Raw genomic sequence first — 108,894 nt, forward strand, 5'->3', positions numbered from 1 at the left:
CTTCCTTGTTGGTTTCAAACTGTCCAATCCGGTTTTTCTGGTTTCGGTGGGACCCCTCTGTGGGCTGGGTTGTAGGCCCAGGCGCACACCCGCCCACCAGCCAGGCTACCAGACTGGGGTGCGGGCGCCCGCCCACCTGACAGGCTGCCTTGGTCCCACGGGATCTGGTACTGTCCTGTGGCTGGGTGAGAAGCAAGTCAAGCTGCCTTCACAGGAGAACACCTCAGTCCACTTTCTGGTAAAAACTTCTCCAGAAAGCGTGCCTCTCAGCCTAGCCCAATCCCCAACCTGACTGGTTAGGACAATGCTCCTCTCAAATTTCCTGGGCTGGCAGGCTGGTGGGCTGGCGAACACAGAGATCAAAACTGAACATGGCCCCCTGTCCTTGCCATCCTCCCTGCACACCTAGGCAGACAGGTCTCTGCCACCCAGCCCCGCCTAGATGGTAAGGGAGGGAGCCAGCTCTTCCAGGGACCCCGCAGCCGGCCCAATGCTCCACTGGGTGCTGGGCTCCCTACGAGTCCGTGGCACTGGCCACAGACGGAAGCCTCTACACCCCTAACACAGCGGCAGCGGTGGCTCTGAGGCGTTTTGGGCTGGCCCAGGGCAGCCGGTCCTGCCACTGCCGCTTTTGTCTTTACTCACAGTTGCTGGGCTCCCGCTGAGTCCTCTGTGGCAGACGCCCCGACGCTGGCCGTAGACAGAAGCCTCTGGGCCCTGGAAGCTGAGGCAGCAGCAGCTCCGAGGTCTTTACGCGCCGGCCAATGGCTGCTGGTCCCTCCGCTGCCGCTTTTGTCTTTACTCACAGGTGCCGGGGTCCCAATGAGTACTCTGTGTCAGACGCCCCTGTCGATGGGCGCAGGGGGAAGCCTCTGGGCCCCGACCGCTGAGGCAGCCAAGGCTCCAAGGTCTTTATGCACCGACCAATGGCTGTCCTCCCGCCGCTGCTGCCACCGCTGCCGCTGCCCTTGACTTTACTCAGGGTTGCCGGGCTCCCGATGAGTTCTCCATGGCATACGCCCCTGTGGCTGGGCACAGATGGAAGGAAGCCTCTGGGCTCCGACAGCTTGCAGCAGCCGCGGCTCCGAGGTCTTTATGCGCTGGCTAATGGCTGCCGCCGGTCTGGCCGCCTCCGTCCTTACTCGCGTCCCTGAGACCCCAATGACCTCTAGCTGTCTGGTTCGTCACTATCTCTGGTCTCTTATTTCATAAATGCTGGGGAATTGTTGGTTGGGGAATTGATTGCGCTGTTCTTCTGTGAATCTGCCAGGATTTTCTCCCAGGTGTAGGAGAACTGCAGTCGCTCCGTCCTACTCTGCCGCCATTTTCTCTACTTTCCCCCGAAGGATGGAAATTTCTTAAATCTAGAAGTAGATTGAAAATCTTCTCAAGTTTTTCATTTTGTAGCATATACATTTTTTCTTGCACAATTAATGAAGACTTGGAAAATTAATGACATATAGAGAAAGAGTTTTGTTAACACTCTGTTACTCCTCCATTTCTTGTAATATCAAGGTAAATCAACCAAAGAAGTCACCCTGTTTTACAAGTTAACCATCCTGTGAGAAGTTGCAATCAGAGAAACCTTCAGGCTGAGATCCACAGTGTACCATTACTATTGCGTATTTTGAAAAATGTGTTTTTCTTATAGAAATCTTTAAAAATGATGCCTTGCAGAAAAAAAATATAAATGTGAGAATAGTAGACATATTTTTCTTTCTTGAATCTTTTTCCCCTTTTTTCTAATTTATTATTTATTTATTTTTTTAAAAAGATTTTATTTATTTATCTTTAGAGGGGAAGGGAAGGAGAGAGGGAAAGAAATATCAATGTATGGTTGCCTCTCATGTGTCCCCTGCTGGGAACTGGTCTGCAACCCAGGCACGTGCCCTGACTGGGAATCGAACCACAATTGTGTGGTTTGCAGGCCCACGCTCAATTCACTGAGCTACACCAGCCAGGGCTACCTTTTTTTCTAATTTATACTAAGTTCTTCCTTAGGGAACAGTAGCTTAGGCCAGCTGTTTCCAGGCATGTGCTTCCACCCACAGTACTGGACTTGTTCAGGGGCCTTACTCTCAACCGCACAGTAGGGTCAGTTTATTTCACAGTCTCTACTGTCATGTGTGTCACGGAAAGTGGAAATGTTCATTGAATTGCTTAATGGTTATGTTTAGCAAATTTGCTCACCAGGAGCCTAGGTTATCTCATATTCCAATCAGAAAGCCACTTTACAATATGAGATGCACTACCACCTCCTTTATTCTCAAAATACACCTAGGTTAAGGACACTTTCTATTTATTTCACTATTCTTCTAGATGAGGAGATGGTTATTTGTGATTTAATGATTATCAGTAATTAATTCAAGTTGCTTTGGGGTATGTGATATTTGTATTTAATCATGCTACTATTGTATGTTACTGAATAATTAGTTAAATATAGTGTATCATTAAGTTTGAATCTTCTGCTCTGTTAAATTAATAACTACTGGAGGTTCATTAGTAAGATTTTCAAAAGAAGGTGGACATTTTCTCAGTAGTGCAACATGGCACTGTTTTTATTGACCCGTGGGAGGCTTCACACAGGGTCAAAATTTCAAATAGACAAGCTTCACCCTACTGAAAAGAAAATGAATTGGAAAAATTACCAAGTTCATTTTGTGTTGTTGGTAACGGGCACTCTTCCATGATCCCATCTTTATAATTATCTCTGATCCTGTCAGACAGAAGCTAAAAACAGAAACTGGCATAATTATCTCTGTCTTATTTTGGTTCCCTACAGGGGTGTCCAAGCTTTTGTTGTCTCTGAGCCACACTGAAAGACGAAGAGCTGACTTGGGCCACACATTAAATATATTGTAACATGTAATCACAACAAAATATTATAATGTTTTAAGTAAAGTTATGATTTTGTGTTGGGGCACATTCACTGCCATCCTGAGCTGTATGTGGACTGTGGGCCACAGGTTGGACACCCCTGCTAGTAGCTGGCATAGTCATGAGAGCAGTACATGTTTTCTGAAGATATGACTAGACACAAAGACCTAAGAATGAAGACTTCTAGTAATGAGGATATATTTTTGAGTAAAAATGGAATGGCAGGTAGTAATTGGAAGATGAAGGTTAAGAAAGAAAGCCCTAAACAGCAAAGAGAGACTGGAGGTCTAAAGAAGTTCACGGCTGTACAGGCCTACTACAAAAGCAAACAAACAAGTAAACAACAATAAAAAATCCCAAATAAAGAAAATCTGACTCTGCAATTAAAGAACTAGAAAAAGAAAAACAAGCAAAACCTAAAGTAAACAAAGGGAGGAAAATAGTTAAGATCTGAGCAGGAATAAACAATATAGAAATTTTAAAAAGCAATAAAAATATTAATAGAAGTAAAAGCTGATTCCATGAACAAAACTGACCAACCTTAAGCCAAACTCATCAAGTAAAAGGGAGAGAGCCCTATAAATCAAATAATAAATTAAAGAAGAAATTACAACTCCCAGCACAGAAATACAAAGGCTATTTATAGAACACTATGAGCAATTGTATGCCAACAAATTTGACAATCCAGAATAAATTGATAAATTTCTATAAGTATATAACCTTCCAGAAGTGAACCAGGAAAAAATAATAACATCTAAACAGACTAATAAATTGCAAGGAAATTGGAGCATTAATCAAAAATGTCAAGCAAACAAACACGTAGGACTAGATAGCTCTATAAGTGAATTTTATCAAATATTTAAAGAAAAGTTAATAACTATACTCAAACTATTTCAAAACATTGGAGAGAAAGGAATGTTTTCAAACTCATTCTATAAAGCCAGCATGTCCCTGATACCAAAATCAGAGACATTACAAGTAGGCAAGTTACACACAGCCGATTATTCTTGATGAACATAGATTCAAATTTTCTCAACAAAATATTAGCCAACCAGATTCAGCAATACATTATTAGATCATACAATATGACCAGGTGGATTCATTCCACCACAAATGAAAAGATGGCTTAACATCAGTAAATCCATAATGATGATACATTACATTAACAAAATAAAGGATAAAAACCATACGATTATCTCAACAGATGCAGAAAGAGCATTTGACAAAATTCAATGTCTTTTTATGGTAAAAACTCTCAACAAATTAGTGTTGAAAAGACATATCCCAACATAAGCAAGTATTTAAATGTTTGTCTTCATGATAACAAAACCCGAATTCTGCAAAGTATAACATATTCCTAGAGAGAGCTCCCCTAGAGAGATTGAGTGATGAGAGTAAACAGTAAAACAGATCCAGTCAATATACCCAAACTATCTAATTAGATATAAAGAAAGAATTTGTACATAAGAAAAAAGAAAAAATAGCCACTAATCTGAGTGGAGAAATAGAAAAAAAAACACTTCACTTACACAGTAAAGCTTTTTATTGTTAGGATAGAGTTGGGAATCTCCATCTACTTGTCTGACTTTTACACAATAATCCTACAGGATGGCTAGTTAGCTGTCATTCTCTGTTTATGGATGCAACTGGAGAGCATTATGCTAAATGATATAATTCAGGCAGTGAAAGACAAATACTGTATGATCTCACCATTAACAGGAACCTAATCAACAAAAGGAACAAGCAAGCAAAGTATAGCCAAAGACGTTGAAATTGAGAACAGGCTGACAGTGACCAGAGGGGAGAGGGGAGGTGGTAATGGGGGAAAAGGGTAAAGGGTTTACAGGAACAATTGAAAAAGGACATGTGGACAATAACAAGGGGGGTTGGAAACAGGGGAGAGATGTGGGGAAGGCTGGAGTGGAGGGGAGGGGGAGGGGGAAAAAGCAGAAAACTGTACTTGAACAACAATAAAAATAAAGTTAAAAAAATAAATAAATAAAAGTTCTCTTAGATTAAAAAAAAAGAGAGAAAAGGAAAAAGACATGTAAGGATATTTCTGGCCTCACCAATATTGTATTTAATCATTTATTCATCACTGTCAGTCTCACAATTGAAGATTACATGTATCTCCATTTAAAGTGTTTTCTTTTACTACTAATGAAGTTGGCTATTTTGCCATGAGTTTACTGGAGATTTGTTTTCTTTTTTGTCAAGTTGCCTCCTCATGTTCTTAGCCTATTTCTCTCTGTTTATGTTTGTCCTTTTTCCTTTAATAAAGCATTTTTAATGAAGCAAAAAGAAATAGACAAGTACTTACTTGAGAAATTAGTGTAATGTTTAAGATGCTTTTTGTTGTTGTTGTTGTTTATCCTCACCTGAGGACATGCTTAAAGAGGGGCATGGAAGGACAGAGAGAAACCCGGATGTGAGGGAGAAACCCCATAGGCTGTCTCTTGTATACACCTTGACAGAGGATCAAACCCACAGCCTAGGCTTATGCCTTCACTGGGGATCAAACCCACTAACTTTTGGGGTACATGCTATGCTCTAAACAACTGAGCCACATTGGTCAGGGTAAAACTCAATGCCTAAGCCAGATGCATCAACTCAAATCTATATGGTCTACTGCTTAATAGTCACGTGGCTTTGGACAGATTCTGAAGCCTTTTGTATAATTTTGCTAATGGAAAAAAATGGTATGATCAGATACCAACCTACTAGGGTTCTTGATAGAATTAAATGTGCTAACGTTTGTGAAAACCTAAGGTGCAGTGAGAGCAATATAAGTATTAGCTATTATTATTATTAATAATAACCTTTGAAAAATTATTCAAGTTTCTCATGAATAACTATAAACTCGCAATCAAGGATTAGCAGGCATTCATGTTAAACAAAAAGAATGAGAGACCAAGATGAAAAAGCAAAAGTACTAATCCAAATATATTGCATACAAATTAGAAAACAAGAAAAACACTTAAAATATTTTTTTAGTATCTGTAGGAGTATTTTAAAAGGTAAAGGAAAAAGACAGAATAAAGTCAGCTGTGCTTAGGAAATATCAAGGAATATGAAAGATTTATAATTTGATTACATATTGATAAAATATTATTTCTAACATTTTTCATTGGTGAAGCACCATGTAATAAAACATCTGAAAGTTAAATTAAGGAAATAACTCAAAATATAATTCACAAAGTATAAAAAAAGAAAAGCATAATAGAAAAGTTACATAAAATTAAGAAGTTTGAAAATTTAACATTAGTCTAATTGGAATTCCAGAAGACATGAATAATTCCAGAAGTTAAGAAAATCAACAAAAAAGAGGTAAAAAGATTTTATATTTTATATGTAAAATAAAATGCAGAAAAACATCCAAGAACATTTTTTAAAATAAGCTCTGTGAATTAGAAAAAGTCAACATGCCCCACCGGATATCATAACATGTTGGAGTTATGGTAGCTAAAAGTGTGTCCTTTCAGTGTAAGAATAGTAAAATGCATTTATCTAGAATAAATCTAGATAGAAAAGCATACACACATATCAAAGTAGTAGATGGTAAATATAATATGAAATCAATGATGTATAATTGGCTACACATTTTATACAACAAAAAGTGTAGAGCTTGACTTTACAACAAATATATGCCCAATCATATGCATACAAATTCATGGTGAGTTTAAAATATACACAATTAAAAATATATGGAAACATTTATGGCTGTAAACTTACCAAGCATGTTGTAACCTAGAAGTCAGAAAGGCATATATGGGTATGTTTTACTAAACAAATATTTAAATAATGCATAGCAAAGAAAATCAGAAATAAAATTTAAGAAGGAAGGAAGGAACTAAAAAATAGTATCCATGGACACAGCTGTATACGTGTACACACAGAGCACCATCCTCACCACCAAGTTTGACTTAAGTATTTTACTTTTACTCTCTCATTAGCTAGCTCCAAGCTCTGAGAAAAATAATGATCTGTTAGGAATCCATTAAAGAATGTTTCCTCAGTATCAGGTACAGTAAATACTCACATATAAAGCATAACTTAATAGAATGCCAGTCAGAAATATTTATGTATCAAATATTAAATCTACTATCTAATCTTTTATTATTTGGGACTATAAATATTGAGAATCTTAATATCACTAGGTGTAGTCATGAATAAAGACTAATCAATAGCACATTATTATATTGGGAAGTATTATCTTGGTATGGGATAAAAGATAAGCACCTAGCCTGAGAGATAAGATGTTTATTTTTGTCATTAAAGAGGAAAAAATATGCTCTAGCTGATGTGGCTTGGTCAGAGTGTTGTCTGGTAAAGCAACATGTCAAAGGTTCAATTCCTGGTCAGAGCACATGCATGGGTTGCAGGTTTGTACCCCAGTCAGGGTGTGTACAGGTGAACAAAGAACGTTTCTTTCTCTCTTTCTCTCCTTCCCTTTCTTTCTCTTTAAAAATCCATATGCATGTGTTTGGGTGAGAAAAAAAAAGACAATGTATAAAACCTTTTTACTTCAAACGTATGTGTAGTGTCAATATGAGGTGTGCATACCACTAATGTAATTATCACCTTCAAGGTTATTTGAATATAAGTCATTGAATTAGTGCAAATGCTACAAATTCCATAAAATCTCTTATTCAGCGAATATTTATTGAACACCTAATAAATGGAAGACTGCAGTCCATTAGGCACTAGGTATTTACAAGAAGGAGGAGGAAAAGCAGAATAAACAGGAGCAAAAGAGGAGGCAGGGAGGGAGCAGAAAAAAGAGAGAGTTATAGGGGGAGTAGAAAAAGGTATAAAAGAAGGAACACCAGGAGAAGATGAGGCATAGCAATAGCAAAACAAATAAGTAAATGCTAAGGTTTGTTTAGTGCCTACTAAGTACCCAACACCGACAGATTTTTAATGTACCTCATCTCTAATTCTAAAAATAGGGGAAAATGGTATTATAGGTATCATTATCTGCATTTTGAAGAGGAGGTAACAAAAACACTTCACAGTGTAAATGAGGAGTTATCATCACACCAAAGTAAATTCAGTCAAGAAAGATATACATGATTTATCACAGGCATATTTTACTAAAACTATACACATTATTTCATGACTATTTTTCCAGAGGCATAAAATATTCATTTCGGTGGGGAGCATCTATTGCCTTACATACCGANGGGAAAATGGTATTATAGGTATCATTATCTGCATTTTGAAGAGGAGGTAACAAAAACACTTCACAGTGTAAATGAGGAGTTATCATCACACCAAAGTAAATTCAGTCAAGAAAGATATACATGATTTATCACAGGCATATTTTACTAAAACTATACACATTATTTCATGACTATTTTTCCAGAGGCATAAAATATTCATTACGGTGGGGAGCATCTGTTGCCTTACATACTGATGCCAGCAAATACCAATCAATAGGCAACAAATTATTGAACTTGTGGTACAGGCGAGATTCAATATTCATGTACCTGTGTTCTAAATTAATTTATACTTTAACAGGTTTATTATTCTGATTATGTGGTTTGCCACAAACTTTTAGAGCATCATTTATTCATATTTTTACAAGTATATTGTGGATCATTCTGTCAGTAAGTTTGAAAGATTTTCAGCTATATCCCCCCCCCATTTACAGAGGTTATTTACTCTAAAAATGTAGATAAAGAATTATTTTATATTTTGCAAATTTCCTTCTCTGCATTAACAAGTAAAATACTACATAAAAATCAAAGGATTTTTCAGGTCCACAGGTAATAACCTTCTATGAATCACACCTTGTGATATCTTACTCTAGAGTAGTGCTCTCTTGTATTGGCTGTGGTCTTACCTCTATGACTTGATCTGGTCAGTGTAGTTCCAATGAATCTAAAGCAAGAAGTGATAAGGTCTTTGTAGACTGGTAGCTTGCATCTTAAATATCTGAGAAAAACGTGGACAAATGTATTGAGAAGAAAGACTCTCCCATCTCATCTGCTCTAGCTGAGACTAGCTCCCAGCTGACCTAGGGAAATGCAGCTGCAAAATGAGCCCAAGTGTGAGGCCAGCAGAATCTTGAGAAATGATATGTTGTTCTCATTTTAAGTCACTAAATGCTGGGATGATTTGTTATGTAACAACAGAGAACACATCATATTGGCACTACACTCACTTGCCTTTCATCCTGTTGCTAGCTGGTCAAGCCTCTTAAACTCTTGAGAATTTTTGTCTTGAATAAAATCAGGATAATAATTACAGCCAACAACTGCATAGAAGTTACTATTTAATCCTCACCACACTTAATACTTATGGAAACTCTGTGGGCAGTGCAGTTATCATTTCCATTTCTTGGAAGAGAAAATGGAAAAGAGGTTAGTAAACAAATGTTTTCCACGTTAAAATTTACACATCTACTAAAAGGTGGCTTTCTAGTCTATGCTTTCAATTTCTATTCAATACAGACAGTTTTGTGCTGGTCCTCAAAGAAAATGTTCTCTCTTTCCCTCCCTAAGTATCCTCCTTGTCAGATTTGATATGTATCAATTCGATTTTAAGTGTGACCAGTAGTACTTTTTGGTCAGGTGTGGGATTTGCCTCTCTAGCTGCCTATATTTCTGTGGTTTTACTAGAGGAATTTTCCTCCTCTGTAAAATCCTATATTGTTCTACTGTACTCTGGAGAGCAGTCCATCTGCTCCTGCTAGTTTATACATAACAAGCTCTGCTTAGGAACCTAAAAGGCCATAAATCTAGAACTACAGATCCATGCTTGTCGCTGCCGTATAACACAGCTCCTGCTCAGTAATTATGTATGATAAACATCCTGATTAGAATACATCTCATCTGCTAAGGTGGTCTGCTAACACAGGCATAATACTGGTTTACTGACATAACTAGGCTATCCACGGCTTTGTAGCGAGCTGTTTCTTGAACAGAGAGACTTCTTTTTATCTTTTTCAAGATTGTTCAAGTGATGGTGCCTTGCATACTGAATGCACCATTTACATTCAATTAAAATTTGAGGCCTCAAATCTTTCCAAACTAATTTGCTCCAAATAACCTTACTTTCTTTTCAGTGGTTCATTAAGATCCGATATTTTTAGGTTCTTCAGATGTATTATTGAAAGACTGTAAAAAATATGCTTCTAAATAATTTTATTCTTAGATTCCCTGTAAGCAGTCTTCCTCTTCATTCCAGTAAGCAATGTCTGTTCATCAGAGTGTGCTTAATAAAACTTCATAAAATGAACAAAATGAATCCACATGCAATGTAACTGCATATAAATATGGTTATTTGTACCACAGGAATAAGACTTGGGCTAGTCAAGGACCCTCTCTCTATAGGTTTTTGACAAATTGAAAAATATTTTTGCAAAATTTTGTCAAAAAATTGATGAGAGACTACATCATTGTATAAAATTTATAAAATAGGAATACATCTTCATTTCCTTATGGTGATGTTTAAAAACATTAAATCCAAGAAAATGATCAGCATGTATACTTTTAAGGGTATTTGGAACCTCAGGAATATATAGCCTTTAAGGTGCTGAATTTTCTGGTTATGACAGGTAGCACACCTGGATTTTAATAAAAAGTGCCAGAAAACTTGTAATTTCTAACAGTACATTTAAACTTGAGATGAATAATAGCTTCTTCCAGGAAAACTGAAAACTCAAAGTCTAGGTAATGAGACTTTAGCAAATGCTACATGCAAGATCTTGTTCTTCTTCCTGTTTTCTTTTACTCTCTAGGAGGTACTTCCATATGCATGCAAATGAAACCTGACTTTTATTCCCTTAGGGGATGAGTGGAAAATTTATATTCTGATTTGTGCTTCATTTGCCAAGAAAGACTCATCACATCCACTTGTGGTCTATTTAAGGTCCCTAACACCGGAAGAAGGGAGGCAAGATAAACATTAGGGAAATAACTAGTGATACTTGAAATAATATTTACTTGACCCTGTTTCCCTGTTCTACCTTTAAACATGTTTTTTTATAAATATGTCTTAAGATATTCTGTCAACTTATTTAAGATATGTTTATTTAACTATCTATCTGTTAGTTTCTCCAAATCAATACTGTCCAAATAATTTCACTTGCTTTTTAGTTTTCCACATGCTTAAAGAACATCTAAGAATCATTATATAGACTGTATGCATTGATTATCAGCACATCATAAAAATATACTTTTAATAACAGTTTAATTTTTTTCAGTCCAACTTGTTTTCCAATAAATTATCTGATCTAGATTTTTGTTAAGCAATAGTTGTTCATTAGTATATACTAAGAGCACTTTAAATGTAAAATTGCAAAATACACTAATAAATGAATATATATATATATACTCATATTTATACATTTTGTGTGTGTATACACACACACACACACACACACAAATGTATAAATATCCATGTGGGTATATCCTATAATTTGATTTTGTTTCAGAATCCATGGAGAAAAACATCTATTGTTGGCCAATGTTTCAGTGAAGGAAAGATATCTTTTATACATAATAAATTAAATTTCCCATGGAGAATTGATATTTAAAGGCACATGCATTTTCATATATGCCTTTTCCATTGTTCATTTTCCATTTTATTTACCAAACTTTAGTGAATTTATCTATTGTATGCCAATTTTTCTTCTGTAGTTTCTGCTTTAACATAATCCTTACCATACATTGCTTCTTATTCATTTTTTATTCACTCATCTTTTAAGCAGGCCATAAATACATGTGAGATGTACTTTTGTCCAATTGATCCATATAAAGATTCTGTATAATTAATCATTGTCAAATTCTGCTTGCTTCTCTTCCCAGGAGATTTTGGGTTTAGTGAAACTTATTGTTTGCCCAAGATGAATAGACTGACAATGAAATTATTGTAGGAATCTCCAGGTAGCTTCAGGTTAAGGACAGAAGTTAAACAACTTCTGAACCTCTGCATATTATATCTGGCTTCTTGCCACAGATCTATAAACGTGACCTTCCTTATATAAATTAAAATTTATATGTATCAGAGAAGCAGGTACAAACAATATTGGATTATTTTATTAGACTAATTTATTGATTTATCATAAATTATGTTTTAGATATATTACTTTATGTTTATTATTAGTGTTGACTTATTATTGAAATAGTCATTATTTTAAAACAATGATCGCTAAATATTCATTTCTCAATGTCAAAACACATTTGATCATCTAAAATATTGTCAACTTTTAATTTTATGGGGAAATATTAAAAGACATTGAAAAAATAATTGGCCTTAGAGACTACAAGTTTTATTCTGTTATTCTTGTAGCAAGTGAAATGTAGTCTCCTCTTCATAAGACATCAGATAGCTAAAATAAGAGGATACCAACTTTCAATGTTCATAAGATAATAATCATTGTTTTGTTTAATTAAAATTTTCATCATGGTAGTTGATATCAGCATTATGTAATGTGATCCCACAATTTATCACCTAATCCAAGACAGGCCGTTTACTTCTCCTGTTTCTTCTGACCCAACACCGACTTCCCACAATATCATGCTTGTAATAATCTGAATTCACTTTAATTTTTTTATATGTAGAAATCCATGATAGACTATGTCAACTAAACACTTGCCAGAATTTTTACTATCTTTCATCTCTGACATATTAATAATAATAAACAACCAGATAAAACTTTGCTCCCTCTCTGATGTTGTCTTGCACTGACAAACACACACACACACACACACCACTGTAACTCTGACACTTAGTAGGAATTCTTATTATTGAAGTTCAATTATGTTTCATTCTTGCCTGGCACCATACCTTAATCTTTAGTTGATTATTATATTTAGAAGATTAGCTACTGCTTTTAAATTTTTCTTTATAAAGACCTTCTGGCAAATAAAAGCTGAGGGCCAGAAGTTTTCACTGTTAAATTCCACCAAGTAGATATAGAAACATGAATACCAATACTTCTCAAACTCTTCCAAGAAATAGAAGAGGAGAGAATACTTCCAAACCCAATTTATTAGGTCAGCATTACTATGACACCAAACCCAGAAAAAGATGTCACAAAAATGAAGTTACAGGTAAAAATATCTGATGAACATGAATGCAAAAATATTCAACAAAATATTGGAAAGCCAAATTTAATAATATGTTGAAGAGATTATGCACTATGATCCAGTGAGATTTACTCTAGGGATTCAAGGGTGGTTCAGCATTCTGAAACCAATCTATGTGACATACCTCACTATCAAAGTGAGGAAAGAAATCATATGACCATCTCAATAGAAAGAGAAAACATATTTGACAAAAGTCAACTTTCATTTACAATTGTAACTCTAAAAAATGTAGGTATACTAGGACTGTACCTCAACATGTGAAGGCCATATATGGCAAGCCCACAGCCAACATCATACGCAATGGTGTATAGCTGAAATAGGAACAAGGCAGGAATGCTGACTCTTGCCACTTTTATTTAACATAGTACTTGAATACCTACAGAGAGCAATCAGTCAAGAAAAAGAAACAAAAAACATTGAAATTGGAAAGGAAGAAGTAAAACAATTACTATTGCAGGTACCATGATGTTATATTTAAAAAATCCTTAAAACTCTATGGAAAAAAATCCCTATCAGAACTAATCAGCAAATTCAGTAAAGTTACAGGTTACAAAAGCAATACACACACAAAAAAAATCTGTTTTGTTACTTATACACAAATAACAAATTATTAGAAGAAGAAATTAAGAAAACAATCTTACAATTGCATCAAAAAGAATAAAATATCTAGAAATAAATATAACCAAGGAGGTGAGAAAAGGATCTATAGACTGAAAACCTTGAAACATTGATGAAAAAAATTGAAAGAGACACAAATAAATTAAAAGATACCCCATGTTCATGAATTGGAAGACTTAGGACTATTAAATCCCTAATGCAATAGTCAATGCAATCCTTAATAAAACTCCAATCTGTTTTCCACAGAACTAGAAAAACTTCTAAAATTTTTTATGAAACCACAAAAGATCCCAAATAACCACAGCGACTTCGAGCAAGAAGAATGAAGTTTGAGGCAATTTGATCCCTGATTTCAAACTATATAATGAAACTAAAATAAAGTAATATGGTATTGGCATACAAGCAAAAACATACATCAATGGAAATGAATAGAGAATACAAAAATATATGTACACTTAGATGGTCAATTAATTTGTGAGAAAAAATACATAAAATTGGGAAAGGACAGTCTCTCTGATAAAAATGCTGGGAAAATTGGATAGCCACATGCAAAAAAGAAAGAAAAAGGACTGGACTACTTACAACATACACAAAAATTAACTCAAAAGACTTTAACATAAGACCTAAAACCATAAAAATTCTATAAGAAAACATAGGCAGTATGCTTATTAACATAACTTTTGGCTATAAGTTTGTGAATCTAACCCAAAAAGCAAAAGAAATAAGCAAAAATAAACAAGTGGGCTTACATGAAACTAAAAAGCTTCTAGCACAGCAAAGGAAAATATAGGTGAAATAAAAAAGTAACCTATCAAGTGGGAGAAAAAAATTGCAAATCATAAATCAGTTAAGGGGCTAATCTGTAAAATATATAAATATTCATACACTTGCAAAGTAACAACTAACATAGAAGTGGTCAACAGATACTCAGCATCACTGGTCATTAAGGAAATGCAAATCAAAACCACAATGAGATATTACCTCACACATGTCAGAATGGTATTATCAAAAATACAGAAAATAGTAAGTGTTGGTAAGATCTAGAGAGAAGGGAACCCTTGTGCATTATTGGTGGGAATGTGAATTGGTGCAGCCACTGGAAAACAGTATGGAGATTCCTCAAAAAATAAGTGAATATAGGGGAAAAGGGAATGGACTCACATGAACAAGTATAAAGGACACGTGGACAATAACTAAGGGTGGGGGGTAGAAAGGGGAGGGAGGTGGGGAGCATGGGGCAGGGGGCGGGCAGGGTTGGGAATATAAGACAGAAACCTGTACTTGAACAAGAATTAAATAAAAATTATATTTAAAAAAAAATAGAAGTAACACCAGTGATTCCATTCATTGCTGGGTATTTATTTATCCAGTGGAAATGAAAACACTAACTTAAAAATATATTTGCATTCCCCTTGTGTATTGCATCATTATTTACAATAGCCAAGATATAGAAACAACTTTGAGTGCCATCAAAGGATGAATGGATAAAGAAGATGTGATACACATGCCCACACATATAATGAAATATCAGTTATCCATATTAACTAATGAGATTTTGCCATTTGCAACAACATGAGTGGACCTCAAGGGCATTATGATATGTGAAATAAGTCAGAGAAAAACAAATTCTGTATGATGTCTCTTTATGTAGAATTTTATTTAATTTTTAAAAAAATATTTATTTATTTATCTTTAGAGGGGATGGGAAGGAGAGAGGAAGAGACACATCAATGTATGGTTGCTTCTTATGCATCCCCTGCTGGGAACTGGCCCCTGCCGGGCACTAACCTGCAACCCAGGCATGTGCCCTGGCTGGGAATTGAACTGCGATCATCTGGTTCGCAGACCCGCGCTCAATCCACTGAGCTACACCAGCCAGGGCTTTTATGTAGAATTTTTAAAAAATCAAGCTCACCGATGTAGAGAATAATTTAGTTGTTGTTAGAGGTGACATCAAGCAGGTGGGAAAACTTGATAAACGTTTTTTTTTAGTTTAAATAAACTATATCAAATTATTTGTTATAAAAATATAACCTAGCAAATGAAAAAAAAACCTTTCTGTATATTTAGTCTCCATCATCCATGACATATTATTATAAATTATCTTTGTATCAAGGAATAATATGTTATAGCATTAAAACTGAAGAAAATAATCTGATGTTGTCTTAAAAAAGGCTTTGAAAGTCTAATAGCTATTTAGCTATTGTCCAAATATGCTTATTGCCCAAAGAAAAATCTTCATACATTTAATTAAAATTTTAACAATAAAAATTGACTGTATATATAATATCTTGATATTGAATGAAATTTCTTTATACCTAATCTCAGTGTATGAGAGTTCAACAGAGAAACAAAACCAATAGAAGATACATAAAGATTTATCACATGCATTTGGTTATTATAAGTTCCTGGCTCTCATGTTTGTGGAGACTGAGAATTTCCGCCATCTGTCTTCTACAAGCTGGAGACTGAAGGAAATCAGTGGTGTAATTCAAAGGGCTGAGAGTCAGAGAGCCCAGGGGTGTGGTGGTACAGTCCTGGTCTAGAATGCACCTGGTCTAGACTGCAAAAGATGTCTCCCACTCAACTTCTTAGTGAGGCTGCTGCTCTCCCATCACGATGCTCCTGATGTCTATGCTGAGTGCAATGTTTCTGACATCTTCTTGGAGCATATATTCAGCAAGTTTTCCAGCATTACATAGTGCAAACATTTTAACATGTATTTCTTAAAGTCAATCATTTTGTCAAAGTAGCTCTATCACTTCTGAGGGTACACCCCCCAAAACCCAAAATTTGCGTATAAAAAATATGTATTTATTCTTACCTGATTAAACCTCAGTCACCCGTAAAGTGCTCTCTATTTGATGAAATACACCTATTGACACTTTGTCCACTACTCAAAACAGTTTTTGAACTCCTTCGTTTTGATGCCTTTTAGTGCTTCGGCCCTTTTTTTTTTTTTTTGGTATCGCCTCTTCCAAATCAGCAAAATGTTTCCCTTTGAGGAATTATTTCCTCTAGAGAAACATAAAGAAGTGGCTTGGGGCAAGATTTGGTGAATAGGGAGGGTGAGGCGTGAGGGTCATGTCAGTTTTGGTCAAAAACTGCTGAACACTCTGTGCAGTGTGGGCAGGTGCGCTTCTAAACCACCCACTATGAAATGGGCAAACACTTTGAAAGAATCTTCAAAAAAATTCACTGAAGCTGAGCTGTATTCTCTCACTACAAGACCAGCTGGTACATCAATACAGATGTGGTCCTAGAACACTCCCCTAGCAGAGGAAGCCTGTACCTCAAGGGGCCTGCCCTCCAGAAGACAATTCCATCTTTGTACGGCCTCCCCTCATACCTCAGGGTTAGTTGCATATGATAATGACTCTGTAATCATATAATACTATTCACATAGATAAATTACACGTAGGCTGTGAATCTAAGTTGAGCCTTAAAATTTATATAACTTAATGACACTGGGAAACATGGATTTAATATACAGAACACAAAATGCATTAAGCAAAAATGAAATGTTGCTATGTGGACTTCAGTATCTGATCATAAAATAAGAAATCATGAGAGAGTTAAAAAATATATACCTTGAGTCTTGGCTGGTGTAGCTCAGTGGATTGATCAAAGGCCTGTGAATCAAAGGGTCACTGGTTCAACTCCCAGTCAGGGCACGTGCCTCGGTTGCAGGCCGGGTCCCCAATAGAGGACACATTGAAGTTTCTCTTCTACTCTTTCTCCTTCCCTTCCCCTCTCTCTAAAAATAAATAAATAAAATATTTTAAAAAATACATAACTTGAAATAGGAATGGATATTTGCAAGGGATTGAACAAAGAACTCAAATATATACTATCAAAGCAATTTGCTCAAATCAGTAAGAAAAGTCAGAAAACTAATATAAACTGGGCAAGATAATTAAACATACATATAACAGAAGAGAATACCTCTAATAAGTAATAACTATATAATTTTTTTAACATTTTATAACACAACTTAGAGAAATGTATTTTAAAACCACATGAATGGTGCAACCAGACAGAAAAAAGACACTCACCAAAATGACTAAAAGTTGAAAGGACAACACTGAGTTTTGGTGGTCAGTGTTGTCTCTCATACTCTAATGGTGAACGTGAAAATTGATACCAGTATTACCATCACAGTGAAAACTGACTTGGTTTTGTTTAATAAAGCTGAACATACTTACTTTTGTTCTGAACACACAAATTTTACTCCTAGAATTGCAAATAAACATATATGTCTATGAATTATACATGTGTATGTATACATATATAAATCTATAAAATATATTTATATGTATATATTTGGCAAAGCTCATTTACAAAACACAATTGCAGCACCATTCATAACAGCCACTAAGAGGATTTAGCCTAAATGTTAATTAACTGTAGAATGGAGGAATACTTTGCAATATATTGTGCGTTGATCATCATGGAACAGTGAGGGTGTATGGGCTACAAATACGTTCATGACATATACGGGCCTCAAAATATAATACTGAAAAAAAACAAAAACACACACTTTATTTTTATATTTATATAAAGATCAAAAACATACTACCTTAATTTCTAGTATTGAAAGTCAGGATAGTGGGTGCCCCTTTGTGTTGGATTGTGGTTTCTGGGATGCTAGTCATTATGTTATGTTCCTTAATCTTTTTTCATGTTTTTTTCTTTTTTTATTCTTATTTAAGTACAGTTGTCTCCTTTTGCCCCCGACAACTCCCCACCACCCAAGCCATCCTCACCTCCCAGCCTCAATCCTACCTGCTTCAGGTTTGTCCATGTGTCCTTTATACATGTTCCTTGACAACCCTTCCCCCTTTTCTCCTCATTACCCCCGCCCACCTCCCCTCGGGCTACTGTCAGTTTGTTCTTAATTTCAATGTTTCTAGTTATATTTTGCTTGCTTGTTTGTTTTCCTAAGAAGTTACCTATTGTGTGATCGCTGTGGCTAAAACTTCCAATACTATATTGAATAGAAGTGGTGAAAGTGGACAAGCTTGTCTTGTTCCTGATCTTAGTGGAGACACGTGAAAAGATGCCCAATATCGCCAACTATCAGAGAGATGCAAATTAGAACCACAATGAGATACCACTTAACACCAGTCAGAATGGCCATGATAAACAAAGCAACAAACAACAAATGTTGGAGAGGTTTTGTGGGGAAAAGGGGACCCTAGTTCACTGTTGGTGGGATTGCAGACTGGTACAATCATTATGGAAAACAGTATGGAATTTTCTAAGAAAACTAAAAATGAATATGCCTTTTGACCCAGCAATTCCACTACTAGGAGTATATCCTAAGAACCCTGAAACACCAATCCAAGAGAACCTATGCACCCCGATGTTCATAGCAGCACAATTTACAATAGCCAAGAGTTGGAAGCAACCTAGGTGCCCATCAGTAAATGAATGGATCCAAAAACTATGGTACATTTACACAATAGAATTCTATGCAGCAGAAAGAAAGAAAGAAGCTACTACCCTTTGCAACATCATGGATGGAACTGGAAAGCATTATGCTGAGTGAAATAAGCCAGGTGGTGAAAGACAGATACCATATAATCTCACCTTTAACAGGAAGCTAAACAACAAAACAAACAAGCAAACAAAATATAACCAAAGACACTGAAATACAGACCAGGCTGACAGGGACCAGAGGGGAAAGGGGAGAGAATTTCAGGGGAAAAGGAGGAGGATTCACAGGAACAATTATAAAGGACACATGGACAATAACTAAGGTTGGGGGGGAAATGGAAGGGAGGTGGGGAATACTTTGAGGGGTTGGGCTAGGATGGGAGTAAAAGACAGAAAACAGTACTTGAACAATAATTAAATAAATAAATAAATAAAATTTATTCACTAACAGAAAAAAAGTTACCCATTGTGAAATTTTATATAAATATATTCTGACACATTTACACACCAGTTTGAATAGAACTTCAAATAAAAATTTATTAAACAAATAAACAAAAGTACTTATAACTCTTTATTGAAGATAACTGCTTTGAAACTTTTTGCAGCATACTCTTATATTTTCTGTTATGAAGTTGTTTTTCAAAAAATAGAGTGGGATCATGCTATTCATGACATATAAAAATTGATGTTATCACTAAATAATATATTGTAGAAAATTCTTCACGCAATAATTATTACTGCCAAAAAATATAATTTAGGCATATACTATTATTTTTACTTTATTTTTAAAATGATTAAATAAAGTAAAAATTATCTTATTCAAACCTTTGTATACACCCTTGTGGGTTTTTTAAAATTTTTTTCTGTTTAAGAATAAATTTCTGAAAGTGAAATAGCTAAGTGACAACATCGGTATTTGCAAATATTTCAACAGCTGGTATCAATTTGCTTGTGGCCAGCAATGTGTGAAAATGGACATTTCCTCATAAGAGAGTGAACATTACATATTACCTTCATACCAGTTGTGCTGATATGAAACAAAAATAGCATGAAGATTCTATTGAATTTTTCACCTAATTGTGGAAAAACAATTTTGTTTTGTTCAAAGTAATTTTTACATAGAGCAGTTTTTATTATTTGCATAGTCAAGCCTATAATTGCTCTCCTTTAGGGATTGTGCCATTGTGTTATATTTAGATAGATCTATCTGGCTGAATAACACATAAATATTCAATGATAAAAGTATATCCTTTGTAAGAAATTTGCCATATGTATATTGTTTTTTCAAATGAACTTAAGAATTATTTTGCTTTGTCTGTTGGACAACAACTAATAACAACAAAAACAAAACTTTTTGATTATAATCATATACATGTACATAATAATCTGGGGATATCAAATTTATTTTTAATGTCATAAATTTTCATTAGAGATATCAATCAACTCCATATATTCAAGACTCCTTTTATGTTATTCAGTAAAATTTGACAATTTTACAAATGTCATACTTTATAGTTTAGTAATAAAGGTATGGAGACTACTAACATTTATTTTGATGTTTTATATATTGCAAACCATATATTAATATCTCATTTTAAGTAATGCTAATTATAATATATAGTCCATTGTTATTTTATATTTTGTACCTGAAAGTATTAATGTATAATTTTACCAGTTCTAAGAGAATTTTAACTGATTATTTTGGGGTTTCCCATATTAAACATGTTGTTTCCTAATATGTAGTTTACTATTTTCTTTTTTTTTTTAAGATTTTATTCATTTATCTTTAGAGGGGAAAGGAAGGAGAGAGGGAGAGAAATATCAATGTACAGCTGTCTCTCATGTGTCCCCCCACTGGGAAATGTCCTGCAACCCAGGTATGTGCGCTGACTGGGAATTGAACCATGATCCTTTGGTTTGCAGGCCCGTACTCAATCTACTGAGCTATACCAGCCAGGGAAGTTTACTATTTTCTAAAATTTCATAATTAATTTTTCTGGAAATTATGAGACTTGAAATAAGAACTTGTTACTTGGTGCTATGTTAAATAAAAACAAGAGTGAATTTTGATGATCAATAATATTTTATTTTTATTTATTTAAATGTTTTAATAGTTTTCATTATAGTTTTTGCTTTTGGGTTACACTGAAAAAGTCTTCCTCATTGTAAGTTTATATACACATATATGCAAGGTGGGGCAAAAGTAAGCTTACAGTTGTGAATACCAAGAGTTTATTCTTGTATTATTTAACTAATGTATTATTTTTCATATAAACAGTTGTGAACCTTTTGTTCTCCATCTTGTGTGTTTGTATATATGTGTGTATGTGTGTATTTGCATCAATTTTTATAAAGAACTTTTCAAAATATATGTGGAATATATTTTGTTACAAATGTGGAGGTAAGATTTAGGAGTCCTAATTTAATTTTTAATTTTAATGAAAAAGTATTTTTTTGAAAAATAATTAAATTTTTAAAAAAGAAAAAAAAATAGTCTTTCTTCTCCACTAATTTACAATGTTTCTTTACCTTGCGTGTGTGAACTCATGATTGAGTGTGTATGTGTATATTTTTGTATGTATAAAGATTCTTCTGGATTTTTTAAAGTCTTCCTTTTATGTTTCTAATTTACACCAGTAGCTCATTGTTTAATTACTGTAAATGTTTGTGTTGTTTTATCATTTGATGGTGTTTATCTGTAAGCATCATTCTCCATTTAAAAACTTGGAATTTCTTTAGCATTGCTGTTAGAAAAGTATCCCTTGGCCTTGGAAGTTGGAATTAGAGGGAGTGAGATGTCGATGGCTAGCATCAAACATGAGACGGAGATGGCAATAGCATCAAACATGCAGTTGCCTGGGGTAAAAGTGGTAGTGATAACTCTTATTCAAGGCAGACATTAAGAGAGGAGTGATTGAGACAAACTAGCTTAACACGGAATCACCATAGAAGTGAATTAGATAGGATAACAAATGCATGTAAAGTTGTTTAGTCTCACCAGGAGTCAGGTATGAGTTATTGTCTTAACCCATCAGGCAGGCACACTTTCAAAGGAGTGGTAATGTATATGACAGACAACAGTGTAGCTTTACTGACAAAAAGAGCTAAAATATGGAAGCAGCCCAAGTGTCCATCAATAGATGACTGGATAAAAATGTCATGTACAAACAAGTATATAATGGAATATGACTCAACCATAAACAGAATTAAATCATACTATTCATCATAGTATGGATGACCCTAGAGAGTATTATGCTAAGTGAAATAAGTCCAACAGATATAGGCATGCCAAATGATTTCACTTATATGAGGAATCTAAAGAACAAAGTAAACAAACACCACAGAAAATACACACAGATACAGAGACAGATTGGTGATTAAACAGAGGGGATTTGGGGTCTGAGTGAAAAAGAGATGAAGGAATTTAGAAGTAAAAATTGGTAGTTATGGGGATGTTGAGTATTTTTTGAGAGATATAGTCAATAATATTGTAATACCTAAGTATGGTGCCAGGGTAGTGCTTTAAGTATCAGGGGGTCACTGATACATTATACAATGGTCTAACCATTATGCTTCACAGCTTAAACTAATATAAAATATTGAATGCTGACTATAATTGACAAATAAAAATTTTAAAAGATAGACTTAAGTCACCCATTTTAATAACTGTGATCTTCTATATAATCAATAGTTAAACATACATTTTAAGATGTGAGCCTTGAGTTTGAATACAGGCATTCACAAAATAACTAGACAGTCACAGGTTGACACAAAATTTGTAAATGAGAGAGAGAAAACATACAAAATAATCTTGCAATCTAAGCCTGCAAACCATTCAAAGATATATAAAGAAATTAATAGCCCCAAATTGTCAACATAATCCATAGTCAGAATGAAAATTTACTGATATGAAAATCATTTAGTTACTGTCAGCTTTCATCAACAACAGTAGCATAGGGGAGATCAAAATATTAAATAAATTACTCTTTACTTACAATTTAATATCTAGACATACTTTTATTTACAATTAAGCATATACAAAAGATGTTTTTATGTTTGCAATAACGGTGAGTGGCATACCACCCTCAATTTTAAGAACTTTAAATTATTTATTTCACCAAGAAAAAAGTGAACAAGGACACAAAGCATAGCTTAAAACCAGTGCTAAGTGCAAATGTTGACACATAATATCAATGAGTTTGACTAAATGTGAAATACGAAGTATTATTTTTCTTCATTGTGTTTGAAAATGCATAACAAAGTGGTAAAGTTTTTAGAATGGACAGTCGTTTAATAAGTATTCTAAGGCAATGGCCCAAGAGAATAAATACATTTATTAGAAAAAGATATAATTTAATATTTATCTTCTAAACATTAGATGAATTGTAAGGTAATAGTAATTCAACATATACATTTTGAAACAGCACAGGAAGTAAAATATATTTCACTGTGGTCAGATAACATTTGTATCCTATCAATTTTTTAGAATTTGTTGAAAATGACTTTAATGGCTGATAATTACATACTTTTATTTATTTTTGTTTTGCTGAATTGCAGCTGGTATATAACATACTTCCAGTAACTGTCGATTCATGTATTTCAACATTTCAGAAAATTATCAGTCAATATTATTTCTGAAGACACTTGCCTCTACTATGTTCTTTTCTTGCTTTCTGAGCCTTCTAATTATATGTATACTATCATTGTTATCTGTTCTTAAATTTTTTCACACTTTTCATTTTTATTTCTTTTTTGCTAAGGTTTTTCAGGACTATATTTCAATTTACTAATCCTCTTCTGAAATTTTATTTCTTTAACCAGATTAAATATGCATTTTATATTCTGTTTCTTATCCCAGTATCTGATTTTCTGGTGAAAGTATTTAAATCAGTTATTTCAAATATAACTTTTTAAATTTATGTAACTGATGGTGATATAATGGAGGTGATGGTGAACAAAATAGACACTAACCTCATCTATTGTTGGCTTAGTCAGCAATGCTTTAGGGACTTCTGTGGCTCTAACTATTCAGGAATAACTTCCCAGATACTTTCCCTTGTAAAGTGCTTCGGTGACTCTTGGACATTGTCCTTTCTATGAAGGATTACTTTCTGTAAAAGATTTTCCATCTATTTTTCTGTAAATTTTTGTCTCTTCTCATATCTCATTTTAAATTGCTGAAATTGGTCTAAGAAATGAGCTAAAAATTGGTCTCTTTCCATGAGATATGGCTAAGACAAAAACAACATGCAAAGTGAAAAACATTAGGCTATCACCTCATCTTTTTCAAAAAAAACCCTAAAGAGAAATTGAAGAACAGGACTGATACAGGTAGGTAAGATACACACTAGTCAATCTGGATGCCACTTAGCCCTGCACAGCCTCACAAAAGCACTGGAGTTGAGATTCTGCAGTGGAATTCACTTCCTCATGTTGCAGGCTTGCCACCCGCAAGATACCCGCAGTTGTATCTAATGCATACGTATGCCTTTTCTAATAGCTGTGCATAGATTAGTGAGATTTTATCTGTAAATCGAGTTTTCTTAGAAATATTGTAGTCAAGCATCCAAAATGATTCAAACACTTTAGGGTAATGGTAACATAAGGGAGCACGGACAGTGTTATGAAACTAGAAAATATCTGAAGATATGATATGTGCACTGCAAAACAACATACTACAAGTGTATATTACTTTCTCCTGACTGTCTCTTCTTTCCCAGCTTGCCTGTCAAATCAAATCACCACCTTCTTAACTGAAAACTCTCTGAGCACATTAGTACTAAGAAAAGGGTACTATGATAGTCTAACAGGGGTGTCCAACCTGCAGCCTGTCAGCCACATGCAGGCCAGGATGGCTATGAATGTGGCCCAACACAAAACTGTAAATTTACTTAAAACCTTTTTTTTTGCTCATCAGTTTTTGTTAGTGTTTGTGTATTTAATATGTGGCCCAAGACAACTCTTCTTCCAGTGTGGCCCGGAGACAGCAAAAGATTGGACACCCCTGGCCAACATTAGGACCAATTTTTAAGTGGCTGGGAAAATGATTGGCTTTATGTTTTCATTTGTATGCTATTCAGAAAGCCTTTCATTGAATATATTTGGAATTCCAAGAGCATCCTCATTTGATATTTTATTGTTAAGGGTTAATGACTTTTATATCATTATTCAAAATAAAGACCACTGAGTGACAGGCTGTATAAGCAATATGTACACGAAGATCACACAAAGAATACCATTAGAAATCTCTTCTAACATAAAATTTAGGATTGTTAGTTTACTCTTAAGGCCTTAAAGAAATGTAATTTTTATCAATTGCTTTCTTATTTGGAAGTCACCATTCTTGCCTTTGCAAATAAAATTCCACATTACCATTCCAATATGATAGTTTCCAGCCATTTGGCAATTCCTGGGATGTGTAAAACTTTAATCCTCAAATTTCAAGTTAATTTACATATTATGAAACCAAGCTGTTGTTTCGATTTTTATGTAACCATTGCTAAGTAAAGGGGGAAAATAGTATCCCAGCATGCAAGAGTCATGCGGCACAGTGTAGTGCTACCTAGAAACATAACAGCGAAACTGAAAAGGAGCCAATCTCAGCTCGTCAGCATTGCCACAGAGGCAATGCTTCACTTTGTTTTACGAGCACTTAGCTCCAGATGCTATAAAGTTGCTGTGAGGGATTACCTACCAGGGACCCATGTAGAGACTATGCCAGGAGCAACATAGAGGCCTTTTCATACTGTTATTCATGTAATAAGAATTCTGTATGGCAGAGTTTGGAAATGTAGGCAGTGCTTTTTATATTATGTCCTAAGGAAGCATTCACCCCAAATGCTAATATTCATTCTACCACACCACTCGCTAGAAATCTCATTCAGCTTTGCCACACATGTTTGCAATAATAATAGTTTTACTGGCCAATGTTCTCAGCACCAAAAGCACGAACATCCATGTTGGTGATGTAGGTAGCAACTATCCACGTGTGTGGGTGTTTGATTCTTGGCAGTCTACCTCACTTGTAAATAGGCCCAATGGCCAATAATCCCCAATCCCAAATTCTCTCACCTCATTTGGAAACATTTGTTTCATTCTAACAGTCCCTCCAGTGCCCAGAAAGGAAAACAAAGCCACAGTAAGTTTTTAAATAAAAACATGGTGCGCACCGCCACTTCTTTTGAGAAATCACATTCCACATTTCACTCCCTTTTCTCTTCCTTCTTTTCAGAGTTCAGGCTGAGCTGTCCAGTAATAGGAGTTAGATATTCATGTGGAAACAAATACTGAACTTCAATAGAAGCACATATTTGGGGAGAAAGTCTGGAAATCTATTTAACAGAGATACCAATAGATTAGTTCTCATATTTTTTCAAGTACCTAAGCTAATCTCATGAAACCTAATATGAAATACAAGCCTATATTTTATGTTTATTGCCAATGTCACCTAAACACCTTGTGAACAGTCTGATTTTGTGTCCATGCTAATCCTTTGCAATAAAACGAAAAACAACTTTCTCTTCATGTTTTTTATTTGATAATTTCTATTAGGTTCTATTTCACTATAATTTAGTGGTGGTTTGAAAAAAATTCAATTTTTCATGGTTAAAAGTTACTTTAACTATGATCAAGTTGATTTCACCAAAATAAAATAAACAACCTTTCAAATAACATTGGTGTCCTTTGATTCTTACCATCCTAAACAATCGACTATAACAATAAAAGCTGGCTCCAACATCCACTTCTGAGCTCATTTTTTTAAATGAACAATAATAGGTCCTAAAACAATGGAATTGTAAGAAATTAGAGTGTTACTAAAAGAGTTATTTAGATGAGAAAATTATAGCTTCATATTAGCACATCTGCACCTTGACAATCAAATGCATGAGTGCATTATAATTCCAATGAATTATGCAGCATGCTAATTAAAAAGTCACATTTACTAATCATCTCTCAGGGTCATAACTGGAATTGAATTTGAGTAAGGATAAATAATTCCATGACGTATAGTTTCATCAGATAGTTTTTAAAGTTGTTTAGAAATGCATACCAGAACAACAATTTTTGTTTTTATTAGATGCTAATTAATTTTGGTGTGTTCAACCTATCAGAAATTATTGATCACTCCCTTATAAATTATGACTACATTCTGTAGTTGTGAATTTCAGACAATGGTACATTATAAATATACACAATTGCATAATAAATATAAGCTTTGTGTTTTAAATTAAAAACTTATTAAGCAGTAGAAACTTCTCATATAATATTCTACAATTGCCTGTCAAGCATAAAGCATTTGAATGAAAGGTTTTAAAATATTTTCCACTTACAATATTTTCAGGCCTTAGCCCTTATAAGAATATTTCAAAACTATTCATTGTATTTACCTCTGAATACTGTACTGTTTCAGGTAGCTGTATATTTTAGAATATTATACTATAGTTTCTGAGATAAAGTTATGTTCATGACAGATGAATAAATAAATAGATAGCTTTGGGGGAGATAAAAGGATTATAAATAAAAATTATAATTTTTCACAAGCACATTTTGCAAATGATATATGATTCTTCGAATTCTCTCCCAAACTTAACATTTAATGCTAAGTATTCTGCTTTGTGCTAATTCTCAATCATACAGTTTTATTTGTCAAACAAAAACTTTTAAAGGACAGCAAAAAAAGCGATTACATGTCTCTATTCTCTTCTTGAACAAACTTTTCTTTACTTTTTAAGGGACAGTTGAGGACTCACATTCTTATGAATAGAGTAGATAGGGATGGAAATGTTGAACCCAAACAACCCTACTCACTAAAGTATCTGTGAATTCTGTTGGACAAAGTGAGTTAAATAATATAAATATAAAGTGATGTTTGTCTGCAAATAGTTCCTTTAAAATGCTGATCCGATGTGCCTCATAGGGGAAAATATGAGTATATATGTTGAAATAAATTCGGGTCACTGGATTTATGAAGTCCAAATTAGTCATAGAACCTTGATGCTTCTCATTAAGGGTCTGATATTTACTATTAATTTTGAGATGCCTTTGGCAGTCATATCTAGTGAAAATCATATCTAGTGAAGTCCAACTTTCAGGGTTCATTTGGCAATGGTTCATTTGAGTATTAAATTTAAATGCTTATTACCTGCTATTCTATAAAATGTTAATGTTCGAAGACAGGTATTTGTAGAGATTCAAAACCTCTGTGTTGCAAGGACAGGTAGATTCTGCCAGACATTTTAATGCCAATGCTGGTCACTTAGGCTATAATTGGCTCTAATTAGCTTTCTCATCCAACTGTAACATTCTTTACCTGCAGCTGAGAGGCACTCAGGACAGTGGAAAAACCTCTCCAATTGACTATTTTAAAACATCAGCTAAAATCCTGCCAATATGATCATTATAAATGAGCTGCAAACCCATTAGCTCTGATAGGAAATGGATTGTGGGAAGTGAGATTTGATCCAAACTACCTCCACAATAATAGTAATCAATGTCCAATGAAAATACATTCCACTATGGAACGAGACACATAACTAAAGGCTGTATTTAAAACTGTAGATTGGACAGGCTGGGTCAGAGTTCAACTTTCTCTGTTTTTTCAGCTTACATTCCACCTTACATGTACGTTTTGAGTTTCATAAATAAAATGAATTTTATAAATTCAGAACTTTATTCTGAATTTATAAAAACAAGGCATTATTCTAAAAACAAGGTGATAACAATGTATTAATCTCAACTGCTGAATAATTTTCCCCATGGATAAAGAAATTATAGACAATTGTTCAAAACCCTATACCAAATTCAAAGAAAAAGTTTCTCTCAAGCATCTTCATTGATGAATTTGAAAATATTTTCTTATTTCTCAAATGGTTAATAACTAGTAAAAGAAGATGATATCATGATTAAAGAAAAAGCTGAGTGAAAGTAGGGCTGAATTCAAAACAAAAAGTGGGAAAACATCATTTATTTTGTTATTTTTATGAAATAATCACTACATTAATTCTTAAACTGATACTGTAATTCCTATGGCTTCATTTCTGGGTATTTATAAAAGAAAGAATATGTAAAAACTTATCATGGTAATGCTAATGTACATATAAATCTAGGAGTGGAATAGAGTTTGGAAATTAAAGAAATGGCAGACACAGTTTATTTGCAGTAACAGCTGGATGACTTGTTCTGTTTCCCATAGCTGTTTCTCATATCTAGAAGTTTCTACCTCTTCCATATTAGAAGTTCTATGGTGGGAGGAATTTATTTTATATCCCCATAAAAAATGAATTCTGAAAGTATGACTGCCACATCCAAAGGAAGAATGCTTAACATAACAAAAATTGCCCACTTATTGATAAAAATTATATCGCCAGTAGTAATTTCTTTATTGAGCATATACAGATGGGTATATAATAGCCCTAGATGTCCAGTAAATCTTAATCTTTGAAAGAGTCTTATTTAAGGGGACATGAAATAAATGGACATGCAATTAAGAATATATCATAAAAAGATAGCATAACCTTGAAAGTACTATAGTTGAGAGAAGGAAGCAACAGCTGTAGGTTGTGTACGACCATTAGAAAATCTTCATAGCTATGGGCAGTTATTTGTTCTTCAAGGAATGGAGAGATTTAGACTGGAATGAGAGAATGTAGGCAATATTTCAATCAAGACTGCTCCTATAGCAATAACATTAATTAAAGAATATTACAAAACAAATTTGCCCATAAGAAAATATTGATGGAGGGCTGACACAAAACATTTGCAACATTCTAGTTACACTTTCTCTAACAATTTTGGTTTTAATTCTATTAGCTCACTTTATCTGGTAGAAATGATATTCAAAGAGAGTTCTAAAATACTGTTAAAATATGATATTCTTCATATCAGATTAACACTGATTAGGAATTTTTGCTCTTTGATTTTTTTGGAACATAATATATATTACATAATACTTACATCTCTAGTCATGTTTTCCTACTAGCTTTGGCCATATTTTTGTTATTTCCCTGATACTACAAATTGTTCCTTTGTTTAAAAAGCAAACAAGTTAATTTTCAAAGGGATTGTCAAGGAATACTTTTTGAAAAGCTTTATTACAAACTGCTTGTTTCAATAATATTGCTTTCAATTCAGTGTTAGTAACTATTTAGCTTGGAGCAATTTGAACCAGAAGAAATCTGAGAAAAGAGTTACATAACCACCATGTAAGTGAACTATCACCCCAAATATCTTGTGTTTTAATGAAGTTAATCAGGCAATTTTTAAAACTATGATGGTTCTCCCATGTAGGCAAATTTGAAAACCTAAAATTGTTAACATGTGAGGTTTTTAAATATGTGAGGATCAACATTTCTAAATTAGCTCTTTTTGATATTTTACTTAATTAATATATCTTATATAGAAAGAAACTTAGAAACGCCTAGAGGTTTGTATCTAAGATACATACCATAGGGTTTCTGGTCAAGATAGTGACGTAGTCACATATGGCTCACCTCTTTGCACAACCACATCAAAATTCCAACTAAAATGTAGAACAACCATCACTCAAAAGCATCAGAAATTGAGTTTAATGGAAGTCCGACCATAGGAGACTGCTCTACATGGCGTGGGCCCAGCTCCCACCTGGAGATGCACAGGACCCTCACCCACAGATAGGTTCTTCCATGGGGAATCAGGCCTGCAATGAGCCTAGGCCACTTCCAGTCTTGCTTTTGCGAAAACTCCCTCACCCTGTGAGGGATAGAAAGTGCCTACTATAATTTCCTAAAATCCATGCTAAAACTTCCCAGTATGAAGTGTAACTGGTTCAACTCCTTTTCCTTTTTCATTTGCAAATATCCCTCTTCTGTGATGTGATTAGCGGCATTGGCCCCTTTGTTTTCAATAAAAGGTAACCTCCTAAAGCAACCTGTGCATAGTAAATGAGCATTACCATGTAATGTGCCCAGAAAAGAAATAAAGACCCGTCATGGAGGAGGCTGAGGCTTTTGACTCCCCTTGAGTGAAAAAGCCATGCTGGGCCCTTTTCTTCTACAGGACTGGTGGTTCCTGTGAATGTCTCTCCCCCATCCACAATGTCTCAGAACCCACAAGCCGGGGTCCGCTTCATCTGACATCCACAAATTTGAAGAAACCACATCCATCCAGACTCGTAGGAGGGGAGTGGATGCTGAATGGGCTGATACCACAACCATGTGTGGTGGATAAAAATTTAGGAGAGATATCTTAAAAGCAAGGAGTCCCAGATCCACCCCAGACCTCCCAGCCTAGGATTCCAGTGCCAGGAAGGTCAGTCCCCACATCTGGGTGTGAAAACCACTGGGGATTGAGTCAGTGGAGGGGACTGCTGGAGTCCTAAAAGGTTCCTTTTGGGGAACTCACACATGGACTCACCTACTCAGACTCACTCCCTCCAAGCTCCAGCACCAGGGTGGCAGCTTGAAGGGCATGAGTAGTATACAGGGAGAGACTAAAGTGTCTGGCATTGGAGTGAGCAAAGGCATTATCCCTATGCTGGGCCCTCCTCTCTCAGATCCAGTAGACAGGGGCCATATCTGAGACTCCATCAACTTGGCTAATACTGCATGAGCCACTTTGGAGATTTAAAGAGGCTCTACCCCACCCAATGTATAGGCCCACTCTAGCTGAGTTTCCATAAGAATGAGTTGTCTTGGCTCCAAAATCCTATCCAACAAGCAATAACTGGTTTCAGTGAGCCCTATAGCAGAAGCCAGATTAGAGTCACAGCTTTTCCAGCATAAGTAGCAGCCATTACAGATTGCTTTACAGCTGAATCAGGATGCCTAGAAAAACACAGGAAGGGGCTGACTATGGCCTGACCCACCCAGGAAACCCCAGAGCCAACAAACCCAGTGGACAGCTACAGACAATGTCAGAGCACCACCACTCTGCCCCAGCACAGGTGACTCTTCATGGGGACAGAGGTTGATGATGAGTGGTCCCAGCCAGCCCTTGCAGCTGACTGGCCTGGGTAAGCTGCACCCATTGATCTTCCAACAGCAACCAGGGCTAACAATAAGAAGACAGTGCACTCAGCCTACACAAAGGGCACATCTTGAATACTCAGCCTAGGTGATAGGGGAGACTCTGGCACTGGACCCTACAGGACACCCACTACATCAGGCAACACTATCAAAACAGGGAGTTATAGCAGCTGTACCTAATACATGGACACAAACACTGGGATGCTGCCAAAATGAGGAGACAAAGAAATATGGCCCCAATGAAAGAACAGATCAATACTCCAGAAAAAGAGCTAAATGAAATGAAGATAAGCTATCTATTGAATGCAGAGTTCAAAACACTGTTCATAAGGATGTTCAAGGAACTTAGTAAGAACCTCAGAAATATAAAAAAGACACAGCCAGGAACAAAGAATACACTAATTGAAATAAAAAATAATTTACAGGGAAACAACAGTAGAGTGGATGAAGCCAAGAATCAAATCAATGATATAGAACATAAGAAAGCAAAAAACAGCCATACAGAACAACAAGAAGAAAAAGAATCCAAAAAAATGAATATAGTATGAACAGTCTCTGAAACAACTTTAAGAGGTCTGACATTTGCCACATAGGAATGCCAGAAGAAAAAAAGAAAGATTAAGAAATTGGAAATCTATCTGAAAAAAAAAATAGATAGAATACTTCCCTATTTTGGTGAAGGAAATAGACATGCAAGCCCAGGAAGCTCAGAAAATCCCACTTAAGACGGATGCAAAAAGGCCCACTCCAAGAAACACCATTATTAAAAGGCCAAAGGTTAAAGATGAAGAATGATTCTTAAAAATAAGAGGAAAAAGTCAGTTACTGGAAAGTTGCCAAATGGAAAGGGAGAGGGGGAGAATGAGTGAAGAGGTGAGGGGATTAAGTACAAATAGATAGTTAAAGAATAACCATGGGGACGTAAAGTTCAGTACAGAAAACGAAGCAGCCAAAGAATTTATCTGCATGACCCATGGACAAGGACAATGGTGGGGGTATCGCCTGAGGGAGTGGAGGTTGCTGGGTGGGGGTGGAGGGGCAAAGAAGGAAAAATTGAAATAACTCTAATAACATAATCAATAAAACACAATTTTCAAAAAAAAATAAAAAAATAAATACCATACAGTTAATACTTTTAATAACCAGATAACACACAATTATGCTTAGCATTATGCATTTACGATGGATGAGAAAAACATCTACACTGACCTATCTTTAGTGACATAATTTTGTGATTTCTTTAAAAGAAAACTTTCTAGGATGGAAAGACCTTAAACCTGAATATTTTTGACTCTTTAAAAATNGGATCGCCTGAGGGAGTGGAGGTTGCTGGGTGGGGGTGGAGGGGCAAAGAAGGAAAAATTGAGATAACTCTAATAACATAATCAATAAAACACAATTTTCAAAAAAAATCAAAAAATAAATACCATACAGTTAATACTTTTAATAACCAGATAACACACAATTATGCTTAGCATTATGCATTTACGATGGATGAGAAAAACATCTACACTGACCTATCTTTAGTGACATAATTTTGTGATTTCTTTAAAAGAAAACTTTCTAGGATGGAAAGACCTTAAACCTGAATATTTTTGACTCTTTAAAAATTGTTGAGTATTAACCTGAATTTTAGATTCCACATTCTACTTCCGTTGTTGAGTTTCTCTGAACTACCTCTGGACTGCTGAGGCTAGAAAGCTCTGTCTTCTAATGATTACGCCTCCTGTGGCATGGCTATATTCTGCGGACTCGGCTCAGTGCCTGGATTGTGGCCTGTGGAGGTTGCCACTGTTCTACCCATTGGTCGCTCTGTGGATCCCCCTGTGTAGTTCCTTCCTACAATGATCCATAAAGGCCAGCCAGCGTAATGACCAATGACAATTTTTAGTGACAGAGGTCTTGTCAATTCATATTGTCATAAATACTATATTTTTATCAGAATGAATTCATGAGGAATTTCAGTTTTAGCTCCACCGTATACAGAGCCTAGAACTTCTCACTCTCATTCCCACAGCAAGAACATGCTGTACAAACTAAAGACCCACAAATCTTCCTGAAGCACTCAGAGAACTGCAGGACAAAATGTCACTCCAAATTTGAAACAAACATACAAACAAACCAACAAACAAGCAAGCTAGGAAATCTAGAGAATTACAGCTCCCAAGGTTTGCCTGCTTAAATGCTCATGTTCAACTATTAGATGCTGAGTGCAGAATAACATGAGAGTGAGAAATTCCCAGAGAGGCTGTGGTAACTCAGAGGGCTCTACACTCTCCCTTCTGGGTGCGGATTTAATCAGAACTCTCTACAGAAAGCTCTGCGTCCCCTAGACCCCATCACCACACTAGCAAACCCCCAGTACTATAACAGTGGAGATTACAGCTGAAAGAGTGCTAATACACACAATTTCTCAGAGCTGCAGTCCAAGAGTTAAGCAAGAAAGCCAAGTGAGGAAACAAAACAAGGGTGCTAGAGGAATTTGAAGCCTCTTATACCTGTAACGGGAGCAAAGAAGAAACACAGCCCCACTCATATTTAGAGTACTATAAGTCAGGTTACTGGAGGCCTGTTTATCTAAGTATCTATTTCCGAACACACCCTTTCAGATTTTCAAGACAGCACTGAAAGGCATGCAATAAAGTCAAGAAGAAATAGAGTCCAAAGTGGTAAAGCATGCATCAGAACCAGGTTCAAATATGACACAGGTGTTGGAATGATTGAATCTGAAATTTAAATTAATTATGAGTAGTATGTTAATGGTATAATGGAAAAGTGGAATACATATAATATCAAACACATTATATCAGTAGAGAGATGAAAACTATGAGAAAGAATCAAAAGAAAAAGCTAGAAATAAAAAACTCATGGTTATAGAAATCAAGAATGTATTTGATTGGTGGACACAACATAGCCAAGGACAGAATTAGTGAACTTGGAAGACATAATTAAGGAGCAACCTTTTCTATCATTGTCATTATATAACCTTTGCAATCTTATCATATTGATTGTACTCCTTCACATAGGTATATATGAAGACCCATTTGCAGAAATAGGTCCATTCTATTTCCAAATACTTTAATGTATCTTTAGTCTTTAGAGTGTGAGAGTGGGAAAAAGCCTGTTCAATAATAACAAGATATATTATTTGGAGCTTGAAAACTGATTATGTATACATATGATATCTACACATACACTTGCTTATAGACCTCACTGTATTCAATACAAAAACAAATTAATATAATGCAAGCACTGAAGAGAGAAATAGTTTCTGTACTTGTGCTGCTGGAGTTTCTTACCCAGTTCTGAGAAAGTCAATGTAGTACTGTGTGGTTCTATTTCACATCTGTAAAATGGGGATAATGATACGTCCTACTTCATGGGGAATCATGCCTACCCATCGAGGATGGTCACATTGTATAATACTTGTTTAAAATGTGTTTAGCAAATATTGAGGGCCCAGAATTTGTTAGCTGGAACTGTTAACAATATTTGTTTACATTTGGTGAGCAGTTTTAGAAAATTACCTTTAACATAAAATACCAATAAAGAATTTTTTTAAAAATTCATGTTTTAAAAGTTATATTTTAATGATTGATAGTTATAATAATGGTGATAATTCTCACTTGGGTGCCTACTGTGTGACAAACTCATATTAGCTCATGTATTCTTCACATGTATCTCCATTTTACACAAGAGTAAATTAAGTCTCAGACAGGTGAAATGCCTTGCTCAAAATTGTACAACTAGAAGCTGCCAGAGTCAAGGTTAATAACCAGGGTCTTAAATTACAAACTTTCTCAGAAACACAAAACCTGATTTTATTACCAGCAAACTTTCCCTGTAAAAAATATCAAAGGCATAAACATTAATTTTTTCCTTATTCTAAATTAATCTAAATCAATAATTTTCAACAGATGTGTTGCAAGAGGCACTCTGGTGTGCTGCAAGAATATTTAAAACTTGCCATACGTGACTATTTAGTCAGGGGTACTGACCTCTTGTCCCTTAGATTGTCAAATTAAAAAAATTATAACAGCCAACACAACAATAGGCCTTCGATGAAGATGAATAAAAACTTTACCTACTTTTTGTTAGATCAACAAAAAATATTTTTGGTATATCTCAGAATTTTAGTAATTAGGATAAGAATGCTACAAAATAAAAAAGGTCGAACATTTCAGGTAACTGTGGGCAATATGAATACCACCGTATTGGGTGATTATAGCATATGGATAACAAATAAATGACAACAAGGTCATAAGGGACAAGAAGGAGGATTAGGGAGTACTTTAAGATAACTGCACCAGACATGAAGTAAAATAGTATATTTGATGATGGGTTTAGACTATTTAAAATGTATATTATAAACTGTAGGGAAATTACTAATTTTTTAAAAGATGTATTAAAAATATTCCAAGAGAAGAGAGACAACTAGATCATATAAAATGTTCAATTTAAGCCAAAGAATGAAGAAAAAAGAACAACTAGAAAAGTAACAAGGATGGTAGACTCCTAGTCTAAACATATCCATAGCCCCTTAAAATGTTAAAGGTCTAAACACAATGATTAAAGATAGAGAAGTTCAGATTGGATTAAAAAAGACTCCACTATATACAGTTACCAGAAACCCATATTAAATATAAAGACTCAAATAGCACAAAATTAAGAGATGGTATAAGAGAGCTGAGGTAGGTATACTGAGTTCTGACAAAGGAGATTTCATTCAGAAGAATAAAGATGATCAGGGAGAAAGAGGAACATTACATAGTCTTTAAAAAGGTAAATAATAATGGAATAGAAACAATACTAAGTGTTTATGTACCTAAGAAGAGAATGCAAAATATGAGTCCAAACTGATAGAAATGAAAGGAGAAATAGACAAGCTTACTATGGTAGTTCAACACCCCCTTCTAGTAATTGATATCATGTTGGTTAGAATAAGAATAGAGATGATCTAAATATTATTATTAATCAACTTGATTTAATAGATATTTATAGAATACTCAATTCAACAACAGCAGAATCCTAATTCTTCTAAAAGTCACACAGGGACTTCCGCCAAGATGGAGGCATAGGTGGAAACACTGTGCCTTCTCCCACAACCAAGTTTGAATACAACAAAGGTTTGGAGAAACAAAGACACAACCAAAGGACAGAAAACTGAATTATACGGAAGTCCAACTACATCTAACCGTTCAACAGGGACGGTAAGAGGGGCGGAGCCAGCAGCGAGCAGGGTCGGGCAGGACAGGGCCCCTGACCCAGACGCGCAGGCAGACGAGAACCACTTGGTGTGCGGGGAAGACCGCGGGCGCATATTCGCGCACAGTGAGACAGACCACGCAGGCCCCAGGGGGCGAGGGCTGACGGCGGTGGCACACTCGCATGCAGTGGGACGAAACGCGTGGGCCCAGTGACGGCAGCAACTGCGGCACCGGTGAGGGCCCTGGCGGCAGGCAGCGGACAGGACGCCATAGTCCCTCTTTGACCCCGCCCCCACATACAGCGTCACAACCCAGCGACTTAGTTGCCCTGTCCTAGTGAACACTTTAGGGCTCTGATCCTACTATGGAACAGGCACGAACAACCCGAAAGATGGCACGAGAAGAATTCAAAGTCCCAGAGCCAATAACTCTAAGCGACCAAGAAATTGCCAGCCTCTCAGAAGCACAATTCAGGACACTATTTATCAGGATGCTCACAGAACTGGTAGATTATAGTCACAAATTAGAGGAACAAAGTCACAGATTAGAGGAATATATGAAGGCTAAACTAATTGAAATGAAGGGAGATGCACAGGAAACCAATAGTGATGGAAAGGAAACTGGGTCTCAAATCAATGGAATGGACCAGAAGGAAGAACAAAACATCCCACCAGAAAGGAAGGAAGAAAGGAGAATTCAAAAAAATGAGGAGAGGCTTAGGAACCTCCAGGACATCTTGAAACGTTCCAACATCCGAATTATAGGGGTACCAGAAGGGGGAAAGAAACAGCCACGAGTGGAAAACGTATTTGAACAAATAATAAAGAAGAACTTCCCCAGTCTGGCAAAGGAAATAGACTTCCAGGAAATCCAGGAAGCTCAGAGAGTCCCAAAGAAGCTGGACCCAAGAAGGAACACACCAAGGCACATCATAATTACATTAGCCAAGACCAAAATGAAGGAGAGAATCCTAGAAGCATCAAGGGATAAGGGGACAGTCACCTACAAAGGAGTTCCCATCAGACTGTCAGCGGATTTCTCAAAAGAGACCTTACAGGCAAGAAGGGGCTGGAAAGAAGTATTCCAAGTCATGAAATCGAAAGACCTACAGCCAAGATTGCTTTATCCAGCAAAACTTTCATTTAGAATGGAAGGGCAGATAAAGTGCATCTCAGATAAGGTCAAGTTCAAGGAGTTCATCATCACTGAGCCCTTATTATATGAAATGCTAAAGGGACTTATATAAGGAAAAGATGATGAATAATATTAACAGTGAAAGGACAGTAAACACACAGGTATTAACAACCACACCTAAAACAAAAGCAAACCAAGAGGACAGCTAGATCAGGAGTGGAAACGTAGAATTGAAGAACACATGGAGGGTTAGAAACAGGGGGGTGGGAGGAGGAGAAGGGGGGAGAAGGCACAGAAAATAGCATAGATGGTAGGTAGAAAATAGAGAGGAGGGTGAGACTAGTTGGGGAAATATAGAATCTAAAGAAATTGAGACACGTGGTTATAAACTAAGGAGGGGAGAATAGTTGGGGAGGGAGGGTGCGGGTGGAGGGGAATGAAGGGGGGGAATAGAACAACTGTAATGGTATACTCAATAAAATATATTAAAAAATAAAAAAATATATGAAAAAAAAAAGACAATCAGGTCGGGCTCCTTCTCTGAGAACGGCTTCAGAGAAGCCATTGGCTTCTGGCTAGTGCCTTCTGGCTAGCCTTCTCCGGCTAGTGCCTCCCCAAATAAGGTGGGTGAGTTCTTGAACCCTTGGGGAAGCCTGGTCCAGGTTAGCTGTGTCTTGACCCCAGTGTGGGGGTCTTCCCACTCACAGGCAAAAATAGGCTGCCTCGAAGGTGCCACTGGAATGCAAAAGAAGGCATCCTTCAAGTCAAGGCAGGTGAACCAAGCCCCAGAAGGGGGCAGCTGACTTAACAGGGTACACTAGTTTGGGACTACCGGATGGAGTGTAGTAACTGACTCGTTTACTGCCCGTAAATCTTGGACTGGTCGATACCCGCTGCCATCTGGCTTCCTGACCAGCAGGAAAGGAGTACCCACGGTGACTGGCAGGGGACTAGTGTTCCCTCTTGTAAATGTCTGGATAACCCCAGAGATCCCCTGTCTGGCTTCTCGTGACAGGGGATACTGCCGTAGGTGCCCAGGTCTAATCCCTAGATTGAGTTCTATTATGATAGGAGTCTGATTCCTTGGCCATCCTGGGGGGTTGCCTTCTGCCCAGACCTCAGGGTAGTCCTGCCGCAACAAGTCCTTTAGTCCTTGCCCTAACCTGTCTTGGTCTTCGTCCTCTGCATCTGAGGGGTGTAATCGGTACTCTTCTTCCCTCAGGAGGATAACAGCGAGGAGGCTTGGGGCTTGGGCCTGCATGTGGGCTTCACCTGAAGGCTGGAAGGTGACCCATGCCCCCAACTTTATAAGTAAGTCCTGCCCCAGTAGCGGGACGGGGCACTTGGGTACGTAGAGGAACTTGTGCCTGACCGTGTGTCCTCCCGCCTCTAGGTGTGGGCCTGGCAGAAACTTCTGGGGCTACTGGGGTGCCCGGTGGCTCCAATAATAGAAATTTCTCGCCCTGAGGGAGGGGCTATCAGGGTAGTCACAACTGAATGTTCTGCTCCAGTATCTACCATAAAGGGTAGACTGTGGCCCCACACTGGGCTCATGGGGGGCCTAGAATCAGAGAGCACGGTCTGTCTCAGTCTGAATCTAGTTAGTCCGGCCAGGTTAAGGATGTTGGGTGTAGGTCCTGATCCCCACCCCCCCCACCCCCGCCTTGAGCTTTTCTTCTTGCGATTTGGGCACTCCCTCTTCTAGTGGCCCCTCTCCTTGCAATAAGCACATTGGTCTCTCTCTACCCTTCAGCTCCCTTTCCCTTCCCCCTTTTCTTTCTCTCCTTGGTTTGGGGGAGGGTGCCCAAGTGCTGTGGCCAATAGGACCGCCTCTTCCTCCCTCCTCCTCCGGGCCCCTCTGTTCTGCTGCCTCTTCTCTATTGTTATAAACTTTATTGGCAATCTCGATCAATTGGGTTATGTTCATTCTGGCAAACCCCTCGAGTTTCTGAAGCTTCTTGCGAGTGTCTGAAGCCGACTGTGACACAAAGGCCATATTAATCACTCGCTGGTTGTCGGGATTCTCCGGATCAAAAGGGGCATGAATGTGATATGCCTCACACAGGCATTCGAGGAAGTCACCTGGGCACTCATCTGGCCTCTGGGTGGTACTAGCCACCTTAGACATATTGGTGGGCTTCCTAGCCCCCACTCGAATGCCCTTGAGCAGTGCCTCTCGGTAACTTGCCAGGGCGACACGTCCCTCCTCAGTGGTATGGGCCCAGTCAGGTTGGGTTTTTGGGGGCTGCTGCCCAGGCCCAGAGGGCTGGGTCTAGGGTCCCAATAGGGGCTGTTGCCCCTAAGTGGTGATGAGCCTCCTGGATTATGCACCTACACTCTTCGGTATTGAACAATGTAAGGAGCAGCTACCTGCAGTCATACCAAGTCAGGCGATGAGTCTGCATGATAGACTCCATTAGATCTATCAGGGCCTGGGGCTTCTCAGAGTAGGAGGGAGTTTGGTATTTCCAGTTGAGAAGGTCAGTTGTAGTGAACGGCTGACAGTATACTACAATAGGACTTGGCTGTGCCCTGCCATCAGCGCCAATTTGAGGTGGACCCCGTGTCTCCCTGAGTGGCAGTTGAAGGCCTCTGCATTCCCGAAGCCAGGAGGCAATTGGAGAAGCTAGAGGGGCACTGGCTTCGGCTGGGGCTGGGGAGACTGATGGAGGTGGTGTGTCTGGTGCCTGAGAGGGCCCTGTGCCTCAGCCACATGCGGGGGAGGAAAAGATACCGGGGGTTCCTAATCAGGATCGCCCTGAAAAATTTTGGGTTGGCGGGCATGCGTCACAAAGACCCGTGCCTGATTGCAACTCTGGTGGCTGGTCTTTCATCGGGACCCTGTCGCTGCAGCCGACTTAGGTGCCTGCTTCGAGCAGTGTTGCAACCACTTCGGCACGTCCTGTGCCAGCTCCTGCCACTGGTCTATGTAAATATACTGATTGGGGTGCCCTGGCTTGTCTGTCACTATGAGGTGGACTGCCCTAATTATTCCTAAATTCAGTGTCCCTTCAGGGGGCCAGCCTACTCCAAATGCTGGCCACTCAGCGGTGCAAAGGACCTCTAACTGACTGGCCTCCATGGTTGGATCCTGGCCACGGAACCAATCAAAGTTCTGCAGCATGCAGTCTAACGCAGTGGAAGGTCCCCCGCCCATGGTGACCCTCCCAGAATGATGCAGACAAACAAAGAGAAGGGGTTTTCGTTTAGCCTGCCTGGCCTCCCCCCTCTCGGGGAGCTTGGGTCTTGTCTTAGCTAAGTCTGCCCGCATAGAATCCGGGTTAAACTCCCAGCTGTTGTGCCATATGACAGACCGAGGAACCACAGGTTGGGGCCCACTCTTGCTCCGTAGGTTTTTCACCCGCCACAAACATAGTCACTTACACAAACACTCCAACAAACATCCAAGAGTTTATACAGTCCTGCCCGAGTAGGACTGCCCTAACCCAGTGGGGATATGTATCCCCTTCCAGATGGCCAATTGGACTCCAGAGGACTTACGGCTAATTGCCTGCCTGAGAAGTGATCAGTCTCTCCTTCCACCACAAGGGTGGGCCTGGTCTTGGGCTCTGTGCCCCGGGGCACTCACCGATTGGCGCCTTCTCAGGTTCAGATAGTTCCAGTCCGCACCCCGCCTGCCTGGGGTGAAGAGCGGTCCAGAGGATGACTTCCACCGAGCCCGGGATGTCCGGGACCCAAAATTACCGGGGTGCGCGCTTCCCCTCAGCCGCCAGGCTCCCTCTCGGCCACTCCCCCCGCCCCTTCACCAGAGGCAAAAAGGCCTGCTCCAGTGAGTGTCGATTCCCGGTCAGGGAACCAAATGTTACAGAAAACAACTCAGCCGCTTTCGGGTGTAGGGAGTGGAAGTTTATTTTCACGCGTGCGGATCCAGAGGAGTCAGTCTCCAAATTCTGGGCCTCGAACAGTGGGAAAGCAGTTATTTTTATGGAGTAAAGGAGGGCCCGTCCTTCGGACCGAAAGCACGAGGCAATTTACAGAAGCAGAAAGCAGAGCATTTCATTATCTCTGGTATGTAGACGATAATTCAGAAGAAATATGGCGAGTAACTGGGCTGTAAAAACCTGGGCTGTAAAAAACAACTCCCTAATTGCTGTGCTGTATAGCAAGTCACTCCCTATGTACTGAGTTGTATTTGGAAATAGCTGTCAGTTTCCTCCAACAAAACAATTTAAAATATGAGATAAGCAGAAATGACTGAAAGGCCACTTGCCTAGGAAAGCGTTTGTTTTTGCACAGTGTCTTCATCCACAGTACTTTACCAATCCTTGCATCTCAGCGAAATTCAGGTGTTGCATTTTTCATGGCCTCCTGTAGAGGGCGCTCTCGCACTTGTTCTCTAAGGCTGCAGCTGGAAGCACAATGAACACCCCCACATCCATCCCCAGCCACAAGGATGATACTCTGTAGAAGTCAGCTGCTGGGAAAATTAAAAAAAAAATCTTCATCTGAAGACCCGGTCCCCTTGATTTTTAGAGAGAGAGGAAGGGAGAGAGAAGCATTGATGTGAGAGAGAAGCATCAATCCATTGCCTTCATATGCACCACAACCAGGGGCTGAACCCAAAATTTAGGCATATGCCATTCCCTGGAATCAAACGGGCAAACTTTTGGTGTACCAGAGGAATTTCCAACCAACTGAGCCACGCGGCCAGGGTGGAAAACCATTGTTAATTGCTGCAGAAACTAGGAAAAGGGGATTATATTAGTCAAAGCTGCAATTGTACATAAAAGACCACAGAAAAAAATTTCCAAGGCTGATGTGTTGGTGAAGGTATCAAAATACCAAAAGTCACAGATTTGAAACTAGAATGGATAGCAGTGGCACTTCCCACTGAAGCTAACATATATGGAATATATTTACCAAGTATCATGTGAGGAATGTGCCATTATATGCCTTCCTAACACAGGTTCTTGGGTCAGACTGCCTGTGTGAGAATACTGCCCCCTTAGTTGACCAGTTGTATGCCACTAGCACGTGATGTATTGACCCACTTATTCGGCCTTCAAAAGGAAGAAACTTCTAATACATGCTACAACACACGTAAATAGATAAATCTGAAAACATGCTAAGTGAAATAAGCCAGGCACAAAAGGGCAAATGTATGATTCCACTTATGAGATACCTAAAATAGTCAGCTTCATAGACATAGAAAGTGGAATAGTTATTCCTAGTGGCTGGGAGGAGAGGGTAATGGTGAGTTATTACTTAATGGGTAGAGTTTCAATTTGGGATGATGAAGAAGTTCTGGAGCCCTGGTCAGGTAGCTCAGGTAGTTAGAGTGTTGTCCTGATACGACAAAAATGTGGGTTCAATTCCCAGTCAAGGCACATACAAGAATCAACCAATGAATGCATAAATAACTGGAACAACAAATTGATGTTTTTCTTTTTCCCTTCCTCTCTCTCTAAAAATAAATAAATAAAATTTAAAAGAAAAGAATAAAGAAAAAGGTATGCTCTGACCAGTGTGGCTTAGTTGGTTGAGCATTGTCCCAGAAAGCAAAGGGTCACCAGTTCAATTCTTAGTCAGTGCACATGTCTAGGCTGCAGGTTTGGTCTCTGGTTGGGGCACAAGTGAGAGGCAACTGATTGATGGTTGTCTCTCACATCACTGTTTCTCTCCCTCTCTTTCTTCCTCCCTTCCCCCTCTCTAAAAAAAATTCTGGAGGTGAATGGTGGTGATGTGAACGCCCTAAAATGGTAAGTTTTATGCAAATTTTACCACCTATCAAAAACTTTAAAAATTCATGTCATTTTGCTTCAGTTATTCTATTTCTAGGACTCTAGTCTAAAGAAATTATTGACTGTACACAAAATTGCATTAGATATTCACTGCAGAACTGTTTGTTAAAGCAAGAGTTGGAAACAACCTTGATGTCATCAACAGAGGAGATAGTAAGTACTGTTCTGGTACACCCATACTATGGCACAGTGTGCAGCTGTTAAGAGAAAGAAAGACCAATGATCTTGATTCAGATAGGTTTCAATAGCACACTGTTCAGTTATTTTTAAAAAAGGCCCTGGCTGCTGTGGCTCAGTTGGTTGGAGCATCATAACATAGCTGAAAGGTTGAAGGTTCAATTCCTGGTCAGAGTACATGCCTGGGTTGTGGGTGTGGTCTGTGTGCATACGATCTCTGGTCCAGGTGTGAACAGGACCTGACCAGTTGATGTTTCTCTCTTATATCAATGTTTATCTCTCTCCCTTCCTTCTCCAAAAACAATAAAAAAATTAAACATTAAAAAACTCTGGGAAATTATGTATATATATATATAGTATGATGTATACATATAATGAATACACATGCGTATGTAAACATATATCAGAAGGACCCTGGTAGGATGGACAACCAACTCTTGCCCATAAAAAGAGAATAGAAGTGAATTCAGTGAGGGGGTGATGGAAGAGTTTCCTCCTTTTCTTTTTTAAAGATTTTATTTATTTGTCTTTTAGAGAGGAAGAGAAGGAGAGAAGGAGAGAAATATCAATGTATGGTTGCCTCTCATGAGTCCCCTGCAGGGAACTGGCCCGCAACCCAGGCATGTGGCCTGACTGGGAATCAAACCGCGATCGTGTGGTTCGCAGGCCAGCACTCGATCCACTGAGCTACACCAGCCAGGCCAGAGTTTCCTCCTTTTCTTTGTGTGCCTCTATATTCTTTGAATCTTGTACAATGATTATTTATTAATGTATTACTATTGTTCTGGTTATCTATTGATGCATAACAAACACCCCAAAATTCAGTCATGTAAAAACAATCTATTTAGTATGCTCAGGATTTGAGCAATTTATAGCAGGAACAACTCATGTTTGCTCCATGAGTGGAGATTCAGCTGGGATGGCTCAAGTGTCTGGAGATCACTGGAATGTCTATATTTGACTGGGATTGTGTGACTGGGGTTGTGTGTCTGGGGCCCCAGTACCAGCTGTATGTTGGTGGTTCCTTGGTTCTTCTTCCTTTTGGGTCTGTGAGGACTGGAGTGTCCAAAACAGCTTCTCCACCAGTATGAATGGTGCCTGGGCTGGGATGGCTGGGACAGCTGGAGATGACTGAACATGTTTCTCCACATGAATAGTTTGGGCTTCCTCACAGCATGGCAGACTCAAGGTAATCCTACTTATTAAGTGATGGCTAGTGTTCTGAGAGGTAGCATTCTGAGAGGCCCAGGTGGAAGATTCAAGACTTCCTGTGAAGTCCTAGAAAGTTACTTCCAGTTCATTTCAGTGCCTAAGCAGGTCACAAAGGCCAGCCTACATTCAAGGGAAGAGGATCAGACACCCCCTCTCAACAAAAGAAGAAATGAAGGCATTGTAGTCATTTTCAACATTATTTAAGCCACACTCAGATACTAAAAATGAAGATTTTTTAAAGTACAATTTTATTTATTTTTAAAATATTTTTTATTGATTATGCCATTACAGTTGTCCTAATTTCCCCCCTTCATTCCTTTTCACCCTGCACCCCCCCACCATTCCCCCCTTTAGTTTATGTCCACATGTCTCAAGTTCTTTAGATTCTATATTTCCTATACTATTCTTGCCCTCCCCACTGTCTATTTTCTACCTACTGTCTATGCTACTTATTCTCTGTACCTTCTCCCCCCTTCTCCTCCTCCCACTCCCCTGTTGCTAACCCTCCATGTGATCTCCATTTCTATGGTTCTGCTCCTGATCTAGCTGTCCTCTTAGTTTGCTTTTGTTTTAGGTGTGGTTGTTAATAACTGTGAGTTTGCTGTCCTTTCACTGTTCATATTTTTTATCTTCTTTTTCTTAGATAAATCCCCTTAACATTTCATATAATAAGGGCTTGGTGATGATGCACTCCTTGAACTTGACCTTATCTGCCCTTTATCTGAGAAGGGCTTTATCTGCCCTTCCATTCTAAATGAAAGCTTTGCTGGATAGAGCAGTCTTGGATGTGGGTCTTTGGATTTCATGACTTGGAATACTTCTTTCCAGACCCTTCTTGTCTGTAAGGTCTCTTTTGAGATATCAGCTGACAGTGTGATGGGCACTTTTTTGTAGGTGACTGTCCCCTTATCTCTTGCTGCTTCTAGGATTCTCTCCTTCATTTTCATCTTGGCTAATGTAATTATGATGTGCCTTGGTGTGTTCCTTCTTGGGTCCAACTTCTTTGGGACTCTCTGAGCTTCCTGGATTTCCTGGAAGTCTATTTCCTTTGCCAGATTGGGGAAATTCTCCTTTATTATTTGTTCAAATAAGTTTTCCACTCATGGCTGTTCCTCTTCCCCCTCTGGTACCCCTATAATTCAGATGTTGGAACCATTTAGAGATGTCCTGGAGGCTCTGAAGCCTCTCCTCATTTTTTTGAATTTGTGTTTCTTCATACTTTTCTGTTTGGTCATTTTTTTCTTCCTTCTGGTCCACTCCCTTGATTTGAGTCCCAGTTTCCTTTCCATCACTATTGGTTTCCTGTGCATTTCCCTTCATTTCAATTAGTTTAGCCTTCATTTGTTCTTCTAATTTGTGACTAAAATCAACCAGTTCTGTGAACATCCTGATCACCAGTGTTTTGAACTGTGAATCTGATAGGTTGGCTATGTCTTGGTCACTTAGAATTATTGGCTCTGGGGCTTTGAGTTCTTCTTGGGCCATAATGTTTTGGTCTGTTGGTGCCTGTTAGGTATGAGGGGCAGAGCCCTAGGTGTTCACCAGGGTGGGGCAACCCAAGTCTCTGGGTTGTGATGCTGTATGTGGGGGCGGAGTCAAAGAGGGGCATTGGGGGTCCCCTCTGCTGCTTCCCGAAAGCCGCTGGGGCCTGTGCGGTCTGTCTCACCGCTCCCTCCTTCACCTGGTTTATCTGCGCCGGAACGTGTGACCGCGGTCAGCTTGCCGCCTTGTGCCCTCACTGGGTCTGCCCATTGCCACCCCACACCTGGGATCTGCCAACCGCTGCCTGCACACCTGGGTCAGTTTGGCCAATTTTTCCTGCACGACTCCACTCCACCAGCCACTGGCTCTGCCCCTCTTACCGGTCTGGCTGAAGGGTTTGTTGTTGTCGGACTTCTGTATAGTTCAATTTTCTGTGTTTTGGTTGCGTTTTTGTTACCAAAACTTTGTTGTCTTTAAACTTGGTTGTGCGAGGAGGCACAGTGTTTCCACCTATGCCTCCATCTTGGCCAGAAGTCCTAAAAATAACAATTTTACAATTTATTTATTTATCTTTAGAGGGGAAGGGAAGGAGAGAAGGAGAGAAATATCAATGTATGGTTGCCTCTCGTGAGTCCCCTGCTGGGAACTGGCCTGCAACCCAGGCATGTGCCCTGACTGGGAATAGAACAGTGATCCTTTGGTTCGTGGGCCTGCGCTCAATCCACTGAGCTACGCCAGCTAGGGCTAAAAATAAAGATTTTAAAAAAGGAAATTCAACCTGAATTTTTAGGACTTAACAGTCCGTAGGACTAAAACCTATGATTTATAGTAATCTTCACTGAAACAGAGTACATTACCTCTTTCATCTCTTTCACCAGGTGTTACAAATGTACAACCTTTTTGAAATTCTCTACCAGGCCTGTTGCTTCCGAGTTTCTTATTCTGTTCCTCAAATTAATGTCTAGATCAGTGGTTCTCAATTTTGCTTGCACATTAGAAACATCTGAGGAGCTTTGCAAAATCTTGATGCCCAGACCAAATGCATCAGAATCCCTAGGGAGTAGTACCTAGGTGCTATGGCCTGAATGTTTGAGTCCTCTCAAAATTCATAGGTTGAAATACTAATTCCTGAAGTGATGGTGTTAGGAGGTGGAGACTTTGAGAATTGCTTTGTCATGAGGGTGCAGCCCTCATTAATGGTATTAATCCTCTTATAAGAGATGCCACAGAGCTCCCTAGACCTTTCCACTGTGTGAGGATACAGAGACGGGCAGTCTGCATCCTCCGGTGTGAGGGCGCTTTCCTAGCCATACTGGCACTCTGGTCTGGGAATTCCAGTAACCAGAACTGTGCAAAACAAATACTTGTTTCTAAGCTACTGAGGCAGTGGTGTTTTGTTATAGCGGCCCTAATAGACTAAGACACTAGGCATCAGCATATTTTAAAGCTCCCGAGGTGATTCCAGTGTGCACAAGCCTGAGGACCAATGGTTTAGTTTGTTGAGCAAACTATTCTAGTACCAGTTCTCATTATAGGGAGGGAAAAAAACCCATCTCAGTTGTTAAAACAATCAGATTTTAGGGCTGATAAAATTGACTGTAAGTGCTAAGAAAATGCCAATAGGTAAGCTCTCCTTCCCACCCCATTCCACATCTTTATGGGGAACTTGAGAGAGTAAGCAGGAAGTCAGGCTAGAAGGCTTAAGACTGAGCGTTAGTCACTTCTGGGATTGTTCAGCCCAGACCACTAGGGTATAAAGGAGAGTGGATTTCAGGACAGGCCCTCCTTTCATAATTAAAGATCATAAAGTTTCCTGAAGAATGCTTAGGGTGGTTTTTAAAGAATGTGAATGTGAAGGTTTTTAAAGAATTTGCAGGTTCAGGAGGGAAAAGCATAAAGTCTCTCAATCCCCACCATACTGTGAGCCCCTTAGGATGAGATTCTCCAGTCTATTCCCTGATTTCAGTCCAGACAGCATCCTCACCACACTGTGAAAGAATCCATGGAGCCCTGGCTAGTGTGGCTTAGTTGGTTAGAACATCATCCCATAACCAAAGAGTTCTGGGTTCGATTGCGGGTCTGGGCATGTACCTAGGTTGTGGGTTTGATCCTCCATCTGGGTGCATACAAAAGGCAACCAATCAATGTTTCTCTCTTGCATCGAAGTTTCTCTCTCTTCCTTCCTCTCTCTCTAAAAAGCAATTTAAAAAATGTCCTTGGGTGAGGATAAAAAAAATGAATCCATGGAGATTATGAAAGATCACAATTGCAAAAATATTTTAAAAGTATATTTATTGATTATGCTATTACAGCTTTTCCAATTTTTCCACTTTATTCAACCTCTGTCCTGCACCCCCAGCCCCACTCTCCAGCATACCCACCCTGCTCCATTTAGTTCAACCCATGGGCATGAGTCTGTGGGTTGTACATATAAGTTCTTTGGCTTCTCTGTTTCCTATACTATTCTTAAGATCACAATTGCAAAAAACTTAATGTGACCCCTGCAGGTTTCTCTGCTTTCAAGAAGACAAACTATGGCATCTTAGGGAGGACTATCTAAGCTAGAGAAAGGGATGAGTTCTCTCCTAGGTCCTTTAACTCATTATTTTACTGCCAGCACTAATAGCTAAGCAGGTATTGATAACTGGTTTATAAAATCCATAGAACAGTTTTTTTTAAACTTTTAACAGATAAGAGGAAGTAAAAAATCAAGTCCAGGGAGGCAGAATGGGAAGCAACCCAAACTCCTCTATCTTACTTTCTTTTCACACAAGCATGAAGGATGCTTCAAAACATATAAATGTACTTAAAGAACTTATATGTACGACCCATGGACATGACCTAATGGGGAGGGAAACTGGTGGGAGTGGAGGAGCAGCATGGAGGGGAATAAAAGGGAGAAAATAATGAAACAATTGTCATGGCCTAATCGATAAAATATACTTAAAAACTATTCTATATAAAATTAGGGAATATAATCAAAGCTGTACTTACAGGAAATCTCATAGCCTCAAATGCTTTTATCATTTAAAAAGAAATAAAATACACTGATATTTATTGAAAGTTTATTTTGTATAGAACCTGTATTTAAATAGATTTCACTTAATCTTTATTATACTAAGGAGGGGAGCACTTTTTTTTTTTTTGCCTGTAAAAGACTGAGTATCTTTCCAAAATACTCAGTCTAACTAGGCATATCCTTTGCAATGTTCTATGTCCTTAGTTTCCAAGAGCTGGTTTACATTTCTTTTTTAAAAAGATTTTCTTTATTTATTAGTAGAGGGGAAGAGAGAGAGTACAAGAGGGAGAGAAACATGAATGCATGGCTATCTCTGGTCATCCCCCCACTGGGGACCCGGCCTGTAGCTCTGGCATGTGCTCTGACTGGGAATTGAACCAGCGACCCCTTGCTTCACAGGCTGGCACTCAATCCACTGAGCAACACCAGGCAGGGTTGTTTTATATTTCTTGATTCAGTGCTACAAACACTTATTAATGTTTAAAATGTACAGGGCACTGCCCTGGCTGGTATAGCTCAGTGGATTGAGCACGGGCCTGCGAACCACACGATCGCGGTTCGATTCCCAGTCAGGGCACATGCCTGGGTTGCAGGCCAGTTCCCAGCAGGGGCCAGTTCCCAGCAGGGGATGCACAAGAAGCAACCATACATTGATGTTTCTCTCCCTTTCTCCTTCCCTTCCCCTCTAAAGATAAATAAATAAATATTTAAAAAAAATAAAATAAAATGTACAGGGCACTTTGAAGAATGAAGATATTTCTGATGTTACAGAACAGACAGGGGGCAGGGGCTGAATGATATAAAAGACCTTCCTTTTTCTCCAGGAGTTCCTCCCCACCTACTGGGTTCACTTTGCCCACCACCTGAGGAAAGACTTCTCTTAATGCCAGAGATCAGTGAAAAGGAAAGGTATTATTTATTTGAAATAATACAAACTAAAGTTCTCCACAAACGTGCACACAGTCTTCCCGCCACCCTCCACATGGCAAAAGGGAGCACTTCCAAAGCCTCGTGGTCCTGACTCTCACCCAAGCCACATGGTCCCAACCAGACATATAAGCCATGTGATCCTCAACTCGTGATCCTAAAAAGAGAGACAGCAAATGGCTGCCAATCCGCCATTTAAATCCCAGCGCCAGTCTTCGTCTGCAGCCTCATTTCCGGCTCCTCCCACAATCGGCCACAGCTGCCAGCATTCTGGGTGTGGAGCCAATTATTTCCAAGCTCTTTTGGACCCCATTACAAATCCCTATTTGGGCCCCCCCTCTTGGCTGCACCCTGTTACAATGATAGATGTTCTCTACTTTGTAAAACTCATCATGTGTGATGTTGATGTATGCATATTGGAAAGGCAGAGGTGGCCACAGGTCATTGTATGATTGCAACCAATCCTCCTAGCTAAGTCCTAAAAATGAGGTCTAAACAAAGCACCTGGAGGCCCAGAAGAAAGTGATTCTGACTTGGGTTGGGGGAGGAATAGACCACAGTGCTTATTGCCACAGTTCAGGGCTTGCATCCTGAAGGTCTTTGGTTGCTATTTTGTTTTGCTTTGATTTCTCCTCTCAGAATAGTTTTTCAGAGGTGAAACTGTTTGATCAAAGAGGAGAAACATTTTAGGGTTCTTCAAACAAAGTCAAATTGCTTTCCATAAAATGTAATGCATTCATAGGGTCTCTCCCCTGTATGGAGGCATTGATGTCTCTCAAGGTCTGAGAAGGAAGCTTTTCCCAAAGCCAGGCCACTCAAAAAAGTTCCCTTTTCTGAATGAACGCTCTGGTGCTCAGTAAGTGTAACACTGACAGGTCCTTGGAGTTCTCTCTGTTCTCTTTCTATAGATGGTTATGATGATCTATTAGATTTGGGAATTTCCACATTGATTTTCTAAACATTTTTAGTGTTTGCTTGTTTTTGGTAAAACAGAACCATGGAGAATGTTCCCTCTAAAGGAACAATGAGTATATGAAGAGTTCCCAGTTTTTTTCTACTTCTATTTTATCTCCTGATCTCAAAACTTGACAGAAGAAATACAAACTGAACATGTTACCTTGTTCCAAGGAGAAAAAAGAAAAAGAGTTGTATTAAGCCAGTAATGGGATACTAGAAACACCTATGTAGATTCTAAAGATTTTCCTCCAATTAAGGCTAAAAATTTGTTTTTTCTTTCTTCATATTCAATGGACACTCACCCATTTTGAAGTCAAATATTTGTTTCATTTCTTTCGAGTCCTGCAGTCCCTTCACCCATTTCCCATCTCTATGCTTCACAGGGAAGTCAGGCCAGGCTGTGATACTGGATGTCCTGGTCATAAAAAAGGCTGGAAGCCTGATATTTGGGTCACTGCTGGTTTTTCCTGAATTCAGACTGATTTCTGAGGCAGACAACCTCTGTATTTCCTTCTCAGGATTATTTCACCTGGAGCCTCTCTCAGGCAATTTTTCAGTATTAGAACAAAACTAAAATGAGAGGAAAGTTTCTTTTGTGCTCAATGCAAAGCTCTCGTCCTCCTATAGGAAAGGAGTAAATTAATTATGTTAAAGTAATGCAATAAATTAGTTTTACATTTTTTAATATTTTGATAAAAGAATTATTTGTTAGGTTATTGAGTTCCAAGAGAAGAGAGAGAGGTAAAAGTGGGAGTTTTGGAACTATGTCCTGGATGAATTTCAGTTAAGAGATTTTCAAAGAAAAATTGATATCCAAACTAGGTTGGTTGGTGACCCACAAAATCCATCTTTATATTTTCTTTTAGCCAAAGTCTAGGAGGGATTATCTTGAAATTAACCAAAACAACTACCTAACACTGTTTCTAGCAATCTAAAAGACAACTAGTAAAATTTTCTCCAGTTAAATTTCCCTCCATGTCCTACTATTCTTTCCCTCACTGAGGCCAGTTATGGTTTGCACTCTTTTTTTTATATCCTCACCAGAAGAATTTTTATTTTTCAGAGGGGGGCAGGAGAGAGAGAGAGAGAGATTGACAGATAGATAGATATTGTTGTCGTGAGAGAAACACTGATTGGTTGCCTTCTCTTATGCACCCAGACCAGGGACTGAACTCTGACCCAGTACCTGGGTAAATGCTCCAACCAGGGATTGAACCCACGACCCTTTGGTTAGGGGGTGATGCTCCAGCCAACTGAGCCACACCAGTCAGGGCAGGTTTGCATCCTTTTTATGTGTCCCTTCTTTTCCCTCCTCTCCTCTGACAAGTTTAGTGGTCTGCAGAAACATGTGGGTTTTTAAATAGTGATTTAAGATCCAAATAGAGAAAAATGTTTAAATATCAATATTGACAGACACTATTAGCAAGTTAGTTTGGTTAATGTTAATGTGAAGGAAAATTAAAATTCCAAAACATCAAAATGTAGGAAGTAGAGCAAAATGCCTTATTTTATGTTTTCATAGAGGAAAGGCAATAATTTCAGATTAATAAAACTAAAGTTCATTTCAAATGAAATGCCACTTACAGTCACTATTTTGTTTATGATTGGATTTGAAAGCTAAGAGTGGGATCAAAGAGTAATGTGGTGCACTTACAAATAAACCCTTAGCCAAAGATCACAGGAAAGCTCTAGTCAAACTGGGAAGAAACCAAAACTGAAGAAAGAAGCAAATAGCAAAGGCTTAGTAGGTTGGCAGAAACCTAGAGGCCAGAATATCCTAAGGTGAGCAACTTTTCAGACATACAGGAGCTGCTTATTTGTCTGCTCCTATCCAAAGAGAATAGACTTCAAAGTCTTAACACTAGATGTCATCAAATGTCAATCTGAAAATCCCTGAGTGCAAGCGAATATATAAGACCTAGATTAAGGATTCCAAGCAGCTCTAGAGACAGAGTCTAATACTTGTGAGAAGTAAGACCAGGAGTAATAGGGATCTTTATCTGAGATTCAAATTTGTAACAGTCAAGGAGCCACCTACAACTGAGGACAAGAAAGTAGATCAACAGTGGTTACAAGGCATACTCAAAGCCCTTTAACTTACTTTTCGCCAAAGCCCTAAAGTAGTGGCTTGAAATATTTATGGAAGTTTTGAGAACTTGATGAAAGCATCCTAGAAAATACACACACGTGCAATTTTGCATAAGGTATAAAAAGACTATACTTCTATCCACATGACCCTCTAGAACTTCATTGACCAATATGGTAGCCACAAGGTAACACATAGCAACACTAGCTTCATTTTAGACGTTCAATAGCCAACACTACATAAGTTCCATTGGACTGTGCTACTTTAGAATTTCATGAACACTAGGTAACTTCTGCCTCAAATAAACCCCTGTAGATCTGCTGGCTTGTAATCCCACTCCAAAACACCAGCTATTTTCTGTCTGAATATAGATGAGCCTCAAAGGCAGTGGAATATTAACAGTAATTTTGAGTAACTGTGACAATCTATCTAGCTCTAAGTACCCATTAATAACCTAAAATCAAAGGAACATATCTGGCAAATGATTCATCCTTCATTCTTCCCATGTCAAGGTATGTGTAGTTTCGCAAACATTCCCGTACACATCCTGCAATAATAATCCAAGAGGCTTTTGTCCGAGACAGGGTCAGGCTTCAGGAATTTGTTGTGCATTAATAACAGCTAATATTTATTGAGTTCACACTAAGTGCTAGGTACTGTTCTAAGAATCCTACATGTTAGCTCATTTAATCATCATTCCACATTATAAAGTGGATATAGAATTAGTCCTTTAAAACAGATGAGGGTACTGAGGTTTGGGGCTTAACAAGATTTAATAACTTGTCTGAGACAACATAGTAAATGGCAAGAACTGGTTGTAAGATTAGTATCTAGTCTCCTGAAATATAAATATCTGTAACATGACAATGGTCTTTGAGAACTTGGAGGTCACGAAGTTTTCTGAAATGGACTTGTACCTGCCAGTGCACTACGAAGCCTCTGGACGTGCATCTGCCACAACAGCTTGTGGACTTGACCTTTCCCCTGGAGTGGAACAAGAAGAAAAAAAAAAATACTCAGGACTCTTTTTGTGTTCTCTTACCACCCTTTACTATCATGGTGGTCTGAACTTCAGCGACAGACTAGCTGTGTGACCCTGAGCAAGTAGCTTCATTGACACTTCATACCGTTATCTGTAACGTGGGCATGATAATAGCGTATACTTCCTACAGTTTTGTGTGTTGTGAGGATCTGGCTGCATGTAAGCAGGGACTCAATACAGTGCTGGTTGTAACGGTTCACTCCTAAGATTCTTCTGTATCGTGAGGCGACAGGCCTGGCCTTTGATGGAGGGAATGGAGAAACTGGGCGATCTTTAGTCGTGGACACCCACATCACAGCTGGTCCAACCACCCCTCAACAGCACAAAGCAACCAACTTCGCAGTCAGGAAACCAGCCCTCTGGGTTTGCTTTCATTTACTTCTCCCGAGGCAGGTTCATGGCGGAGCTAGAAGATGAATAAGATCCCGGCCTGCAGGGCTGGAAGAATGAAGTACCCGTCCCAGGCAAGTTTAAAATCGGGAGCCAAAAATAAATAAATATATCGATCGATCGATCAATCAACCAATCAATCAATCGGAAGCCAGAGGTTCAGGGCCAAGTCTCTAGCAGCCTTCGCGGACGTCTAGATGCCCAATAAAGAGGATCCTGGCTGGTCAGACGACTGCCACCAGCACCGAGCCCCAAGGCCTCAGTACCACACGGGATCCACGGTTTCCCCCTACCACTTTCTCTTTTATTTGTTTATTTTTTAAGATTATATTTATTTTTAGAGTGAGGGTAAGGGAGAAACGGAGAAAAACATCAATGTGTGGTTGTCTCTCACATGCCCTTGCTGAGCACCTGAGCCACTGGGCACCTGAGCCTCAACCAGGACCCCCTATCACTTTCCATCTCTCCGGCACAGCCCAGAGCGCAGGCGCAAGCGTAGTTGCTAACCGCACCACGGACTGCATCTCCCAGCAGGCCCCGCAGAGCCGCTGACCTGGGCGGGGCAGCTCACTTCCCGCTCAGGACTGGGGCGGCGAGCTGGCCCTTGGACACCTGTTCCTCAGTTTTACAGGCCGCTGGTTCAGATAGGTCTTTCACCTTTAACCCTAACGTACTGGAGCGTGTGGAGACCGCCTTTAAATTCGTTATGGACGGGACAGTGACTCTCAAACTTGGCTAGGGCTGAAAAATTTCTCAGGGGTGGGGGTGGGAATGTTAACAATTCGGATTTCCGAGCGAGCCTTGAAACTCACATATTGGAACTCGCTTGGCTCGAGGACTTGTATCTTAGCAAGCATTCCGGGGAATTCTAACCCAGGTAGCCTGCCGGTCACAACAGTTTTGGGATTTTTTACAAATCGATTTAGCAAACCCATCCCGCGCGTGACCAACCCCAAGGAGCCTAGGGTGTCGGGGCTGGCGGAGGGGGGGGGGGCGGCCCCGCCTCTCATCTCGAATTGGCCCCGCCTCTCATCTCGAATTGGCCGCTGGCTGGTCCAGTCATGAGATAAATCTTCCTTTCTGGTTGGTCGGCGGGGAATCTGGAGAAATATTACCCAATGGGTGTTACAGTTCTTAGAACACGGCCTGGAAATTGGTCTCAAGCAGGCGTCTCTGGCTGTGGACACTTGACTCGCGCGCGCGCTAAAACTTCCGGCTTGGGAGCCAAGCGTTGAGTTCTGCCTGAGTCCGCGACACAGCGAAAAGCGTGGCGCTCAAGTCCTTCCCTAGGGAGGTCCTGGGGAGGGCTGGGCAGGGGGGTGGCGTGCTGGCCCGGGCACCTATTGAGGCCAAGGCTTCGGAAGCGGCTGCGAGCTGGCTGGAGCTGGCTCTTCGGCCGAGACTTGAAGCCCAGGGTCCTCCGGCTCCTGCGGACGCTGGCCATCCCTACGTGAAGCGGGGGCTCCTTTCTCGAAGGGTGCACCTGGTTTCCCGGGTAAGGCACTTTGAGTGCATGACGATGGCGTCATGCTTGGGCTCCCAGGATCAGGAAGGGCTCCTGATAGTGAAATTGGAGGAGGACTGCGCCTGGAGCCAGGAACTGCTGCCACCGGACCCAAGGCCCAGCCCGGAGGCCTCCCACCTGCGCTTCAGACGGTTTCGCTTCCAAGAGGCTGCTGGGCCCCGGGAAGCCCTCAGTCGTCTCCAAGAGCTTTGCCATGGATGGCTGCGGCCTGAGATGTGCACCAAGGAGCAGATCCTAGAGCAGCTGGTGCTGGAGCAGTTTCTAATCATCCTGCCTCAGGAGATTCAGAGCAGAGTGCAGGAGCTGCATCCAGAGAGCGGCGAGGAAGCAGTAACCCTTGTGGAAGATATGCAGAGAGAGCTTGGGAAATTGAAGCAACAGGTGAGAAAAAAGAGTTGTATTTGGGGTTTGCTTCCTACTGGAATTAGCGGGCCAGCCCAGTTCCGTACACGAATTTACTTGGTTTCCCTGAGTGGGCCTTACATAGGCAAGAAGCCTTTTTGTAGTTTAGTCAGGAACATAAGTCATCCAGATTTTACCCAGATGAGTGAGTAGTGAAGAGTGCCCTATTTCCATTTGGAGTCAGTGTCCCTGCATTAGTGTGAGCCCCGCCCGGACTCAGCTCGCAGAGTTCAAATCGTCACTGTTTCATAATAGCGTTGTGACTTTGGGAAAGTCACTAAATATTTTTGAGGGCAAGTTACTGAATCTTCTTGACCTTCAGATACGCCACTGGTAAAATGAGAGTGATGAAATACCTTTCTAGTGTTGCTTGGACCGTTAGAGGGAAAGCAGCAGGTAATTTTTGTTTTTCCTAAATTCTTGCAGCACACCTGTAAAAATCACTGCTTTAAACAGTCACATTACTTTCTGAATCACACTTTTAGCAGTATTTTTTATTTTGCTTGGTGAAAAGCACTCAAGCAAGTTGTTACAGTCAGACATTGTTTTTAAATTGATCTGAGAGAGAAACATCTATTTGTTGTTCCACTTACTTATGCATTCATTAGTTGACTTTTGTATGTGCCTTGTCTGACTGGGACTGAACCTGCCACCGTGGTGTAGCAGGATGATGCTTTAACCAACTGAGCCACCTGGCCAGGGTCATATAGTTTTGATTACACTACTGGCTTATAGTTAGTGCTAAATAGCTGTTAGTTGTCATTATTTTAGAGTTAGCAGTCTGGTCTCCAGTGCAGAGCTGGGTGGGAGTTTACTGTAGACTCCCAGTTATTAGAAAACCAGTTTGGCACTGATTCGCCGAGGGCACTTGTGTCCCCAGGGACACCCAAGTTTAACTTATCCAGTAGCGAGGAGTGGAAGCATCTAGAAAAGGTGAGAGAAAGCAAGAGGGAGTGAGGTGTGTCCAGAAGAGTTGTGTGGGGCAGGTGTTCTCTGGGAGTGGACTTTTCTTCTCCTACCATGCACCCCCATTTTCTTACATGCACTTGGGATCAGAAAAGCCTCTGGTAGAAACCATCCTTCTCTCTTTCTGGGCCCAAAGGGATCACCAGTGGTTCACTGTTGAAAGCTTGCCCTCAGAATTCTGTACTGATTTCCTTTCTGTGGGGCCCTGTTGTGATGATGAGTAATGTGGGTTGGTTCCCAGGTCACAAACCATGGGCTGGGAACAGAAGTGCTTTCGGAGGAGCCTTTGTCTCTGGAAACAGAACGAAAGTCACCGAGCTTCAAGCTGGAGCCAATGGAGACTGAGCGAAGCCCTGGGCCCAGGCTGCAGGAGCTGCTAGGCCCCAGCCCTAAAAGGGACCCACAGGCTATAAAGGAGAGGGGTGAGGAACAGTCATCTGGGTAGGTGGGAGGGAGTGGGGGGCTTTGGGTTTGCCTCTGACATCAGCAGGATGGAGCACCTATGCCAACAAGAGGCAGTTTCTGCCCTCAGGGTTCCCAGAGTGGAGTGAAATACCTAGAAGTGCTAGTTGGGTTCTTCTGGAGGTGGGAGGAGGTAAAGAGATTTGGTAGCTCTTTCATATGCAGAACAGAGACATTTAGAACTAGGTGAATGATTGCGGACTTGAAGCTGCAGAATACTGGTATTCTTACCCTTACCCCTGCATTTAGGATATCATTTTGGAGATGACTTTATTATGCCTCTCTTGCCTTCTTTGTTCAGTGTTTAATCCTTAGAGCAGAGACTGGGTGTTGGGGAATGGATACTGTGTTGTAATAATCCTTGGGTTGCTAAGAATTCAGAATGCCATTCTCATCATGATTTCTATCACCTTCAGCATTATCTGCTCCCTGGCTTTCTCTCTTTCCTCCCGAAGGAAACTTGGAAGACAAGATGACTGGGCCCCAGGTGATGTGGAAGTTCCCAATGTCTTCCCCCAGCACACCCCCCGCCCCCATACCCTGTGTTGCTCTTGTGGTGGTGGGGTCCTTTTGCCACTTGGAGAGGATCCTTTCTCCCTCACCACTGTGTCTCCCCCACTTTCTTTATATGACTCCTCTTTACCTCACTCCTAGGCCTTGTGTCGTTCTTCTACATGAAATGTATTCTCAGCACTCTGGGTTTTGCCCCTTTAACCCATGACTCTGCTTGAATTGTTCTTGGTGTCTCTGGGGCTAAAGAAGATCTTGTGCTGTTTCAGTTGCCTGAGAGCTTAGAGGACGTGGCTATGTACATCTCCCAGGAGGAGTGGGGGCATCAGGATCCTAGTAAGAGGGCTGTCTCCAGGGACACGGTGCAGGAGAGTTATGAGAATGTGGACTCACTGGGTAAGGACTTCTTTTCCAGGAATGAACACTGAGCCATTTCTGACCAGGTTCCTCTGTCTTACCCACTCACCTCCCAGTTTTTCCAAAAGACCTCCCTTTGTTTAAAATCCGCTGAACTGGGATGAGTCAAACCACTTCCAAAAGACACATTTGGCACACTTATGGGCCCCAGCTGCCAGAACTGAAGGCAGGGAGTCTGAGCCATGATGGATTTCCCAAGGCAGAACAAGTCAAATTGGGTGACTGCCTCCACCCACCCCAACCACATACTGTGGAATTGTAAGTTCTTAATGCCTTGCAATTTTGAGATGTTTATTCTTCTGATCTCACTTGTGTTTTCTGTGCTTCATTAGTATTCCTAGGCCCTTCCCCAAAGACACAAATTTCAGTGGCAGTGGCATCAACATTCCAGTTCAGCAGCTCTCCCAGCCCTTAAAAATTCAAGAAGTGGGGAAGATCTTATGGAAATTTGGAAATGATAAATATATCCAAAAGTGGAGCTAGATAAATCAAGCACAAATTAAGATGCGTCTGTGTGTTGATTTGTTAGGCAGAGATCTAAAATGAGGCCTATGAAATACGACGAAAAAACAGTTTTTTAGATGGAGCGTGTACACAAAATTCATAGGATTTAGATGGAGGGTATGAAGGTATTGTTTAATTCCATCAACTTTTATTTATGTATGAAAATTCTCATAATAAAAGTTGGGGGAAGTCTTAAAAAACGACCTAAGACAGGAATGTGTCCATTACGATTATGACTACATCTACACGCACAGTAGAAGAGTCACACTGGACTTTGCTTTCATATACCAGGTTTTCATAAAGAGTAGCACAGCTATCAGTTCACTTGCACTAATTCTACAAAGGGGTCATGGCTGGGTTTGTTTGGTTCCCTTCATTGGGATCTCCTCCAGGTTTTCCATCACTGTGCTGTGGTTTGGTGCCCTAAGTTTAGCACAGTTCTTAGAGTGAGTGCAAAATAGGAAGAGAAGTTCACACCACAGGTTCTTAGAAGTGAACTGTTTAAAGTTCATGTTTGCTAGAGTTGGAGTGAGGGTTTTGTTTTTAGCGTAGCACGGGAATGGCACTTTTGGATTTTGACCTCAGGGTCCTTTCGGAACCTCCTGGTCCTTTTCTGATTATCCGTACTATATTTTCTCCTTCTGGAGTTGCCCAAAGTAAGTTTTATTCTCTATCTCTACATAAGAGTCAAGCCTCTTTTACAATATTAAACTGATAGCTCTTTTACAATATTAAACTGATAGCTACAATATTAAACCGACTACTCCGACCATGTTTGTTTAATTACCAAAGTGTACATTCTCATTGCAAGAAAACTCTAAGTACTATAAAAGTGTGAAAAGAAAACTGTAGTCTCACCCAATTTCTTTCTCTAGAGGTAACCACTAGGAATAGGTTAGTGTATATATTCCAAGTAATTGTTGTCAGGCTTACTACACCCTCTGTATCCACCCACTGAGGACGGGGAATAAGACTAGCTTTGTTTGCTCTGCCTGGTGGAGGAAAGTGGTGGCATAGAAATCTATTTCTTTCATTGTGAACAGAATCTCAGGCTTCCAATCAGGAGGCCCTGAGCACTCAGGTGGATCAAGGAAGAAAACCATGGGATTCCAGTGTCCAGACATGCAAGGAGGGACTGAACCCCAGAAGCCCCGTTTCAGGTAAGGAAGATGAGCAGCCTGCCCAGCTAGTTTCCCCCACTGGGAGTGAGGAATTTGAGGGTTTCGGTATGGGGCTAGCCTGTCATGGCTGCCAGGGAGGTACATGAGTCCTGTGTCCTCACTGCCCACTTCCATCCCAGTGAGGCAGGCGAGGCACCCAGAGTTCAAAACATAAGGAAGCATTCACTCATGGGCTCACTTGCACATCTTAGTCAGTAGCTTTGCTGCATCCCTCCCATTTCAGAAGGGCAGAGTCAGAGGCTCAGTTAAAGATGGACGTGGGGAGCCCTACAAAGGAATAAGACTGGTCTGAGCTCTGATTCCTGAGCAGTGGCCCCACCTTTTATCCAGATGCCTCTCTAGAGTGCTTTCACTGTATGGGGAAGATGGGAAACGGAGGTGCTACCTTTCTGCACTTCTGACCTGTTAGTAGCAGGCATATGGGATTTTCTTTTTCTCTAGGGTAGAAATAATGTAGAGGTTTGGTTTCTCTCTCTCCTCCCCACCCCCCTTTTTCCCCCAGGGGAAGAGAAATTTGAGAATCAGGAAGAAAGTACTCAGTCTGTTTCCCCTGAGAGCATCCATCTGCAGGTGCTTCTGCCTGGCCAGGCCAGAGGGGAGGTGCCCTGGAGTCCTGAGCAGGGACAGCCTGGGGACAGGGCAGAAGGGCATTGGGAGCCTCCCCCAGGTGATCGGATGGAGCAGTCCTTAGTGGGGGCCACAAGTTGCAGAGAAGTGAGACAACCAAAGGAACTGCAGCGGAAGAAGCTCCATTTATGTGCCTTATGTGGCAAAAATTTCTCTAACAACTCAAATCTTATTAGGCACCAGAGAATACATGCAGCAGAAAGGCTGTGTATGGGTGTGGAGTGCAGTGAAATCTTTCGTGGGAGCCCCCACTTCTTATCACTACACAGAGCACACGTGGGAGAGGAGGCCCATAAGTGCCTCGAATGTGGAAAAAGCTTCAGTCAGAATACCCACCTGACTCGCCATCAACGCACCCACACAGGTGAGAAGCCCTATCAATGTAATGTATGTGGAAAAAGCTTCTCTTGCAACTCCAACCTCCACAGACACCAGAGAACACACACTGGTGAAAAGCCCTATAAGTGCTCTGAGTGTGGGGAGATCTTTGCTCACAGTTCCAATCTCCTTAGGCACCAGAGAATACACACGGGAGAGAGACCCTATAAGTGTGCTGAGTGTGGAAAAAGTTTTTCTCGCAGTTCCCACCTTGTCATACATGAAAGAACTCATGAGAAAGAGAGGCTTTACCCCTTCTCCGAGTGTGGGGAAGCAGTGAATGACAGCAGCCCCTTTTTTACAAATCATGGAACCCACAAGGCAGAGAAGAAACTCTTTGAATGTTTGACTTGTGGGAAAAGCTTCCGGCAGGGCATGCATCTCACCAGACATCAGAGAACGCACACAGGAGAGAAACCATATAAATGTACCCTTTGTGGAGAAAACTTTTCTCATAGATCCAACTTAATCAGGCACCAGAGAATTCACACAGGAGAGAAACCCTATACCTGTCATGAATGTGGAGACAGTTTCTCTCACAGCTCCAATCGGATTCGTCATCTAAGAACCCATACAGGAGAGAGACCCTATAAATGTTCTGAATGTGGAGAAAGCTTTTCTCGGAGTTCCCGCCTTATGAGTCATCAGAGAACTCACACTGGATAAAAAAAATGGGGTTTCATTTTGCCCCAGATAAGATGGCATATTCAGAGGATCCTGTCGAGAGCTTGCATTTCTTTCCCTGCTTACCTAAAGAGTAACAGGGATAGGTGTGTGTGGTCCATGTGAGGGAGGTGCAGAGACAGCAAAGGATACACATAAAACTAAAAAGGAATTCTGTTTGGACTAGTGAGGGTGACAAGTCTTTGAGGTGACCTGCTCAGGGCAGAATTCTCTGTGAAGTCCATTTTGTCTCATAGTATACCTACCCCCTTCGAATATTTAGTGATATTCGAGTTGTGATTTGGATGCCTTACTGTGTCTGTGTTCAGTGTCTTTCCTAGCAACTTTGGGAATCCATGTAACTTTTTTTTTTTTAAAGATTTTATTTATTTACCTTCAGAGGGGAAGGGAAGGAGAGAGGGAGAGAAATATCAATGTATGGTTGCCTCTCGTGCGTCCCCTGCTGGGAACTGGCCTGCAACCCAGGCATGTGCCCCAACTGGGAATCGGACCACGATCCTTTGGTTTGCAGGCCCGCGCTCAATCCACTGAGCTATACCAGCCAGGGCCCATGTAACTTTGTTACTGCTTCCTCACTTGGGACATTCAGCAGGAGCATTTGAGCTCCTGAGCCCCTTGAGACCAAAGAAAAGGGGGTGAGTCTCATGAGAAACCAACTTGAGGGCAAGGAAAGACCGGTGGTAAGTTGTACCTCTCCCAAAGGCCCTGATGGGGAAGCATGCCATAGTGCCTCTCAGTGGCCTGACAGGAGGGCCCATTGGAAGGCCATACATATCAGTGTCACCTCAGACAAAATGGACCCAGAAACCTAAGGAAAATAGTAAGAAGTAATTTGCAGGTCAGTCTAGGAATTGGCAGAGGGTGCTGGAGTCTAAATTAGTCTACCCTTTGCAGAGATCAAGAGTTCCTCCACCCGTGTCAGAGAAAGATATACAGAGCTCTACAGGGGGTTCCATATAAGATGGGTTCCCTAGACTTTGAAAATGTGGATGATAGGGAGATTAGGGATCATGCCTTTCCTTGTTGGAAATATGTTTTGATGGTAATAAATATCTTCAGGAACCATGAACGTGTGTGACTGTTCATTGATATCCTTTGTTCTGGCCTCGAGTGTTGATCTGTCTCCCATCTGCTTTGGTTGGAGGACCTGCTGTTTGTAGTCTTGCTGGGTTGGTCATGAAGGGTCCCACAAAGGTGGTAGCAGACAGGATGAGTAGGATGTAGCCCTCACCAGCTCCAAGCTGGGACTGCTACACTGCGGTAACAAAGGGTCAATATCAGTGGCTGCTTGGGGTAATGTCATAATGGTCTTCAAGGTTTTCTTTCCTTCTCTGGTGTCCAGCAGTGTCTGATTTTTTTAAAAAAATTTTTTTGGGGAAGTAACTGAAGGAAGGTTGAGGTTGGGCTATTCAGAGACAGGGTATTTTGGTCTTACAAATGATTCCCAGGAAAAGATGGTCCTGATGTAACAGAAGGTATATGGGGAGGGCAGACCATTAGATGAAAGCATTATATCCTATTTTTAAATATTTCATTTTTAGAGGTGAAAGGAGAGAGGAAGAGAAACATCAATGTCTGTTTGCCTCTTGTGTACCCTCTACTGAGGACCTGGCCTGCAATCCACCCATATACCTTGGCTGGGAATCGAACTGGCAATCCTTTGGTTTGCAAGCCAACACTTAGTCCACTGAGCCACACCAGCCAGGGCAGAAAGCATTATATTTTAGAATGGGTAATTAGGAATATAATTTTAGGAGCATGTATCTATGGGAAAGGGGTAGAATACCAAGAAGTATTCTAGGAGTAGGACATTATCAGTCATCTCTCAGCCCTGCCTCAGTTTAGTGAGTTTTTCCTTGGTTTTCTGAGTCAGTTTTTAACAACTTACTGTTTCTCACTTCTCTGCCTTTCTCTTATCCCTAAGAAGGCAGTGGTAGTGCAGAGGGTGGAGGGTTGAGGATTTGAGAGATGTAGGATCCACAGTGGTAGGAGTGGGCCAGGGATCAGATATAGCTGCTGATGCCATGATGGTACTAAGGATTCTCTTTGGCTAAGGTGGCAAACAGCATTGTAAATCTTACAAGATTGGAAAACACCTCTCCCCCTTCACTCTCCCTCCTGTCACTTCCTCCCTCCCAGTAATATCACCCATGTTGATTTTATGATGTGTCCAACTGGTGGAATTCCTGCTTGAAGCATTGCAACTTCAGGCTTATAGCAACAAGGACCCCTGTGTATTTGCTTTTGCACTAAAAAGGCTTTCTGGTAGGAGCCTCTACTTTCCAACAGTGTAGCTCCTTTTTAGCAAATTTCAGTTGCATAGCTGTTCTCAGCCTTGTTTTAATGAGAGTGTCACAAATTATTGCATGTAAAACCCTTAGCACAGTGCCCGGCACACAAAAGTATCTATTTGTGCCTTCTGTGGGCAGATAATACTTGCAACACTTTCTTCAAACTCCACTGGCTGAAAGAGCAGGCCCTTCACTGCAAGGGATGGCCAAGGGTATGCTTTTTCACATTCATACTTTCATACGACACACATACTGTTGACATACTTTCATTTGCTAGTCCTCTTGTAAAAGAAAGCGGAATACATTCCAACTGGCTTTTATTCAAGGGGAGAATAATGTAGTAAAGACCCCTGCCCCCTCAGTTGAAATTGGTACACAGGAGACCTGGGAGATATGGCCTCACACACAGCTAATGTAGCACAGGAGACCAACAGAAAGGCTCCTTCCTTGGTGGAGAACGGGTAATACATTTAAGCAATGTGAAAACGCCTGGCTGAGGCAGGCCAGACACCAATGAGGACAGAGCCTGTAGCATCAGAGACTAGAAGCATTAAGTACTAAATTGCTTTTTCTGCCCCAGAAAATCCTGTCAGAAATTTTAAGGATTTGTACTGTATGAGTGAAAGAATTTATGGCTGTCAACATCATAATCTGAAATTTGTTATTGATAATCATTGAATTAATCAACTGATACAATTTTGGAATAGACAAAATCACTGCCACTGCTTTAAGACTTGTAATTTTTGTAAATGTTTCCCAGACATTTGAAACAACTAAGTTAGGTTAAAAGTCTTAATGTACGTTACAGAAAACCAGCTAGCAAATTAGCACTAGGGGGCTTCCTTTGCTGGGTGTCAGGAGATCAAGAATAACAAGATGAATTAAAAGCAAAAGTGCATTTATTAGAAGCATTTTTAAGGCTTCAATCTAGCTGCTTCAATCTAACTTGCAAGCACTTCTGATGAAAACTTAAATTTCCATTCTTGAAAGGGAGATTGGCCCTGACTGATGTGACCCAAGTGGATTGGGTGCTGGTTTGCGAACCAAAAAGTCACTGGTTCCATTCCCAGTCAGGACACATGCCTGGGGTTGCCAGCCATGTCCCCAACAGGGGGTGCATAAGAGGCAACCACACTTTGATGTATTCCTCTCTCCCTCCTTTCCCCTGTCTCTCCAAACAAATTTTAAAAATAAAATCTTAAAAAAAGGAGACTAATATAATTTTTCTCTTCACATGCTTTTTACTAAATGGGTCTAAGTCTTGCCTGAGTTAGGAGGTAGTGGGAGTCTTGCCTGAGTTAGGAGGTAGTCTGTGTATATTCAATAATGACAACAGGGTTGATGAAAAGTGGCTCAGACCACAAGTAAAGTTCTGACATCTAGTTAATGCCACCAGTTCATCACTGAGACAACTTGAATGTCTCAGAAGCTTTGGGCAAATCAAAACTGATGACTCTCCAGGGTCCAAACTTGCTCCAGGGAGACAGTAAGATTTCCCCATGGGAAAAGGGTGAGGAAGTCCAGGGTTACATTTTGGACACAATGAACAACTGTTTGCCCCTTCATCCCTGCTTCCCCTCAAGGCAGGAAAACACTGGAACCTGGGTGTGGTCCCCCACTCCAAAGGTGAAGCTGCCATTGAGGGGACTTGCCGCTCTCCTAGGAAGGGTCCCACTTACATTTAGGAATCCAGCCGCTGCCATTGGAACAAGAGGTGCTTGGGTTTCTTGGAGGAGCTCTAGTCTTCAGGATGGTTTCTAGAACCAGACTGCAGTCCTTTCCTTTTTTTAGGTTGGGTCAAAGCAAATGAATTTTTTGCTCCCACAGCTTAGCCTTACATGGACATGGAGGACAGAGGCGCTGCTTCCCTAGAACTTCCTGCCTGCTCCACCAGACTGGTCCCATTGAGTACGTTTCCGAAGTGGACCCAGAAGGAGCAAGGGCTGATACGGTGTCGGTGGCTGCATTCCAACAAACCGTTAACCTCTGCCCTCCATGGCCCTTCAGGACTGGGGACTGAACCCAGGGAATATAAGCACGTTCATCTCTGTGCTGGGCGCTCTATGGCTGAGCCTGCTTGGGCTTTCCCCTGCAGCCCCAGCCACTGCGGCTCCTCAACAGGGCTTTATGGCTGTGACAGGTGGTTCCTTTCACTCATGCTCTCCCTCCATCTGGGAACTGTCTCTGCCTTGGCTGCTCTGACCTGCAGGCAGGAGCTCATTCTCTGGTCCTGTCAACCATGCCCTCCCTGCAGGCTTTGACTACCAGGGCTGAGCTGGTCCACTATGCTCCAAGACTTAGCTCTCCATACCCAAGGGGGATACTTGCCGTGCAGCAGCACTCCCCTAAATGTCCTGTTCAGATGCCCATGCACAAACCCAAGGCCGACAGCAAGGCTGGGCCAGCTTTATTCTATCCACAGGTGGCCAGCACAGGTAGTGGTTTGAATGCAATGGGAAGTCCATGGAGGATCTTAAGCAGGAGAGGTTCTGACACCTTTTTGTTTTAGTTCGCTGTGCAAGGCTGTACGGTCGGGAAAGGATTGGGAGACCAGAAAGAAGGGTAGGGAGACTAAAGAGACAAGTGCAGTCACCAAGGCAGGGCATGATGGCAGCCTGGACCTGGACTTGAACAGTGAGGTGGGAGAAGTGAAGACAAGAGATGAGGTATTCAGGAGGTAGAACTGACACGACTTTACATGGGCCCAAATCAAAGTCTAAATTTTAGGATGACCTCCAAGAGGACTGAAATTTTGGTCCTGACCTCTCCTGTCAGCTGCTCCTACAGCAAATATCCAAGGATCTTGCAGCTTCACAAGGAGATGCACTCACACCAATGAGCTCACACTCAAACTCCCCTTTTGTCCAGACTGCCCTCCCCTCCCCCCACCAAACTTTGAAGTCCAATTCAAAAGTTGCCCTTGACCCTCTCAGATTTCCCCTGCACTCCAAAAGCCCTCTCCATACCCATCTTAGCTCTTACACACCCAACAGTGTTTTGTATTAGTTATCTTTGTAATTCATGTCTAAATGCCTAATGCTGTGCACAGTGCCTAGGTCAATGTGAAGTTTCCAGGATAGATACCTTTGAAAAGGGTGTGACTGCCTGCCATTTATTCTAGAACTATTACCATTGATAATGGGAAAAAAGATATTGGATGCAATGACTCAAAAGGAACTACACAGCTGTCTAGTATGCTCATCTGACATCCCATGACATCTTCCACAACCCATTCTACCCCAGCCTTGAAAGGTGTTCTCAACAAAAGCTAACTTCTTATTAATAACAAAACCTAAAATGTTAAGACAATAAGATACAAAATTGTTTTTACAATGTAATCTGCCTATTTTAAAAATACATGAAACACACCAAAGTGTTGAGTGCTATCTTTTTAATGTATCTTCTCCCATATTACTTCCACAATAAGAGGAAAACAATAAATAGGTGGCAACAGATTTTAAAAACAGAGCATATTATACCATTAAAAATGGTTCATGTTTCTTTCATTCACTGAAACATGAATCTATCCTTTTTTAATTATTTCCAGAGAGAGGGGGAGGGAGAGAAACACTGATGTGAAAAACGATTTGTTGTCTCTCATACACCCCCAACCAGGGAACCTGGCCCCACAAGCTAGGCATGTGCCCTGACCCAGAATCCAACTGGAGACCCTTTGGCTTGGGGACCCTTCGGTTTGCAGGCCTGCGCTCAATCCACTGAGTCACACCAACCAGGGATACCCTTATCTTAAAGGTAACTAAAACTAGTCAGAATATAGCTTTGGTATATGCTCTGAACACATTTAAGGTAGCATTTAATGCTTTTCCCACATTCATTCTATTTTAGATAACCTGGGACAATAATTCCTCATTATTCAGATCCTTGTCCAAATTAGAAAAAATGTAGATTAATGAACACATATTAAAGAAACATTTAATATTTTCAAATTGTATTATTTTATAAACAACATACAAATGGGCACTGATATGCAAAATGAGGTCAGCTGATAAAAACTGACAGTTCACAATAGGTCTATGTCATACTATCACAACCACAGAAATTTCTAAACACAAAAATCTAATTACTAGAGCCAGAAGTTGAAGGAATACTGGAAGAATACTTAATATCATGAAGCACAGTTTTCAAAAAACTACCAGTTCTAGAATGGACTCTACTCTGGAACTGTTTCTTCATTATTTCTTGTTGCAACTCTTTCAATGTGAAATGGAACCTTTGAAACTCAGGTGTTGCATCAACAAAGTCAAGAAGGTAGTCCTAATTCTTTCTTACAGTAGATAAATTCAGCAATCTGCTCTTCAGCTCCTCTTCCTTTCTGAACAACTTTTGTAATCCCACTTTTGATTTGGGGGGATTATCCTTCACTTCATCATCCGCATTTAACCACCCCCTATCACCATCCATCTTGGTTTCCAACTCCCCACATTTCTGAAGACTTTGTCTATAATTCCCATCTTCTACTCCTTGAAGATCACACTCAGGTTCCTTTTTGTAAAGATTTTCCCACAAATTTGCTATGGTTACTTGTTTCACTTCATCCCAACTCTTTGTCCAATTAAAAACTGCATTTTTTATGTTGTAGATTTTAATCTTGGAAACTCCTTTTCCTTCTTTATCTTGCTCATCATCACTTTCTTCAAAAATTACAAGACTCTCTACAAGTTGCTTCCACCTATAAAGTTGTTTGCAGCTTAAGATCACACCTTGATTCATTGATTGAATCAAGGTTGAAGTGTTGTGGGGAAAAAACATGCATTTTATTCAACCATCCTCACTAGTTAGTGATTTAGCAGAAGGGTGAACAGGAGAATTATCTAGAAGTAACAAAGCTCTGACATCCTCTTCATGGAATCTTAGAACATTAAGTTGAAAATGCCTGACCTCAGGAACAAAATTTTGAAAGAACCATTCTGAAAACAATTCCCTCGTAAACAAAACATTTTTACTAGGTTTATATATAACAGGTAATCTATTTGTGTCCTCTTTCACACTTTTGGGCAGCTTTGATTTTCTAATAATGATAGACTTTAACTTATGAGTTCCATCTGCATTTGCACATAAAAGAACAAATAACCATTCATTTATTTTCCTCCCAGGAAGGTAGGAAGGAAAATAATAAAATCTTTTCTACTTGCCTGAGTGTTTTCTGGCATTGATTTCCAAAAGAGGTCTCATCCCCACTGTACAGCTGAGCTAGCAGTTTCTCCTCTTTGATAAGCATGTACAATTTTTCTCGAAATGGCTCAGTGTTTTCTGAAAGTGAACTTAGGACTTGTTGCACACATACTTCTTGGTACCCAATTGCATGCCTATTTCGAAATCTAAAAAGCCAACCAGTACTAGCTTTGAAGTTTGTTCGCCCAAAACACTGTGCGAATCTCTCTGCAGCAGCTTGAAGCTCCACACCTCTAACAGGGACACCAGCTGAGCGTTTCTGTTGATACCATATGTAGACTGCATTGTCTACATCACCATACTTGGCTCCTGTCCCGACTAATGGTATGTCTTGTTTCAGTACAAAGTCCAAAATCATTTTTTTATTCTTTTTAATGTCATAAAATATTTATTTATGATCCCAAATTCATCCATTACACTTTTAAGAGATCATCCAGCTTCAGTCCTACTTAGAACCTTCATTTTCTCCTCCAAATTCAATGCTGTATATTTCCCTCTCTTATTCATACTGAATTTGGTTTCAAACAACCAACAGGAGAATAAAAAAAAAAGCTTTAATGAACTGGAAAAAATATTTTAAAGCAAAGCAAAAAACCCCAAACTAGTTCAATGCCCTATAAGGCACAGGCATTTGTACTGAAGGGTAATGGGTTAAAAGGGCTTATGATTGAAGTGTTAGTCTAGTGAGGTAAAGGTATTATGAATTCAGAAGGCTGCCATCACCAAAGTCCTCTCTAGCTGTTGCTCCTGCAAGACATGGATGATCAGTTTTCAGAATGCCCCTGCTCCTCCCCTCCCTTGACAGATATAGCAAAACCAGACAGGAAGAACAGGAATACCTACATACTCTTTAAGTCAACACTGGAAAAGATACAAAAGAACAAGAGGAGGCAGGATGTGCTCACATGAAGTGCAGACCCAGATAAGTCTCAATAAAAAGTGGTGCTTGAGAAGATGGGAATGTGGACGACTCAAAGGCAAAGGCAGAGTAATCTTGGGTAGCAGAAATGCAGCAAGGCCTCTCCTCTTCCAAAAGTACCTGATTTTATCTCACTGCCAGAAAAGAAAATGGTGTTCCTATTACTCTTTATGTAGTGTTCACTGGGCAGCAGTCCACCCACCTGGATAAAGATGCCAAACTTACCCTGACATTGGGATGTCTGGAGAGCTAGAACTCAGTAACAGCTGTATCTTTAAGTGAAAAAAGTTGGTAGCTTCTGCTGTCCATATGAATGAAGTCTAACTTTTAGTACATTCAATATAGCATTCCCAAAGACTGATATTTAAAAAGGTAATTTGTAAGCAGGTAAATAATTTGTTAGTGCCACTCTTAGGTCTTCAAGGTGTGCACCTGGTGTATTCTCAAGTATTATTTTTCACTGAAACTGGTCCATATGTGGGCTATTAGCAAGTTTCAGAATCATGGCAATTCTTGGAGGTGAGTCTAACGGTTTTACAAATATTTTACCATAATGAAGTTTCTAAAAATTAAAAAAATTATCCTTTTGTTTTCCTAAATTTACATTAAGGTTTTAAATAACATACTTTCTATATTTGGTTTCTCTTCATTGTAGATTTTGTTTAATTTGAACCAAGCCTCCCTTTTCCCACTGCTTGACCAAATTTAAAATACTTCTCTGTAGTATTTCTGGTCAGTTGTTTCCCATCAATCCTTCTGTTGGCAAAGTCTTCTGGAGCTTAGCTCCCTTAAGTATTCCTTTCAGGTTCTGGTGCTGCCAAATTCCATTTATTTCTTAGAATTGTCCTACTCTAGATTAATTTCATGGTTCTCATTCCAGATTTAGAAACTCATGGGAAGTAATAAAAACTGCCACTTTCATCCATTCCAGGTGCTATGAAGAAAAAAAAGTATGTCAGAGAAATGAGAAAAATGCTTGGTATTTCAGTTATTTTTTTCCTCTCCTTTAGGGAAGATCCTGACTGGCTTTCAGTCATTCCTCAACTGCATAGGATTTTCACAAGCCTCTTATCTAGGAGCCCAGAAGAGTCTACACTGTTAGTTTTCCTGTACATTTGTTGCAAGAAGTGCCAACTACACTGTTAGTTTTCCAGTAACATTTGTTGCAAGAAGTGCCAACTAAGAAGATCATGAAAGGATATCGTAGTTAATACAGTGTGGAAGTAGTGACATGCTAAAATCAAACAACCCTGTAAAAGAGGCAGCTATAATTAAGACAATACTAAATAACTATTCCAAATGGAAAAGAGAAAAAAGTTTGTCAGCCAATAACAGCACCATTAACTCCAGCAAAAACATTGAGCCTACTATGGCAGTTGTGTAGTATCTCAGAATAAATTCCATGTATTTGCTTTTATTGCTTCCCACCTGTGCATTCATCATTTCGGAAACCACATCAGGCAGAACAAAGTGAAGTCAAATGAAAAGACTCAGAGAACTTTTATGGGCCCCACAGCAAGAGTAAGCAACTATGGCATTAAACTTCAACCAATGAAAATCATCAGTGGCCCTCATTCACTGTTCACCATTTTGTGCCTTGCTTCCTCTCTTTCACAGGGTCTCTTCTCCCACTTTCTTCTTCCCATCTTCCCTGACCAACTCCCTACCCATACTATGAATCAGGCCTGCCAGTGATATCCAGAGTCACTGCTAGCAGAACTTCACTTATTAATTCAATAAGGTCCAATCATATGCACAGCTTTGGGCCCACTGATGAGAATCTGAATGCTAAGAGCATCATTGTCCACTGGTTCTGAGAGACTGGAAACAATAATGACTTTTGAGGAAACAAAGTCCCAACCTGACAGATTCTAAGGAAATCAACCTGCTTTGAAACATGACTCAGGCAGATGTTTATAATTATCACCTCTATTTAATCCTTTTCTCTCATTCAAAAACAATCAAGATATACCCCTCAGAGGATTGTAACATGATTCCACCTAAAAGCAGAAATAGCATAAAGGTCCAGTTAATGGACTTGCATTTTCATTCCCACCTACATACCTCCAGATGAACTGTCCCTATAAAGAAGCTCCCTCAAAAACCTTCAAATGATGTTCAGATATATACAATGCGTTCTCTTCACTCCCATTCAAAGCTCATAAATCTACATGAACTTTTTTTCTAACTTTCTTCCCCTAAATGTAGGCTAATTACATTTAGCAAAAATACTAAAGATATCACACTCTAATCCTTCCAGCTTTTCAAGGCTATGCTTTTACCTTTACCCCAGTGATTTTCAACCTTTTTCATAGCATGGCACACATAAAGTAATTATGAAAATTCTGCAGCACACCAAGAAATGTATTATATCTTTTGCCAATCTAACCAAAATTTATATATATATAATTTTGATTCGTTCTCACAGGCTATTGTTTTGGCTCTCATTTTTTAAATTTGACAATTTAAGGGAGAGGTCAGTGACCTTAAATAGTCACGAATCGCATGTTTTAAAAACTCTTGCAGCACACTGGTTGAAAATCGCTGCCTCTTGCTCTCCTGCTCTCTTACCTCTGCAGACAAACCCCTCAAGATCTTTTGATTTTACTCAACCAAAAATCAACTTCCATTCTTAGGAATTTCTGCAGCGTTCAGCTTATGATCTCCCTTTTTCTTTAAATATGATTCAGTAAATATATGTGGAATACCCATCTTACTCAGGTAATTCGGGCAGACAGTGCAGGAAATACAAGATAATGAAGTTCTTCTACAGGAACTATGTAGTGAAAAAGGGCAGCAAGGCACCTAAATTCCAGGCTAGGGGCTTCCAATGGTTATGTGACACTGGCAAGTCACTTCTTAGCTCTCAATTTCTCTGTCATTAAGAACTATAAATGTAACCTATTTCACATACCTCACAATAAAAAACAATTATTAGAGATCCACTGCCCAAAACAACCAACAGGGTACAGAACACTCAGGGCCCTTGATTCTGAAAAAGACCTCCTTCGGAGAGGCAGCGGTGAGCCTCGGGGTGACAGGTCGGACTGGCTGGCTGTGTCAGTAAGGCCGAAAATCCTTACTGACGCAGGGGGCGCAGGGGGCGTCGACTCTTACCCGGCGGAACTCCGCAGTAGCGGGCCTCGGGCCGTCCGACTCAGGAGCTACAGAACCACGCCGGGGGACGGCGAAATCCACACACAGAGCCGTACGCACAGCCTTCTAGGCTTTGCGGCCGGGAGACTTGGCATTAACTCTTCTGGGCGCCAGGGCGAATCCGGCAGGAAGCTGGTTCCTTCCGCTGAGCTAGAAGCTGCAGCACTCTCAAACGCAGCTAGGGAGCGGAGCTATCCCGGAAGTGCTCTACTTCCGCTTCCGGTGGGATCGCGAGTTTTAGACCTTAGCGTAGAAAAGGCCCCAGGGGGCCGAGGCGTCCAGTGGGATCTGTGGCCTGCGCTCTAGAACACGCGCGTCTCTGCTCTGTGGGCCTTTTATGAACGTTGAAAGGCAGAGAGCTGTGGCTTTTGAGTGGTGGCCGGAAGTGGGGCGACTTGCGGTTGAGCGGGAGGAAGAGGGAGCGGCGTCCTTGAAGCCCAGCTGTCTGAGGTAACCAAGAATCAATTCCCCTTCGGCGTAGGCTGCGGATGCCCGGAGAGCTGTCGGCCGCTGCTCCGGGCCGTTGCAAGGTGGTTGGAGGCGAGACGGCCATATCTCGTGGCCGAGCGGCCGGACCCTGCAGCAGACTGTCTTGGGCCTGGGCGGCCGTCAGGCCCCGGAGGCCACTCCTTTTGCCTTTTTCGCTGATAGGTCCGGGCCCGCGGCGGGGGCACGCTCTTACATTGTCCGCTTGCACAGTGGTCATGAAGCCCAGTTGTCCTCCAGAAATGTTCACGTTCCCGCCTCTGCTGGCGTGTGTTTTTGTGTTTTTCCCCGGTCTGTTGTTAACCTCCAGAGAACCGCAGTTCAGCGTCAGGTGCAAAAGGCCCCGTGGCCTCCTGAGCCAGGGTGGGCAGCAAGGAGCCGGCCGTTTGTGAATAACGTGGCATCCTGGACAGAATCTCGGTGCCGGTTCTGCTGCATCCCTTCGAGGAGAGTGAGACTCAAAAGTCTCTGTTCAGCCTCCCTTAGAAGTCTAAAAGACCCTTGAAACGTAAAGTCAGCAGAAGGGTCACCCTAATCATCACCAACTGCCATTCTTCCCCTTTTTTATGACTTGATATTTGGACAAACATTTTGTAAAGAAAAGTCGGCTGTAATTTTTCCTGGTTCAAGTAAACAAATTTAAAAATACATGTATAAATCTTCTAAGTAGTTCTCTTGATACGTCTTGCAAAGAAGTACCAAAGAAGAATTTGAGCATCTAGTTACTTAATTGTGGGATGCTTTCTGAGAAGAAAAAGGCTATTTTTTTCCTCATTGCTTCTACCCTGTTCTCAGTGTCCCAGCTCTCATTCCAGTATTCATACAAGAAAAGGAGAGTCTCAAATGTTTCATGAATTGAAGGCTTCCATCATCACAAGAGGATTAAAAGTCATAGAAGTTGTACCCTTATTAAAAGCAGAATACTAGGGTGATATTTTAAAATTTAAGAGAAACTTAGAATGTTTTCCTAATCTTCTTTGACATGGGGAAGATGCAATAGAAAGCACATGAATGAACTCTTTGGATAATCCCCCTCTTTGGAGCCAGTGGGTGCCAATTCCCTCACCCACCAACCTTCCCTGATTCATAGAAGCAGTCATTAATTGACATTTGTCTTCAATGATCTGTGCTATAGATCAACTGAATAATAAAAAGAAAAGGAGAGAAACAAAGGGCCTGACAGTTGACTTTAAAGACAAGGCAAGGGAGTATGTTTTTTCTTCATTTTCTCATAATGCGTAGCAAGTAGTAAAATTCATGTGACTTTGTTACTGACTTGCACTTTTTTCCTGCCCTCAGTGCCTTAGGAAGAAGATCCTTTTATTGATTTTATTCCAGACCACACTGAGCCTCAGTTGTCAGAGGTGGGCCCAACATAGGAACAACTGTTCTGGGCAGAATGATGACGGTAGATCTGAAGGTGACTGAGTATTTGAACTCTCACATCAGGGCTCTGTGGGAGACCAAGGGGCCTGTAACAGAGGGCTCCACTCAGAGTAAGAAGTATACCACACAAATGGACAGTCTTAGTCCCGAGAGCTCTCGCCAACATTTCCGGAGTTTCCACTATCATGAAGCAGCAGGACCCCGTGTGGCTGTTGGTCAACTTCAGGAATTATGCCGTCAGTGGCTAAGGCCAGACATACACTCAAAAGAACAGATCTTGGATCTGCTGGTGCTAGAGCAGTTCCTGACCATTCTGCCCAGGGACACCCAGACCCGGATAAAGAAGCACCACCTACAGAGCATTGAGGAAGCTGTGGCCTTGGTAGACCACTTGCAGAATGAATCTGATCAAACGAGGAATGGGGTGAGAAGAATGATTCCTGATATATACAATGAAATAGGATGAAGGTGGATATATGGGGGTTGGGGGCAGTTAACTGATAAATATGGTGAATTGAAGTAATGATCTGTTGTTGCTTTATGCCATCTAAGGAAGGACCTGAAACCACAGACCCTCAGCAATAGTCATTCCACAGGTTTTGGAGATTCTGAAAAAGACTTCCCTGGTCTTAGAGAGTTGCATTTTTCCATCATTGAAGCCAGAATGTATTGAGAGTAATAAGCCTAGTCTGGCTTGGCCTAGATGAGTGTGTGTGGGTATTTTTTGTTGTTGTTGTTGTTTTTCATGATTTTTAATGCAATTAACGAAGATACGTTTTTCTCTTAGGAGATGGGTCTTAAGTTCAAAGAAACAAAGGGTAACAGGGAGTTGGAGAGGAAGGGGCAGACCTAAAAAAGGGAGAACATGTAGAGACAAAAAGAGAGAGGATAGTAAAGAGAAAGAGAAACCAAAAAACTAGGTAATACAGCAGAGGAAGAAAGAGGAGGACAAAAAGGGGAAAACAAAGATTTGGAAATCCCAAGAGTGGCTGAAAGAAGAAAGACACTGAGAGATAGTGTCCTTTGTACCATAGACAAGAGCCTTCACCTGCCCTCCCTTAGTGGTTGTTCCTTGCCTCTGGTGGTAAGTGGGGATCCAGGTTATGCCCTTGGACAGGTGGCAGTACAGCAGTTGGTTGCAGGCCTACCATAAAGAATACAGAGCAGGGCATATGTTTGGTGTCAAAGTCATGTGGAGGGAAATTAGAGCCAGAATCTTTCCTGCCCCTTCTCCATTTCATCCCTTCTTGTGGAAATCCTACCTGGCCATAGGAAAAATCTGGTTAACAGAGTAACTTTTTAAATTCAATTTCTCAGTCTTCTGAGAAAACTAGAAGGTAGGAAACCACTAAGGTAGGGTTTTAGGCAAGAAAGAAAGGCTGTCAAGGCAACATGAGACCAGGCGCCCTGCACCACCCTGCTAGGGGTCACAGCCAAGCTGTAAGCAGATGGGTGCGGGCAGCTGTGTTGAAGGGCTGGAAGTATCTACATCTTTTTTCTTTTATCCTAAATTTCCCGGATTTGGTGGATGGTTCTTTGTGAAAAATTGGTGGCCTATTATCTCTTTAAGTCTCTTTGTCACTTCCTTTAGTGTCTCACACTTCCTGTAATCTAGACTCTGTTTTTCCTCCTACTGCCACAAGCCCCCAAACCTAAAGTAAGTTCTGGTAACAAGGATGGGAATTATTTCTAGGTTGCAGTCCATGTGCTGGGAAAGGAGGCAGTGCTCTTGGGAGAAACAGCAGAGACCTCAGGCTTCAAACTGAAGCCAGCAGAGGCCCAGCCAGCAAGCAGGTCCCAGGATGAAGAAATTTGGAGTGCATATCAGGATCTACAACAGCTGAGCAGGAGTACTCATAAAGAAACTGAGCCTGTGTGTGAGAGGGGTAAGGAGCTGCATGATCATTTCTGCTGGGATCTGTGATAGTAATTTGTTTAGCCAGAACATTGTGAGCATTTTTTGGGTACCCAGCTCTGTGGATATGAAAGTACTGCTATGGTAGCAATTACAATCTTCCTCTCTTCTCCCTTCCCTGCCATACGGATGGCCTTAGAGTAGACCAGTTGTGGGTGAAGGTGGGAGTTGGCCTAAGGTACAGAAATATCCAAACCATAGAACCATGGTAATTACACCGTGAACTCTGGTCCTTAGAAAAGTGGAAAGGGTTTGGGCTACTCCATCCTCAAAACACACAAGGAATTGGGATCACAAATGGGCTGTCAGTGGTAGTATGTGAACACAGTGTGTACTAGGGGAAAAAATGATAAACAATACATCTACTGTTGCTAACTTTGGTCGTGAAAACTGGGAAACTTTTTCTGGGAGGAGATAGATACTTGGATCTTATTAACAAAGCCATTTATGGGCCCCACACACACTTGTAAACGTTTCCCATTTACTGAAAGAATCAAGATCTGTATTTTAGAAATGAGCTCAGGATATGCATAGAAGCAAGAGAAATTTCCGATGGCTCTTTTCCACCCACAGCTGTACCTGCTCACCAAATCCTAGATTTTCCTGAGCAGTTAAAGAACAAACATTGGACAGTGGCACCTGAGCTCATCTTACCTGAGTCCCAGGTGAGCTATGCTTTCGAGCTGTTTAGGGCTGCCTTTACCTACTGGCCATGACCCACACTGCCCAGCAGGTGGTCACAGGCCTGTTAGTCTAGATGTTCTCCCTGGGGAACTGGACACCTCTCAGGCTGTTTGCTCATCTCTCTCTTGCCTTTTTCCTTTTCTGCCTTTTCACTTTAAAAAGTCCTGTGCTGTTAATTCCTCGTTGTGCAGCCTACAATGCAGTTCATGGGCCTGATATTAGGGCTGCTTCTGTGTTGCAGGTATTGAAGCCCATTCTCTTTTCTAGAGCTTATTGACATTTGAAGAAGTGGCTGTATATTTTTCACGGGAAGAATGGGAGTTACTGGATCCCAGTCAGAAGGCTCTCTACAGTGATATAATGCAGGAAAACTATGAGACTGTCATCTCTTTAGGTAAAGATTCTCCCTTCCCTATGCTTACAAGTTGAGTAGTCTGTAATGTTATTAGCTTACCGGGAATGCACTCCTGTGTGAAAGTCTGTTCCAGTAGCTAGTTAGTTCTCAGCTCAATGGTGTGGGTGGGGAAAAGATATATGCAGATTACCTGGAGCTTTTATGAAGTTTATATACTCATTCCTTATCCTATGTATATATTTTTTTAGTTTTAAAAAATTATTTATTTATTTATTTATTTATCTTTAGAGGGGAAGGGAAGGAGAGAGGGAGAGAAACATCAATTTGTGGTTGCCTCTCATGTGTCCCCTGCTGGGAACTGGCTTGTAACCCAGGCATGTGCCCTGACTGGAAATTGAATTACGATCCTCTGGTTTGCAGGCCTGCGCTCAATCCACTGAGCCACACCAGCCAGCGCTATCCTACATTTCTTGATCTCTCCTTGCACTCTCCCCTATGAATCTTCTCTTATAATTATCTTTCCAATTCCATAAATGGTACCACCATTTACCCAATACTTCTGGCCAAAAAACCTGGGTCTTTCTTTAATTTGATCTTGCCATCATATCCCACTACTAATGCATCACTGGTCCTCTTGGCTCCACCTTAACATCATAGCCTGAGTCCAGCCATGTCTTATTCTCTTGCCCTGTTAGCATTCTGGCCTAAGCCAGTGGCTTCTCTAATCAGCTTTCCAACTGATGCCCCAGCTATCACTCTTACCCTCCAACAGTCTATTTCCCGTGAAGCAGTTAGAATCTTTTTAAAATCTGTTGAGATAATAACATTTCTCTGCTTCAAAACCTTACAATAACTTTTCACACATTCAGAATAAAATCTAAACTCCTTATGAGGTGTGTAGGCCCCTCCAAGATCTGGTCCCTACTCATCTCCCTGCCATTCATGCCCTGACTCCATCCTCTTTAGCCACACTGGTCTTCTTGCTGTCTCTTGAACTTCCCATGCTTATTTTTACCTTCTCATTTTCTTTACCTGGCATACTGGACTCTCTGAGTACTGCATTTTCATATACCTCTAATTTTTGCCCCCTTCAGAATAATTTATGTAATATAAGAAAAATAATGAGATTTCCTTTTATTGACTTCAGTCATGAAAATTGAGGACAGTCAATATGGAAACTGGTAAGAACCGATGGCCACTTCCAGTTACCACATAACACTTGTAAGAGTACTCTGCTGAAAGAATCAGGATCTTGTATATTTTAGAAATGTGCATAGAATGTTCATAAATGCAAGAGACATTTCCGCTGGCTCTTTTCCACCCACAGCTGTGCCTGCTCACCAGAGCCTAGCCTTTCCTGAGCAGACAAACACCAAAGATTGGACAGTGGCGTCTGAGCTCTTCTTGCCTGAGTCCCAGGTGAGCTGTGCTTTCCAGCTGTTTAGGGCTACATTTCCCTGCTGCCCATGACCCACATTGCCCAGCAGGTGCTCACAGGCATGTTAGCCTAGATGTTCTCCCCGGGGAACTGGACCCCTCCCAGGCTGTTTACTGATCCCTTGCTTCCTTCCTTTCTGTCTTCTCACTTTTAAAAAATCATGTGCTATTAATTCCTCAATGCCTGGCCTACTATTCAGTTCATGGGCCAAATGTCACAACTGCTTTTGGAGTCGTAAGTACTGAGCTGAAGCCCATTCTTTTCTTTAGACTTTATTGACACTTGAAGAAGTGGCCTTGTATTTTTCGCGGGAAGAATGGGAGTTACTGGATCCTGGTCAGAAGGCCCTATACAATGATGTAATGCATGAAAACTATGAAACTCTCATCTCTCTAGGTAAAGATTCTCCCCTTTCCTTTGTGTAGAAGTTGAGTAATCTATCATGTTCTTGACTTATTGTGAATACTCCCCTGTGAAAGAATCTGTTCCAGCAGCTGGTTGGTTTCCAACTTGATGGTGTTTGCAGGAGAAAGATATATCCAGGTCACCTGGGAGGTTTTTCCAAGTACACATTTCTTAGCCTACCTAGAATTCTGGTTCTCTTTGCTTTCTTTTCTCTAAACCTTCTCTTCTCATATCTTTCTCATATCTTTCTCATCTCAGTAAAGACCAGTTCTATTTACTCAATTGCTCGGAGCAAGAAGCATAGTCATTCTTTCTTATTATTTTGTCATCATACCCTACTACTAATGCATTACTATTCTCTTGGCTCCAGCTTTGCTCCATCTTCACAGTGTAGCCTGAGTCCATCTATGTCTCGTCTTCTTTCCTTGTTAGCATTCTGGTCTAAGCCAGTAGTATCTCAGACCAGGTCTGCCTTAGTAGCTTTTTAACTGGCTCCTCCTCCCAACATTCTTGCCCTCCCATAGGATCTGTTTTCTATGCAGCAGCCAGTCTGTTAAAAACCTGATCAAATTATGACATTTTTCTGGTTCGAAACCTTATGATGACTTCTCACCACATTGAGAATAAAATACAGACTTTTCCTTACCAAGGTTCTCAAGACATTTCAAGATCTGCAGTCTCTTCCCCTTTCTGTCTTCATCTACCACTGTGCCCTTGTTTGGTTCTCTTTAGCCACACTGGTCTTCTTGCTGGGTTTTATTTGTTTATTTATTTGATTTTTAGAGAGAGGAAGCAGGGGTGAGCAGAGAGAGAAACATCAATTTCTTGTTCCACTTATTTGTGCATTCATTCGTTGACTGTATGCCGTGACTGGAGACCGAACCCACAACCTTGGCATATCAGGATGATGCTCTAAGCAACTGAGCTACCTAGTATCTGGCCAGAGGCCATGCTCATTTCTGCTTTCTCCTTTCCTCTGCCTGGCATACTGTTCTGCTATATGGCAAAACTTGCACTTTTAGATCTCAAATATTATTTTATCAAAGAGGCCTTCCATATAGCCATATCTCAAATAGCTTCACAGAAGCAGAATCTGAAATGCTCTTTTACCCTGCTTTAGTTTCTTTTAAAACATTTGCCACTAAATGATACTGATATGTTTTGTCCAATGGCATATGAACCACTGAGCTATAGGAATGGTAGAAATTTTTCCTGTTTCAGTTTCTGGTGCTCAAGAGCAAAATACAAAGTATAATTATGACACTTGTGCATATGATACCCAACCCACTGACCTGCACGTTGACTCTGCTAGACCTGGTCTTATTCAGGGTGAGTCCTAAAGAGTTAATAAGCCCAGCCTGTATTCCCTGCAACCTCTGGAGTTTTATTTCAACATGGTCAAGTATGGGGTTATTTATTGGTAGTAGAAGAGGAATAACTTGTACAAGATTGCCATGATCTATGTCCTTTTCATTGATCAAGCTAGGTTTTTTTTTCATTTTCCACTTTGCATATCCATTCAGAAATGCAGTGTAGTATAACATACCTGATATGAATGTCTAATTATTTAACCATTTAGCCATTAACAAATTGTAAGTATTCTTTACTCTTACAACAATAGTTTGGAATTAGTGAATCATTGTTAAGGTACCAGGTTGTCTTCTTTTATTTTTTTTTAAGATTTATTTATTTATTTTTGAGAGAAGGGAATGAGACAGACAGGGAGAGAAATATCAGTGTATGGTTGCCTCTCACATGCCCCCTACTGGGGACCTGGCCTACAACCAAGGCATGTACTCTGACTGGGAATCAAACCGGCAACTCTTTGGTGTGCAGGCTGGCACTTAATTCACTGAGCCGCACTAGCCAGGGCTCAGATTGTCTTTTTTAAAGATTTTATTTTTTAGAGAGAGTCTAGGGGAGGGAGAAAGGAAGGGAGAGAAACGCCAATAAGAGAAAAATTGTTTTGTTGCCTCTCATATGTGCTTCTTCTGGGGCCTGAACCCTCTACCCAGGCATGTGCCCTGACTGGGAATTGAACTAGCACTTTTGGTTTGCTGGATGATGCCCAACCATCTGAGCCACAGTCAGGGCAAGGTACCAGTTTTTGATTTCACTTTTTCCATTCACAGCCTTATTTGTGCTCCCCAAACCTAAAGTGATCTCCTGTCTAGAACAAGGGAAAGAGCCATGGGTCCAAGGATCCACGGAGTTCATGGACAGTCCTGGAGAGCTGCCTATAGGTAAGTATACCATGGAAGAGAAGATATATGCCTTAATAAGAACCTTTGCAAGGACTTAACATTTTTTAGAGAAATGTTTTTTTAGATTTGTATTTATTGACTTTAGAGGGGAAGAAGTAGGGGGAGTAAGATAGAAACAGATTTGTTGATCCTCCTATTTATACAATTCATTGGTTGATTCCTTTATGTGCCCTGACCAGGGATCCAACTTACAACCCTGGGGTATCAGGATGACACTCTGACCAACAGAGCTGCTTGGCCAGAGTCACAGACTTAGCTTCTTTTAAGATTCTACTTACCTGTTTTAAAAATATCAGTGATCTTTGATTTTTTTCTCTCTATTGCTGTGGTTTTCTTGCTCTGCTACTCAGTTGGCTCATTGTCATATTAATTTCAACAGGGTTAAAGCTCAAAAATGACACTGAAAGTCATCAACCTATATGTCTCTCTGGCTTAGAAATAGAAGCACCCAGAGACATAATATCAAAAAAGACAAGAGTGAAAGTTCCCCAGAAAACAACAATCAAAGAAAATCATGGTGAAATGCACAGAGTGGGGAAATGGCACCAAGATTTAACAGTAAAGAAAAAAAAGAAGCTTTCAACCTGGAAACAAGAGCTGCTGAAACTTATGGATCGTCACAAGAAAGAACGTGCAGCAGAGAAGCCTTTTAAATGTCAAGAATGTGGGAAAAGCTTCAGAGTTAGCTCTGACCTTATTAAGCACCAAAGAATTCACACTGAAGAAAAACCGTATAAATGCCCACAGTGTGATAAGAGGTTTAGGTGGAGTTCAGATCGTAATAAGCACTTAACAACACACCAAGGAATAAAACCATATAAATGCTCATGGTGTGGGAAAAGCTTCAGTCAAAATACAAATCTCCACACACACCAAAGAACTCACACTGGAGAGAAGCCCTTTACATGTCATGAATGTGGAAAAAAATTTAGTCAGAATTCCCATCTTATTAAACATCGGAGAACCCATACAGGTGAGCAGCCTTTTTCCTGTAACACATGCAGAAGAAACTTCAGCAGGCGGTCAAGCCTTCTTAGGCACCAGAAACTCCACCAGTGAAGGGGGAAGCTTGTCCAGTGTCATCAGTCTGAACAAATTCACCAAATGGTGTTTGATGCTAAAGTTTGTGGAAAAATACAAAATTATGAAGCATGAACTTTTTATCAGTGGAATATTTGGGGTGACCAGCATCATGTTGCACAGAAAGGAATCAAATTTGACTGCAGGGGATGCATTAAACTGCTTAATGCATACTGTACTACTTACTATTTTTACTTATAACCTATAGAGAATTTCTTAGCAAGGTTAATGTTCTAGGAACATTCTGAAAATGGAAAAAGCTGTTTGGGAATTGTACCTGCCAAAATATCAAATTCAGCTTCAAGTAGCAGATGAAGCCATGACTCAATCTTCTGTGGTCACAGAGGTAAACAGTGTTGGTTTTACATTGATCTTCCTAGCCACTCTTAAACATATGCAACAGAAACATTTGTAGCATCATCTTCCAAAACAAAAAACAATAATATGCTCATTTAATTGCATACCATTGTCCCTAAGGTAGCAAGATTAACAATTTCAATAGTCTCATGGGACAGAAATGAATTCTGATGTAAAGTTTTTTAAGAACCAAATTGGATTTTCCTCCCCTCTTTTCACTTGCCATTGTGTAAGTTTTTCCTTGAACTTTTTAGCAACTTTAGCTCTTAAGTCATATTAGCATAAATTTTACTTTAATGAAATCATGTTTACTTCATCACTAGAGAATCTGCCTGATAACTAATAATGCACTATCTTTCCTCTCATTGGTGTATTTTTTTGGAAAAAGAAAACATTTTTTATGAGATTATATGGAAACATGTTGGAATTTTTAGCCATGGAATAATTAATATATGTAAAGAAGAATTTTCTGCAGTAAAAGAAGATACTTTCCTTTTCTCACAATATCAATAGGATAAAGTAGCCATAAAAATTAGCACTTTCCTGAGGCCTAAAAGAAATTTAATGGGAGTCTAGGTTTAACTTCTCAGGATTTTGTTTGTTTGCTTTTTCATTTGGCTTTTGTTAATTAAGAATCAGGAGAGATTTATGTGTCTGCGAAGTGGAGTGTGTGCTACAGACAGTGTTCTGTGGTTTGCTGTGTATGGTGACCAGGGAATCCGTTTAGCAAGAGACCAGGTTTCTAAAAGTACAGTTTTGGGAACTGGTGCAGAGTGGTTGGCAAAAATGAGTCAATCCACGTCCATATGGATTGTTTTACACTGTAAACTATTAGGCAGGGTCTGCCTGTATTCTCTTCAGAGCAGCATTTAGGTAGTAGTCTTGGATGATGTTCGATACACTGCTGAAAACCTAAAGACTGTGGATATTCTTATAACTTACCCTTTATTTCTACCTTTTACTTAGATGTGTTCTTATTAGAGCTTTCAGGAGTTAACTTAATCTCTTCCAAATCTATTTTATAAATGAGGAAGTTAAAGCACAAACTTCTGTTAGCTGTCACTTAGTTTCATCAGTGAGGCCTGAAGGCAGGATTACTAGGACTTTGTTATTTCTACAGAGCCAGTCTAGATGACATTGTATTGTATCTATTTCTAGCTTGGGAAACATTTCTGTTTCTTGATTGGTTACTGAAACACTCTCAAGTCTTTATTTTATCTATGAAATAGTGAAAACATTTCACCTCAGGGTCATTTGGGGATTACAGGGATTGAGGAAAGAGAAGCACCTACCAGCCTTACCAGCAGTAGATGCTCAATGTGCATTTCTTTCCCTTTCCCATGCTCCCCAAATATGTTCAGCAGACTGACCACATTAAAGGAGCAGATGCATTTGTGGTTCTTGCAGCTCCTTGTAGGAGCTAAGCACTGGTTACACTGATTTGGTTTGTAGCTTCAGTATTTTTTGGTGTAAGTCACTTGAACTCTGGTCTGGTGCCTTCAGTGATAGTTAATTTTCTTCCCCAAGGTGAACTACACCAAATATTTCTTATGCATGCCAACACTGAGGCTTTGGTCTGAGTAGCTCTTACCCAACACTTTTAGCCTTAGACCCCTGTGATTCTGTCATTCTTCCCAATAAGGTACATGTGGATTTCTTGTTGGCAGTACATTGATTCATTCATTTAATTTAATGGTGGCCTTTTATGCAATGTTATAGACCAAGGATATAGGCATGAACAAAAGAAAAAATTCATACCCTCATGGAGCTTCTATTCTAGTGAACAATAAAAAGGAGAATGGTTATGTTTTTCTGCTCCTTGCACTTAGAGCCGTCAGCCATTTTGGTCAGTGCGTTGTGAGTAGAATCCTCACTTCTGGGCTGAAACTGGTGCTCTCCTTTCTTTCTCCAATCATGGAAGCACATACAGAGACAGGAACCATGAGATAAAACTAGACTAGAATGCTGAGTCCTTCACATGGCAGGTCAGCTCTTCTTGTTAGCCTGCTAGGCCTATAAGGGACTTTTGGACTTTGTGGGAACAAGAAATAAACTTTTGTGTTTAACCACTGGGATGTTGTGTGTGCTGTGTCTGATGTTGTTGTGCTGTGTGTTTCTGCAGTACAACCTGGCCTGTTTTAGTAGAGGTGGCTCTTCTACTAGAGCTCTGCAACTTTGTTTTTTTCATTCCACTTGACCTTTGGCCCTCAGGAGAGATCTAGCTTCCTCTAGATGCTCCCCTGAATTGAAGTAACATTAATGGGAACACTTAGGAGCTTATAAGACTGTAGGTGAAAAGAAAAAGTAAATAAAAAAGAAGATTGCCAGTGATATTAAGGAAAGACTCATTGCGTATCAGGGAACACATCTTGGGGAGATTAGTTATTCAAGTGGACAAGGCAGCCTTACTCCATGGCCTTATTACTCTGTCCCTTTCTTTGTTTTCTTGTGCACCACTGCCCCATGTGCACAAGATGTGTTTCTGTTGATCTGTAGGCTAGGCAGAGGGTAGGAGTTGCTTTTAATTCCTCATGTGGATACAATAGATTTCAAGGAATGCTTTGGTAACTAACCCTATGAAACCTGTGATTTATGCCTAAAAAACTGGGACATACAGCAAATTGTACACCCATATTGGTGTATAAAGGAAGTTATCTATACTTCCTAAACTAAGGGATGACAGTTGAGAAAAAGCTTGAGTAGAAAATCAGGAGTAGGGCACCTCAGCTGGGGAGTAAGAACCCTCCAGTGGGTATGTCCTTGACTTAGCCAGTAGCCAGCCACACAATGTCGCAGAACTCTGTATGCTTGGAATTTGGGGTGGACATATGGGAGTTTGAAAAAGGAACTTATACAACCTTATTATTGGGATAAGAGCAGATTACTTAAAAAAATACCTAAAAGCAAAATCTGTTGGGGCTTGTTTTAAAAATGAAATCAGACAAAACCATAGGTTCAGTCTATAATATTAGTGTTAAATTTCTCACAAATATCTCCTCCATACCCAGAAGATTTCTAGGACAAACCAGTTTCTTTTTGTTTTTTAAAGATTTTATTTATTTTCAGAGAGAAGGGAGGGAGGAGGAGAGGGAGAGAAACATGGATTGGTTGCCTCTTTACCACCAACTGGGCACTTGGCCCACAACCCAGGCTTGTGCCCTGACATGGAATCAAACAGGTTGCCTTTTGGTTTGTAGGCCGGCACTCAATCCAGTGAGCCACAACAGCCAGGGCAGAGGGTGCTTATTTAATTTTTTAGATAACAGTCTTACAGTGGCTCCAAGGTTGGTTCTGAGCACTGCATCATTGACCCAGGCTAGCCCTCAACGCCTCAACCCCTTCTCTGCCCTGGTCTAAGTAGCAAAAGTGCTGAGAACATCCTAGACTCAGAGAGTTCTGTCCACTATTAAGTGGGTTCTGGAACCCCAAGCTGACCATGAGAACCTCAGCTATCTTTTAACTGGAGGGGAATGACAGGAGGAGAACATGGAATCAAACTAAAATTAAGACTGCTGGAATTTCAATCAGTTTTTGGAATATTGAGAACAGTTTAATTCTCATGGAGAGCTTGAGAGGAAGAGCTTGATGTTAAGCAGCTTTTTCTATCTACTTGGACAATTGGGCTAACAAAAGATTTGAACTTCATAAAAGATTTTTTCAGCATTCACTTGAGTCACTCCATTAAGTGCTTACTGAGCACTTTCTGTTTCCCCTCTCATGTGTATTGGATCAAGGTTGCCTATTAACTTTTCTCTTGCAGGCTTTCCCTCTAGAGCTTAGAGTCGATTGTTTGCTGAAGTTCTTACTTTCTATGGGTTCTGTCTCATATAGAGTCTCTGAAGTACCCTCAAAGAGGAAACTTTTTTAAATTATATTTTATTATTTATGCTATTACAGTTGTCCCAGTTTTTTTACCCTTTGTCCCCCTCTACCCAGCCCCTCACTCCCTCAGGCAATCCTCACGCCATTGTCCATGTCCGTGGGTCATGCATATATCTTCTTTGTCTATTCCCTATGCTGTAGTTTACATCCCCATGGCTATTCTGTAACTACCAATTTGTGTTTCTTAAACCCTTTATCTTTTTTCCCACCCCCCCTACTCCCCCTGGCAACCATCAAAACAGTTCTCTGTATCTATGCTCCTGTTTCTGTTCTGCTTATTTGTTTATTTTGTCTTTTAGATTCAATTGTTGGTAGATATGTATTTATTACCAGTTTATTGTTTATATTTTGAGTTTTCTTCAAGAAGACTCTGACATTTCATATAGTACTGGTTAGTGTTGATGAACTCCTTTAGCTTTTTCATGTCTGGGAAGCTCTTTATTTGTCCTTTGATTCCAAATGATAGTTTTGCTGGATAGAATAATCTGGTTGTAGGTCCTTGCTTTTTATTGCTTTCAACATTTCTTGCCAACTCATTCTGGCTTGCAGTTTTGAGAAATCAGCTCAGTCTTATGGGAGTTCCCTGGTAGGCAACTAACTTATTTTCTCTTTCTACTTTCAAGATTCTCTCTCTATCTTTAACCTTTGGCATCTTAATTACAATGTGTCTTGGAGTGGGCCTCTTTGCAACCATCTTATTTGGGACTCTCTGTGCTTCCTGGACTTGCATGTTTATTTCTTTCACAAAGTTAGGGAAGTTTTCTGTCTTTTTTTCCCCAAATAATTTTTCAGTTTCTTGCTTTCTTTTTTCTCTTTCCAGTGCACCCATGATGTGAATGTTGGTTCGTTTGAAGTTGTCCCAAAGGCTCCTTACACTATCCTCCTTTTGGGGGATTCTGTTTTCTTGCTGTTCTGATTGGTTGTTGTTTTTTTACTTCCTTATAGTCCAAATCACTGATTTGATTCTCATCTTCATTAACTCTACTGTTGATTCCCTATAAATTGTTCTTTTAAAAAATTATTTTAAGTATATTTTATTGAGTATGCTGATATAGTTTTCCCATTTTTCCTCCCCTTTATTCTCACACTGCCCTGTACCCTGCCCTCCATCCTCCAGCATTCCCCATCCATTAGTTTGTGTGCATGGGTTGTACATATAAATTCTTTGGCTCCTTCATTTCCTATACTATTCTTAACTTCTCCCCATGTATTTTATTCCTACCAATTATGTTTCTTATTCCTTGTACCTTTCCCTCCTCATCCTTCCTCTCCCCCATCCCCACTAAAAACCCTTCATGTGATCTCCATTTCTCTGGTTCTCTTCCTGTTCTGGTTGTTTGCTTATTAGTTTTTGTTTTTGTTTTTTAGTTTTAGTTTTTGATAGTTATGAGTTTGTTGTCATCTTACTGTTCATAGTTTTTGATCATCTTCTATTTTTTAGAAAAGTCCCTCTAACATTTCATATAATAAGGGTTTGGTGTTGATGAATTTCTTTAACTTTACCTCATCTGGGAAGCACTTTATCTGCCCTTCCATTCTAAATGAAAGCATTGCTGGATAGAGTATTCTTAGATGTAGGTCCTTGCCATTTATGACTTCAAATCATTCTTTCTAGTCCCTTCTTGCCTGTAACATTTATTTTGAGAAATCAGCTGACAGTCTGATGGGCACTCCTTTGTAGATAACTGTCTCCTTTTCTTTTGCTGCTTTTAGGATTCTTTTCTTAACTTTAATCTTGGGTAACTTGATGATGATATGCCTTCATGTGTTCCTCCTTGGGTCCAATTTCTTTGGGATTCTCTGGACTTCCTGGAAATCTATTTTCTTTGCCAGATTGGAAGTAGATTGGGAAAGTATTATTTATTAATTTTATGTATTAATTTTTTAAATTAATAAACAGTAGATTGGGGGAGTGTTATTTATTAATTTTTCAAATAAGTTTTCAATTTCTTGCTCTTGTTCTTCTCCTTCTGGCACTTCTGTGATTCAGATGTTAGAGCGCTTAAAGTTGTTCCATAGGTTACTAAGACTCTCCTCATTTTTTTGAATTCTTATTTCTTCATTCTATACTGGTTAAATGTTTATTTCTCCCTTTTGCTCTAAACTGTTGATTTGAGTCCTGGTTTTCTTCCCTTCACTGTTGGTTCCCTGTATATTTTGCTTTATTTCACTTTGGATAGCCTTCATTTTGCATCCGAGCTCAATTATTTCTGTGAGCATCCTGATTACCAGTGCTTTGAACTCTGCATCCAATAGATTTCTTGTCTTCATTTTGTTTAGTTCTTTTTCTGGAGTTTTTATCTGATTTTTCATTTAAGCCATATTTCTTTGTCTCCTCATTTTAGCAGCTTCCCTGTGTTTGTTTCTTTGTATTAGGTGGAGCTGCTGTGTCTTGCAGGCATGGTAGAGTGGCCTAATGTAGTAGGTGTCCTCTAGGGTCCAGTGGCACAGCCTCCATAGAGCACTCAAGGTTCACCCACCGTGTAGGCTGTGTATATCCTCCTATTGTAGTTGAGCCTTGATTGCTATTGACACATCCGGGCTAAGATACTTATTGTGTTCTGTCTGGGGTCACACAGCCAAAGCTACAAAGCAATCTGCAGATGGCTGCTGCTAGTGCTGGGTCTGAGGCAAGTTAGCAAGTGGTACAGGGCTTGCTGAAGCTAGATGCTCATTGTTTGAGAGAATTTGGAAGAATCTGAAGCATGGGCCAAGACAAGCCATTTATATGGAAAAAGCCACTGGAAACAGGTTGGATGGGTCCAAAAGTTGGGTGGGACAGGGCCTCAGGGAATCACCAGGGTGGGGCAACCAGTGAGAGCCAGGTTGATGGAGTCTCAGATATGCTGCCCACCTGCTGGATTTGTAACTGTGGGGCAGCAGCAGAAAAGGAAAAATAGCCTATGCTAGCATTTCTGTCTGTGAGAAATCTGCCTCCCCCAGCTCTGACCCTGATGCCAGACAATTCAGTTCCTCCCCATATATCTCTGGTGCCTTCCAATATGCTGCTTCTATGCTGGAACTCAGAGGGAGTGAATCCAAGTAAGTCTGTGCATAGCCCTTTAAGAGGAACTGCCTGAGACTCAGAAGTTTCTGTCATCCACCACCTCTGTCAATCCCTACTGGTTTTTACAGCCAAAAGTTATGGGGACTTCTTTTTTGGTACTGGAGGCCCTGGGCTGTGGTCCTGGTATGGAGCTGAGACTCCTCGCTCTTTGGATATTCCTCCTGATTAAAAAAAAAAGATTGTGTTAATTTATTTTTAAAGAGAGGGGAAGGGAAGGAGAAAGAGAGGGAAATATCAATTTATGGTTGCCCCTCACATGTCCCCTACTGGGGACCTGGCCCACAACCCAGGCATATGCCCTAATTGGGAATTGAACTGGCAACCCTTTGTCCTTCTGATTTTTAGCTACCACAGGTGGGTGTGGGACCAGCCCATTCTGTATCTCTGCTTCTCCTACTGGTCTCAGTGTGGTTTCTTCTTTAATTCCATAGTTATAGGACTTCCACTCAGCTCAATTTCTGACACTTAAGAATGACTGTTGTTCTAAAGTTTAGTTGTAATTTTGATTAAGTAGGAAATTTTGAATCTTTACCCACACTGTATGTCTAAGGTTCTTTCCAAACAAGTACATAAGCATATTGTCACTGAATCTTTTCCACATTTGTCCCTTTTATAGTTTCTTTTTTGTGAGGTTTCAGTGGAGAACAAGCCCTGAGGACCATTTAAAGCATCTACTGACCTTGCTTAATGTGTAGGGTTCCCTTCCTTTGTGAATTCTGCAATGGGCAATAATAGTGTGCCACACTGAAGTGCTTTCTTCCTGTGTCATGCACCTGTATCTGATAATGCCTGTACTTACAACACTTCCTCCATCTACCTCTTGTGAGAAGAATTAAGCAAACAAGCTCTTTTCTTGCACTGAGTTTCAGATTTAGGAAAACTGTCAGAATTGCTTCTCATTTCTACCACAGTAGGATGATGCATATTGCACCACTCTTAGCACTAACAGAAAGGATTAAGCTTTGTAGTATTTGGATGGATACACTGTATACATTTAAGGAAAAAGTAAGAAAGCTTACTGTTGAATTTTTCTAAATCAATGGGTATATTAGTTTTCAATATCATAGTTTTCACACTAAGCATTTGTCTATGATTTGTACTAACAACCGAACAGTTTCAGAGCATTTGAAAAAAAGCAAAAAGTGAAGAATCTTTAACATCCGGTAAGGGAAATGTAAAATTAAGTACTTTTAACTTTAGAAAAAAATTTTAAAGTTAGCTTAAGGAATAATACTTTCTTGCACAGAGGAGTTAAGAAAATGGTTTTTAAAAAAATGTTTCTTCATTCTTTAACTATGGTGAATAAGCATTACCAAGCATTAAAATTATTATTCTTCTAAAAGGAGAAGCTCATATTTCCAGTCTTTTTCTTCTTTGAGTTAAGAGGTACTCCTATAATATTCTCCTCTTTGGTTTTTGCAAAGCTCCCACATGTTAAAATCCTAACTTGTTCAATGGCTCTTTCTTCCCTTGACCTTCACTCATGTACAAGTCAGTCATATATACTCTTAGCACTCTGAGAACCATGTTTATTCCCTTCATAACATGTATCACAAATGAAGAGTTATTTGGTTTGTTCACTTGTTTTTATCTGTCTTCCCTCATTAGAATGTGAGCAACTGGAGGGCAGGGGCTGTGTCTGTCTGGTGCAACTTGAATCTTCATTGTCAAGCACAAGACTGACAAGTCATAATGTGCAATAAATACAAGAATGAAAATACATCAAATAGAAAAACATGCCACAGCCTGAACATTAGCTTTGATTACTCAGGTCATTCCCTGGCTCACTGATTTCCCTTCTTCAGATATTGAGATGTGTGATGGCCATGAGTCCTGCTCTTGTTCTTTATCAGGAGCGATGGAAGTGAAGAGCATGTAGGTCCTCTAACAGAGCACACATATAATTTATATGTTGGTGACACATAATGGATGTCTGAACCTATCAGTCTGTCTGCATGAATGTTTAAGCCCAGAACTCAAGAAGCTTCACCCCAGAATATGAAGACAGGATTCAATGTGCACCCCAGGAAAAATGTCTTCATTCAGGTAGCCTTTCCAGGTATTCATCCCACAATGTCTGCTCTCCAGGACTTGCTAGTAGCAAGGGTCTGAATGCCTGTACAGTCCTACAGGTATTGCAAGCACTTGGCACCTCTCCTCCTACTGACTCAACACTGAGACATAAAGAAGGTTCTGGAAGGGGCCTTAGAAATCTAGCTCTGGGAGCTCCAGTCTAAACCTCTGGGAGGTTTAGGTAGAAACCCTTCACTTCTTCACACAACCAAAAGGAGAAAAAGAACCAATCTAAAATCAATAAACAACCAGAAGTGCCAGAAATTCAAACAGCATGGAACTCTGACAACCACAGGATTAAAGAAACAGTCAAAGAGAACAACCAGAATGGTAAGGTGGCAAACAGAAACTGTGGTGAGGTGTTGGACTGTGGGGGCAGGGCTAGCTGTGGCATGACAGCAGGCTGCGTGGGAGGGGATGACTTAGGGGAAAACTGAGACTCTGAGGTGGCTGTGGACTATGGCAGTTGCTGCAGTAGGAGAAACTCCCAGTCTCACATGAAAATTTTTGGTGAAAAGTGCAGTAGAGATGAGCAGGCAAGCTGTGTTATTCCCTCTCTGGCCCCTCCCCCACAGGCAGTGCTGCAGCATAGTAAGGAGGTTTGCCCTGCCTGGGTGAATACCAAAGGCCCTCTTCCCTTACAACTCATCGGGGTCCCCAAGCAAAGAAATAGGACCAAAATGAAAGCAGAGCAAAACCTCAGAAGGAGAGCTAAGGGATGAGGAGATAACCAACCTATCCAATGGAGAATTTAAACCCCTGGTAATTACAAGGTTTACAGAACTGATTGAGCTTGGTTGAAAAAATGAAGAATAAATAAAAGAGACCCAAAATGAAATGAAGCAAAATATCCAAGGAGCCAACAGTGACAGGAAGGAAACCAGGACTCAAAGCAATGATTTGGAACAAAAGGAAGAAATAAACATCCAACTGGATCAGAATGAAGAAACAAGAATCCAGAAGAAAATGAAGAGAGGCTGAGGAATCTCTGGGGCAACCTGAAACATTCTAATATCTGAATTATAGGGGTGCCAGAAAGAGAAGAACAAGAGCAAGAAATTGAAAACTTACTTGAACAAATGATGAAGCAGAACTTCCCCAATCTTTTTTTTTAAAGATTTTATTTATTTATCTTTAGAGAGGAAGGGAAGGAGAGAAGGAGAGAAATATCAATGTATGGTTGCCTCTCGTGAGTCCCCTGCTGGGAACTGGCCCGCAACCCAGGCATGTGCCCTAACTGGGAATCGAACCGTGATCGTGTGGTTCGCAGGCCCGCGCTCAATCCACTGAGCTACACCAGCCAGGGCAGAACTTCCCCAATCTTATTTGAAGAAATGATGAAGGAGAACTTTCCCAATCTGGCATAGATTTCCAGGAAGTCCAGGGGGCCCAGACAGTCCCAAAGAAGTTGGACCCAAAGAGGAAGACACCAAGGTACATCATTAAGTTACCTAAGATTAGACAAAGAGACAATCTTAAAAGCAGCAAGAGGGAAGGAAAGAGTTACCTACAAAGGAGTTCCCATAAGGCTATCAGCTGATTTCTCAAAAGAAACCTTACAGGCAAGAAGGGACTGGAAAGAAGTAGGTGAAGGCATGAAAGGCAAGGACCTACATCTGAGAAAACTCTATCCAGCAAAGCCTTCATTTAGAATGGAAGGGCAGATAAAGTGCTTCTCAGATAAGGTCAAGTTGAAGGAGTTCGTCCTCACCAAGCCCTTATTATGTGAAATGTTAAAGGGACTTATCTAAGAAAAGGAAGATCAAAACTATGAACAGTAAAATGGCAAAAACTCACAAGAAATGTACCTAAAAAAATAAAATAAAGAAAAACAATGAAAACAAAAACTAAGCAAACTAGAACAGGAACAGAATCAGAGAAATAGACATCACATGGAGGGTTTGCAGTGAGGAGGGAGAGGGAAGGGATGGGGGGTAGGTACAGGAAAGAAGAAGCATAATTGGTAGGGATAAAATAGATGGGGAGAGGTAAAAAAAAATGGTATAGGAAAAATAATTCAAAGAACTTACATGTACAATCCATAGATATGAACTAAGGCTGGAGGGGATGGGTTGCAGGGTGTAAGGGGGATAAAGAGGGAAAATTTGGAAAACTGTCATAGCACAATCAATAAAAATACTTAGAAAGTTGAAGCTTCAGATCCCATGGCTAGATATTGCAGACAGAGTAGAACTAGGACTCGTGCATCCTTCTAGGAGATGACTTGGAGGCTTCTGTCTTGCAAGGGCCCAGCATGAGGATTTACTTATTCAAGGTCAATACAAGCAGTTGTTTGGCATCTTCTATACTTAGCACAGGATCCAAGTGTTTTAGCAAGAACAGTCTCAATAGCTTTCAACATTTGCCCTGGCAAAGAGTACAGTGCATATGGGTTTGGAAACTGGTATTTCACTTTTACAAAGCTCAACCTAGTATAACTTTTAACTTCAAAGCTCACCTTACAGTATCTCATCTATCCTTTTTCCCAAGAATGGTGAAGAACAGAGATAATCAGTCCCATTTCAGATATTGAGAATACAAGGTAAAGGGTAGGAAGTGATTGCCTTAAGATGTATTGGAGAATACAGTGTACAGATGATGTGTTGTAGAATTGTGTGCCTGAAACGTGAATGTTAACCAGTGTCATCCCAATAAATTCAATAAAAAGGAGAACAAACTGAAAAAAAAAAAAGATGTATTGGAGTAGGATGAGAAAATTGAGGTTTCCTGGTTCCTAGTTCAGATACAATAAGGCCTTTTGAATATGAGAGCTCCAGGAAGAGCTCAGTTGTCCATTCAGTTGTGGAACGGGGTGTAGGAGTCAGGGCTCCCAGTTGATTCATTACCCATTGTTCCCCTTCAGGTCTTGGCAACAGCTGCCAGGGCTCCATTGTCCCACCATTCTGACCACTCAGATTAACCCTCACCATCTCAGGAGGAGAGACCAGAGCAGACATCTCAGGAAGTACCATCACTCTGAACTAAATCTTAATCTCTTGATTTTCTCCCCAAGGACCAGAAATCCCATTTTAGGAATGATCTCTTGTTCTCAGAAGTAACCCTATTTATCCTCCAGATAACTCCTTAGAGTTAACAGGGTGCTATGCCCTCCAAAATAATTTCTATTCCCTGTACAATGTTTGGGACCTAGAAACAGTCCATCCTCTAATCATTCTCAGGATCAAAGGGGTCTGAGACTTGCAGGAGAGTTATAGGAAAAAGTTGTTCAGTGTTGCATTCCAATCAGCAATGAATAAGAGTTCCTGTTGCTACGCATCCTTGTCAGCATCTGTTGTGTTTTTGGATTTTCACTATTCTGATAGTTGTATAGTGGCATTTCATTTTAATTTGCAATTCCCCATTAACACGATGTGAAGTCTCCTTTCATGTGCTTATTTATCACCTATGTACCTTGTTTGGTGAGGTGTCTGTTCAGATCTTTTGCATATTTTCAAATTAGGTTGTCCATTTTCTTATTGTTGAGTTTTAAGAGTTCCTTGCCTAATTTGTATAATAGTCCTTTATCAGATATCTTTTGCAAATATTTTCTCCCAATCTGTTGCTTGTCTTCTCATTCTTTTGACAGTGGCTTTGGCAGAGCAGGAGTGTTTTATTTTAATGAAGTTCATTAAAATTGTAATGAAATCTAATTGTTTCTTTCATGGATTGTGCCTTTAATGTTGTATCTGAAAAGTTATCACCAAATCCAAGGTCGTCTAGATTTTTTCCTATGTTATCTTCTAGGAGATTCTAGGCTATTCTCCAGCTCCTTGTTCCTCCTCTAAAGGGTTATAAAACCACATGATTAGCGATATGCTAGGGAAGAAAAGTTAGGGGAGGGTCTGAGCCACATACCAGTGATATGAAGGGTCAGAAAGAGGGTCCCAACAACCAGAAATAAGAAAGTTCAGGGGGTTTAAACCACATGACCAGCGATATGATAGGGGAGGAAACGTCACCCTGGAGCAAGATCCTTGATTCCCCAGTGTTTCTCATTGTGAGGCACCTGGAGCTTTCTGCCCTGGTGACCTTCTGTACCTGGCCCATTGTCCTTGCTCTGCATGTCCGTCTAATTGCCTACCACAGTTTTATGGCTAATCAGTACTTGCTATGCTTTATTTTTTATAAAAACCAATTTAACCAAACAAGTATTATTTGCAACTAGTATTCCTGGTGTTATAAGCTGCTGTTTATCACCTTCAATTCCCAGGTTGACATTTCAAGTAACCTGCTTCCACAGACTGGTTCTGCCCTTATCTCTGCTTGAGGATGTTTGCTCCCCAAAACTTTTAGATAGATATTCACTGTGTATGTTCATTCAACATTGGCCAAACATTTATTGATCATCTTCTATATGATGGGCACTGTTTTAAGTGACCAAATCTTGTTTTTGTCTTTTTTGCTTCTAAAAATTCTGGATTGACATAAAGAGGGCTTTAAAAAATTTTTATCCTCATGCAAGGGCATCTTTTTTTCACTGCTTTTAGAGGGAGAGAGGAAGGGAGAGAGAGAAACATTGATGCAAGAGAGAAGCATTGATTGGTTGCCTTCCATATGTGCCCAGACTGAGGATCACAACCACCCAGACTAGGGATTGAACCTGCAACTGAGACATGTTCTCTGACTGAAATCAAACCCTCAACCCTTCAATTACAGGACAATGTTCCAACCAACTGAGCCTCACCCAGTCAGGGCAAAGAGGGCATTTTTTAGGCATTAATTGTTCAGATAAACAACTTGTATAATATTTATATCATTTTCATTTGGTTAACTCCCAATGTGATCATCTTTGGAAATAGGGCCTTTAGAAGGTAATTAGAGTTAAGTGGTATCATAAGGGTGGGTCCCTAATCCAATAAGATTTGTGACCTTTTAAGACAAGGAAGAAGGAGAGAGAGAGAGAGATAAATAGATAGATACATACAAATATAAATACAGACATAGATTATTTATTTGTTGAAATGTAAACGTCTGTCAATACCAAGTGTTGACAGTTACATAAATATATGTTTTAAATATATATTTCTGACATTCCACAGTTCATACACAACAGGTTTGTTACTATTATATTTGTCCTAGAGTTATATTCTATTAGGGATTCAATCAATATACATTTTTTTAAGTTTTCCTGTATACTATAAATAACCAGTTAGAATAAAGACCTTATTTACAAGAGAAACAAAAATAAAATAAAAACCTGGAAATTAATTTCAGAAATGTGCAGGACCTATGTAACCAAAACTCCTAGGCTTTACTGAGAAAATAAAACTGTCCTAATAGTAAAAATATAGACAGATATAGATATATAGATATATCTCCAATCAATTTTTATGTTGGGGGAAGGTAAGATACATCCAAAATATAATATAATATTGACTTACTTTCTTTTCTTAATTTTTTTAGTTGGGATCAGTAAGGGGTAGAGAGAAGGAAAGCAAAGACATTATATTACAAGGGATGCTCTTACATTTGAAAATATGTTAGCTGTCTCTGTCTCTCTCCCTGTCACTCTCTCTTCCTTCAGGAACTGAACCACCTAGAAAAAGAAAGAGAGAGAGAGAGATAGGAAGGAAGGAAGGAAGGAAGGAAAGGAAGGGAGGGAGGGAGGGAGGGAGGGAGGGAAGGAGGAAGGAAGGAAGGAAGAAAAGAAAGACAGAAAAGATGTTAAATGTCACTAATCATCAGAGAAACGCAAATTAAAAAACAGTGAGATATCACCTCACATCAGTCAGAATGGCTATCATCAATAAATCAACAACAAGTATTGGTGAGGATGTGGAGAAAAGAGAACCCTTTGGCACTTCTGGTGGGAATACAGATTCATGTAGCCACAATGGAAAACAGTATGGAGGTTCCTCAAAAAAATTAAAAATGGAACTACCTTATGACCCAGAAATTCCACTTCTGGGTATATATTAAAAAAAACACCCCTGTGTTCATTGCAGAGTTATTTACAATAGCTAAGATATGGAAGCAACCTAAGTGCCTACTAATAGACAAATAGATAAAAAAGTTGTGGTACATATATATTGTGGAATATTACTCAGCCATAAAAAGTGAAATCTTACCACATGAGAGAGCATGGATGGACCTAGAAGGTATTATGCTAAATGAAATAAGTCAGTCAAAGAAAGGAAATACTATATGATTTTACTTATATTTGGAATCTAAAGAACAAAATAAACAAACAAATTTGAAACAGACTCATAGACACAGAGAACATATCTATGATGGTTGGTAGAGTGGAGATGGGGTTATGGGCCTGGGTGACAAAGGTAAAGCGATTAAGAACTACACATTGGTGGTTACAAAATAGTACTGAGATATAAAATACAGCATAGGGAATATAGTAAATAAATATTGTAATATACAGGTAGGTACTATACTTGTGGGGGGATCAATTCATAAGTTATATAAATATCTAACCACTGTGCTATACACCTGAAACTACTATAAAATAATATCGAATGTAGATGGTAATTTAAAAATAAAAATAAAAGGGATATTTTTATTAAAGGGTATGTGCAGACTCCATGATGTCAGGCAAAAGCTAGAAAGAAACATAATCATTTACAAAATGACCTTGTAAAAGGCATGGACAATAGTCAGAAGTTCCATATTCTCTGATGTTTGGCTTTTACTTTTTTTCTGCATTGTAGTGACACTGTATTATTCTTAAGCATCAGTGAAGCCTTATATGAACTCTGTTTTGAAGAATAAAGAAAGAGTACTGTGCCCAAGCTTAGCATATAAGGAAGAGGAGACAAGAAATAGTGGACGCAGTATGGAGAAACTGTTGACAAAGGGCCAAATACAAATAGTAGAAAGACTCTGAGTGGTGCAGTCAATGAGATTATGAGTGACGGCCATGAAAGTGAAAGTATTCCTCAGGGAATCTCAGCAATACTTGTGTGAGAGAGGCATTGCTCAGTTGCCTCTGGCATGCCCCCGACTGGGGACATGGCCCACTACCTGGGCATGTGCCCTGACTGGGAACTGAACCAGTGACCTTTCAGTTCACAGGCCAGTGCTCAATCTACTGAGCCACACCAACCAGGGCAAAAATCCTACTTTCTTATAGTAGGAAACATAATTGGTCAATCATATACAAAAATATGCCCAATCTCATTAGAAATCAGGGAAATTAAAATTAAAGCCACAGTGAAATATCTTTTTATTTCCCCTGATTGGCAGAAATTTAAAAGTTTGAGAATACCAAGTGCTGACAATGATATGGAGCAACAGGAACTCTTATATACTGCTGGGGGTAGAATGGAAACTGGTATAATCACTTTGACATTATTTAGTGGTCGAAGGTGCATTAAATACCTATGTCTTATTTCTCTATGGCATGCCCTAGAGAGTCTTTCACAAGTACACCAAGTAACACATACAAAATATTCACAAAAGCATTGTTTATTATAAGCAAAAGAAACAATTTGAATGTCCACTAACAGTACTACGGAGTAATGTGTTTGTGGTAGTCATACTATACAGCAATAAAAATGAATAAACTACAGCTATGTGTATCAACTTTGTTCTTTGTCACAAATCTAACAACCAGTGAAAAGAGAAAGTTTCAAAGAAATGCAAAACAAAAAACTCCCCACAGCCATTCAAGAAGTTGAATTTTATTATTATTTAGAGAGTAAAAGAATCATCCCAGAAAGCTAAAAACTTGAGGACATGTGATGAAACCACAGGTGATTTTTCTTTTCTTTCTTTGTCTTTTTTGTCCTGGCCCTCAGCTCCACTAGAGCATACTCTGCCAGTGATGGCCATGACCATTACGTAGTGGTGCCTCTGACTATGGTTGGCATCCCTGGCCTTGCAGGCTGCTTTTCACAACTTCCTAGTTCAAACACCTGCCACACTAAAGCTGCCTCTCTACGAGCAGCATAGAAGTTGACTATGTTCTATATGAGATGATGAATTCGAAAAAAAGTTCATGTGTGTAGATAAACTTTTTTTTTTTAATTTTAAGGTCTTACTGACCACAATCATCATCCTACTACTCTCATGGGCTTCATCCTTGTCACCTATGGTTACATTACCAAAGCTGGACAAGGATCTCAGCCAAGGACAAAAAAGAACAAAGGCTTTGAACCTGAAATTTCCACGTGGTGGTGGTAAATTACTCTTTAGGATAGTCACCTCTGACTAAATCTAGCCTAAAATCAGCTACTTTCTTGACAAGATCAAGTTCTTATCTTTATCCTATTCTTATCATAATTACACCCATACTCAGACTCTATGTACAAGCTGAGGAACTAAGACGTTAAGGGTGCACTGAAGAAGTTTCTAGTTGGCTAAGGAGACATATAACCAGGGTTACTGATTGTGAGAAGCACTGTTCTACTCCTTTTCACAATCACACTCTTTCCTGTCAATGTAGCCAACTCGTTATCTTGACCTCTGAATAGAGAGACAGTAAGATACCCTAGAAAGTTCATGACACTAGGAGCCAAGACGCTTGAGCATTTTCTTGTACTCTGCTACTAATTATCTATGGTAGCTGGCAGATTACTCTAACACTCTGTTTCACCATCTGTAAAATGAATATAATAGCTGGCAGGAATGTTGTAAGGATCAAAGTAGATAATGCATGTGGGAGGGCATAGAGAGAACTGCTCAGTGTTATACATAATCAAAGATGGAATACCTTCCATAAAGAGGTTTATCGTTCTATCTCACATTCACCTCCCTCCACTTATATCTTGATGTAGTTCTATGCCTTCATTGTGCAACCAGAGTCTTCATAAATGTTGGATGGATGAAAGGGGAGAGGGGGAATAGACTAAAGCGAGAGAGACCACATGGTCATAGAAACCTCCTCTAGTCTTTCCCTCACATTGAACACCCCAATCCATTACTTCCCTCTTGAAAATACATCCAGAATAAGACAGGCACACACACGTGAAAATTAGCAAAGTATGTAAATATCAAAAGAAAATGATTGAAGATTGAATATAGTATTGTACATATATAAATGCAGTTTTAAATTTTAAAAATGAGGTTGAGATCTTGAAACAGAAAATCTTTTTGGGAAGATATAATGCCTTCTTCATTCACTGATTTATATCTGCTCCTTACTACAGTACCTGGCATGTTATAGACAATTTAATGCTGCTTGAATGAATGAATGAATAAATAAATCTATCTGCTATTCTTACCTATCTACCACAGAGCATCTGGAGTAGCTGACAGGAGAGTCAGTTACTTGTTGGGAGCTCTAGTACTGTATGTTCCTTGTTCTGCTCAGCAGACTAAAGGATAAAGCTATTTGGAGGGTGGTAACAACCTAAAAATTACATTACTGTCTTCCAGGCCACAGCAGACCTAGGAATGTAAGGAGCCTGCTAGTTCAGTATCACCACTTGCTTAGAATTTAGCTTGACTTTCACTGGCTCTCCTCATTAATCAATTCAAATTTCTTTTTTTTAAAGTAGTGCTGGAAACAGCCTGAGTGCCCATCAGTAAATGAATGGATCAAAAAACGTTGCTACATTTACACAATGAAATACTACATAGCAGAAACAAAGAAGAAACTCCTACATTTCATGATAGCATGAATGGAACTGGAGAGTATTATGCTAGGTGAAACAAGCCAGGTGGCACAAGGCAAATACCATATGACCTCACCTATAACAGGAACCTAATGAACAAAACAAACAAATGAGCAAAATAGAACCAGAGGCATGGAAACAGGGAATAGACTGACAGTGACCAGAGGGGAGTTGGAGGGGTGGGAGAGAAGGGAGAAAATAAGGGGAAGTGTCTAGACAAGGAACATGTATGGATGACCCATGGACATGGACAACATGATGAAGATTGACTGTGGGAGTGGGTGGTGGACAGGGTAGCGGAGAGCAATGGGGAAAAACTGGGAGAACTGTAATAAAACATCAGTTCCAATTTCTTTGAGCTGGTATGCAAAGCTCTTCAGTAACCAGTCCAGTTTGAGCTCTCTCCTTCTTCCAAACCATAAATCTCCTGTGAAGTCAGGTTGTCACAAACAGGTCACGTTCAAGCCCAACTTTGTGTTTGCCCAGGATTTTGGAAGATGTTGATTTTTGCCTTTCCATAGAGCAGAGGTAAGTAAATGACTCTGGGAACTGGCCTAGCTTCTCATAAGGGCCCTGTTCAAGGAGACTGTGCAGGTGTCAGAAACTCATTTATTGACAATGTGGTAAAGATATACAGATCAGCAAATTGATTAGTGTGCAAGCAGAATATATTAGTAATTCTCAAGGAAGAGAATGGGCTTTGTTGTGGTGGCAAGAGAAGCACAGGTGTCAGGTCCTTTGTCCTGTGGACTTAAATACAATACGCGAAGTGGGGTGAAAGTTGGTACGATGTTAGAAGATGGGAGTTATGTATTGACTTGCAAACAATGGTGGTGCTCACCATGCATGCTTTCCTATGGAGGACATGACCACCTAACATAGGCATGGGTAGGGGTCTCTTCCCAGGGTCTTCATCTTCTGCTCCAGACAACATCTGGTCATTTGTTATGAAACAGCCACCCAACCAGAGGCAGTTACTTAAAGTTATTTTGAGCTTTTTCTTCTTTAAGAAAAATGGACAAACTCCCACCCCTCCTCCTTCTTTATTTTCTAACTTCTGCCTAACATTTTTTCCTCCTCATTAGGAACCCAAATCTTTGGGAACTTTGGGGTTACAACCACTCTGGCTCCTTCCTGCTGTAGAGGGAGGTTTGATGCAGAAACTGGCCTGCAGTGTCCATGGCGTTATGGATGAGACATGAGACAAATTCACATGAACTACCAATTCCTGTGGAGGAAAAGGGATGGCACAGCTACTCCCTCAAGGCAGGAGCACTTTGGAGGAGCCTGGCCATTCTCTCAAGGTGAGTGCACACCGACCCTTGCCTTGACAGATTTTTATTGGGTTTCAGTTTGCACAAGAATACAGGTAAAGTTCATTAATCATTGTCAGGCAGTAAGATCAAACAATAGATAGCACACAAAGAACTACGAGGGCTTATTCTGAGTCAGGGTCTGTTAGCTAAAGGGCTACAAAACTTTGGGAAACAAACTCATTTCCTGCTCAGACCCTTATAATTTAATTGAGAGCATTCTTAGCAAAGTAGGTCTCACAGGATTCTACCTATTCTTTCTTAGGCCTGATCACCTGGGGAACTGGCCCTTTCCAGCACATGGCTGCACCACCCTCTGTCATTGTTTCTGGCTTAAGTCAGGCAGAGGAGGCAAGATAGACAAGAAATTAAGAGACTTCTCACAGACAAAAGGAGGACTCAGGCTCTGTCAGAGCCGAGGGGCTAGGGTCCATTACTCCCTTTTGCTGTAGCCCCCCAAGTCCTTCCCTGAGGGCCTCCATGTGATCATGCCTGTCTTAGGTCGATCCTCCCTTGAGGAATCTTACCCACCATTGGCTAACTGATCAAGCATTGGGGGCCAGTTATGGATGAAGTAAAGGGAGCAGAAGCAGCATTCTTGCCAGGGAGATAAGCTTTATTTCCTTAGTGGCTTATGGTTGGAAGGTTGCTCACTCAGCCTTAGCCATGGGGGCATTTACAGCTCCTGAAACCAGGCAGAGCAATTCCCAACAGACGTTGAGACTCCTTTGGGTTTTGTTTGCTTGCTGACTATGGGAGGAAGCAGAGGGAAGTGTTCATCCATTGGCCCATGATAGGTGTCCATAACTTGGGGTCTCAAGAGCCTATAGTCATTCATGATGATCATTTGTAGCTTTATAGCCTCTATTCTAGAAGAAATAATTCTAGTTAGTAAGTTGATTATCATTGGTCTGAATAGTGACAACATTAATATGATTGGTAATGGAGCTATAAAGGAAAGAAATAAAGACATGAGCTATGATTTTGAATCACAGAAAGAGGATGAAGTTTCAATCCTAGATGCAGATTTATGGATGCTCTGGATGTTCTATTGAACTTGTCCTTATTTGTTAACATAGAAGCAACACTGTTCCTTAAGATGTAGGCATGTTCCTCCTTCTGAGGCTAAGACGGTCTAATACCCTTGGTTTTGAAGGGTGACCCCAGCTTATGAATCCAGTTGTTCTTGGAGTACCACAAGTGTTTCCCACATTGAAGTTAATGATTCAGCCATTTCCTGTGATAGGTGGTGGTGGATTCCTAAAGAAGCACCCTCTAGTGCTGCTCCTATAGCAGATAGAATACCAATAAGTGATATTAAAAGAATGAAAGGATTGGCCCTTTTGAGAAGATATCCTTGTCCTCAAAATGGGAAGAGGGATGTGGCATTTTCCCATGCTATGGAAACATCAGGAAGAACAAACCAGAGGGAAGAGATTCCTCTTCATTGTGGAAGGAGGGTCCAGTATACCTTAAACCCACAAATCCAGTATGCCCCTGTTAGAGGGGGTAGTTCTGCTGCCAGGGAGATATCAATGAGTTTGACAGGCAGGCCCTCATTCATATATTTGCCATTCACTAACTGCCAGGTATTTGTCTCTTGGGTTCCCCACCACTGGAGCCCTTGGACTGCTAAAGGAGCTGCTACTAGAGGATCTATGGCAGGGTTATAAAATTGAACATTGTTATGAATTCAGTAAAGGTGAAACCTCTTTTGGACCCAAAGTGTATAGCTACTTTAGAATTGCCTAAGAGAATAACAGGTGTCTATTTACTCAAGAGTAGACCTCTGAAAAAGGAGCTTGAGGTTCTCCACTGGCTCAGAGGGGTAAGTAGCATTCTTCTGCTGTTTTGGAAGTCCTGAAGGTTTAGTTGCTTCCTTCCACAGTTTATCTTGAGAGTGATGTATCATGATGGAGATACCAGGTTCCTTGATGGCTCTTGGGGAAGACACAAGAACAGAGAGGGTTTCTTCCCATGAGGGTTATAATGGAGAACTGGGGGAACCATCCTTCCAAACTTTGATGAAAACCTGGGTATTCAAAGAATACAATAGGGTAGCTGAGTCTTGGCCAGGTTTTTGCCACAGGCCAAATTCCAGAATGGTAGTTTGAAACTGAGTTATCATTTTCACAAAGGTTTCTAGGGAGGAAGTCTCTGACTAGTAGGGGTTCTGAATATAAAAAGGGTCGGTCCTTTAAGGCCTCAAAGGGGCTGAATGTTAGCTGAGCCTTGGGGGCTACACTAGTCCGAGTAGGGAAACTGGTAGAGCCTCCTTCCAGTTGAAAGAGATTTCCTCTGAGTAATCTTTCTTTACAAATTTAAAACTTCTACAAACTTTTACAATCTTCTCAAGACTTTCTGCAACTTTCACAAACTTTCTTATCTATTCAGAAATAACCATCATTAGAAAAAATCACTTTTAATCCTTGTCCTTCAAAATTGCATACCTTATGTCTTTTAAAAAATATATTTTATTGATTATGCTATTATAGTTGTCCCATTTCTCCCTCTTTATTCCCCTCTGCCCTGCACATCCCCTCCCACCCACATTCCCTCTGCCCCCTTTAGTTCATGTCCATGGGTCATATATATAAGTTCTTTGGCAACTTATATACATTTACTATACTATTTTTAACCTCCCCCAGTCCATCTTCCACCCATCATCTATGCTATTTATTACATGTTCTTTTTCCCATCTTTCTTTCCCTTCCCCACCTCACTGATAACCCTCCCTGTGATCTACATTTCTGTGATTCTGTTCCTGTTCTAGTTGATTGCTGGGTTTTTTTTTTTTTAGGTTCAGTTGTCGATAGTTGTGAGTTTGTTGTCATTTCACTGTTTACAGTTTTTGATCTTCTTCAATTTCTTAGATAAGTCTCTTTAACATTTCATATTATAAGGGCTTGGTGATGATGAACTCCTTCAACTTGACTTTATCTGGGAAGCACTTTATCTGCCCTTCCATTCTAAATGATAGCTTTGCTGGATAGAGTAATATTGGATGTAGGCCTTCCCCCTTTGAATACTTCTTTCTAGCCCCTTCTTGCCTGCAAAGTTTCTTTTGAGAAATCAGCTGATAGTCTGATAAGAACTCCTTTGTAGTTCTTATCAAAAGGTAACTGTCTCCTTTTCTCTTGCTGCTTTAAAGATTCTTTCCTTATCTATAATCTCAGTAATGTAATTATGACCTGCCTTAGTGTGCTCCTCCTTGGGTCCAAATTCTTTGGGACTCTCTGAGCTTCCTGGACTTCCTGGAAGTCTTTTTCCTTTGCCAGATTGGGGGGAGGTCTCCTTCATTAGTTTTTCATATAACTTTTTAATTTCTTGCTCTTTTGCTTCTCCTTCTGTCACCCCTGTAATTTGGGTGTTAGAATGTTTAAAGTTGTCCCGGAGGTTCCTAAGCTTCTCCTCATTGTTTTGAATTCTTGTTTCTTCATTCTGTTCTGGTTGAATATTTATTTATTCCTTCTGCTTCAGATCATTGATTTGAGTCCTGGTTTCCTTCCCTTCACTGTTTGTTCTTTGTACACTTTCCTTTATTTCACTTTGTATAGCTTTCACTTTTTCCTCTATTTTGCAACCACAGCCAGCCATTTCTGTGAGCATCCTGATTACCAGTGTTTTGAACTCTGCATCTGATTGTTTGGCTATTTCTTCATCACTTACTTATATTTTTCTGGAGCTTTGATCTTTTATTTTATTTGGGCCATATATATATATATTTTTTTGTCTTGGAGTACCTGTTACATAGTAAGGGGAAGAGCCTTAGTTATTCACCAGTGTGGGGTAACCCACATCAATGCATGGTAGCACTGTTTGTGGGGGAGTGGTCTGAGAAGGAACACTGGTGCTTGTTCGAATGTTGGCCAGGTTTCAGTCACTTGCCCTGCTACAAACAGGCAAATTGGGTCCTTTTGGTGCTGATTCCTGGGTGGGTGGGTTTGTGCATGTTCTATGACCCTTTGGGTCTCTCCAACA

At 40.0% G+C, this 108,894-nt stretch overlaps 2 protein-coding genes across 11 annotated transcripts; both read left to right on the top strand.

Annotated features, from left to right (window-relative positions):
- Positions 1-56,451: 56,451 nt before the first annotated feature.
- ZNF263 (zinc finger protein 263) lies at positions 56,452-63,146 on the top strand. 3 transcript variants are annotated; one of them, XM_037029969.1, is made up of 6 exons: positions 56,452-57,333; positions 58,562-58,742; positions 59,199-59,269; positions 59,562-59,688; positions 61,257-61,373; positions 61,897-63,146. In XM_037029969.1, exons 1-6 carry the CDS (start codon positions 56,941-56,943, stop codon positions 63,063-63,065), a joined length of 2,058 nt encoding a protein of 685 aa, XP_036885864.1. In that variant the 5' UTR covers positions 56,452-56,940; the 3' UTR covers positions 63,066-63,146. The 3 variants fall into 3 exon arrangements, with proteins under 3 accessions (XP_036885864.1, XP_036885866.1, XP_036885867.1); XM_037029971.1 differs by lacking the exons at positions 59,199-59,269; positions 59,562-59,688; XM_037029972.1 differs by lacking the exons at positions 58,562-58,742; positions 59,199-59,269.
- Positions 63,147-74,882: 11,736 nt separating this feature from the next.
- On the top strand, positions 74,883-87,087 carry ZNF75A (zinc finger protein 75A). Of its 8 annotated transcripts, XM_037029975.1 has the most exons (10): positions 74,885-75,092; positions 76,120-76,336; positions 76,428-76,938; positions 78,208-78,400; positions 79,003-79,094; positions 79,381-79,507; positions 80,796-80,887; positions 81,176-81,302; positions 83,444-83,554; positions 83,955-87,087. In XM_037029975.1, the coding sequence occupies exons 3-10, from the start codon at positions 76,528-76,530 to the stop codon at positions 84,632-84,634; spliced, it is 1,833 nt and encodes a 610-aa protein (XP_036885870.1). In that variant the 5' UTR covers positions 74,885-75,092; positions 76,120-76,336; positions 76,428-76,527; the 3' UTR covers positions 84,635-87,087. The 8 variants fall into 8 exon arrangements, with proteins under 8 accessions (XP_036885875.1, XP_036885870.1, XP_036885869.1 ...); XM_037029974.1 differs by lacking the exon at positions 76,120-76,336 and having other exon boundaries at positions 74,885-75,779; XM_037029973.1 differs by lacking the exon at positions 76,120-76,336.
- Positions 87,088-108,894: the final 21,807 nt, after the last annotated feature.

This window comes from Sturnira hondurensis, unplaced genomic scaffold (genome assembly GCF_014824575.4).
Source record: "Sturnira hondurensis isolate 20B ecotype Veracruz unplaced genomic scaffold, ASM1482457v3 Scaffold0020579, whole genome shotgun sequence".
In the NCBI taxonomy this organism is placed as follows: domain Eukaryota; kingdom Metazoa; phylum Chordata; class Mammalia; order Chiroptera; family Phyllostomidae; genus Sturnira; species Sturnira hondurensis.

Excerpts from the sequence above, each read along its gene's own strand:
- ZNF263 (XM_037029969.1), top strand. The coding sequence starts at position 56,941 with ATGACGATGGCGTCATGCTTGGGCTCCCAGGATCAGGAAGGGCTCCTG. Across the intron at positions 58,743-59,198 it reads ACAGGCTATAAAGGAGAGGG|CATTATCTGCTCCCTGGCTT; the intron begins GTGAGGAACAGT and ends TATCACCTTCAG. Across the intron at positions 59,689-61,256 it reads TGAGAATGTGGACTCACTGG|AATCTCAGGCTTCCAATCAG; the intron begins GTAAGGACTTCT and ends CATTGTGAACAG.
- ZNF75A (XM_037029974.1), top strand. The coding sequence starts at position 76,528 with ATGATGACGGTAGATCTGAAGGTGACTGAGTATTTGAACTCTCACATC. Across the intron at positions 79,508-80,795 it reads TGAGACTGTCATCTCTTTAG|CTGTGCCTGCTCACCAGAGC; the intron begins GTAAAGATTCTC and ends TTCCACCCACAG. Across the intron at positions 80,888-81,175 it reads TCTTCTTGCCTGAGTCCCAG|ACTTTATTGACACTTGAAGA; the intron begins GTGAGCTGTGCT and ends TCTTTTCTTTAG.